This window comes from Polypterus senegalus, chromosome 13 (assembly GCF_016835505.1).
Source record: "Polypterus senegalus isolate Bchr_013 chromosome 13, ASM1683550v1, whole genome shotgun sequence".
In the NCBI taxonomy this organism is placed as follows: domain Eukaryota; kingdom Metazoa; phylum Chordata; class Cladistia; order Polypteriformes; family Polypteridae; genus Polypterus; species Polypterus senegalus.
This window is the reverse complement of record NC_053166.1, coordinates 43,550,580-43,694,758: the sequence shown is the minus strand read 5'-3', so window position 1 is coordinate 43,694,758 and position 144,179 is coordinate 43,550,580. Positions and strand designations below refer to the sequence as shown.

At 39.2% G+C, this 144,179-nt stretch overlaps 2 protein-coding genes across 5 annotated transcripts; both read right to left on the bottom strand.

Annotated features, from left to right (window-relative positions):
• Positions 1 to 1,177: 1,177 nt before the first annotated feature.
• Positions 1,178 to 49,553, bottom strand: LOC120543068 (prolyl 4-hydroxylase subunit alpha-2-like). Its single transcript, XM_039775917.1, has 14 exons — positions 49,304 to 49,553; positions 35,139 to 35,235; positions 32,368 to 32,519; positions 23,812 to 23,949; positions 18,730 to 18,969; positions 18,468 to 18,649; positions 16,705 to 16,881; positions 15,676 to 15,746; positions 15,239 to 15,338; positions 15,096 to 15,149; positions 13,447 to 13,509; positions 8,229 to 8,297; positions 1,559 to 1,655; positions 1,178 to 1,463 (listed from the first exon to the last, which is right to left on the bottom strand). Exons 1-14 carry the CDS (start codon positions 49,470 to 49,472, stop codon positions 1,393 to 1,395), a joined length of 1,680 nt encoding a protein of 559 aa, XP_039631851.1. The 5' UTR covers positions 49,473 to 49,553; the 3' UTR covers positions 1,178 to 1,392.
• A 22,781-nt stretch (positions 49,554 to 72,334) lies between these two features.
• On the bottom strand, positions 72,335 to 130,611 carry p4ha2 (procollagen-proline, 2-oxoglutarate 4-dioxygenase (proline 4-hydroxylase), alpha polypeptide 2). Of its 4 annotated transcripts, XM_039774890.1 has the most exons (16): positions 129,722 to 129,772; positions 114,904 to 115,009; positions 113,013 to 113,109; positions 110,333 to 110,484; positions 105,524 to 105,661; positions 102,557 to 102,796; positions 100,419 to 100,618; positions 96,614 to 96,790; positions 95,545 to 95,615; positions 89,992 to 90,091; positions 87,851 to 87,904; positions 86,689 to 86,748; positions 86,551 to 86,616; positions 83,267 to 83,335; positions 75,239 to 75,335; positions 72,335 to 72,595 (listed from the first exon to the last, which is right to left on the bottom strand). In XM_039774890.1, the coding sequence occupies exons 1-16, from the start codon at positions 129,755 to 129,757 to the stop codon at positions 72,525 to 72,527; spliced, it is 1,734 nt and encodes a 577-aa protein (XP_039630824.1). In that variant the 5' UTR covers positions 129,758 to 129,772; the 3' UTR covers positions 72,335 to 72,524. The 4 variants fall into 4 exon arrangements, with proteins under 4 accessions (XP_039630824.1, XP_039630823.1, XP_039630822.1 ...); XM_039774889.1 differs by lacking the exons at positions 86,689 to 86,748; positions 129,722 to 129,772 and adding an exon at positions 130,499 to 130,611; XM_039774888.1 differs by lacking the exon at positions 86,551 to 86,616.
• Positions 130,612 to 144,179: the final 13,568 nt, after the last annotated feature.

Here is a 144,179-nt window from a genome sequence, read left to right as displayed (position 1 = left end):
ATTGTCATGATTGACAACCTCGAAATAGCATTAAAAGATAGTCCACATGCCTATATAACTGAAAAGGAGTAACTTTGGCCTCTCGTATCCCATTAGGGGGTCGATTGATGAGGTCTGCACATCTTCAAGTCCTTCAGATCATTTTTCTGAAGACTTTTATTAATTTCCTATTGACATCTTATATAACTCTTATGCACTAAATACCGTGGCAAGTTTTTTCTTCATGAATAATTTTTACCATCTTGCCACTTAAAGCCATTATTAATGGTATTATTCTTAATACAAAAGAGTCAGAAGATGTTAAAAACTCTTAGGATTTAACAGACTCAAAACTGAGTCTAAATCCTGCAAGGACACTAATAAAGAGGCCTTAGTGTTTCTAAGATGACTTGAACAGCATATGAACATCCATTAACAAATCAGAGTGGTACAGCTGTTGGAGTGGCATCAGGAAGAAGGCCGGAATCAAACCCAGAGAGTGCGTCTCCCAGTCAAAGTGCACTTCTGCGCTCTCACCCACACAGGACATCATTCAGACCGGCCTTCTGGGGTCTGTATTTATACAGCACCATAGTTTTAATAAGACATTATCAAACCAGATACTGCACCCACATTTTTTATATGTTACTTATTCCATGTGGTTTGTATTGCTAGTGGAGAAACACTTTTAATCTCATATTTTCATGGAGAACAGAGATATTGAAGTTTCTTATATAATAGAAGCCAATGGTGTACACTGCTGGACCACAATGGAAAGTCGAAGCAAGACTGAATCTAGACTGCATGGAGCCCATCATGCACTGGAAGCCAATGGATACAGACAGATGTGAAGGACTTTCACAAGACACAATACAGTTTAAAGCTGGGTCCAAATTTGTGAGATTATTATAAGGAATAAAATGTGGTTGATGTTTCATTGACTTTTTTAAACTTACCTTTACAGTTTTTCATTTTTTTTTCTGTGAATAGGATAATATTTCTTTAGGTGCTTCTTATTTTTGTAGTCACATTTTGCAAAATTAAAAAAACACCACTCTTTTTAGAAACAGTGCATGGCTTATCTGTCACATGTCTTCTCCACTCAGCACCATTCATACACAAATACTAACCAGTGGTAGAACATGGTCACTTTTACCAGTCCCTTACATCAAGACACTCAATTAATATGCTGAAATGTTTTTATTGATTTCATCACCAGCAGACTACTTTCATTTCAGTGTACTAATTTACTGATTTCTCGATTTTTAAATAGACTCCTCCAGCCACACGGAAGCAAATGCAAGTGAGAGACAGACGCCACTAGTAAACTGAAGAGAATGGACCGCTGAACTCAGTTCAGCTTGTAAACACCCCATGAGCTCTCCTAAATTTCACAACCTGTTGTAAAACATCTCATTCCGTTTCTGATAAACCACATGGTCTTCTGAATTCTTGTCCCCGGACTCGGATCCACTTGTTAGAAACTGTTAATGGAAATCTGAGAGTCAATATATCATGTCCAAAGAAGAGTGCTAATTTCTGAGCCATTCATTATCTCCAATGGATTGAATAAACTTACCCCACTTACTTCCCACCAGAACGGGACAAGCACCATGCAGTGTACTGTAATCATCCTCACCGTTTTTCAGCACATTGTACCAGAATACAGCTGTGCCCTTCAAGAAAATTATTTGGGGAAGAAAAAGCCTTAATCTGGAACACTTAAAACTCCAAAGATATCTTACATTGTAACAAATCCTTATAATAGACACAACCTTACATTAAACAAGCCCGCATTCAAGGAATCAATACATTCTCATACTTTAAAGTTTATAAACTATAGGATGACACTGAGGTTTGCACTGCTGCTTATCAGTTGTGGTTCGGCCCACTCACTGGCTCTGTATACAGTAGTTTGTGTCCTAAAGATGGGTCTATCCATCCATCCATTTTCCAACCTGCTGCATCCGGACACAGGGTCACGGGGGTCTGCTGGAGCCAATCCCAGCCAACACAGGGCAGGAACCAATCCCGGGCAGAGTGCCAACCCACCGCAGGACACACACAACACACCCACTAGGGCCAATTTAGAATCTCCAATCCACTTAACCTCCATGTCTTTGGACTGTGGGAGCGCCCAGAGGAAACCCACGCAGACACGGGGAGAACATGCAAACTCCACGCAGGTAGGACCCGGGAAGCAAATCCAGGTCTCCTAACTGCGAGGCAGCAGCGCTACCACTGCACCACCGTGCCGCCGATGGGCCTACAATTACCATTTAATTTAAAACTGGCCCAATAGCTATGCATGTTTCTGTGCATGTTGATTTTCTTTCCTCATTTTAAAAGGAGCCCATTTGGTTAAATAGCAAGTATAAACTGGCCAGTGTGAGCATATGCGAATGAGTGTGGCCTCCCATACCTTACAGCGTCTATAAAACTTATTCACCCCTTTGGAAGTTTTCACATTTTCTTGTTATATAACATTGAATCACAATGGATTTAATTTGACTTTCTTTATATTAAATCAACAGAAAGGGACTCTTTAGTGTCAAAGTGAAAGCAAATCTTTAAAAAGTGGACTAAATTAATTACAAATATAGAACACAAAGTAGTATTCACTCCTTTTAATATGACATACCTAAATCATCAATGGGGAATCCATTTGGCTTTAGAAATCCCATAATTAGTTAAATGGAGATCACCTGCCTGGGGATTCCATTGATTGTAGTATAAATGCATTTTATGTGGGAGCGCCAGCTTGTGACAAGTTAGTATGGTGGCCTAACCTACACAATGAAGACAAAACAACAATCCAAGCAACTCGGTGAAAAGGTCATTGAAAAGCTCAAATCAGGGGATGGAGATAAGAAAATATCCAAGTCATTAAATATCCCTTGAAGTCCTGTTGTATCAGTCATTAAGAAATGGAAAGGATATGACATAGGTACAAATCCACAAAAAACTGAGTGATCATGCAGGAAGGAGACTAATGAGGGCGGCCACCAAGAGGCCTATGAGAACTCTGAACCCGTTACAAGCTACAGCGGCCTAGATTGGAGAGACTATACAGACAACAACTGTTGCTGTGCTTCACCAATCTCAACTCCAACTTTGTGGAAGTGTGGCAAAGAGAAGAAACAAATTCGACATCTCAGCTAGAGATTGCCTGAAGGCACATGGGAGGCTCTGCACTTGGTAGAAGGTTCTGTGGTCTAATGAGACCAAGTCTGAGCTTTTTGGCCATCAGACTAAACACAATGGTACTCTGCACATTATCAAAAACACAGCATCCCCAACATGAAGGATGGCGGTGGCAAGATCATGCTGTGAGGATTCTCTTCTGAAACAGGCTCTGGAAGGTTTGTGAAGGAAGAAGAAAAAATTCAGACATGGGCATCAGTAGGGTTTTGTGCCCTAGGAACCAAGCTACCCGAACTATTCTGTAATATTTCAGTAATTATTTCCCAATATGATGCTGATTGTTCTGATCATAAAATGGCTCATTACGATAGCATTTGAAGAGAAAAATTCATAACTACTCCTCCTTGAACCGTCACCTTATCGTGGTGGAGGGGTTTGCGTGTCCCAATGATCCTAGGAGCTATGTTGTCCGGGGCTTTATGCCCCTGGTAGGGCCACCCAAGGCAAACTGGTCCTGGGTGAGGGATGAGACAAAGAGCGGTTCAATAAACCTCCAATGAAAATAAAAACTTGGACGCATTTTCCCTTGCCCGACGCTGGTCACCGGGCCCCCCCTCTGGAGCCAGGCCTGGAGGTGGGGCTCGATGGCGAGCGCCTGGTGGCCGGGCCTGCACCCATGGGGCTCGGCGGGCACAGCCCAAGAGGTAGCGTGGGTCCTCCTCCCCATGGGCTCACCACCTATGGGAGGGGCCAAGGAGGTTGGGTGCAGTGTGAGTTGGGTGGTGGCGAGGCGGGACCTTGGCGGTCTGATCCTCGGCTACAGAAACTGGCTCTTGGGACGTGGAATGTCACCTCTCTGAAGGGAAGGAGCCTGAGCTAGTGCTTGCGAGGTGAGAGGTTCCGCTAGATATAGTCGGACTCACCTCGACGCACAGCTTGGACTCTGGAACCAATCTCCTTGAGAGGGGCTGGACTCTCTACCACTCTGGAGTTGCCCCGGTGAGAGGCCGAGCAGGTGTGGGCATACTTATTGCCCCCACTGGAGCCTGTGCATTGGGGTTTACCCGGTGGGCGAGAGGGTGGCCTCCCTCCGCCGGGTGGGGAAGGGTCCTGACTGTTGTTTGTGCGTATGCCGAACAGCAGTTTGGAGTATCCACCCTTTTGGAGTCTCTGGAGGGTTGCTAGAGGGCATACCTTCTGGGATTCCCTCGTTTTGCTGGGAGACTTCAATGCTCACGTGGGCAATGACAGTGAGACCTGGAAGGGCGTGATTGGGAGGAATGGCCCCGATCTGAACCCGAGCGGTGTTTTGTTATTGGACTTCTGTGCTCGCCACGGATTGTCCATAACGAACACCATGTTCAAGCATAAGGGTGTTCATATGTGCACTTGGCACCAGGACACCCTAGGCCTCAGGTCGATGATCGACTTTGTGGTCATGTCGTCGGACTTGCGGCCATATGTCTTGGACACTTGGGTGAAGAGAGGGGCGAGCTGTCAACTGATCACCACCTGGTGGTGAGTTGGCCGATGGTGGGGAAGATGCGGTCAGACCTGGTAGGCCCAAGCGTGTTGTGAGGGTCTGCTGGGAACGGCTGGCAGAGTCCCCTGTCAGAAGTAGCTTCAACTCCCACCTCCGCAGAACTTCAACCACGTCCCGAGGGAGGTGGGGACATTGAGTCGAATGGGCCATGTTCCGTGCCTCTATTGTTGAGGCGGCTGACCGGAGCTGTGGCCGCAAGGTGGTGGTGCCTGTCGTGGCGGCAATCCCCAACCCGCTGGTGGACACGGCGGTGAGGGATGCCGTCAAGCTGAAGAAGGAGTCCTATAGGACTTTTTGTCCTGTGGGTCTCTGGAGGCAGCTGATAGGTACCGCAGGCCAAGCGAACGCGGCCGGTTGTTGCTGAGGCAAAACTCGGGCATGGGAGGAGTTTGGAGAGGCCATGGAGAACGACTTTGGACGGCTTCGAGGAGATTCTGGTCCACCGTCCGGCGTCTCAGGAGGGGAAGCAGTGCAGTGTCAACACCGTATATGGTGGGGATGGTGCGCTGCTGACCTCGACTGACGTTGTGGTCGGTGGGAGGAGTACTTCAAGACCTCCTCAATCCCACTAACATGCCTTCCAATGAGGAAGCAGAGCCTGGGGACTCTGAGGTGGGCTCTCCCATCTCTGGGACTGAAGTCACCGAGGTGGTCAAAAACTCCTTGGTGGCAGGGCCCGGGGTGGATGAGATCGCCGGAGTTCCTTAAGGCTCTGGATGTTGTAGGACTGTCTTGGTTGACACGCCTCTGCAACATCGCATGGACATCGGGACAGTGCCTCTGGATTGGCAGACCGGGGTGGTGGTCCCCCTCTTTAAAAAGGGGGACCGGAGGGTGTGTTCCAACTATAGAGGGATCACACTCCTCAGCCTCCCTGGAAAAGTCTATTCGGGGTTCTGGAGAGGAGGGTCCGTCGGATAGTGAACCTCGGATTCAGGAGGAACAGTGTGGTTTTCGGCCCTGGTCGCGGAACAGTGGACCAGCTCTTCACCCTTAGCAGAGTCCTGGAGGGTGCATGGGAGTTTGCCCGACCGGTCTACATGTGTTTTGTGGACTTGGAAAAGGCATTCGACCGTGTCCCTCGGGAATCCTGTGGGGGTGCTCGGGAGTATGGGGTACCGGACCCCTGATAAGAGCTGTTCGGTCTCTGTACAACAGTGTCAGAGCTTGGTCCGCATTGCCGGCAGTAAGTCGAGCCCGTTTCCAGTGAGAGTTGGACTCCGCCAGGGCTGCCCTTTGTCACCGATTCTGTTCATAACTTTTATGGACAGAATTTCTAGCGCAACCAGGGTGTTGAAGGGGTCGGTTTGGTGGACTCAGGATTGGGTCACTGCTTTTGCAGATGATGTTGTCCTGTTTGCTTCATCAGGCCGTGATCTTCAGCTCTCTCTGGATCGGTTCGCAGCTGAGTGTGAAGCGGCTGGGATGAGAATCAGCACCTCCAAATCCGAGAGCATGGTCCTCAGCCGGAAAAGGGTGGAGTGCCCTCTCAGGGTTGGGGGAGAGATCCTACCCCAAGTGGAGGAGTTCAAGTATCTCGGGGTCTTGTTCACGAGTGAGGGAAGAATGGAGCGTGAGATCGACAGGCGGATCGGTGCGTCATCCGCAGTGATGCGGACTCTGCATCGGTCTGTCGTGGTGAAAAAGGAGCTGAGCCGCAAGGCAAAGCTCTCAATTTACCAGTCGATCTACCTTCCTACCCTCACCTATGGTCATGAGCTATGGGTAGTGACGAAAGAACGAGATCGCGAATACAAGTTCGAAGTTTCCTCCGCAGGGTGTCTGGGCTTTCCCTTAAAGATAGGGTGAGAAGCTCAGTCATCCGGAGGGGCTCAGAGTAGAGCCGCTGCTCCTCCGCATCGAGAGGAGTCAGATGAGGTGGCTCGGGCATCTGATCAGGATGCCTCCTGGACGCCTCCCTGGTGAGGTGTTCCGGGCACGTCCAACCGGGAGGAGGCCCCGGGGAAGACCCAGGACACGCTGGAGGGACTATGTCTCCCGGCTGGCCTGGGAACGCCTTGGGATTCTCCCGGAAGAGCTGGAAAAAGTGGCCGGGGAGAGGGAAGTCTGGGCCTCTCTGCTTAAGCTGCTGCCCCCGCGACCCGACCTCGGATAAGCGGAAGAGAATGGATGGATGGATGGAATTCATAACTAATTAATTGCAGAATTACAGTATTTGAGGGTTCCTCTAGAGTGCATCTTTCTCTTGCACAATTTGGCTCAAAAAATAATCAGCACATCGTCATCTCATAAAAGGCTTAAATTCTGAGTTTGGTATTTTTCCATCCAGCTGTTTCAGCTCTAGACCATCCTCAAGAAACTGTGACACACAGACAGACACAACAGACAGACAGACACACATCTAGTGTTGAGATATCAGGGTATTTGGTATCAGGGGACTCTAAAACATCGAGATCCATCGCAAACTGGAGATCAAATTTTTTGATGAATCTAAAGCTTTCGCTCCTCACCCATATACAATGGGTTATGGTGGGGTAGGGTACAAAGTAAAAATGAATGAAGCAAATCTCTGGGAAATCTCGAGGAAAACCTGATGCAGTCTGCAAGAAACCTGCAGCTTGAAAGAAGATTTGTTTTCCAGCAAGACAACGAAATCAAGAATGAAGACAAATTTACTCAGTAATGGGTTCAAAACAACACTCTGGTACCCTACGTGTTCTGACAGTTTTACAAAGACGAATGGGGTGGAATTACAGTGTGCAGATGTGCAAATCGAACAGAGGCCTGAGCACACGGGGTCAACGCTGTCATGGCTGTTGAAGGCATCTATTGCAGTAAATACTGACTAGAAGGAGGTTAATACTTATGTGATTGATTACTTTGTGTCTTATATTTGTAATTCATTTTGACCACTTTGCAGAGATCTGTTTTCACTTTGACATTAAAGAGTCTTTTCCTGCTCATCAGCGTCAAAATGATTTAATGTAGTGTAACAATAAAATGTGAAAACTTTCAAGGCGTGAATGTTTTCATAAGCACTGTGTCTTACACTCAAGGCTAGGCCACTAGGCCAGCCGCTCTGAATTAGATAAGTGGGTTAGAAAATTGATGGAAATTTAACTGTGTAAAGTGAAACCGATCTGAACTGTAAAGTGGAAATCCTAACTTCTCAACTTCAAATTAATTGTCAAATGAATGAAATATAATGAGATTATTTACTTTCATGTCCAACCAGTTTTCTGGTTACTATCAATGTTTTTATGGATTTCCATTCTCATGAAGGCAGTATTTTTCAATAACATCCAACTGCAGAGCCACAGCATTATATGTTACCGCAAATTTACACAAGCATTTTCATGGCGGAAGTTAAGGTTAGGGCTTAGTGTGGTTATCATGAAGTATAAACAGTTAAGATAGGGGTAACTTAAAGTTAGGGGTTAGTGTCGCTAGTTTATAGTACAGACCTACAGTGACATCACTTCAGCCATGAAACGTCTGGTGTAGACTTGCAGTGCGATTCTGCAGTTGGATGCTTCTCATAATCTTTGTAAAATTAAGCATAAAGGGTAAAGCACTAAAGCACTTCTGTTTTTAAATTTACCTTTATTGGCTGAAGAGCCGCTCCAACATCTGGAAAGACAGTTGCTCCTCCAGCTTCAACATCACTCATCTGCAGGCAGGAAGAAACAACTGATTTATAAAACACAACATATCAAGTGTGTACTGGAGGCTAAAACATTGAGTTGTAAATCCAATGGAGGCCGACTCACTGTATGACCCAGGACACGTCACTTGATCTTCTACTGCTCTGTGCTGTACAAATTTAGGAAATGGTTGTTTGTAGGTCAGGTGAGTTCAGGACAGCTTTGTCTTTACATAAACTAATATAAAGAGCTTTGTGACAATGAAAAAGCAGTTAGTAGTTAAGTAACTCATTCTCCACTAAGTCCCATGAATGTCATCTTTATAGAAATAGTTAATTCTGACCATTAGGACAAAATGGGCTGGTATATTGTATTCAGCACATGCTGGCCTTGGGTAACCTACTGTTTTGTCAATTCGCATTTATAGAACATACCATTGTTAAACCCCCTTAATCCAATTCACAGGTGGTGGGGTCTATCCCTGTAGTACTAGGCATAAGGGGGGAAGAAAGTCAAACATGGTGCACAAGCCCATCACAGTTCACATGCGCGTGCACACACATCCGTGTATCCAGTTTAGAGCTGCCAAGTCTGCACTGTTGTTGGGTTTGGTGGAAACATCTAAGTAGCCCAAGGAAAGCCCAAACAGAGGAGAGAATGTGCTTACTATACAGACAACGCCTGGCCATGGGATTTGAACTGTGAAGATCTGTGAAGAAGCACCAGCATAACACGTGGCAGTTACTGCATAGAATCCCATGGAATAACAAAACATTGTGAAGCCTTTACAGTAGAGCCTTTAGAAACATCAAAACATCAATCCATCCGTACAGTTCTTTATTTAGCCCACTTATTCCAGTTGCAGGATTACAAGAAGACATTACAAGAAGCCATCCATTACACAACACAAAGCAGAAATCAGCCCTGGGTGGGATTCCAGTCCAATGCAATACAGTACATTAGAAACAATAAAAACTGTTGTGGGAGGAGAAGACAATAAAATTATTAGCTCTTCAGGAGACAAACTGAGTTTTCAAAAGTTAAAAAGTTAAGAAGCAGTGGCCTACATCTCGTACCTGAGTATATAACCTGAAGGATCTCGACACCCTAGTTTGGTGTCATTTTACATCCTGCCTGTTCAGGCCCGTGCAGGCACCTTGGTGCTGAGTCATCTTTTACACAGTCGCAGCAAATGGGTTTTGCCAGGCAAGATTGTATCAAGTTAGAAATGTTATAGAAGGAAGCGTCCTGATCGGTTCATAAAATCCCCCACCGCTCTCAGGTGACCGACGGTTGTAAATGTCACATTTAAAATAAAGTTATCCCTACAAACGTAATTTCACAAACAAAATCAGATTTTTTTTTATTAACAGTAACACAGGGGTTTGTGCTTCTGTCTCAAGGGGAATGATTTTCAGTTTGGTCACAATCTGTGTGGTGATCGCTTGTTCTTTCCATTATGTGCGTTTTCACATGTAATCTTTTTAGTTAGCCAATAAAAGGTGTCATTTTGCTTGGCGTTTCTGTGCACTTTCACTGAATAATTCCATTTCCTTCTTTCTTTGTCAACCAGTAGAATCAGCAGATTGGTTTAATGCACCATTATATTCTTCTAAAATTCCCTATAAAATGTTGTAGCACCACCTACTGTAGGAAACATGACTCTATTAGGGCTGGATTATTGGGCACTACACTCTCATTCCCCATTTCTCGCCACCCTCCCCTATCATAACAATATAACACATTTAAGCTTTGTTAACTTCTAATTAAATTTGAGGACAGAAGCTTGTTATTGTAATTGGGATTAAAACATAAAACTCAAGGGATAAATAGGGAGCAAACTAAAAAATGTCCATAGAGTGGATGTCCAATGGTGTCTCTTGAGATGATCCTTTTCCCTTCATCATGGCCAGATAATCAAACTAGCTTAGCCTTCACAACATCTTTGAGTGCTGACTCCATGCTGTACCTTCATTCTGACACCCCTTTGTAAGTGTCATGGGCTACAGTTTTTTTTACCGCAAACCTATTTTATATTGATTGATCATCTTAACTGGTAGTAGTGATGACCCAATGTTTTATAATATGACATTTAAGTGGCTTTTATGAAATGTAAACAAACAAAGACACTTAAATGCAGCTAAAATCAATTAAAGGACATGGCAGAGTTCAAAATGAGTAGCCGATGTACAAAAATGTGACTTTAACTTTTTGCAAAATTTGGTCACTTTGCTAAAATTCTTAACATCTCTCAGGCTAATAAGACACAATTTATGTGTTTTTGGTGGGTTGTGAACAAACACACTACCCTAAATGTAGTGAATAATTTATTTAAATCAAAAATGGGTCAAAATTAACCAGAAAAACATGGCAAGGTAAACATTTCTTAGAAGCATTTTGGAAAACTCAACTTTTTTTTACTAGTCATTAAAAGTCAAAAAGTTTCTTCCTAAACAGATCAAACTTAGGGTGATTTTGCAGAGGGTGGCACAGTGGTAGCGCTGCTGCCTCGCGGTAAGGAGACCTGGGTTTACTTCCCTGGTCCTCCCTGTGTGGAGTTTGCATGTTCTCCCCATGTCTGCATGGGTTTCCTCCCACAGTCCAAAGATATACAAGTTAGGTGCATTGGTGGTCCTAAATTGTCCCTAGTGTGTCTGTGCTTGGTGTGTGTCCTGCGGTGGGCTGGCACCCTGCCCAGGATTTGTGTCCTGGGCTGGCAGGGATTGGCTTTAACAGACCTCCGTGACCCTGTAGTTAGGATATAGCGGGTTGGATAATGACTGACTGACTGATTTTGCAGATTTCAAGCATAAAAACAGGACAATATGACCCAAAGACATTCCAAAATTCCAAAAGCAAACTAGGTCATATGAATAAGTAGATTTAATTTGGTCAGTTAACATCCATTTAACATGTTGAAAGTCTCCTAAAATCTAATTACCTCACGTATATAACAAATATATACATCCACAACACTGAACAATCAGTTGTTTTAATATATCACAGAAGGAATTCTTAACAAGATGGTTTTTGTTTGGCAATCCAGTTCTCATTTGGATCAACTTTTCACTTACTGATGTTTCTAGAATAGGCTAGGCCTTTAGCCATCCTGTAATGGAAAAGGTGGGTTCAAGAAATGGATTGATGGTTAATGAAAAAGAAGTCAAAATAGCCAAATAGTTTAAAGTTGCCTCTTTTAAGAACACAGTAATCTTAAATGAGTTTGTTCAATTCATTTTCAAAATGTAACTTTTAGGAGTTATATGCATTCTGTCTTATGTACATATAAACATCAGATGTTCAAAGACAACATAATCTACCTTAATAGAAGGACAAACGCCGTGTGTCTGTCAGCTTGCCCACCTGGTTACTGTGACTCTGCTATCCAACAGATGGTGCATCAAAAACATCAGCAGTGCTTTTACAAACCCTCTACCAAATGGTATGTAACAGAGGCATAGAAACTGACTGGACACACATTGTTCTGTAAACCTGTCTTCGAAGGTCTGCCCATAGGAATGGAAAATCCAAAAAAGAGACCTTCTTAATATCTTTTGGTGTTTTGTAGACAAGGGGTCGCTAACTCCGGTCCTGGAGGAGCACCATGGATGCAGGTTTTAATTTTAACCCTTTTCCTAATTAGTGACCTGTTTTTGCTGCTAATTGACTTCTTTTGAATTCATTTTAATTGACTTGCTCTTGAAGACTCAGACCCCTTAATTGTTTCTTTTTCCTTAATTAGCAGCCAAACAATAATGAGATACAAAATGAGCCCAAATATGACCAACATACTGTTCTAATCATACAATATCTGAGAATAAAGAAAGAGGAAGGTCTCAGGAATGCTGATCTGCTCAGGTCCACAAAACATTTTAACAGAAAAGAGAAAATCAAAATTTCAGAAATGTCTGCTAATGCACCACAAGAGCAGCCACAAGCCATGGAATTAAAGAACAACAAGAATAGGCACCTCATGAAGCAGGTGGTTGGAAAGAAATTGGTTGGAGTTTGAGGCCCTGACTTATTTGGTCTTCTGTTGGCTCACTCACTTCACATTTCATTTCTGTTTGGGTGCCGTTTAAGGAAAGAAATGAAGAAATTCAGGGGAACAAATCTGAAAAAACAATTCAATTAAAATGAATTCACAAGAAGTTAATTAGCAAGAGAAACAGGTCACTAATTAAGAAAAGGGTTAGAATGAAAACCTGCAGCCACGGTGGTCCTCCAGGACCGGGCATGGCGACCCGTGTCTGCAATGAGATCAGAAAGAATTAAACTGAAGACATTTTCTTTTATCTCATACTTATGCTGAGAAAAAATACTCAGGAATTCTCATAAGCATCTCTTCTTGAGTTTCAGCAGGGAATCACACAAATGGCCTCAGATTTTCCAAGTAGTGTCATGAAACTATGTGCTTAGTAATATCTGCTGAAATGTACGGACAGCTACGGTGGGTTAGCGCCCTGCCCGGGGTTTGTTTCCTGCCTTGCACCCTGTGTTGGCTGGGATTGGCTCCAGCAGACCCCTGTGACCCTGTAGTTAGAATATAACGGGTTGGATAATGGATGAATGGATGGATGGATGTATAGACAGTTGTATGTTTAATTAAACACTCTCCTATGATTACAAAGCTATAGTCCTTGATTCTGAATAATACTCTAATTTATATTGCTGTGCTCCAATTAGATCACACTCATTGTGGAAGAAAAGGGAGGCTAATGGATAAGACTTTGGACTTCAGTCCCTGCAGTTATGACCCTACTACTGACATGACCCTTAATGTATGACCCTTCACATCCCATATTCCAACTGGAAAAACAAAAGAAACGTAACTAATCGTATTTGAAGTGTAAATCACCTTGGATAAAGGCATCCGTCCAATAATAAGGAAAAAAAAGTTCAAGTCTTCAAAGAGCTTAATACAAGACTAGAAAAGGAATCTCACAAAATATAACCTGTTTACAAACCAAATTCTCAATTTTTTGTCTTCTTTTTGTCTAATGTTATATCTCCTAAGGAATTTTAGGAGAATCGTCTGTGACAAAGTTGATTTGTAAATGAAACATAAATGAGAATCTCTTTAAAATCTCATGAGTCATCAAAGATCAACCTTTGCGATGGGTGTGTTGATTATTTGGATTACAACCTGTCTTAGATGCACAGCTCAGTACTCACATAAATTAACAAAGTGGCTATTCGGCTTCCATTTAGCTTGAAAACAGTGTCGTTCACATGTATCTGAAAACAAACCAAAAAGAAAATACAGCTTCAGTTTATTTTTAGAAATTGTAGTTTAACTTTTAAGCACAAATGACAATAGTTGTTTGAGTTTTGTAACACAAGACTGACTTGGTTACAACTTTAAATTCTTTCTCAAAGAATTCACTGAAGCCTGGCTTCATATTTGTGAACTTAGATCAAACCAAAGGTAAAAGAGAGAGTGACCATGTAGAAGAAGACATTTTGCATCTGCACAGCGTTTTTCAAGACTCTTAAAGCACTTTATATGGACAGAGTGGAGCCATTTCCACCACCACCAATTTGTAGCATCCACCTGGATGATGTGATGGCAGCCATTTTGCGCCAGTATGCCCACCACTCATTAGTTATTAGGCAGTGATGTGGTGAGAGAGATAGTTAGCCAATTAGAGACATGGGATGATTAGGGGCCAGAATGACCAGGCCACGATGGCCAATTTAGCCAATTGGCAGGTCAAATGCTAGGCTATATCCACACTTCTACGTTGGTGTTTTTAAAGGAATACTGAATCCAAAAATATTTTTTTTAAATGTTACTTACCCCACGTAGTTTATAGTAATGGCCAAGAAAAAATTTTAACTTCATGTTTTCATAGAGAAATTAAATATTGAGTATGCAAACTCACCAGGGACCAACACTATACATGGCCAAACAATGTGAAAAAAGTCCATGAAAAAATAAATTCTTACCGAACTTGTGTCGCATAATTCACAGGTCCGATATCCATTTGTAAGTTCAAACTATATGCACATTGTGTGCATTCTTTGCTTAAATATTATTAAGTTACTTCCAGAAAAGCCAGCTTTAAATTTAAACAAGCAAGATGTCATTTCCACAAAGTTGGTGCATTTGAATCGAAGACTGGAGTCTCTGCCTCATTTATTAATGTAGAGACCTGTCTTAAATTCATTTAATATCATCGGAAAGTTCTGTTGTGCCTAACAGCAACTCCAGCAGATGGGCTGTCTGTACTGCTTGTGCAAAGTGACACCAATTTTTTAGGAAGAAAGGAATCAGAAGATGACACGGTCATAACCAAGAGGACAATAATTAAATAACAAAACCCAGGATTTGGAGCCAGTCAAAGAGCAAAGCAGTAAATTCTAAGCCAAAATGTGTAGATGTAGCCAGAGCTAAAACACACACAAGATGTAAATTGTAATCAGAGGACAGAAAAAAAATATAAAACAGTAAATTAAAAACTAACAATGCCAAATGATGCAAAGGTTTTTTCTTTCATGAATTCTGCCTTCGACGATTAAGTACACGTAGCACCAACGTTTAAAATGTCTTGATGGTGACATCTTTACTCAAAATCTCTGGGGTGTCATGTGCTAAGAACAATGAGGTGCCATCCATAAGGAAAAATAGGACAGCACTGTTGAAGAATGTGAATCATAAAAACAGAAGGAAGCAAAAAGATTAATACAGCCACTAGATTCATTGTCCTCAGAAGCACCAAAAACCAAACTCAAATCATTTTGAAAAGTCAAGAAACATGTGGCAAAAATAAAACATTAAACTCTTTTACTGTACATTCTTAGAAATCTTTTTTAACCCTTACCCTTGGAAAGTCATAGTGGGGTTCGTATTGACCACCGACACCATAATTTGCCACCTGTGTGTTGACATATGAAGAAGAAAGAAAAGTGAGTTTCTGCACAAACACCTCACTGAGTCCGTTTCTCCTTTTCTCCCTTGCGGTACCTGGAGTGGCTCAGCAGACTCCATGGACAGGCCTGTGACATCTGCGATTCGTTGATTGAGTTGTAACACAACCGCGTGATCTTCTCCTCTTAGCCAAGCACTTAGATTGAAACAACAGATAATAAAAAAGCTTTTTAATTATTTTAAAGCTACTATTTATGTTCTTTAGAATTAAATTCATTTTGATCAATTTGCTGTCCTGTACGCTACCACCTTCTGCTACACTTTCAACAACACTTTCAGTCCTCTCTTGAACAATGTTGAAAAGTACAGCAAAAATTAAATGAGATTAACAGTGAGCAGTCTGGGTTGGTGCACAGTGTAGTCAGTAGGATTAACAAGATGGAAGAGCATGTAAGGATGTGTGTGAATAAGTTGACCTGGAACTCTAGTATGTAGCTTAACAAAAAGAAAGACCAGTTTTCGAGATACTGCACCTTTTGGATACTCTGTATTCAGCTATAAACTGTCCGCCAGTTTTCCGATCTGACACACCAGCTCTTGCAAGCTTAAGAAAACATAAGCAGAATTACTTATTTGAATCATTTAAAAAAAACTTCTGTCTCTTACAAAAAAATTCATCCATCCATTTTTAAACCTGCTTAATCCGAACACAGGGTCATGGGGGTCTGCTAGAGCCAATCCCAGCCAACACAGGGCACAAGGCAGGAACCAATCACGGGCAGGGCGCCAACTCACCGTGGCACACACAAACACACACATCCACACACACACACCACACACTAGGGGCAATTTAGGATCGCCAATGCACCTAACCTGCATGTCTTTGGACTGTGGGAGGAAACCGGAGCACCCGGAGGAAACCCACACAGACACGGGGAGAACATGTAAACTCCACGCATGCATATTAGTATGTATATATTATATTATTTGTTTTTAAAATTCAAACTACACCTGGAAATCCAGTTTTCATTCTTGTAATTTAATTCATCTCTGTTCGTAAATAATAACTTCATCTACCTACTTTATGGATTCAGTCCAAGTCAAGTCAACTTTTTCTTCTTATTTGCATGTCTCCACAGAACGGTTGACAAAAAATACAATAAATAAATACATAAAAAAGTACACATCCATTTTCCACACCCATGTACCCAGAGCAGTGGCACATATTAGTTCCCTTATTAAAATCAAAAACTTCAAAAAATGTTAATATGTTGGTTTTATTCTACAGTAGAATAATTAAATATCCATCCAAGCATAAATCAATTCTCAAAGTTATAAAATCCCAATTGGACCCCTTATTAAATGTTTTTTGATTGAAATGGGGTTGAGGAAGGCACTCCTAGTGGAATCCAAAGCATTGCAGAGGTCTAACATAAGGACCTCATGACAATTTAGAATCACTGTTTGATTTGACAGGCCAGTTCTAAAAGAGTCTTTCCATAAAACTATCGTTCCATACGCAGTACATTTCATCTCTTTTAACAAAATGATAACTTACTAACCTTTGGTTGAGACAGAAACTTTATTGTTTTGATCTCGTCGTCAGACATAAAGTCGTGGTATCTGAGGATAAGTGGACGGTCCCATTCTTCTTCCTCTTTAATAGGTGCCAAAAGTAGCCTTGGATTGAAGTTCCCATTGTTAAACCGACACACCAAGTTCTTCTCCCTCTTTGGCGTCTGGAATTCACAAAACAATGAAAAAAGACAGCTTGTGAAGCAGACACCTTATAATTTAAAAAATGTTTTTGACAGTTTTTGGATTTATAGTCCTCACAAAACAAAGAAAGTTCTTGATATAATCAGTTTCTCAAAAGACATTAAAATCTGTGTAATCTGCTCATTTCTTGTTGTCACTTATAGAGCAAATAGAGTGCAAGCAAAATTTTCTTTCTAACAACAGGCCAGGTATGCATGACAATGAGCTTCTTCATTAAGTATAATAAATGTGAAGGATTTTCAGACTTGATTTTGAAACCAGAGATATGAATCACCTCATGTGCCTACTTCTGTTTTCTCTAAATACTTAATCCTATTAATCATAAAAAGTATATATCTTGTTAAGGGTGTGATTATTCAGACTTGTTGTAGGTGCCAGGAAGGAAGGACAGGTATCCTGGAGTGAACAAAGATGAGGGTGGGGGTAGACCGCTGCCGCTTCAGAAACCCCCTCTTAAACAGTATTTCAAGGGAAAAGAAACCTACTCTTTCAGTACCTCTTTGTGGGAGCAGCTGCCAGCTTGCCGGCTTTCCGCGTGACTTGCTCCTCATGCGGGGCTACAAACATTTAAAAGATTGAGTTGTGGCCATCCTGAGCTCTCTCACTCTCCTGTCTCTTTTCCCCCAGACTCCCTCCACTCCGGCCGCTGCTGCTGACCCGCTGGATTCCCTTGATGAAGAGGACTTTGTGTTCTTCTGAGCAGGATTTGGGTCCGATGCATCACATTTGACAGCTGTTCCTCGTGAGGCAAGATCGCCTCTGTAAGAGACTTGTGTTTTTAACTGGCAGAACAGCAATTAAGTTTCTACTCCTTGAACTCTCCTGTGCAACTTTGTGACCCAAACTTGGGATAGAGGAAGGATTCATTCCTGGCAAGAATGGGTTCATCGGGAGCAGTTCCGTATGACTGGTGGCAGCTAAACCCGATCAGGACACCCACAGAGTGGCATGGGTGTTGAAATCCGGAAATGCAGCCCTGTTGGGGTCTTTGGGAACCCTCCCAGGGAAGGTTTGTCCTGGTTTCTACATGACCCAGAAATGCTACAGACAACATGGGCAGGAGACTGGAAGCAGTTCCCAGGTCTAGTTTAAAAGGAAGAGGTTTGGGGATCAGTGGTGGCCCCTGGTGGTTACAAAAGCTAACAGGACTGAACACATGCAACCCCATGAGTGGATTGTAAAGGATGGAGAAGAACTTTGTCTGCTACATCCAAAATTACAAAGTCATAGACCCCACAGAAGATCCTTGAAAAAGAACTTCATAATGAGTACTAAACATTAACATCACCAAAGCATGTCTTTGTGTCTGTTGCATGATTTAATCAAAATTGTGACCACTAGTCTACACCACAACACATTGTAGAATGCCTGAAGGGAAAGGAATTGGACAGCTAGATGGACTTTAACTACAGGTTCAGTGGAGACTGAAAATTTCCATCAAAATTAGGTTGAGTATTGCTTTACGTAGCTTCATATAAAGACACAGAGTGAGATAGCAGCCCAGGACAAAGGAGCTCAGCTAGGAGACAGTAAGGATCTTATTTACCATTCTGATTCTCTCTCCCCGGCACAGAGCCTCATAGTTATCCTTGTCTTGAATGATGCTAGGTGGTTTCTGGAACAGCTCCAGGTTGGCACCTTTTACTTTGTTCTCACTTTGCTGTTTTACACTGGTTGCCAGCTTTTCAAAATAATCCAGTAGGCTAATAGTCTTGACATCACCAGGGTCTAGAGACAAAAAAAAAGGAAACTCAATTGTTGACCTGCAGTCCACTTAGCAGCTTTTAAACAAAATGTACGCTTCTCACCCAAGGTGTTCAGCTGCCTGGTGAGCTCCAGTGCCCACGCCAGGTCACCCCCTTGAAACACTAAAGAACACAGTGAGTTGAGGACTTCTGTTTTCTGGACGACTGCCTCCTGACCTTCATCCAGCTGCTTCAGCGTATGCTGCATCCAGAGGAGGGCAGACTTCAGATTGTTCTCCTTAAGAGCAATCTTGGCAATAAAGTAACTGTCATCAGGTGACAGAGTTTCAAGATATTTGACCCCTACAGCGTAAAGAGAATGGTTACAAGAGTTAAGTTCTGTCAAGTCTTTGCTACTCTGTGTCTCCAGACAAGATGCACTTTGCTTCACGTCTCTTGCACTCCGACACTTTTCTAAGACCCTGATACACACACCTTCTGTCTGATCTGGATTAATTTGTCATAGTAATGATCATCTTAAAAAAGAGACAAGCGGCTCATGATTATTTGTTTTTAAAATCCAAACTACACCTGGAAATCCAATTTTCATTCTTATATTTTAATTCATCTCTGTTTGTAAATAGTAACTAGTTCTTCATCTACCTACTTTATGGATTCAGTCCAAGTCAAGTCAACTTTTTCTTCTTATTTGCATGTCTCCACAGAACAGTTGACAAAAAATACAATAAATAAATACATAAAAAGTATACATCCATTTTCCACACCCATGTACCCACAGCAGTGGCGGTGGGCAGCTGGAGATTATTCCATCAAAGCATTGGGTGAGTGGCACAAGCAAATCCTGGACATGGCACCTGCTCAGCACAAGGTGAACACACACAAAGTAGGGGCCAGTTCAGCAACCATCTAACCTGCCTGTCTTTGGACTGTAACAGGAAACTAGATTACTTGGGAGGTGCTGATGCAGACATGGTGAGAACGAGCAAATTCTATACTCACAGGATTTGAATCCCAGTCTTCTTATGATCAACTGTTCAGCAAATTTAGCAAGAGGAGGAGGGGAACAATGTGGGTGTGCAGGATGAAGAGGTGTCTTTAATTATACTGTTTGTCTTTCTGTAACAACATGTGTTGCATGTGTCCCGCTCATATTCTACCCCATCTTCAAAACACTTAACGATCTTGAGTCACGCTGGTGCTGTACCAGGACGTGATGCAGTCATTGAGTGTTGACTCCATTGTTTTCCTGTAGATGTTCATGAGAACAGTTGGATAAATACAAGATGTCCTCAGATGTTTGAGGAAGTACCATGTTTCCCCTAAAATAAGACCTACTCAAAAAATATGCCCTAGCATGATTTTCAGGCTGCTCTGTAATATAAACCCTATCCCAAAAATAAGCCCTAGTCAAGATCATCAGCTGAAAAGTAAGGCGCCTAAGGCTGGGTTTATAAAAAACATCCATTAAATTCCGAGGACACCTTGCCACAATATCTCTGAAAAGGATGTTTAATAATTACATCCATCAGTTCGGGGATGCATCCATTCCAGCATCATCGGCGCAAGACAGAAACAAAATCTCTGGACGGGGCATCAGCTCATCACATGGTGAACACAAGCACACACATACACTGGCGTCATTGCTTCACCAAATCCCCAAACCTTCATGTCTTTGCATGGAAAACTGAGCACACTGTGGAAACCCACCAGGAAAACATGCAAACACCAGGCAGGGATCACAAGGGATGTGACACCTTGCAAGACAACAGCGTTACTGCTCTGTCACCCCATATGTGTAACTTTTAGCAGTATTCATTATTTAAACAAAGTTAATGATTTATGTGTAAAATGTAACATACATATTTTAATGCATTTCATCATGAAAGTGATATCAAGTATAAATCTAAGAATTCTAAATGTGCAGAGAGCTGGAATATTATAAATTTAATATGTTCTGTTTGGCGATGCTGCTTAATGCTGCTGTCAGGTCAGGATAAAACCCCAGAAGCACATAGCAATTTAACAACTGGGTCGGTCTTAAGATGATGTTCACAACAGTCTACTTTAATGATAAAGTAAACTACGAGGTTAAAGAGGACATTTTGAGTTTAAAGCTGAAATTTCCACTTTAATCACAAAATTGACATTTTCATTATTTTTTATTATTTTTATTTTCCTTATTTGTTTTTTCTCTGTGGCTCAGATACGTACATTCTGATGGTATTGTAAAGCGGAAAAAAAAAAAAAAAAGACGGCACAGAAGATGGTATATGAGACTTTTAAAATGTATCGTGTCATTACTTTGGGGAATATGCGACGTTTGAATATCAAAGCACCACGGATGCATTTGTATGTCGGCATTTTGCTTCACCACATCGAACCATTCATCAAACATCAAAGCATGCACATCGATCCTGAAGGATCCTAAAAGTGGCTGGAGTAGCAAGAAATTCAGGCTGAAACTCAGGGTTTGAATGTGGAGAGTTATGACAATATTCCAGAAGAAGATGTATATTGTTGTGCATGAATAAATATAAGATATCCTCTGCAAATAAGCCCTAGTGCATCTTTTGGAGCAAAAATGAATAGAAGACCCTGTCTTATTTTCGGGGAAACATGGTAGAAGGGCTGGTGAGCCTTTTGCTTCACTTCTGTCATTAGTGATGGTCACTCCAAGAAATGTAAAACTCCTTACCCTTTCACCACCATCCCCTCCTGATATAAGCAGAAGTGTTATCTGCCTTCTGCTTACTTGAATCTATGACCATCTCCTTGGTTTTGCCTTATTAAGGGTGATATTGTTGACCTGGCACCATTGAGTCAACAGATAAACCTCTTCTCTGTTAGCTGTTGTAAGTGATTGGCCTTATGATAGTGGCGTCATCAGAAAATGTAATGATGTGGTTGGAGCTGTGTCCATCAACTCCTAAATACATTCATTTCTACAGTACATCAATAGGTGGTGCTGTGCAAGCCTCTACTCTGATGGATACATGTGTACAATCTTGTTTATTTTTTCATTTTATGTCTTATAGATAATATGGACATTGAACAGAAGCTTAAGCAGATGTTAAGGAAATGGCCACAGCTGGTATCTAATGAGGATGAGGAAATCAGTCAGATAACATCAGAAGAGTCTCACATAAATTTCACATCACCAATCCCCGTCATGATAAATTCATTAAATTTATTTTGTTTAATAGTTTACCTGATGTTAGTATGCCAAACAGAAAAATAATTAAGTATTTGAACTTGTCATGGTGCCCTGTGCCCATTGTGAAGTAGGGGATCAGCTCCATCATTCAGTATATATCCACTTGTTCAGCTGTCTTCTGGTATCATGTTTTGGAAAGAGAGCCATCCCTGTCACCATGGCACCTAATTAATTTTATTAATTACTCATTGTTTTACATTATTGAATGTTTCTTAAACTAGCTTAAACTATTTAACACTGTCTGTGCTTCTTATATCTAGAACGTATGCATTTATGGAAATGTGAAAATGAAACAATAACATATTCAGATAAATTCAGTGATATTTAATGTACAAATTCATATAGTGTATCATTTTCTTCTTTAGTACTACAGTAAGTACATACATGTATGACTGCAGTATGGCTAATTAATTAACCTAGTCCAACATTTCCCAGCCTGCACACCCCACTCACCACTCTGACTCACAGCCACAGCAGGTATTTCACAGCCAATTCTGAACAACCTCCCTAACTCCTGCTCCAAAGATCAAATAGAATTGACAATTGCTCTTGATTCATGAAACATTCTGATGACCACCCCACCCCTGCTTTTACAACTGTGCTAAATTCATGAATGGCCCCCCTTCCCCAACCTCCTTTTAGTTGGGTTAACTTCACTGAGCCACCATTCCTGCTGTTTTGCACTAAATTCACAAAGATCGAACCACCTTCCAGAGGGTCGTGGATACAATATAACATGTTTTTGGTTTTCCCCTCTGGCCTCTGAGCACCCCAAAGTTTTCAGCCTGTGTCAAGTGTTGGGTAGACGCACCCAGAAGCATTAAAGAGAGAAACATCAATGACCTTAATGTTGCCTACATCCATATTTTAACAATTAGTTCTGAAGTAAATGGATGTGTTGTAAACAACGGTGCAAAGATACCTAAAACACATTTTTAACATTTTTTGGGTGATGTCAAAGCGAAAATGAAAGATCCAGTTCATTGAAATGGTGGTCAAAAATAAAAAATAAATAATGACCCTTTACATAGTATATATATTTTTCATGTGGAAAGATTTTGGTCAGCCATATTAGATCCACCATGGACAGCCATTTTGGATCCACTATCTCAGACTTGTAATTTGAGACCAAGAACGCCAAAAAAAAAACCCTGGTTGCCAGTTTTGGTCGAAGTTGGTTAATGAAAAACAGTATCTACACTTCTCATATGTCCAGGGGATGAAATCATGGGGAGGGGGTGGGGTGTCCAGGTTTCATGATAGCTTGTCTTTTCCTAAATAGTAACTGTGCAAAATCTGGCCCAGATTTGTCAAAGGGTTTAAGATTGTACAGGGAACATACAGGCAGGTGTTTTACTTCATATAGTGTATATGTTAATGTCATTAGTTATTGTCCTTGTCTTTTGTATATTCAACCCAAGGGGCCAGGGCCTCACAACGCTACAGCAGTCGGGACCACCCTTGGCCTGTATAAAGGCCTGAAAGGTTATATATAGCCTTTGTACTGAGGCTGTGGCTTCTGCTCATGTTGTTTGGCTCCCCTTTTCTGGATTCTCTTTAGCTATTTGTAAATTTTGCTTTGATTATTTGGTTTTTGAACATTCACTCTCTGTTTCTGGTGTTCAATAATAACTTTTTGCACTTTGTTTTTAATTGTTTCAAGACCTCTTTAGTGGTAACATTTATTAATTGCTTAGTGCGTTTTTAATTATTATTGTTTTCTTTTTTAATCTTTTGTTAAATGAACTTTATATTAAAGATTGTGTTTTGTTCATTTTTGCAAAGAGATTTATGGTTCTCCTGTGCCACTCTGGGTTTTAAATTTTTGGCCTTGTTTAAATGTGCAGACCGCATGCCTGTTTTTGAGCTTCAGAGTTAAGATGTTTCTGTATATTGAAGCCAGCTGGAGTTTTTATGGAGTCTGAATTCAACCACCAGGCTACTGTATGGGTCAAAAAGAACTTGCTCACCTGGTAATCTGCCTTCTGCAATGGTTTCAGGAAGCAGCTGGTACGTCTCCTGAAGCCGAATCAGTCCTACGGCAATGCCTTCAATCTCATTGTTGGCCGGCAAAAACTGAGATTTCATAGTCAGATTAGCAAGAAACCCTGTCAATAAGATCAAAAAACTGATTTAATCTTTAAGTTGGTACTTTTATCATAAGCAATTTACAAATGACTAGTCCATTCATGCATTACTGAACCAGACTATTCTCGTCACTTTAGAAACAGATTGACCAGTAAGAAACTATAGAAACTATGGACTGGGCTTAATTACTAGACTCAAGAAATCCAAAGCTGAAGTGCTAGAGGGGTATAAGGACAAAGCTCAAATCAATTTTTTAATAGATATTGCCTCCCACTGTCATCTTCTCCTAATGACCAGTCTCCCTGCACCATCCCTACTATATCAATAATTCTTACTGCTTCAACTGGACTCAGCAAGTAATGAGTCCACCTATGACCATCAGTATGAGCTGTCTATATCTAAAGACCAAGTGAGGAGAAAACTAAGGAATCTACACACAGGAAAATTCTCAGGACCAGATGGAGTCAGTCCTCAGTATCTTGAGGCCTGTGCTGACCGACATTGTGGTATCCTCTGCCACCCATTCTGTCTGTCCCTAAGGTTCCAGAAAGTAATGATGCTGTGGAAAACATTGCAAATTGATCCTGTTCAAATGAAGACAGTCACCTCTTCATCCAAAGACTACAGACCAGTGGCACTTACATTTCACACCCCAAAGACCTTTGAGAGGCCTACCCTGGACTGTATGACTCTTCATGTGGTAGACCCACTGTAGTTTGCCTATTGAACAAAGAGTGGAGTGGAGGATACAATGATTTATCTGCTCCATAACACTTATTCCCAACTGGAGAAACCTGGCAGCACTGTGAGGATTATGTTTTTCTTTATTTCTCCAGTGTCTTCAATACCATCCAGCCATCCCAGTCAACAATGGGTAAACTTAGAGATATAAAGGTGGATGAGCCTATGGTGTCCTGAATAATGGACTATCTGTCAGGCAACACCGCAGTTTGTGAGAATCAAGGGCTGTGTTTCTAATACGGATGAGAGGAACACTGGAGTACCACCCAGAACAGTCTTGTCTCCTTTTCTCTGTACACCTCAGACCATAAATATAACATTAGGTCATGTCACCTGCAGACATTCTCAGGTGATTCTGAACTTATGGGGTTTTTTAATAAAGGGGATGAGACAGAGGATAGGAGTCAGGTGAAGAACTTTGATTCTCCAATTTACATCAGCGAAACCAAGGAACTGGTTATTGACTTTTGTCACACCTCTATGTCTGGTCGCAATTCAGTGAAAAGGATGTAAGGGTGGTAAACTCCTACAAGTACTTGGGGCTCCACATTAATGACAGATTGGACTGGTCTCGGATCACAGAGGAACATTATAAGAAAGGTCAGAACAGGCTCTTTTTCTTAATAGACTGCGCTCCTTTAATGTGGATGGTGACATCCTTCACATTCTCTACAACTCTGTGATGACCAGTGCAATTTTCTACCCTGCCGTGTGATAAGCTGGTAACATCACTTCATGAAAGGCCCACTGAATTAACACGCTTATTAAAATGTCAGGCTCATTTATGTGACACACTCTGGACCCCATAGAGGAAGTCGAACAGGAGAGAATGAAGACCAAACTGAGTGCCATTATGCACATCTCTGACACAGTAACCCTGAAGACCTTCTACTGAGTGCATTCACCAAGCAATCTGTCCATCCATCCATGTATCCTTCTATCTTGTCATTCACCCATTTGCAGTCTGCTTGACTGTCCATAAATCCATCCATTGTTATTCTCTAACCAGGGTTTTGTCCTTGGCTCACATAATGTTTCTTTAATTGAATATTTTTGTTGTTTATTGTATATATTATATTGAATATTTTATTATTGGAAATATATTTGGTTTTCTTATGAGTTATGTTTCAAATATTATTTTTTAGTGATTATGTATTAGGTAAGTTTATGTCATTGTCCTAAAGTTCAGCTATGTGCCTTGTCCCCTTAAGACAGAGTATCAAGGGATGGAGCCAACATGACTTTCAGCTGGAGGACCACACTCTGCAGAAAGGGAGAAAGTCGGGCCCTCCAGAACAGCACTGAGCGCTATGAAGTTTGAATAATTAAAGGAGTAATGGTGGATTTTCCAGTTTCTGAATGTTTTACTTTATGTTCAGATTTCTTGCTCTGCTATTATGTTTTATTCCCTTTTTCCCCGCTTGTCATGTTTTGTGATTGTCTTTCTTTTTTTTTTTTGATAAATCTTACAATTTAAAGATTTTTTTGTCCTGAAAACTAGGGGATTACAGTAATCCTCTCTGATGAAGGGTCAATTTTGTAATATTTTGAACTTAAAAACCTATGGCTTTATTTTGGATCTCTGCAGACTGAAGCCCTTCTTTTAAGTTTGGAGCCTGACTGCTTGGGGTGAGGCTTGCTTTTGGATTCATGACCAGGGGAGTACAGGTCTAGTTTAGGATATTTCAAAGCCTGCATCTTTGTTGCAAAGTTTTGTGGGCAGCTTTATGAAGTCAATCAAATCATTCATTACTTTATTAGTTTGTTCATCTATCTAAAAAATACAATTTCCCCCATTGGAACAAATAAAATAAAGTCCATCTATTTATCTATCTATGTATTGGGGCATTGACCTAACTATTCATCTATCAGCACACCTATGTATTCCTCATCATGTCCATTTTTGTATATCTCTGTTTGTTTGCCCATCCAGCAATCTGTCTGTTCACTCAAATGTTCACCCATTATTTGTCCCTCATTTATTCACTTACCCAGTTGTCTATCTATCTATCTATCTATCTATCTATCTATCTATCTATCTATCTATCTATCTATCTGTTTGGCTCTCTGGTTCTCTATCCATCCATTATTGTGTCTGATCTCCCTTTCTAAACTCTCTTAGCGCCTCTCTAAATCAATGAATGAATGGTCTGTGGGTAGACACTTTTGCACTGCCTGAATAAGCATATGATGAACGAGCAATGGAAGAGGAAACAAACTGAAGTCTATGGCCAGAAATACAGATGAAAAAACTGAATGAAATCTGTTGCCAAAGCCTAAACGCTAACCGAATTCAATGTCACAACGGGATTGCCAAAGGCTTAATCAAAATGCTATGCACAACAGCTTTTAGATTTTTCATAATCTGAAGAGAAAGCCTTTGAATTAGAATGTAAGTGTAATTGTACTGACTTCAGATGCCGTGATTTCCAAGACCATGCCCCCTAATAACTGAGAGATGTCTCCAGGTAAAGGGAGTCCCAGATTGGTGGTGTCTATCACAACAACAATATGGCATAATACTAAATGGTGAAACAAAAATAACCAAATAAATAAAACTGTAAATATTGCAAGTAAAACAAGCAATGATGAAACCAAAATTTCTTAAGTTCTATAACAGTAGTGAAGGGTTTATAAAAAAAATGTATTTTCAGGCATTTCTTAAGCATAACAGCTTTTGCCGCAGTGCTTTACTCATATGGGGCTGTGCCAGATAGTTAAACTTCTAAGAAGGGTGGCAGAGGCGTTTTAGGCCAACTGGCATGATTGTTATCAACGGCGCCCAGTGCTTCAATTAGATGTGACACAGAAGCATTTTAGATGCAAAGCTCAGGTTTAATAAATAATTGATGGCATTTACATGCATGATAAAGATTTGCTGTCATCGGATGAGGCAACTTGAAACTGTACTGTACTTTACATATGTAGTTTATCGCAGCTTCTGTTTTTTTTCTTTGCCAGTAGACTAGTGAAATACCATTTGATAATATTTTTAAAGAATATTTAAATCCGGTAGTTTTTAAAATGTCAAAAGTTGAGCCGCTGTTCTGTAGAAATCGGCCAAAAGGATTCTGCGGCAGACTTCTCTACATTGCATATTTAATACAGTGTAAAGATACACAAACCCAGTTGGTTTGCTGTTGTAGTTTTAAATTATGATTTCTTTACATCAAAGAACAACAGAGCTAATGGATGAGAAGCTCATCTTCAAACTATTCATCAAGTTCACTTTTTCTCTATTCTCTCATCCATTTTCTTAACCAGGACCTCTTTGGGATATGGGAAGAAAAATGGAGCACTTGGAGTGCTAACACACAGTAATCAAACCCACAAGGTGAAAGGCAGCATTTGCCAGCCAAGCTTTAACCTTTGCCCTCTTCGAATAGCTTTATGATTGAAAAATGAAGAACAGATATGAGAAAGGCGTTCTCTTTATCATAATTCTGCTTATTAACAATTCTTTACATTGATCGTCTTTGCCATAATACCATTTCACCAATAAAGCAGGAAATTACAGGTTGATCCTGAAAGATAAAAATCCTCCTCTGCAAAATCTGACTCATACAGCTATGTTTTTATCACAGGGTAGCTGGAAGGTGAGCCATGTGCTGCCAAAAACTGCACTATATAGGGTGGCAGTTCATGCCCACTCATGCCGAGTCAACTCAGAGTCACCAGCTGAGTCCTTGGAGAAAACCCACAACATTATGTGACCAGTCATGCAAATCAGGCCCTTAGATAGATGGGATAGTTAAGGTGTTTTTCCAATTAATGTGGCCTGTTTAAAGTGTTAAAAATATTGTCGCATCCAGGGTTTGGCCACGAGGCAAACACTCATGCGGTGGTTTGGTCAGGGCAGCATTTTCACGCAATTTTTTTTTCAACATCATGGAAAAAAAATAGAAAAAAGTTAAGGTGTACCTAAAAAATTACATACACATCCAGTACCATATTTATATTCTGACTTTAGTGTGCCAGGAGCAAAGGTGTAGGTAGAGCAGTGTTTACCAACCATTTTTCTGTGGTGGCACTTTTTTGTAACCCAAAAATTCCCAGGGCACACTACAATATTCTACCAACCACAAAAGAATGAAATCTCTTAGACGTGCTGAACTGTCCGAAGTGGCGGGACAGGGGCGGTAAAAAAAAGCAGCTAAGAGACACAGCATTTGTGTATAACTTTGAATCATTGATGGTGATAAATATTTGAGGATAGTCTTTGTGGAGTTTTAACACAAGTTTTAATGTATGTCCATTTAGGAGATGCGTGTTCTTTCAGAGTTAACTCAGTCATTAGTGGTACATTCAAAGTCAACAGTCGTTTTGACCGTTCAGTTTTTACTTTGATACGTCTGTGTCTCATATGCTATGCCAATTTGAGAATTAATTCATTATCCTTGTTCTCTTATTGCCTTCATTTCAACTTGCCTTTTAGGAAGGCATTCAAATTCAGGTTATACTTGCTCAACTTGTATTTTGTTAAAAGTTTGGGTTTAAGGTTATTGTTTAGTTAAAATTACGCCATTAATTTTTCTTAATTCCTTTGTGTTGGTTCTACATTAATTTTGTGATTCGGTGTGTATTTACTTCATGATTTATGTATTAATTGTATAATTACATGCTTTAATGTTAGATGCGATGAATTGCGATTAATTACTTACATTTCTGTAATTAATTAGTTCTTTTTCTTCCTTTGGCTCCTCCCATTAAGGTTTCCACAGCAGATCATCTTTTTCCAAATCTTTCTATCCTCTGCATCTTCCTCTGTTACACCATCACCTGCATATTCTCTCTCACCACATCCATAAATCTTCTCTTAGGTCTTCCTCTTTTCCTCTTGCCTGTCAGCTCTATCCTTAACATCCTTCTCCCAATATACCCAGCATCTCTCCTCTGCACTTGTCCAAACCAACACAATGTTGCTTCTCTGACTTTGTATCCCAACCGTCCAACATGAGCTGACCCTCTGATGTACAGTGGGTACGGAAAGTATTCAGACCCCCTTCAATTTTTCACTCTTTGTTATATTGCAGCCATTTGCTAAAATCATTTAAATTATTTTTTTCCCTCATTAATGTACACACAGCACCCCATATTGACAGACAAAAAAAAAGAATTTTTGAAATTGTTGCAGATTTGTTAAAAAAGAAAAACTGAAATATCACATCATGGTCCTAAGTATTCAGACCCTTTGCTCAGTATTTAGTAGAAGCACCCTTTTGAGCTAATACAGCCGTGAGTCTTCTTGGGAAAGAAGTCAGGGCTCTGGCTGGGCCATTCAAGAACAGTCACAGATTTATTGTGAAGCCACTCCTTCGTTATTTTAGCTGTCTTGTCTTGTTGGAAGGTAAACCTTCGGCCCAGTCTGAGGTCCTTAGCACTCTGGAGAAGGTGTTTGTCCAGGATATCTCCCATCTCCTGACTGCATCTCTGGAGCTCCGCCAAAGTGATCTTTGGGTTCTTCTTTACCTCTCTCACCAAGGCTCTTCTCCCCCGGTAGCTCATCTTGGCCGGATGGCCAGCTGTAGGAAGGGTTCTGGTCGTCCCAAACGTCTTCCATTTAAGGATTATGGAGGCCACTGTGCTCTTGGGAACCTTAAGTGCAGCAGAAATTTTTATGTAACCTTGGCCAGATCTGTGCCTTGCCACAATTCTGTCTCTGAACTCTTCAGGCAGTTCCTTTGACCTCATGATTCTCATTTGCTCTGACATGCATTGTGAGCTGTAAGGTCTTATATAGACAGGTGTGTGGCTTTCCTAATCAAGTTCAATCAGTATAATCAAACACAGTTGGACTCAAATGAAGGTGATCTCAAGGAAGAAATGGAAAGCACCTGAGTTAAATATATGAGTGTCACAGCAAAGGGTCTGAATACTTAGGACCATGTGATATTTCAGTTTTCTTTTTTAATAAATCTGCAACAATTTCAAAAATTCGTTTTATTGTCTACGTTAATGAGGAAAAAAACTAATTTAAATGATTTTAGCAAATGGCTGCAATAGAACAAAGAGTGAAAAATTGAAGGGGGTCTGAATACTTTCCGTACCCACTGTACTCATTCCTAATTCCTAACTCTGCCACCTCCAACCCTGTCTCCTGTTTTTTGGTCAGTGCCACCTTCTCCAGCCCATATAACATAGCTGGTCTCACTACCATCCTGTAGACCTTCCCTTTCACTCTTGCTGATACCCGTCTGTCACAAATTACTCCTGACACTCTTCTCCACCCATTCCACCCTGCCTGCACTCTCTTTTTCACCTCTTGTATTGCTGTCCGCATGTTGATCTGGCAAAATTTTACACTGGATGCCCTTCCTGACTTAACCCTTCCCATTTATCTGGGCTTGGGACCGGCACGAAGAAACACATAGGTTTGTGCATCCCCTGTGGCTGGGTTTGTGATTAAATAGTTCATTTTTTTAAATTCCTTCCCAGCCCTAAATATATTAGCGACCTCAACGTCTGGTTTGAAAAGTAAGAAACAGAGAAGGACAAAGTAGGGATCACAGAACAGTTTACTGGAATGGTAGAAAAAAAACATGGCAGGATTTTAAGAGCAAAAAGAAAAAAAAAACGAACAATTTTAAACGTAAACTATTTAAAATGTCTATGAAGCTCTCGTTGTTCCGGCTCTGAGAGACGGAATTAATGTACACAAAGAAAAAAAACACAACAAAAAATGCTCATTTCGCACGCACCAACACTTTCTCATCCACCAGCACCTCATCTTCCTTGAACCCTCTAGAACAGGGGTGTCAGACTCCAGTTCTGGAGGGCCGCAGTGACTGCAGGTTTTTATTCTAACCATCTTCTTAATTAGTGACCACTTTTTGCTGCTAATTACTTCTTTTAATAAACTTGACTCAGGCCCTTTAGTTGTTTCTTTTTCCTTAATTAGCAGCCAAAAAACTATAATGAGACACAAAACAAGCCACCACATCACACAATATCTGAAAATGAAAGAAAGGTGAAGGGCTCAGTAAGGTTGATCTCTCAACTCACCAAAACACTTTGACGATGTTCTTATGAAAAACAGAAAATCAACAGTTTTGGAAATGTCTGCTGTGGCAGAACGAGAGCAACAACAAGCCGTGGAATTAAATAACGAGTTTAATTAACAGCAAGAATTGGCTTCTCATTAAGAAACTGGTTGGAGTTTGAAGCCCCAGTTTAGCTTCTCATCTGTTGGCTCGTTTCACATCTCATTTCTGTTTGGCTGCATTTTAATGAGGAAACGAATCAATTCAGAGGACTGAATCCTTCTAACAGGGCTATTAAAATGTGAATTAGCAGTGAAAACAGGTCACTGATTAGGAAAAGGGTTAGGATGAAAACATGTAGCCGCTGCGACCCTCCAGGCCTGGAGTTCGACACCTGTGCTCTAGAAAGACGGAAAAAAAATCTAAATAAAAATCCTGCCTCCATCCCCTTCATTCCTCCCCTTTTACTGTCAATCAAACCCCCTCTATAAGTACTCCACGCCATTCTCTGCCCTCCCTCAACTGATTTAACAGTCACTTTATAAAGACTGCTAATGAAGTTATAGTACATCAGAGAGCTTATAATCATCTCCATTCAGATACAAACTGAACCATTACTCTTCTCAAAACCTTTAATAAAGACCAAAGAACGAAGGAAGGCCTTTTGTGGATGCACTGCATTTATTTATGTCAAGTGCCACCCCCGCTCAGTGTTACCATGGGATGGGTCCTGTCTGACAAGCTGTTCCATCGCCATCCAGTCCCACTTGACCCTCTTGACCAGCTTGAAGGCAGCCACTGGATTGCTGACATGGCCCTCAGGGTCCTGAGCTAAAAACTCAGACATCTCTTGAAGAATCTGAACATAACTGTGGAAAAGATCAAGGACAGGAAGCAAGTTAGCGGTCTTACTGTTCATTACATACTGTATGTACTGTAGTATGTGTTATCCAGAAAGTTATTATTTTATCTAATTGACACTCATTATGAGGCTTAAAACAGAAACAGAACAAGTGTAGCCTTGTTTTGGATATAACTGAGGGTTCATGAGTCTCATTAATTATCAGTCAAGCGTCACCCAGCTTTTATCCACTCACAGGAGGACCAGGCCCTATTTCATGTACATTCACCGCAAAGCAGGGACCAACCTTGGACAAGGCTCCACAATATATGTATAGTTATGCGCTGTGTAAAATGAACAATGGATGCCCTACCAGTCCATAAAGGCTAGCATTTTCCACTATGCTGTGGTCTTCTGGTTGACTAACATAAACTTAGATCAAAGGTTGTTAAACTATGGGTCATGACTCATTTTGGGTGGCGTGTTGTTTGTTTTTGGGTCACACAGAGTCATGAATCACAATAGTACTGAGTGGGAAAGGGTCATGAATGGTTTATGCTATTTCATGCAATGAAGCATCATGAGCAGCTAAAGGCGATGCACCAAGGGGGGAACCCCCTCCCCACCCGGGATGACAGTTGGTGACAATTTTCAAATATAAATGGATGATGCTACACAGTGATTGTGGGTCATAAAAACACAGAAAAGAAAAAAGAAACAACAATATTGGGTTGCAAGAAAAAAACTTTAAGAATCAATGACTTAGGGAATTCCAGACATTTAAAGAAACTGATCAGGAAGGCCAAATGCATTGCAGGGCAAACCCCACAAGAGTTTAGAGGAAATGAAAATGTTGGTTAAGATTACAGACCATCAAGGGCAATGTTTCTCATCCTCTCCATGATATGTGATTCTGGAGCACCATAACCCACTATGGTGGGCAAAGAATCGTCACTGAGGCTCTTTTATGCCTGCAGCAATCACAACTGTTTTCCCTCTTGACAGCTGTCGTACACCTTGGTGTAGGAAATTATTAAATCACTACTTTTATTATATTGTGTCACGCATGTGTGCCAGAGGGTGGCTCACCTTAGGTATGTGGTACCACCCCAGAATGAGAGGGGGCACTGTCGCTAGCAGCCTTGTCTGCTTTTTCACTCACAGTGCTGAAAAAACGCCTCTGGATGGCAGCAGAGCCAGAGAAGCCCCTTCTGGTCCAGCTGATATAAAAGGGAGATGCCCCTGGAAAGTGGCATCTTATTTGGACCTGAGGGCCTGACTGTCAGGAACTACTCCCAGCTTGACCTACTCAGAAACCACTCTAGGGGGCAGTAAGAGTCTATTGCCTGATTTTGTTTGTTAATGCAATCATTCACTTGTTAAGTTCATTTTTGTTTTGTTGTAAGTTAAATGGGGTTTGCCCATTGGCAACCCTGCTATTTTGGTACTCGTCTTTTCACTTGCACCCCTACAATTGTGTGTGCTATTTTGGGTCTTCCAATAATGTAGTCATTTGCATTTGGTCTTTTACTGTATTTCACAAACAATCTTCTTCTTCTTCTTTCATCTGCTTCCTTTAAGGGTTGCCACAGCAGATCATCTTTTTCCATATCTTCCTGTCCTCGTCATCTTGCTCTGTCACACCATCACCTGCATGTCCTCTCTCACCACATCCATAAATCTTCTCTTAGGCCTTGCTCTTTTTCTCTTCCCTGGCAGCTCTACCTTAACATCCTCCTCCCAATATACCCAGCATCTCTCCTCTGCACATGTCCAAACCAACGCAATCTCGCCTCTCTGACTTTGTCTCCAAACCATCCAACCTGATCTGACCCTCTAATGTCCTCATTTCTAATCCTGTCCATCCTCGTCACACCCAATGCAAATCTTGACATCTTTAACTCTGCTACCTCCAGCTCTCTCTCCTTCTTTCTGGTCAGTGCCACCGTCTCCAACCCATATAACATAGCTGGTCTCACTACCGTCCTGTAGACCTTCCCTTTCACTCTTGCTGATACCCGTCTGTCACAAATAAATTTAGTAGTATCTAACATGTAAAGTTACACTTATAGATAGAAGACTTCATTTTTACTTTTGTATCCCATTCACAATTAACGTCTGCTATATGCCCAGTGCTGCCATAATAGCTTTCAGCTACCCTAACCATCAAAAGTGAGTTTAATTTAGGTTTACTAAATATATTGCAAAGATGACTGAGTTAGTGCCACCGCTAGCTCTCAGCATGGGGCACCATTAGATGATGATATACGCAATGAAGACTTTAACAGTAAAACAGTGGGGAAAATTACCAAGATGATAAAGTGGGTTGCTGGACAGTTATTTATGATTTGTGGACACTTTGACCCATCCACAGCCCACTGGCACATTTTTATGGGCAGGAAATGCATAGGCACTTGGTGGTAGAGGGCCCTCCTCAGGGCTGGCAGAAGACTTTCTCTGTGATCCCTGCACACAGCTAAAAGTTTGCTGCGGTCAAGGCTTATTGAGCCTAGAAATGGTATTTGCCAACTTGGACATTTTCATTTTTGTATCACAGTGAACTTTCTCGCTCACTAATCATATATGACATTAAAGTAAGTAATTATTTTTTTTTTTAAGAAGATAGTGAAATATTCCAAAATCTTACTGTTGCAGTCTTTCGATGTGTAACTGTTCTTCTCTTATATAGTCCTTCAAAGATAAGAGCAGGTTCCTCTCCAAATAAATCAAGTCTGTCATTTGTCCTGGGAGGCATTTAAAAAAATATATTTACAAATGTGACAGAATAAACAAATAATGGTTAAACTAAGAAAATAAATTATAACATAATATTGTGAACGATAGGGGGCGCCCTCGCTCCCTTGAACCCCTGTCCACGACTCCAGACACCAGGTAAAAGTCCAAATGTTGACTTTATTTTTCTTCCACAGTGCACAAAGCACACTCTCCACCACAATTCTCATTAAACTCACAATAATAAACAATCCTCCAGCTCCCAGACGCGTTGCCACCCTTCCACCCAGCTCAGCTCATTGTCTGTGAGTTTCCATAGTCCTTTTATATCTCCTGACCCGGAAGTGTTTCTGCCCAATAGTCCACAAGTCCTTTTTCCTTCCGGGTCAGGGTAAATAGTCCCTTTCTTCAACCCGGAAGTCTGTCGCTCTTCCTGTGACGAACCTCCGGGTCACAGGGCACGAAGAAGCCCTCGGTCCTCCCTGCAGCTCCCTCCTGTGGCCCCCACGGCATCCAGCAGGGCTTTGCATAAAAACTCCAATGTCCATGATGCCCTGCTGGTCTTCTGGGGACCTCCAGGTTGCAAGGAGGGCTCCACCTGGCGGCTTGGGGGTATTGGCCGGGATAAATGGCCGGCCATCCATTACAATATATAACCTCTACTTTTTAAACCCAATAAATTCAAGTGACCAAAGCTTAATCCATGAGCATCCTTCTGAAGGGTCAGTCATTGTCCAACCCACTATATCCTAACACAGGGTCACAGGAGCCAATCCCAGCCAGCACAGGGTGCAAGGCAGGTACAAACCGCACGCCATACACACACACACACACACCAAGCTCACATTAGGGACAATTTAGGATGGCGAATGCACCTAACCTGCATGTCTTTGGACTGTGGGAGGAAACCCACGCAGACACGGGGAGAACATGCAAACTCCACGCAGGGAGGACCCGGGAAGCGAACCCAGGTCTCCTAACTGCGAGGCAGCAACGCTACCACTGCACCAACGTGCCGCCCCCTTCTGAAGGGTGAGAGGTCAAAATAACGATTTGCATTTATGCTTTTTTTTGGCTGAAGCTTTTGACAAGGTTAACATTCGTATCTCTGCTAGTCCTCTAACGCTAGGCCATGCTGCTGCGTAGAAATGGTAAAAAAGTGACTATTAATGCACCCCTCCACCACCACCTTCACCACTGTGGTCGTGTCCCTTTAAAGGTGTGCAACAGCTCCACTCAGCATTGTGATGACCGAATTGCCCACAGCGTTGGCACCTTCTTGAACCCGTGTCATGATGAACTAGTGCAATGAGGACCCAAACAAGCAAAGGCTGGTGCAAACAGTTCTCAATGCCTTTATTCAGTGTCCAACAATAAAGTAGTGTGGTGCAGTTCAATCGGTGTCAGTGTGCAGGTTATAATCCATCAATGAAATCAACCCAAAACCAGAATAAAATCAAGAATAAAATCCCATCCAGGATCAGTTCACTAAAAACCACAAGCCTCAGTATATCCTTCCTCAGCCTCCTCTCTACCAGCGTACCCTTTGGGTTCTGCCCAGCACAATGGCAAGTACAGTCAACCATCCTCAACTCAGGTCCCCTCCACCATCCCTCAGTATTCATGGGGAACTAGTAAGCCCTGCTCCCTTGTCCCTCTGCCATCCCGTGTCATCTGTGGGACCTCATAAGGGTGACTGGCCACTTCTGCTCCTTTCCATTGCTCAGCAGGAGTGACCCTACCCCTGCAGTATGGTTGCTCCATCCTTTGATTTCCTTGTCTACTTTCTGCCACATCAGCTCTGCCACGATCCTGACACTTTCTTGATTCTACCTCCAGTCTTTCATTTCATTTCGATCTCCATTCTGTCCTTTTATACGCTCGAGGGTGCAGGTGCCTTGATTATAACACATGGATAATGCGAAACAACTAAGCTGATCGCACCCACACATTAACAAGCAATCAGCTCGCCTCCACACTGAACACCCACAGCATCACAGCAGCGCACACCCTCACCTGCTGAGCCTCAGCCGCACTGTTTTTATTTGAAAATCCGACACCTGCACAGACCCCTAACCTGCTTCACCACAACTGAAACTCACAGTGGAAAGAGCTGCCTAAATGGCAAAGGTTTACTGGTGTAAAGGTGGCACTAGGATGTCACAGGTGAGGAGGAAGGAGGAGTCAACCCAGACTGATAAAGGGTGAGCCGCTTTACAAATCTATGGGATCAATGGGCCAACTGAGGGCAATAAATCCTGTCAGGCTGGAATGTCAGAAGAAAGCAACAAAACTGGAGGCCTGTAGGGGCAGACAATAAAGACAACAGGGAGCCCCCAAGTTATCAGGGGAGCCTATTCAGATTAGACCTTATGGGTGCAGTGGACACATACGTTGCCAGAGGGCACAGTCGGGTTGGTGGCACAGAGCTACTATAAATATGAGGAACCCTTGGAGTAGTAGCAGCACCAGGATTTCACAAAATGCTGGGCCTAAACTTCTCAATGGTATTTTTAATTACTTTGAAATATACGGTGTCACACATGTGCACATGGGAGGCAGCTAAAGGCCTCAAAAGAAGGTAATTCCCAGTCAGAACAGGGCAGAGAGCACTGACCCTTTCTTTTTTATCCTTGCAGGAATTCCACCTGGGCCCTTTAATGTCACTTCCGGTGCCACCCCTGAAGACGTCACTTCCTCCTTATGCCATTAAAACCCACCCTGCCTGTACTAAACCTCAGTTCGGTTTTGAAACCTCTTTCTTCAGTTTTGCAGCCATTTCCAAGTATACGGGAGGCTGCCCCAAACTTCTTTTTGTGTCAAGGCCTGGCTATTTATCACAACAGTCACCTTACAAAACAGTTTAGAAATCCAGTCATAACCAATTAAAACAGTGTAATCAGTTTTGCTTATTTGCACATTTCTTCTGAATTATTTTTGTTAATTCAAATTTAAATCCACCTACAAACTCACTGCCTACCTCTTGATGATACAGGCACACACGTCATCAATAATATTTATTATTTGACCAGTAACCTTATAAAACAGCAAACAGCCATTTTCTTGTTTTGCCATTCCTTATAATTTGCATTTGTGTGCCTGATGTGTGTGTTTCCAGTCTCTGAATACATGAGTGAATCTGTCCTCAATTCGATTATTACAATAATGTCTAAATCGCATCTTCTGACATTCTGTATTCCATCCACAGATTGGTTATCTGTTGTGTTAATAACGCTTAAAACTGAACACCTCACTGGCTGTAACAGCAGTTGGAAACTTTAATACCAATTAAGTTTGTGGCTCATGAATATCATGAAAATGTGTGTCCTTGCCGATCCTTCAATATTTGTTGGCTGGAGATGGTTGTTGATTTTCTAGCTTACAAGTAGTAGCATTAATAGCAGGGTGGGTTTCACCCGCCATTGGGGCATCTCCGAAAATTCAGTGCTGACATCAGATTCTGTTCAGTTTTGCATTCCTATTTGTTTCCTTTCACTAATAAAACCTAAAGGATTGTTTGTCGAGATACTGTTCAAGTTTTCCTCCAAGATTAATAACTGCAGGTAATTTCAGTAAGTTACTAGATGACGGCTAGTTCACGTTTTGAGTACCCGCGATTGGTGACAATTCAATTCAGTTTTCTTTTCTAAGTCTTGTTATGCAGACGGTACCCTGTACAATTGCTATGCAGGTATGCACTTTTGAAATATTTTAAAGAGTTAAAGGAACTCTTTTAGAGATAAAACCAACACTAGTGTTTTTGCTGGCTACGCTTATTATCAACTTATAATTTAATCAAGGGAGAAGTGCTCTATACAGTATAGGTTAATTGTCATTTGAGAAGAAGAAAATTAAAGCTAAGAAAAAAAATTAAGCTAAGCACAAATAACAGGGTAGGCCAATGAGAAAAGTGAACGGACCTAAGCCCTCTACTGGAACCATGCCTGTCTGGGATTGACTCGAAATACCACCTGTTATTAAACTGTCAGTTTGATTTCAATGCTTGTACCTGTTGGAAATAACTGAACCGATAGTCAGGATGACTGACTGACTGACTGACTGACTGGGAGGAAAAAGATCCAGATTTTAAATATAAAGGTTGTCACACATGTGTGCATGGGAGGCAGCTAAAGGGCTCGAATGAGGGTAATTCCGAGCCAGACCGGGATGAGGCAGAGTGCACTTGACTATTTTTCTCGTTTTTCTGCAAACCGTTCACGTGAAATTCCTCCTGGCCCTGTTGATGTTACTTCTGGCTCCGAACCTATGAATGAAGACCCTTCTGGCCCCTCTGATGTCATTTCTGGGCCCGAGCCTATGGATGAAGACCCTTCCGGTCCCGACCCCTTTGACATCACTTCCTATACTGGCCTTTAAAAGCCTCAACCTTTCCCTTATCCCCTCAGTTCTGTTTTGGACTCTGATTTGTGCACATCAGTGCTTTCACTTATTTCAGTTCTGCTGTCAGGAAATAATATACGGGTGGCTGCCCCAAACCTTGCTATGGCTCTTTGTCGAGTTTGTGACAAGGTAAACAAGGAAGTGTGTGATGACAAAAGAGAAAACTGCCGTATTGGTAGGTGGGAGAGTGGGACATCCTTCCAATCATTTAGATAGGAGAAAGGGCCTTTGGAAAGTAGGCCCTAACACAACATCAGGAAAGAACAAAAGGCCAGAGTACAGCAGCTTTAACTGTGCTCAAGAAGCCAAACACAACATCTGATAATGATAAAGCACGTCTTCTGGCAGCTGAATTAGATATGTCCCTTTGTGATTGATTCAGCCTAGAATAGCTATAATGAACAGATTTTGCTCTAACACAGTATATTAGCCATCTCACAACTTGGACTCTGGTTTGATTCCCAGCTGTGATACCTCATGTGTTGAGGTATGTGTTTCTACCCTACTGTTCTTGTTTCTCCTCTTGTTTTCAAACTGAATCTTTTCTTTCAAATCAGGGGCCTCATGTATAACGCCGTGCGTAGAACTCGCACTATAACATGGCATAAGCACAAAAGCCGAAATGTGCTTACGCACAGAAAAATCCAGATGCAGGAATCTATGCGTACTCCAACTTCCAAGTTCTTCCGTTACATAAATCCCGATCAGCGTGAAAACTAACGCTCGTGCACGCGCATTATGTAACGCCCCAAATCCTCCCAGAATTACGCCTATTTGAATATGCAAATCAATATAAATCACCCTTAAGCGCAGCCTTCTGTGAAAAGACAATGGGAAAAGCACGGGGAAAATATAAGAATTTCAGCGAATACCAAGTGGAGGCAAAGGAAAAACATACTATTTGTTCAAATAAACCATGATATAATCAACAAAATGAAGTTTATCGAGTGACATAGCGTGTTGGAGAAACTTGAAAGCTCACATTCACAAAATCGCACAGTGCCGGAAATAAAAAAGAAGTCACATATCAAAGTTGCCGTGAAAAGAAGAGTTGTAAGCCCACTGTCTGAGTGTCATATGAAAGTTTATTAGGGTACAGAGAAAAAAGGCACACGGTGGGGAAAAAGCACGAAATGTCAACTTTAATCTCGAATTTTCCACTTTAATCACGTAGTTTATTTTGTCATTTAGTAGAACATTATAAACTTCATCTTAAAATCGTTTAATTAACCAGTTTCTCAAATCACATCGTAATTAAAGTAGCACGTTAAATGCTTTATTTTGTATTTGATCTTCTACTCGTATGTGATCTATGTGTGTGAATCACTACTTGCTTCTTAAACCGGCTCTCTTCCTCCAACTGGACACCATTACATTCGTGATATTACGATAGGATGATGATAGGAGTTAAAGCACGTTATTAAACATGTGTTTCACTTCGATGAAATAATTTATTGTCGAAATTTGTCGCTGCGTTTTTAGCTGTGTTGTTATTTTCTCTTTCTGTTTTATATTCAATATATATTGGCGTAGCCGTCACTGCAGTCCTTGCTTTTCTTTCCCCAAGTAACCGATCGCCACACAATCAGCTCTGTAATAGACGTTAAGCCATCTGTAAGCTTAGCGCTGATTCTTCAAAACGTTTAAAGAACATTGAAATATCTTCATAGTACATGTTTAATTATTCTATCCTTCACGACACTCCCAGTGAAGAATATAGATTATTTAAATGAAGTTAAAGTTTTATGTGTACAATTTAACAAACATATTTTGCTGCATTTCACCTTAAAAATGATATCGTCATCATATGTAAATACGCGCTTTATAAAGTGACTCAGGTTGTGAGATATTATAACTGTAGTGCAAGTTTACAGTGGGGTGATTGTATTTATAAGTACAAACAGTTCTACAAGGAGCAATTGATTGAGTGCATTTAAAGTTCTTGGGATTAAACTGTTTCTGAACCGCGAGGTCCGTACAGGAAAGGCTTTAAAACGTTTTGCAGTGGCTGAGACAGCGTGTCCTTAATGCCGTATACCGATAATTCTCTTTCCGATCAGCTGCTGCTGTGATTCACACTCAGATACAGCGATATAAATACTCTGAGTCGTGCAGTGAGAGTAATATGGAAAAAGATGATCCGCTGTGGCAACTCCTAACGGGAGGAGCTGAAAGAAGAAGAAGAAGAAGAAGTGAGAGTAACAACGCTAAAGCAGTTATGGCATTTGTAATACTATGGCTGTTCCCTGAACCATTATATTGTTACGAGTTATTTACAATCAGATGCATTACACTAATAAACAATATGCGGTTAGTTTCTGTGTATTTATAAAGCCGCGTCATGAAAATAATGAGTAATCACACAAGAACAGTAGCACTGCTTTGACGCTGGGTGCCGCCAGTCTGCAAAACCGAGCGGAGAACTTGCGTACGACAAGGTATGAGGTACCGTGGAAAAGTGCGTGGCTTTACACCAAGTGTAGGTTTCATACATCGCGATTTGAACGTGGAAAAGTTCTTACGCAACATTTCTGTGCGTACGCACCGTTTATACATGAGGCCCCAGGTCTGTTTTACATTGACGTATGGTTTATTGGATTGGGGTGAAAACAGTTTTCCAAACTCAGGTGTCAATTACAGAACCAAACTGAAGCCCATCCAAAAACAAGGATCTGGAGTGTGGTTCATGTGAACTCCAGTAGGGTTTGCTGCAGCTGTCTAACTGGTACTAATTATGTATATTTTGGTTGACACTGCAGTATGTGTCATGTTACGAGAAGTGTCACTGGTATCTTGTGAGTGGTGCACCTTACTGTGCATTATATCTGTGGTAGAAAATGCACCTGTGGTATGTCCAGTTTTACAAAGGAAAAAAAATATTCACAAAACTTCAAATTCCAAACCTCTAATGAATGAAATGAATCTTGAAGCTCTGCAGCTTCGGCAAAAATATCAGTCAATCCTCAGTGATGCCTCACCATCAGGGCTTGCACAGAAATTAGTACCAGACCTTGAACTTCTCTATGGGTCATTGCAAGGTCAAAATTCCATTCTCTTAAAAAATTTTGCTCACCATTATGAATACAGCAAGTAACCTGTTAGATCGGACATTTCTGCAGCTCATTCACCGGTGACAATTGCATGTGCGATGCTTGACTTTTTTCATAGAACATAGAACAGGAGCAGTAACTGATAAATGACCTACAAATCACGGCACACTGCAGGACACCGACTGCAACTCACTCATGCAGTCTTCCTCTTTGTCACACCCCCCTGAAATGCCTTCTCACACCGCCTGGGAGTGTGGACACCACAGGTTGGAAACCCCTTGTCTAAATGAATTTAAATCAACGTATTTATCTGTCTCAAGCAGGGGTTTTACTTGACACACAAAGACCCCTAAGCTGTATGGTTCATGTGTGCACAGTTCCTTCACAGATATATGCCTTTCAACAATATTTATCTGACTTTTAGAAAGTCACACCTGGGCCCAGGGGAGGTCCTAGCCTTTTTGGAGCCCTGGGCGAACACCCCCTCTGGCGCCCCCCGGCGCCTGTCCCCCCTCCAGTGCCCCCCCATCGTTCTAATAAACACTGAACAAAATCAGTGCAATAAAACAAACTATTGGAAATGTAATGTCTAACAGAGACAAAATCAAATTTTACATTTATACAGCACCAAATGTTTCGTTATAGTGTGTCACACACGTGCGAGTAGGAGGCTATCAACAGGTCCAGAGGTGAGTGAATGGCTACAAGATGGGGGGTGGTATGATGGTGCTAATGCCTCTCTTTCTGACCCTGCAGAACTAAGGAAGAAAAATAATCATTTCATACCCACAGCAACCCATATTTCAAACAGTTCACCATACACTCCAGATCCCACTATGATGACGTCACTTCCGGCTCCAACATGATGGCGTCACTTCTGTCTCCAGAGAATGACGTCACTTCCGCCGTCACCGTGATGACGTCACTTCCGTCTCCTGCAGATGACGCCATTTCTGGCTCCACCGTGATGACGTCACCTCTGACTCCTGCGGATGACATCACCTCCTGCTTCCGTCATTTCCTGTAGCCATCTTATAAAAGCTGACTGAACCAAACAACTAATGTCTAATGTCTGATAATACTTTTACTTATCAACTTGACCAGGGAAACATTATACGGGGCCATTCCTCAAACTTTTGTAATTGTTTTGTGACTGATTTATCACAAGTGTAAAGAATTTTCACTTTAGTACCCTCTCTAGTCATCAGTTCACCAGGGGCCTCATGTATAAACGGTGCGTACGCACAGAAATGTTGCGTAAGAACTTTTCCACGTTCAAATCGCGATGTATAAAACCTACACTTGGCGTAAAGCCACGCACTTTTCCACGGTACCTCATGCCTTGTCGTACGCAAGTTCTCCGCTCGGTTTTGCAAACTGGCGGCACCCAGCGCCAAAGCAATGCTACTGTTCTGTGTGATTACTCATTATTTTCATGACGCGGCTTTATAAATACACAGAAACTAACCGCATATTGTTTATTAGTGTAATGCATCTGATTATAATTAACTCGTAACAATATAATGGTCCAGGGAACAGCCATAGTATTCCAAATACCATAACTGCTTTAGTGTTGTTACTCTCACTTCTCCTTCTTCTTCTTCTTTCAGCTCCTCCCGTTAGGAGTTGCCACAGCGGATCATCTTTTTCCATATTACTCTCACTGCACGATTCGGAGTATTTATATCACTGTATCTGAGTGTGAATCACAGCAGCAGCTGATCGGAAAGAGAATTATCGGTATACGGCATTAAGGACACGCTGTCTCAGCCACTGCAAAACGTTTTAAAGCCTTTCCTGTACGGACCTCGCGGTTCAGAAACAGTTTAATCCCAAGAACTTTAAATGCACTCAATCAATTGCTCCTTGTAGAACGGTTTGTACTTATAAGTACAATCACCCCACTGTAAACTTGCACTACAGTTATAATATCTCACAACCTGGGCCACTTTATAAAGCGCGTATTTACATATGATGACGATATCATTTTTAAGGTGAAATGCAGCAAAATATGTTTGTTAAATTATACACATAAAACTTTAACTTCATTTAAATAATCTATATTCTTCACTGGGAGTGTCGTGAAGGATAGAATAATTAAACATGTACTACGAAGATATTGCAACGCGTTTTGAAGAATCGGCGCTAAGCTTACAGATGGCTTAACGTCTATTACAGAGCTGATTGTGTGGCGATCGGTTACTTGGGGAAAGAAAAGCAAGGACTCTTAGGCCGGCCACGCCAATATATATTGAATATAAAACAGAAAGAGAAAATAACAACACAGCTAAAAACGCAGCGACAAATTTCGACAAAGATAATGCTTGTCATGAGCACGAGGCTCATGAAACACATGTTTAATAATGTGCTTTAGCTCCTATCATCATGAAAATGACATCACGTATACATCTCAGTATTTTAGTTATTCAGAGAGCTGTAATATCACAAATGTAATGGACTCTGTGTCCAGTTGGAGGAAGAGAGCCAGTTTAAGAAGCAAGTAGTGATTCACACACATAGATCACATACGAGTAGAAGATCAAATACAAAACAAAGCATTTAACGTGCTACTTTAATTACGATGTGATTTGAGAAACTGGTTAATTAAACGATTTTAAGATGAAGTTTATAATGTTCTACTAAATGACAAAATAAACTACGTGATTAAAGTGGAAATTTCGAGATTGAAGTTGACATTTCGCGCTTTTTCCCCACTGTGTGCCTTTTTCTCTGTACCCTAATAAGCTTTCATATGACACTCAGACAGTGGGCTTACAACTCTTCTTTTCACGGCGACTTTGATATGTGACTTCTTTTTTATTTCCAGCACTGTGCGATTTTGTTAATGTGAGCTTTCAAGTTTCTCCAACACACTATGTCACTCGATCAACTTCCTTTTGTTGATTATACCACGGTTTATTTGAACAAATAGTATGTTTTTCCTTTGCCTCCACTTGGTATTCGCTGAAATTCTTATATTTTCCCCGTGCTTTTCCCATTGTCTTTTCACAGAAGGCTGCGCTTAAGGGCGATTTATATTGATTTGCATATTCAAATAGGCGTAATTCTGGGAGGATTTGGGGCGTTACAAAATGCGCGTGCACGAGCGTTAGTTTTCACGCTGATCGGGATTTATGTAGCGGAAGAACGTGGAAGTTGGAGTACGCACAGATTCCTGCATCTGATTTTTCTGTGCGTAAGCACATTTCGGCTTTTGTGCTTACGCCATGTTATAGTGCGAGTTCTACGCACGGCGTTATACATGAGGCCCCAGGTCACTAACAACTACATAAACCTTTTCTCTCAGAGCTGCAGTCAGTTTATTATTTCGGGTTAACTTTCCCCGCCTCCCACTCTCCACTACACGAGTCATTTGCATTAGTAAGTTAGCATGCAAACATATATATCCATACAAAAAAAACTCTTACTAACTCAAATCATTTTATCAACATGTTCAAAAATCTCATTGACGATATTTTGCCATTTTAAAGCCGGTAATGTGCACTCCAATCATGGCGAATTTACTAACCTGTGATAAAGAATAGAGAGAGCACACACATTGAGCGGGCGTCAGCTTCCTACAGGAGAATCCCCCGCCGCCCTGCCCCTCTCCTCCCTGTGCGGCAAGCAGCAAGCAGCAGGTGTACCTCGCAAATTGAGGGCACCCTTGCTCCCCGCAAATGGGCAATAGAAAACCGATTGGTGCCCATGCAATCCCAAAAATAAGCTGGCATGATTTTTTTTTTGCCAATGCCCAAGATGCCACCCTGGGTATTTTGCCCATATCAAAAAACTGCCACTGCCTGGGCCATTATCTATTCATTATAAATTACTGATTCGTAGCTATCTGAGTAAACAGGTTTACAGAACAAACATTTTGTCTTTTGCAAATCCTCGAGTCTGCACTTGTCAGTTTGTTGACCCCAAGAAAAGCTGATGTAACTCTTTCATTTCCCTCTATGACAAAGAGTAAGAATTAATATTATAAATAAAGAAAACCCCCTCATTCATCTATTTGTTCTCATATTTGTTACAGTACGTAATTTACAGCAAGGCTAATTATTGTAGGAAATGCAAGGTACTTTTTATGAGTAAGTAAAAAAAAGAATAGATGATTTTTAGGAGTTAATTTGTAACCAAAACTCAACGTAATGTGTCAAGCTTTTAAGCTACTGTGCCTGCACTTGGGGGCCCTGGGGCTCTAAAGTTTCTGAAACAAATCCCACAGAGAGAAAAGCCAAAGATCTCAGAAAAAAGGTCTACACGGACAGATTGACAGCGGCTGGCAGGAATTCAGCCTTAAGACTCTTGAGATGCATGCTGGCAATACATGGCACCAGTGTCTCCCGACTTTCCTTTGTGTTAATGATAAACATAACTTCCCAAACTGACCAGCACTTTTAAAGTACATTTTAAATTTCCATTTAAATTGCATTTTACATTTTATACATTTGTAATTCTAGTTTTGTTTTTTATCTTACTTATAGCTTATTACTTATAGCTAACACTTACACTAGGTGTAGACATTTTCAGTTTATCATAATAGAAGCCATCATCCATGCACAGTATTGCAGCACACAGTGGCAAAAAATGATGTTCCCCAGAACTGTGGTGGAACATATACATAAATACATAAATACAGAACAAGTGCTGGACAGGTAAATAGCTATATATATATATCAATAAATCTGAATAACAATTTGAAAGAGATAGTAATAAATAATAAAAACAACTAATACTAAAAGACCACTGAAGTAAAAAGTATAACAAATGTACTGCATATAAATAAGCTACTAGGATACTAGGAGCAGATCTGAGGGCCGGGGAGAAGCACAGAGTTCAGAGTCACGAGAGCCAGGGGTAGAAGCTGTGGCAGAACCTGACTGAACTGGTTTAGATGCTATGGTACCTTCTGTCTTGTGGAAGCAGGAAAAAAGAGACCATGGAAATTGTGCAACCGACCCTTCACTATGCTTTAGACTTTATGGATGCAAATGTGATAAAGATCTATTTTAAAACCAGTAACGGCGCACTGAATACACTTGACATGAGCCTTCACAGTTTTCAGACTCTTTCTCTGTACGTTTAGCATTCATTTCCTCAGAGGTTGTTGTGCTTGCTGCTTCCTGAGCTGCTCTTCTTTTCTCCACTCTAGCGGCCCACTTCTTCTCTTCTTTCATTGACATCTTTTTGCACTAAAACTGATTAAGTCAGTGTTTGTGTTGCAATTGCTTTGTACGTTTTTTCTTAATTTTTTACTTAAGCTGGCACTAAAGTCTTCAATCTCCCTTAAGAATGATTTAAGATATGAAGAGGTAGGGGAAGTGACGGCAAAGTTTGTAGGGATGAGAATGGCGCCCGTACACATGCACCACACGGCCGCCCTGCTGGCCGCTGCTGAGACTTGATTCTACAATAAAATAAAATAAAAATAAAAAGAGGAATAACCTTGGAGGTCAATCATCACCGTGAAAGCGGATAGTAGACGTCACGTAGCATATGTGTACCAAATTTCAGGTCAAAAATTCAAGTGGACAGACAAACGGACAGCCACAGTAGTGTATTATATAAGAAAATGTGAGTACATTCAAAATCCAAAAGATGACAAATCAAAGAATATAGGCGACACAGTGGCACAGTGGGTAGCGCTGCTGCCTTGCAGTAAGGAGACCCGGGTTCGCTTCCTGGGTCCTCCCTGTGTGGAGTTTGCATGTTCTCCCCGTGTCTGTGTGAGTTTCCTCCCACAGTCCAAAGACATGCCGGTTAGGTGGATTGGTGATTCTAAATTGTCCTGGGATTTGTTCCTGCCTTGCTCCATGTGTTGGCTGGGATTGGCTCCAGCAGACCCCTGAGACCCTGTAGTTAGGATATAGTGGGTTTGAAAATGACTGACTGACAAAGAATATGTGGATCCTTTATACTAATGACAATATGCTTTTACAGTGCCTCCCTGACTCTGACTGATCCTGTTATCTTTGGCTGTAAAATGCTAAATTTCCCCCTCGGAACAAATAAAGTTCTCCCTATAGCTCTATCTTTCTGTTATCTATTATACAGTGTATTTCATATCTATCTATCTATCTATCTATCTATCTATCTATCTATCTATCTATCTATCTATCTATCTATCTATCTATTATAGAGTGCCTTACCTATCTATCTATCTATCTATCTAAAAATTATTTTTTTAGATAATTTCTTTTACACTGAAAATTGCCTGACATTATTCTGACTGTTAAACATGCTAGCTGAAGTAGAATGAAACACACACCCAGCATGCAGAAGCTCTCGTCCTAAAACGCTCGACAGGTTTTCCAAAAGCAGAAGCTGAAGTGTGCTCTATTACACGCACCCTTTACATGGTTAAATGTGAGAATTTTACTCCTTGTTTTTTACTTCAGTGTAATATATTTAGGATAATAATAAAATGATAAAAGATGATCAAATCTGACTTTATTTGCTTACATAAATGTGACAGTCATAAGTGCATTAAGATCTGAATTTCTTACTAACTGATCTGCCTGACTCTAATGACAGAGTTTACAAGTATGTTACACTCGTTCCCACCTGTGCCCACTCATAGGATCCTATTGTAACACTGCTAATAACTGATTACTTTAATGCTTACCTATTGAGGAGTAAAATTCAGTCTGAGTGGAAGTGATAAGCCAGCAGGTAGCTGCCATCCAACAAAGCGCACTGCAAAGCATCGTGTTCCAAGAGTGAAGTCCTGAGAGACGTCTTCTTGGTTTACAAACATAAGGTACATAATAAAAATCTAAGAGGAGCACAAGCATGCAATTATGCCAGCGAAAGACATCCTCCTGGTGTATTGATTCTGTCAAGACAAAATAAGGAATAAGCAACAATCCAAACCGCTAAATAGACCAATTAAGGGCAGCAGTTAAGGGTTAAGCAATCGTCAGGCAGGGCAAGCTGCAGCAAGCAGACGCAGACTGGGTCATCTTCCAGCTCTGACAGCAATGACATGAAAAACAAATTTATAGGAGTATGTCTTGAGGATTTAGATATCTGTGGTTGTTCAGAGTGAGCCGTCATACTTAATGGTAAGAAATTACAGGATGCAGCAAAGAAGAAGAATTTGATTCTAAGGCATAGATAGATAGACATTTGCTTTCATATGTATACAGTATAGATAGATAGATAGATAGATAGATAGATAGATAGATAGATAGATAGATAGATAGATAGATAGATATTGTATAAATATATTTTATACAAATAACGGCAGATGCATTAAACAGGCTACCTAGAATTAAAATGGACATGAGCACACTGGGGACTGTCACCTTTTGGGATAATTACAGGAGTTAAGCAACTATCTGGCCATGTTCACTTAAACAGCTTCTTCTCTTCAAAACCTTTTCTTATGTTCTTATCTTCTAAGACAGTTTGGCGTCTCTAAGATGCCCAAGGGTGTATGAATGATGTTTGCCACCTGTGCCAGTATGCCTCATTTAGGACACGTAGTGTCTTTCACAGCGATCGTCGTCACAAAGCATTAGGCTCTGGCACACAGTATTCTGCTGATGAAAAGGATCAGTGTTTATGAAAATGACAGATAAAAAATGCCAACTTTAAATGTACGTGAGTAAATTAGCAGGTAGTGAGCACCTTATAATTGTTATCTGACATTTATGTGATTGGGGTCTTTGAGGCTGACAATTTATTTCTAGATTATAGTGTAGTGTGATTATTTTACTTAAGAGGTCATAAATGGCAGGTAATAACACCTCTAGAAACCAAAAGATGTCATTAACTTGTTACTATTAAAGGGGGCTTTGTGTTAAAGCTGACAGCTATACCACCAGCACCTCCACGCCATCCTGTCATAAAAGAAGGAATTCAAATTCCAGTTTTGGAAGAAAAGAGACTCTCCTGGACTTTGCAGCACTTGAACTGAATTAGAAAATGTATTAACTGAAACACATAGTCTGCCTGCTTCAGTGTATACATAATTTAGGAAATTGTATTGGGAAAATATGGAGTGCTTATTTTCAATATTTAAAATATCTTTGTTATGTGTCTGTCCATGTTTTTTTTTTTTGCTCCTCTCCGTGGTATAAGATGTTGGTCAGATGGCCCAGTCTGTAGTGAAGTACCCTGAGTTTCCATTCTGGACTGTGTTTTGAGTGACTAGGCCGTCTGTTCCACCTACACGACCACGTCATTTACTCACTTCTGGGGCTCCAAAAGAAATCCACAAGTGCGTACCTGATGCCAGTTTCCACTGCTCTAAGATTCGTTTTCATTAATCGCCACAATTGTCTGCTGAATCAACTTCATCAATACCTTAAAAGACTTTTGAAGGCCTGCATTAGTCCCTATGCAGTCTTCTCTTCTCAGAACTAAAAATGCTTAATTCTCTGAGTCTCTCTGCCATGCTGCTTGAGCCCTGAGGCACTCAGCCTCCTCTGTGCTCAGTTTCTAGTCCTTCTTTCTTGTTTTCATATCAAGACATCCAGAGATCTCCAGATGTGGTCTCAACAGGGCATCAGATGGTCTGACTGCAACACCCCTTCATCTATGTTCAAGTTGCTGCAATATAACTTAATATTTTATTAAACTTTTATATTGCTCAGCACATAAAGTTATGTCAGCTTAATCCTCTTAGATCGTTTTCAGGGCTCCTGCCCATCCTGTATTTATCATTAATATTCCTTTATATGGCATTTTCTACATTGTTGAGGACTTTCTAAATTGGTTTTGCTTCTGCCATTGTGTTTGATCTTTTTACTGTTGTGGTGTTGTCTATGAGTTTCACAGGTAAAGGCAATTTAAAAATGTAATGCTAAATGTAACGGTTCGAAGCTGATGCAATACAACACATTTGCGATGTCTTATGGGTAGTTCAAGCACACACAGTGCAGCACTCTGCCATTAGTCTTGTTGAAGCCGAGGTCAAAAGAACATGGATGCTCTGCTGCTAAATTGCATAACTGTTGAACAGCACATCAGAGTGAGATTTCCTTGGGAAGAGTAAATGAAACCTGCTGAAATTCACCAAATTTTTTTTGGCTTGAGTATCCATCTTGTGCAAACTTTATGGTACCTCATATCATCACGCACTATGGCTCCATAGTTGATATCCAAATGATTAGCAATAGCAGTCAACATAACCTTTTGATCTTCTCTGGTGAAGTCATTCCCCATATAGATGTGTGCATGATGTTGATGTTCGCCCATATTGGGCTTTGTCACTTACACTTGTTCTTCCTGCTGTAAACCTTTCTACCCATTCAAAACTTTTCATTGAGTTTCATTTTCATTTCATTGAGTTATGCTCTTTTCACTTCTGCACTGAGCCAACACCCGTCAGTGAATCTCAGCAGGTCTCACTCCCTCTGCCCAAAGAACTATCACTACGACATGTTGATCAACAATCATCATTCAGAAACCATGTCTCTTTGTCTCTTTCCCTCTTCCTTCTGATTTATTGGTCATTTTACACATTGGTTGATTGTTGGGAGTGTTGCTGCAAAAATGTTATGTCCCTTTTGATGCCAGATTCATTTCCTCACCATTTATGACATGCAAAAGGGAAGCAGACCTTATTCTAAGACCAGGTCAAAATAGTAATTTGGAGTCTATGTCACTAATATAAATTAGAAAGAGTAACAGTCTGAGGGACATCACAGATGACTTCACTGCATTCTCCTCATACCTGCATTCTACATCACTGATTGGCTAATCCAGTTTTGGAAGGTAGCAAATGCATCCATCCATCCATCTTCTTCCGCTTATCCAAGGTTGGGTCATGGGGCCAGCAACTTGAGCAGAGAGGCCCAGACTTCCCTCTCCCTGGCCACTTCTTCTAGCTCTTCCGGGAGAATCCCAAGGCGTTCACAGGCCAGCTGGGAGACATAGTCCCTCCAGCTTGTCCTGAGTCTTCCCCGGTGCCTCCTCCCGGTTGGACGTGCCTGGAACACCTCACCAGGGAGGCGTCCAGGAGGCATCCTGATCAGATGCTCGAGCCACCTCATCTGACTCCTCTCCATGCGGAGGAGCAGCGGCTCTACTCTGAGCCCCTTCCTAATGACTGAGCTTCTCACCTTATCTTTAAGGGAAAGCCCAGACACCCTGTGGAGGAAACCCATTTCAGCCACTTGTATTCACAATCTCGTTCTTTCGGTTACTACCCATAGCTCATGACCATAGGTGAGGGTAGGAACATAGATCGACTAATAAATTGAGAGCTTTGTCTTCTCAGCTCCTTTTTCACCATGACTGCGGACGCTGCACCGATCTGCCTGTCGATCTCATGCTCCATTCTTCCCTCACTTGTGGACAAGACCACAAGATACTTGAACTCCTCCACTTGGGGCAGGATCTCGCTCCCAATCCTGAGAGGGCACTCCACCCTTTTCTGGCTGAGGACCATGGTCTCGGATTTGGAGAAGCTGATTCCCATCCCAGCCGCTTCACACTCAGCTGCAAACCGATCCAGAGAGAGCTGAAGATCACAGCCTGATGAAGCAAACAGTACAACATCATCTGCAAAAAGTAGTGACCCAATCCTGAGTCCACCAAACCGGACACCTCAACACCCTGGCTGCGCCTAGAAATTTTGTCCATAAAAGTTATAAACAGAATCGGTGACAAAGGGCAACCCTGGCGGAGTCCATCTCTCACCAGAAACAGATTTGACTTACTTCCGGCAATGCAGACCAAACTCTGACACCAGTTGTACAGGGAGCAAAGAGCCCTTATCACGGGGTCCGGTACCCCATACTCTTGGAACCCCATCCCACAGGATTCCCCGAAGGACACGGTCGAACGCCTTTTCTAAGTCCACAAAACACATGTAGACTGATTGGGCAAATTCACATGCAGGACTCTGCTAAGGGTGTAGAGCTGGTCCACTGTTCCACGACTAAGATGAAAACCACACTGTTCCTCCTGAATCCAAGGTTCGACTATCCGACGGACCCTCCTCTCCAGAACCCCCAAATAGACTTTTCCAGGGAGGCTAAGGAGTGTGATCCCTCTGTAGTTGGAACACACCCTCCAGTCCCCCTTCTTAAAGAGGGGGACCACCACCCTGGTCTGCCAATCCACAGGCACTGTCCCCGATGTCCATGCAATGTTGCAGAGATATGTCAACCAAGACAGTCCGACAACATCCAGAGCCTTGAGGAACTCCGGGCGTATCTCATCCACCCCAGGAGCCCCGCCACCAAGGAGTTTTTTGACCACCTCGGTGACCTCATTCCCAGAGATGGGGGAGCCCACCTCCGAGTCCCCAGGCTCTGCTTCCTCATGGGAAGGCATGTTGGTGGGATTGAGGAGGTCTTTGAAGTACTCCCCCCACCGACCCACAACATCCAGAGTCAAGGTCAGCAGCACACCATCCCCACCATATACGGTGTTGACACTGCACTGCTTCACCCTCCTGAGACGCCAGACGGTGGACTAGAATCTCCTTGAAGGCATCCGAAAGTCATTCTCCATGGCCTCCCCAAACTCCTCCCATGCCCGAGTGTTTGCCTCAGCAACCACCGAAGCCGCATTCCGCTTGGCCTGTCGGTACCTATTAGCTGCCTCCAGAATTCCACAGGACAAAAGGGTCCGGTAGGACTCTTTCTTCAGCTCGACGGCATCCCTCACCGCCAGTGTCCGCCAAAGTTTCAGGGATTGCCACCACGACAGGCACCGACCACCTTACGGCCACAGCTCTGGTCAGCTGCCTCAACAATAGAGGCACAGAACATGGCCCATTCGGACTCATTGTCCCCCACCTCCCTCAGGACGTGGTCGAAGTTCTGCTGGAGGTGGGAGTTGAAGCTACTTCTGACGGGGGACTCTGCCAAACGTTCCGAGCAGACCCGCACAAAACGTTTGGGCCTACCGGGCCTGACCAGCATCCTTCCCCACCATCGAAGCCAACTCACCACAAGGTGGTGATCAGTTGACAGCTTCGTCCCTCTCTTCACCCGAGTGTCCAAGACATTTGGCCGCAAGTCCAACGACACAACCACAAATTCGATCATCGAACTGAGGCCTAGGGTGCCCTGGTGCCAAGTGCCTATATGAACACCCTTGTTCATGTGTTCGTTATGGACAATGCATGAAGAGCACAGAAGTCCAATAACAAAACTGGTTCAGATCGGGGGGGGCCATTCCTCCCAATTACGCCCTTCCAGGTCTCACTGTCATTGTCCACGTGAGCATTGAAGCCCTCTGGAACCCCCTCCAGGGACTCCAAAAATGGTGGGTACTCCAGACTGCTGTTTGGCGTATACATACAAATAACAGTTAGGACCCGTCCCCCCACCCGAAGGTGGAGGGAGGCTACCCTCTCATCCACTGGGGTAAACCCCAATGTATAGGCTCCAAGTCGGGGTGGTGGCCGAAGGCGGGGACCTTGGCGGTTCGATCCTCAGCTACAGAAGCTGGCTCTTGGGACGTGGAATGTCACCTCTCTAAAGGGGAAGAAGCCTGAGCTTGTGCGCGAGGTCGAGTGGTTCCGGCTAGATATAGTCGGGCTCACCTCGATGCACAGCTTGGACTCTAGAACCAATCTCCTTGAGAGGGGCTGGACTTTCTACCACTCTGGAGTTGCCCCTGGTGAGAGGCGCCGAGCGGGTGTGGACATACAAATCCATCCATCCATCCATTATCATGCTTGCTTAATCCAAAGCCTTGCCTGGTATCATTCAGTGTGTCACAAAAACAACCATCAAGCATTGAGAAGGTTTGGGGCAGCCACCCGTATAATTGTTCCTGGCTGCAAAACTGATTAATAAACAAAGACATGTTCATTCAACTGAGTCCAAAACAGAACTGATTCTCTGGAGACAAGATGGTGGTTTTAAAGGCCAGTACAGGAAGTGATGTCATCAATACCGGAACCAGAAGTGACTTCATTGGCTGCCCCAGAGCTGGATGGGATTTCCCTAGAATAGAAAATTAGTGCACGTCGCCAACCCCTGGTCTGGCATGGTATCACCTGTATTCAAGCCCTTTAGTTGTCTCCTAAACACACGTGTGTGACAAGTGCAAAGCTTTTATCACATGAACAAACTCAGACGTTACTGTAGAATGGCACAGAGAAAGAGAGGGCAGTTGGCCAAGGTCTGTAGGACTGAAACCATGTCAAACTTTGTCTGTTATAATTGACCGTGGACCACCCAGAGGTTTATTTGCACTAGTTGATGCTGTTGATTGGAACTTTTGTTTTGCTCTCTTCCATCATCAACTGGCCACAACAGACAGATATTTTTATGTTAATGTTAATCAGTTTAAAACTATTTTACCAAGTTCACATGTAAATGCAATTAAAAACTTTACAAATTGCTAAAACATATTGAGTACACTAAGAGAAAAATCTGTTTAAACATACAGAAAGAAAAATCAGCTCTAAACTGGTTAACATAAATGAAGCCCAACACTGTCTGTCCAGTAATTCATTTTGAACTGTGGTCAGTTGACAACTGATGAGAATAAAATCTCCAATCAGCAGCATCCATGGAGAAAATAAACCCCCGGGAGCTCCATGGTCTAAAGAGAGAGTCAGACAATAACACAGATCTGGAGACCTCAGCCCCCTGGACCTCCATCTTGATTATTGTACAGTTGAGTCCATGCTGGGCCATCTAATCTGACAGCAACATCTTTCTATCCATTGATTCCAAGGCTCTCAGTATCGCAGGTGTCTTTCCATGGACATTCCAGTTGGCAGCAGAATCCTAAGAATAGAACAGAACAGAGCAGGGTTAGTAATGGTTTATAAAGATCATAATACTTCTGTTTTTGTACAAATGATTAACAAACTTAGAAGCTAATCAGCTGCTCTAGTCAGGGTATACCAGGCTTAAACCAGGATTTAAGTGCTGAGACTGAAGGGGCCTCTTTTATACAAGCAGGCAAATCATTCCACAGCTTCAGGGTCTTGTAACTCATTATTTTGTATTGATTTTAATTAGAAACAGATAACATTCTATACAGTCAAGTCAAGTTTAACAAATCAAAGCAAAATTCAAACCCCACCCAAGAGAAAGAGATAGGAACCACCAACCAATGTTATTCTATAAAAGGAGCAAGAAAAGAAGGGTATCCTTTTCCCCGAAATGGAAGCTTATTCTAAAATGTTATTGATTAGATCCTCCAATATTAAACCAAAAAGTTTTGAACAGATCCTCTAAGTGATGATTAGATTTGTTTCCAGTTTCAAGTAGTACAGATCATCGGTTACCCACTGAATTAAGAGTGGTTGGGTGGGATTCTTCTAGTTGAGCAAGCAAGCAGATCATTCCACAACTTCAGGGTCCTGCAACTAAAAGCTCAGGAGAACACATTATGGAGTCAATGAGCAGCATCAGTCATAATAACCTCTAATTTTGCCAGCCTCTTCTCTCCAGCCTTTGTTCCAGGGTCCAGGGGTCCATTCTTCAATACAGCTATCATTCCTCATCAGTTTATTCAGACCTCTGACACCCCCTGGGCTGGTGTTACTCTCCCAGCAGACCACAGAGTAGGACAATGCACTAGCCCTCTATGGCCTGGTAGAATATCCACAACAGCTTGTCACAGACATAAAGGATTTGAATCAGGCCTAAAATAAGATCCTGCTGTCAGCCATTCTGTGAATCTGCCCATTTTTGAGTCTTTGTATTGTACTTTATTTGCTCAAGGCTGTTTTCTGCATTGAAACCATCTGTCTGGTCAGTGCAGAGGTCAGGACAGTGTCTAGAGTTTAATTGTGCTATTCGGTTTCTTGACATCATTTCAAATCAACAGCACCAAAGGCAGGCCTGCGTGTTTTTATTATCTATTATTGCAAGAGATATTTCTGTAACCACAATGCCTGATGTTACACGTTTCTGCTTTTCTCTAAATACTTTAGTCTGAAAATAGAAAGATAATCATGAAGGGTAAAGCACGGACCAGAGGACAATTTGATAGGACTGCGTTCTTGGGGAGCTGCACTTTATCAGGTGACATTACGGTGTCACAGCATTTAAAGCTACCACCTCACAGCCTCAGCATAATGTACTCAAGGCCTGTATGAAGGAAGAATGATCTTTCCATGTCTGTGTAGGGTTTTCTCTAGGCACTCAAGTTTTCCAGCACTCTCCATATTATGGGGTGTAGCTGTGCTTTGTGATGCTTCTTTGCCAACATGTTCCTGAATAAGGCTCAGAATGCTTCTGACTATTTAGATCAACAGTATTCATAGTATATTCCTAAACCATACAGCATTTAGATACTGTGGAAGATCAGCCTGACTACAAACAGGCACCAGGACACACAATGTCCAAAAGCACATACTTTTATTTTCTTTTTCTTCTACATACAACACAGACACCAAACAGCCACAATAACTCAGTTCCTTTTTACTTTACTTTTACTTTTCTTTCTCCTTCTCTTCTTCTGCCACCTCTACTCCTCTCCTCGCAAGCTCCATCCTCTGCCTCCCGACTCCGGCTCCCTTAGTGGAGTGAGGCGGCCTCTTTTATACTGCACCCGGAAGTGCTCCAGGTGCTCCCCTATCAACTTCTGGCACCACTTCCGGGTATGTGGGATGTGGCGCATGCCAAGGCTTCAGAGCTGTCCAGTCGCCCCCTGTTGGTGGCCACGGGTCCCAGCAGGATTGAGCTTCTAAGCTCCAAGCCGGTGACCCTGTTGCAGCCCAGGGGGGCTGCCCTCTCGTGTCTGTTGACATGTCCTTTCCCCCCGGGGTCCTCTACTCAAAAGGGTATCCTGACTGGGCAAAGACCCCATCTGAATGTCACAATACATAAACACCCAAAATACATCAAACCCACCATGAAACAGAAACAAACATGACCATAACATTAGAACTGAGAAATGGCTGATGCTGGTGGGACTCCTATGTCCCTAAAATTGGTTTAAATGGGTTTGTAATATTGATGGAGTTATACTGTGAAAGTGACCACTACACCCACCACTCCTAGTTCAGGTGGATTGCCAGATAGCAGAGTAAAAGGACTTGAGGGAAAGATGTAGTGGGGTGGTCTAAGTATGCCCAGTCATCTGATGTTTACCAGTCCCACCTCATTTTCCTCCACCATGCCAGCACGTTTAAAAGCTCTGGCCTCCAAAGATAGCCATGTTAGACTCCAGTGGTCTTAAATGAACTTTATAAAAATATGTACAAGGTACTGGTAAAGTTAGTAAAGGTTTCATTGGGCTGTGAACTCCAGCACACATTGGAACGGTTTGTGACTGGGTGTGAAGCGGCAGGGTTGAGGATCAGCTCCTCCAAATCTGAGGTCATGGTCCTCAGTAGGAAAAAAGGTGAACTGTCCTCAGAGTTACTGCTTGAAGTGGAGGGGTTTAAATATCTTGGGTTGTTGTTCATGAGTGAGGTGAAAATGGAAGTTGAGATCGACAGAAGGATTGAGGTGGCGAGTAAAGTTATGCGGTTGCTATACCCGTCTGTAGTGCTAAAGAAGGAGCCGAGTCAGAAGGCAAAGCTCTCAGTTTACCAGTCGATCTACGTCCCTGTCCTCACCCATGGTCATGAGCTTTGGGTTAGAGATTGCGGGTACAAGCGACCTAAATGATCTTTCTCTGCAGAGTGATTGAGAGCTCACTTTGAGACGGGGTGAGAAGTGAGAACATCTGGGAGAAGCTTGGAGTAGAGCCGCTTCGAGAGAAGCCATTTGAGGGGGTTGGGGCATCTGGTACAGATTTCTCCTGGACGCAGGAGGCTTTACAGGCATGGCCAGCTGGGAAGAGACCACCAGGAAGACCCAGCGCTTGTTGGGAAGATTATATCTCTCAGATGGGAATGTCTTGGGATCCTACAGTATGAGCTGGCAAGTGTGGCTGGGGAAAGGGATATATGGGCCTTACTTCTAAGACTGTAGCCCCCTGAGTAAGCTGTGAAAAGTGGATGGATAGGTGAATACTACTAAAGTGTTCTCTCACCTATTCCACACAAATTCTTTAATGCTTAAAAACAGGCGCTGGGGAGAGACAAAAAGAAAACTTAAATTGGCATTCCAAGTCTGGCAAAATAAAAGAATTCCTTTGCCAACCACACAGCACACAGCCCTAGGGGTGATGGCTAAGCAAAAAAGACTGCGTGTATCAAACCTGATTAAAACCACAAAAAGATGAGTAACGTTTCATAGTTCTGGCCAATCAGGTGGCAGCAGACATGTACGAGCACGGGCAAGGCAGAGACGGCACCGCAGCCACACTGAAACCCAACCTTTTACCATCTCAGTTGGTCTGTATGGTGCTCTTCAGAGACTGCAGACACAGAGGCTCTGTGCCAAGTTCACAGGAACTTTACAAATTACATAAAGCGTACACAAAAAAAAGAAAGGTTTAAACAGACAGGAAACAAAGTGGTTCAAAATGGATGAACATAAATGGAGCTCAAGAATATCTGCCCATAAATTACCTGTTGAAACTTCAGGAAGGCCACTGATGGCAGGGAGGGGTGACAGTCACCAGAGACAAATCTAATATTAAATGTCGTCATAAAGGTGCTGGCTGAAGTGTGAACGTGTGCGTCCAATGAGCACCATGGCAGGGCTTCGTTATGCCTTTCTCAGAGTCCGAACCCTCGAGGTAGGCTTCATATCCTACATTTAAAGTCTTGTAACTCCCTTCCCCGCCATTTCTTGAACAAGTCGTTTTCTCTTAATGCACGATTGTCAGGTAAATGGCCGCTGAACAACAACGACCTTCAGAAAGTTCCCTGGAGCCCACTGAGATCTGCGGTGTAATGAAACCGGGAAAGCATCTGCATGTGACAAATGCGATAAACACCAAAAATATGGAATTTTGTTAGAAAAGCTTTTTAATATCTCTCTATTATAAAAAACAACTTGCAACAAGATGTGATCTTTTGAAGAGAGACAGAGACACTTTCACGTCCCGCGAGACGGTCAAGTTACGTCATACTTACAACCTTTGGAAGCAAGTCCCGTGATACACATGCAGAGCAGGTTAGAGACAATGGAAGTAGGAAAACTTAAAAGTCTCAAAAAAAGGAGAGTAAAGATCACATTAGCGCAAACAAACGGAAAATATTACTCGTGAAATAACGGAACAGCGAAAAGAGACAGAATATTGTTTGAGGATGTCTGGGGCAGAAGTGAGACAAAATGCAGATCACGCGGCACGGCAGCAGCAGCAAGCCAGCAGCTGATTGAGCAAAGAGGAGGTAAAACAAAAACTGTATTTGTTTCCCATTGTATCACTATTTAAGCCTCTCCTTGGGGTGCGTTCATCCACCTTCTTCATGCATAGCGCTGGTGGGTGTTTGGTGAACGAAGCAAGCAGGGGGCAAAGCCCCCTAGTTTAACATAATTTGAAATATAGGCTGCTTTTTATGGTTGGAACAGTTTATATCTCTTGCAGGTAATTACCAATCACACAAGGCTTTATGGTGATCCACGTGATTGGCGAAATAGTAAATGGAGGAGCATGCAGTACAGATAATTAAGATTATTAGGTAGTTGAAGTAATTTACATTCCATCATTCATTTAGGAAAATGCTGAGGGCCCTAAAGAGATCTCAAGTACTTGGAAAGAAGGCTTAACTGCTGGAGGCTTTGTGAGGTAGACTGCACAACATGCTGAAGGTGATATGAGACAGGGGCTAAGGTGGAGTGGGCATGTAAATCCAGGGAATGGCATCATCATCATGGAGAGGCAGAGGAGGAAAGAGCAAACTTCATGGCCATCGTGGGTATGTGCTGGCATGAGATACAAGAGAAAGCAGACGATCAGATCTGGATTGTCTGACTGCTAATGTCATTCTATAGAGGGAGTATGTGATGATGTGGGTTCTGCTCCAGTTCTGAACCCGACACCGTCAGTAATGTCACCGGATGAGCTGGACAGTGAAGAAACAACAAAGCAAGGGATGGTGCAAAAAAGTGCTAAAGTGCTTTTATTAAAACAATTCAACTAAACAGTGTCCAAATAAATAGTGCAGTGCAGTCAAATGATCATTAATTAAATAATCCATTATAAAGGTAAAAATCCCAAAAGGATGAAACAAGGCTAGAACACTAGAATTAAAACCTGCAGTAATCATTGCGGCTACACCAGCTAGACACAGCTCCTTCCCAGCCTCTTCAGCTCACTCAATGTTTGCTCAGCCAATGAGACTTCAGCCGCTGTCCTCTCTCTACTGACCCCAGTCTTAGCTGCCTATCGTGGACTATCTTACAGACAGACCTCAGTATGTACATCTCGGGAACCGTACAAAAGTTTGCTGATGACACTGCTATTGTGGGCTGCATCAGGAGTGGGCAGGAGGAGGAGTATAGGAAGCTAATCAAAGACTTTGTTAAATGGTGTGACTCAAACCACTTACACCTGAACACCAGCAAAACAAAGGAGCTGGTAGTGGATTTTAGGAGGCCCAGGCCCCTCATGGACCCCGTGATCATCAGAGGTGACTGTGTGCAGAGGGTACAGACCTATAAATACCTGGGAGTGCAGCTGGATGATACATTGGACTGGACTGACTGCCAATACTGATGCTCTGTACAAGAGAGGACAGAGCTGACTATACTTCCTTAGAAGGCTGGCGTCTTTCAACATCTGCAGCATCAGACAGTTGTGGCGAGTGCCCTCTTCTACGCGGTGATGTTCCGGTGGAGGCAGCATAAAGAAGAGGGACGACTCACGCCTGGACAAACTGGTGAGGAAGGTAGGGTCTATTGTAGGCACGGAGCTGGACAGTTTGATATCTGTGGCAGAGCGACAGGCGCTGAGCAGGCTCCTGTCAATCATGGAGAATCCACTGCATCCACTGAACAGGATCATCTCCAGGCAGAAGAGCAGCTCACTCTCCAGTCTTTTACTGTCCTCCTTTTCTCCTTTCAGCCTCGCGCTTCTCCCATTTATTACAGGGATGTGGTACAGGTGTGGCGATTAGCAGCTCCCGGCTTCAATCATGGATGCGCCCAGGAACTGCTCCAGCCACACTTCCATGCCCCCTCTTTAAGCTGAAAGTGCGGCGATTATCTATTTAAAAAAAAAACTGGCCTTTTCAATCTGAGCTGTGGACCCGCTACACCACAGAGTAGAAAGTATCAACCATGCATGGAGTCGGCACGCAGTGGGTCATTTATAGAAATGTATTCACACTCTTGGAAGTTTTCATTGAATCACATTGGATTTAATTTGGCTTTTTTGATGTTGATCAACAGAAAATGACTCTTTAATGTCCAAAAGAAAAATGGTCATAATTAATTACAGATATAAGACACAAAATAATTCATTGCATAAATATTCAGCGTCTCCAAGTCAGTATTTAGTACAGGCACCTTTGATTGGCAGCCATGACAGTCATGAGTCTGTCTGTGTCCTCACAGCTTTGCACATCTATGCACTGCCATTTTCACTTCCTTGTTCTTCACAACACTTCTCAAGCTCTATCAGGTTGCATGGGGATCAAGAGTGAAAGTCTTTATCAAGTCCAGTCACAGTCTCTCAAGTTGATTGAGATCTGGAGCCTGACTCGGCCACTCCAGAGCATTCCACATGACATTCCTGTGTAGCTTTGGCTTTTATGCTTGAGGTTGTTGTCTTGTTGGAATACAAATCTTCACCCAAGTCACAGCTTTCCTACAGACTGTATCAGGTTTTCTTCCAGGACTTACCTGGATTTTGCTGCATTCATTTTACCACCACAAGCCTTCCAGGGCCTACTGTCAAGACACATCTCCACAGCCCGATGCTCCCACCAGCATGCTTCCCAATGGGAATGGTATGCTTTTGATAATATGCGGTGTAACGTGTTGTTCATTATTGTGGCTAAAAAGCTCAATTTTGGTCTCATCAGACAATAGAACCTTCTTCAGCCTGACTTCAAAGTCGGCCATTTTCCTTCTGTCAAGACATCATTTGTGTTTTTTTGTTTTTGTGCAGTAGCTGTCTCTTTGCCACTCTCCCACTTGGCCACAGTTGATGTCTGCCCACATTCTCCAGTCACACCCACTGTAGCTTGAAATTCTTTCAGAGTTCTAATTGGTCTCTTGGTGGCCTCCCTCACTTGTATTCATCTTCCATGATCACTCTGTTTTTCTGGCCAGATTTACCGTTGTGCCAAACTCCTTCAATTTCTTAATGATTGATTTCACTGGAATCCAAGAGATAGTCAGTCATTTGGATATTTTTTTGTCTTCATCTCCTGACTTATGCTTTTCAGTGCCATTTTCACAGAGTTGTGTTGAGTGTTCTTTCATCTTCATTGTGTAGCTTAGGCCACCATAGATAGATAGATAGATAGATAGATAGATAGATAGATAGATAGATAGATACGGACCCACCATAAGGTGGACCTTCCAGATAAGCCACATGTATGCTACCATTATTTGAACCCCCTAACAGGTGATCTGCATTAACTAATCCAAAGCCAATTGGCTGCACCCGTGATGATTTAGGGATGTCATATTAAAGGGGGAGGGTGGCATGGTGGTGCAGTGGTAGCACCGCTGCCTCACAGTAAGGAGAGCAGGGTTCATGTCCCATGTCCTCCCTGAGTGGAGCTTGCATGTTCTCCTTGTGTCTGCATGGTTTTCCTCTAGGTGGTCCGGTTTCCTCCCATCTTCCAGGTGAGTTGGTGACATTAAACTGTCCCTAGTGGGTGTTTGGTTTGTGTGTGTGCCTGTAATGGACTGGCACTCTATCTGGAGTTTGTTCCTGCCTTGTGCCCCATGCTAGCCAGGGTAGACTCCAGTGACCCTGGCCTGGACTAAATGGGATAGAAAATGACATGCCATGCCATATTAAGGGGTGAATACATACATGATAAATTATGTGGTGTCTGGAAGGCCCCAGTGGCTGCAGGATTTCATTCTAACTTTCATTCTAACCCTTTTCTTAATTAGTGACCTGTTTTTGCTGCTAATTATTATTTTTTTTTAATTAAATTTAATAAAATTGCTCTTGAAGACTCAGAACTCTTAAATTGTTTCTTTTCTCCTTAATTAGCAGCGAAGCAATAATGAGATACAAAATGAGCCAACGCATGACCAGAAAACTGCGTTCATCATACAATATCTGAAAATAAAGAAAGATGAAGGTCTCAGGAATGCTGATTTGCTCAGGTCCTCAAAACATTTGAACACAGCTCTTAGAAAAGAGAAAATCAACAATTTCAGAAATGTATGCTCTTGCACAATAAGAGCAGCAACAAACCATGGAAGTAAAGAACAAGTTTAATTAACAACAAGAATCAGAGCCTAAATAAGCAACTGGTTGGAGTTTGAGGCCCTGACTTGGTTGGTCTTCTGTTAGTTGACTCACTTCACATCTCATTTCTGTTTTAGGTGCCATTCAAGGAAAGAAATGAAGCAATTCAGAGGTACGATGAAGAAATTCAGGAGAGCAAATCTTAAAAAAACAAGTCAATTAAAATGAAAGGGAAAGAAAATAATTAGCAGCAAAAACTGGTCACCAATTAAGAAAAGAGTTTGGGTGAAAACCTGCAGCCACTGTGGTCCTCCAGGACTGGAGTTTGAGACCACTGTTTTAGAGTGACGGCACTAAGGTGTGGGATTGAAAAAGATTCTTCCTGGGATTTTCACCTTGTTTTAACAGTTTAATTGTTTTAATGTATTGATGTTTTTAACCTCGGCATCATCAGATTTATGGATTATTACTTATCACAAAGAACACTTTACTATTCTGCACTATGATTATTTAAGTAAAATCACCTAATCACTTTTACACCAACCCCTTGCTGACTGTGCATGTCCTCATTTGCCTGGCTCATCCTCAGTTTCGTTATCAACGTTACTGGGTTCAGACTGACAGGGACCATAAAGCTAACTCGGGCCATCACAGGCAAGCCACCTATAAAAAGGCAAAAACCACAACACACCTGAACCTTCGCTTCCTTACTTCCTAAACGTTTTCTCTGACTCACAGCTAATTCAGTACCAGCCAGTCGATTGAAAATCCAGATAAGTAAACGTGCAGATTTATCATTTTAAGGAATCTCCAGTTTAAGACTTCTGCTGCACAAGTCTGGAGATAAGAGCCATTTAAAGCCACACAAAGTCTTCTAGCATCTGTAACTTCATAAAGAAAGTGTCTCTCATTTATTGCTGGTCTATGATAGAAAGTATTCTTTGCTTTTTTCGGTTTTCTTTGTTAAGGACTGCAGAAGTAAAAGAATAGAAGGCCCTGGAGTTGTAGCATAGGGAAACCAGGTAATATGCCAAAAGAGAGCAGTCCATTCAGTCTGTCTGGCTTTCACTTCATTATTAGCACACTCCGCCACAGTTGATTGTAGCTACATGTCTTTGGAAGGTGGGAAGAAAATGGGTACATCTTGAGAAAAACATTATAGATATGCTGTATACATCTAAAGAATGGCTAAGGAGATTGACCCAGGCATCTTCACTCCCATTAGTCAACTGTAAACCTCCAAAAATGTTTTCATTAGGTGAGCACGTCACACCCAAGCCTCACACGCATCAAGGACAATTCTCTGGTTTCCCATTCCTTTCACAAAATGGTTTGGCTCTAAAAAAGCTCCTCATCAAATCTTCTTTAATCCACAATTTTCAGCAGTAATCCATTTTGGCATTGGGCTGGACACATTATAGGTTTGAAATTTCTTAGTATGAAGATGTTTGTAACCTGCACTCCACTTGCACAACACAAGGCTATTGCTCACTGCTCTCCTCAACACAGATGACGAGACAGCGTGACAATCACATCCAACCCTAAAGCAGACCTTGCCTTTCATGTCAAACATGTACTCATGCTGCTGTGTGTAGTAAGTATACTAAAGTCCTCGCCCCAGTCTGAGGTTGCATGTGCTCTGGTGCAGGTTTCCTTCGTGGACCTTCATTCTTCCCTCACTTATCTGTCCCAGCCACTCAGAAGCACCTCACAGCACAGCTTGACACTGCCACTACCATGCATTACCGTAGGGATGGAATTATGCAGGCGAGGAGCAGTGCATGTTCTTCACCAGACATAGTGTTTGGAATACTTCCTGAAGAGTCAATTTTTTTGTCTCATCTGACCAGAGAACCTTTTCCTTCATGCTCACAGAGTCCATTAAATGCTAACTCCATGCAGACTATCATATGCCTTTTCCTTGCAAGTGGCTTCCCTCTCATCCCTTTACCATAAAACAACTGACTGATGCGAATGATGCTGAGATGGTCGTCATGCAGACTATCATACTGTATGCCTTTTCCTTGCAAGCGGCTTCCCTCTCATCCCTTTACCATAAAACGACTGACTGATGCGAATGATGCTGAGATGGTCGTCATTAAAACAAGTTCTACCATCTCAGTAGAGGACTTCTAAAGTTCTGTTTTTTGGTCACCTACCTGACAACCAGAGTCCTTTTAGTTTGGTAGGGCAATCAACTGTAGGAAGAGTTTTGGTAGACCACTCTGCTCCAGAAAACACTCAAAGCTTCAGAGATGATTTTATACCCTTACACTGATCTATGCCTCACCACAATTTCATCACATGGGTCTTCAGAGAGTTCCTTGGACTTCATGACTTTGCTTTTCTCCTGACATGCATTGTGAATTGCTGAACCTTCTACAGTGGCACCTGTGCTTAAAATGTCTTGTTACTGTGAATAGTTAATTGAGCAGAAGATGAACTGATCACCAAAAGGCATAAAGTTAAAGGTGACACATTTCTTTGCAAGATTAGTGTATTGTTTTGTACAATTGTACAGTGAAACAAGGAAAGGTCCACCGTGCAAATGTTTGGGCACCACAAGATATCTGAGAAAATGTTTCCTAGGGTCTCAAACATTAATTACCTCATTAGGGCTATGGCCTGGTCAAAGTCATCGCTGGCAAACCCCAGCTGATGTACAATGCAAAGCTGTATAAATTCTCCGACAACTCAAACCTTATCCCGATAATCAACAGCCATGGGCTCCTCTAAGAAGCAGCCAGCATTCTAACTAATAAAATAATTCATGCTCACAAAGTAGGAGAAGGCTACAAGAAGATATTGAAGTGTTTTCAGGTAACTGTTTCCTTCATTTGTAATTTTATTAAGAAAAGACAGTTAACAGGAACAATGGAGGTCAAGCTGAGGTCTGGAAGACCAAGAAAACTTTCTGAAAGAACTGCTTGTTGGACTGCTGGAAAGGCAAATACAAATTTGACTGCAAAAGACCTCCAGGAAGATTCAGCAGACTCTGGAGGGATGGTGCACTGTGCAGCGACACCTGAAAAAATACAATCTTCACTGGAGAGTCAGCAGAAAAAAAATCTTTTCTGCATCCTGGCCATAAAATTCAGCACCTGAAATTTGCAAATGCACATTTAAACAAGCCTAATAGATTTTGTAAACAATTCCTATGGACGAATAAAGTCAAAATAGAACTTTTTGGTCACAACGTGTAAAGGTGAATTCCAGGAAAAGAACACATCCCTAACAATTAAACATAGGGGTGGATCAATCAAGCTTGTGTTGTAAGCAGTGGCACAGGAAAAAATGGGTTCAAATAAATACCAGCAAATTCTGAAGGCAAACATCTCACCATCTATAAAGAGTGAGGGTTCTACAACAAGATAATGATCCAAACCACACCTCAAAATCTACAATGGAATACTTCAAGAGACGCAAGCGGACGTTTTTGCCATGTCCCGTACAGTCCCCAAACCTAAATATCATTGAAAATTTGTGGACAGATCTCAAGAAAGCTGTGCATGCAAGACGGCCCAAAAATCTTGAAGTATTAGAAGACTTTTGCAAAGACGAAAATACCCCAAGTAAGAAGTGAAAGACGCTTAGCTGGCTACAAAAGGTGTTTACAAGCTGTGATACTTACCAAAGGGGGGTATTTACTAAGTACTGATCATGTTGGGACGTTCTTAGGCATACGCAAACTATTCATCCGCGTAGGGCCCTAACCCGGCCCCGACATACAATTTTTTTTCTTGTCGGGCTCTAGGCCTGGGGTCCCTGTCATGCCCCTGGCACTGCAGCCATCTGTGCCAGTCCCTCACATCATGTGTCACAATACCTTCCTCATCCTAAATTTTATCGTTCTTTTCCGGACATTTTATTAGAAGACCTTCCTGAGACCCAAACCTTCCCCACCCCCCACCATGTATGGCCTGCACATCCGGGGCCTGCACATTTCTGAACCGTGTAGGGCCCCCAAACTGCTAAGAACAGCCCTGATTAAACAAATGTGTCATCTTTAACTTTCTGCCTTTTGGTGATCAGTTTAGCATCTGCCCACTTAACTATTTGCAGGATCATACAATTTAAGCAAGGGTGTCCAAACTTTTGCATGTATACAAAAGTTTATATGTATGTATGGCTTTCTAAACGATGCCCAATCAATTCAATTTGCCACAATTGACTCCATTTATGTTCTAGACACATCTCAAAAGAGAATTAAAGCAAACAGGATGCACCAGACCACGATTTGGGGTGCTACAGCAAATGATCTGAATATTTACTGTATATGAAAGATATATTTCTGTCTTTGAATTTTAGTAAATTAGTAAAACTTTATGAAAATAGGTTTTCACTTAGTAATTATGAGTTGTTGAGTATAGATTGAGGAGGGAAATGGCAAATTTATCCATCTGAAATTAAATACACAAAGCACTTACTGGTGTGCAGAATCTGAAGCAGTCTAAATCCACTTACCTGCATATTGTGAAATGTGACAATAAATAAATAAAAACACAATGATATGTTAGCATAAATAATTAAATGTGTTTTGTGTTGCTTATTTTTTATGTATTTAATGATTTTTTCATTTATTTACTTCAGTGAAATTGCACACTACATTAAATGAAACTTAAAGCTGTCATTTTCACTTGTCAAAGTCAAGTCAGTGGTTTCTAACAAGTACTGTAGTTTGACTGGTGAATCGTCAGTACAGCATGCACACCATCTTCACCATCAAGTACTACATTTACAAGCAGATACTACAGATGTAGACTGCTGATAATGAATTCAAGGCTTTTTGAATTAAAGCAACTGGTTTGTGAAGTAATTCTAGACATTTTTTTTTTCTGTCCTCGTGTCTGGCATAGACACACAGAATCACAACATTAAGAGTGCGTTTTGCTTGTCTTGGGAATCTTGAGGCTCTACAAATGATTCACCAATCACAACACAGTACTCTTTAGAGCCCACCCTCTTGACTATGACGAGTGAAATGACAGGTTTAATTTTAAGCTGTACTGCATGCAACTTCACTGAAATAAACAGAATTATAGCAATAAGCAATAAAAACATTTCATCACATCATACATTTAATCATTTTTTCTCACATATCTTTCATTTTATTTCAATGCCATATTTCACATTACATTTATTTGTGTATTTATTTATTTACTTAATTTTGCCAAAAATAATTCAGTATATACACTGTTTAACAGTGCTTGCTTATAGATCCAAAATCTTGAGTCTGGATCCCACACTTGGCTGTTTTCCTGTGGAGTTCACACATTATTTAATGGATGCATCCCACCTCACCAAAGACATGCAGGTCAAGTTAATTGGGGTTTCTAAATTGACCCAGTCTTAGTATGGGTTTGCATAGAAGTGGGTGTTGCGATGAACAGATGTCCTTTCTGACCGGCGTGTAATGCTGTCAAGAGTGCCCCACACAGCCCCATGAGACCCTGAATTTGAAAAAGGCAGTTTTGAAAATATTATTTAAATTCAAGTTTGTCTGACCACGTAGCCAGCTTTAACTTCCATGGTGTATACTATGAAGCACTGATAATCAGTCTTTGCCACATAAAACTATCACTTTGGTGAAGAATGAATGTCCGTGTTTACTTCTTCAGGAGAAATTACAGTAATTTAGCATACCATGTCAAATTCTCCATTTTTTACCACTGTATAATTATTAGTGTCCTGAGTGGTGCATCATAGCTTGGCTTTGTAACTGTCCTGCCTTTAAATCTGAATGCCCTTTCCAGCTACACATTTCTTTCACTATCTTCAAATCAGGAACTTTGTTAAACAGAACCTTCCAGATTTTCCTCATCTTGCACCCTCATCCACGCTGGAAAAAATATTGCTCAATCTCAAGGAATTAGACTCCATCTCTACAATATATAAAATCATTTTACAATCCCTTCCTTTCAAAGATCCAAGAGGACACTGGGAAAAAGATCTCTCAATTAATATATCAGAAAAGGAGTGAAAAGTAGCAATGCAGAGAATTCACTCGAGCTCCATATGCGCAAAGCATACAATTATACAACTCAAAATTATATATCGAGCACATCTGTCTCGACTAAAACTCTCCAAAATGTTTCCAGGGCATGATCCAACCTGCGAACGTTGCAACCAAGCCCCAGCCTCACTAGGTCACATGTTCTGGGCCTGCACCAATTAACATCATTCTGGACCAAAAGTTTTAATTACCTTTCAGATAGCCTTGGACTCACAATCCCTCCTAACCCATTAACAGCTGTGTTTAGTGTTCTTCCAGAGGGGCTTAAAGTGGAGAAGGACAAACAAATTGTGATTGCATTCACTACACTGTTGGCACGCAGACTTATTCTGATAAACTGGAAGAACCCAAACTCTCCTCTTTTAAGTCAGTGGGAAACCGATGTGTTATATTATTTGAAACTGGAAAAAATCAAATACTCAGAGGATCCGTACAGACTTTTTTCAAAACATGGCAGGATCTAATCAGTAATATTTTAAAATAAGTTTATAAAGCACAGAGAATTTATTAATTTAGGTATGTTTACAAGCCTTAAATTTTACGCCGTTTGGCTTGCTCTCTCTCTCTCAGGGGTGGGGATCGATCTGTTCTTAACTCAATTCTTCTTTTTGTAAAAACGTGATTGCTTTGTATGGATTGTAATAAAATTAATAAATAAATAAATAAATCTGAATGCCCTGCAAAATGCCTAGTTTTACTGTTTAACTTACTGCATAGCACTGTTCTGTTCTCTGTCATATTACATAATATAATGTATTTTCAGGATTTATTCTGAAAGAAAACATTTCAATATACTGTGTACACATTTATATTCTGTGCATAGGCCAAATTAAACTAAATGGAGGAGGGTATGGTGGATAAGTCTGCTACCTCACTGCTACAGAGTTGTGGGTTCAGACCTGTGAACTGTCTCCATGGAGTTTGTATGTTCTCCCTGGGGCTATGTGGGTTTCCTCTATGCACTCCAGTTTTCTTCTACATATCTAAGGCAGACAGATTTGGTTAACTGGTTATTGTAAATTGGCCTAGTGTGAGTGTGTCTATCTATCTGTGTGTCCTGTGATGGATGGGCTACTCTTCTAGAGTTGATTCCCACCTTGGCCTGAGTGTTCCTTGGAAAGCCGATGTCCCTCTTTGACCCCAGAATAGAATAGGCAGGTTAGACAATGGACAGATAACTAAATGCTGAAGCATATGTAGTGTCTTTTGTTTTAAACTCCATCTTATTTTGAGTTTTGATTCATTAAATATATAAATAAATATATAAAAATGATAAGCAAATATGTAATACTGTATATGATAAATATAGAATGAAATAAAAATAACTATTTGGATTCCTCAGTTTCTGATTCTTTGAGACCTTGACACAGAGCCTGAAGGTGCACAGATGTTACACATTCACCATTATATATACTTTGTTATTTTATCTAGAAACATTGAAACATCTGTATTAAAAATACATTACTTATTCAAACACAATAAAAATACAAATTTGGGAGTGAAAAAAATGAAAAACATTTAAAAGTTGTTCAAAGAGCAAAAATCCAGAAATGAAAGGGAAAATTCAATCAGTTGACACTGGATTAAAAAAGTATTCCAGAGCTGCTCCGGGTCTTGTTAATGTCGTTGTTGTTTTCAACACCTTTCTAGTAAAATGCACACTGAAGTTCACAAATAACTTTCAGTCAACCTCAGTCAGTCCACAGGGTCTTCTGAATTCTTGCCCTCGCTCATGGAACCATTTATTTGAAACTGTGAACATACAAAGGTATAGAAGAAATTATTCTTTACATGCAAATATGTAACTTCTTCCTTAGCACTTCAGAGTCTGTTTCTTCTCTGACCATTTTTCTTCAGTATATCATATGCAGACTAAAGCAAACTGGTTGTAACTCGTCGTTCATTCCAATAATGTGTGTCTTAGATTAATAAGCAACTCTAAACTGGCCCAATGTAAGTTAGTATGCTGGTGATGGTCAGGCCCCTGTTCCCTACCTTTTGCCTGATGCTGTCAGAATAGGCTACGGACCCCCCCCATTACCCTGAAGCTTGCTGTAAAGTTGAATGGAAAGGTTAAAAATGGATGTCTCATTTTAATTTTACATGTGACATTTGCAAATGATATCATGGAGCGAAAGTCCTAAACACAACAATCAGTATACAGCTAGTATATATTCCATAAATTGTGCTGTGTGTGCTTTTGTTTTCCTATATTCTGTTTTGGTTGAATTTTCAATTTTTATTTTCTTCTGTTTATTTGTTACTCCAGAGGCCACTACCTGTTACACACAGACATTGCTTCAGTGAAGATTGTGAGGCATAGTTGACAGTTTAGTGGCTGGAGAAAAAGTGAAGAAGTCGACAGCCTTCCAACTGTTACAGGGTCTATTATGGAGGTACTTAATTTGGAAATTGTAAAGACAGAGTGGCTGCTTTGATTAAGAAGACATAAATCAAATCACTGGAACCAAAGAGGATTAATCCTAGAGTGCTTAGGAAGTTAGTGTGCACATTCTTTATATAAGCCATTGAAGCCTAGCGACTGGCAGATAATAAATGTTGTAAAAAAGGAGATCAACCCAGTTCAAGCAAATATAAGCCAACAAAGTAAGCAATTATTAGGATCAAGCATCATACATCAAGAAGAAGTGTATTAGTGAATAGTCAAAATGGGTTTGGACAGGGAAATTGTGTTTCATTGACATGCTGGAATTCTATGGGGAAGTAACAAGAGAGGTCATCGAGGTGTACATGATATTTATCTTTATTTTTCAGAAGACTCTTGATAGAGTCCCATACGAGAGGTTTCTGATTAAAGCAAATAAATCGAAGTTCAACTCAGTGTTGTAGATGATTGCAAAATTAGCCTAAACACTGAAAGCAAACAATTATGGTGTGAAGTACTTCTTCTGAATTAATTGAAACTAAAAGCAATGTCTTTGGGAATCTGTGTTGGGGCTGTAGTTCTTTATAAGAAATGACATTGTTAATAAAAAGTAAATAACAAACTGAATAAATCTGCAGATGATACCAAACTTGGGGAAATGGTACAAAACATAGAATTAGCAAAAGTTTTTGAGGGAACCCGGACAGAATTTAGATTTGGGCAAATTGGTGGTAAATGAAATTCAATAAAATCAAACATAAAGTATTAGAAATAGAAATAAAAATGTTAGATTTGAGTACACAATTTGAGGATTTAAAACTATACCTTTTGAGAAGGTCCTAGAAGTCATAATAGATTTTTCAATGTCTGCACCCTGACAGTGTAGAGAAGCTGGTTATATAGCTCAATGTTTAGAGTACAAGTAAAGAAAGATTATGCCTAAGCTATATGGATTCATCTGGAATGCTGTGTGCAGCTCTGGTTACCAAATATAACAAAAGACATAGCAGTGCAAGAGAAAGTCCAGAACATCTAGGCTAATTCTGGGTCTGTGAGATAAGAGTTATGATGAAAGATCCAATAAGATGAACCTTTCCAGTTTATGCAAACAGAGATTAAGGGTAACATGACAAGTGTTCAAAATTACGAAGAGAACTATCATTTTAAAACAAGTTCTTCAACATGAACATGGAGAAACAGATGGAAACTTCTTAAGGGCATATTTTTGTGTAAACATTAGAAAATTTTTGTTCACATTGAAAACCACAGGTACATGCAATAATAATAATAATTCTTTGCATTTATATAGCGCCTTTCTCACTACTCAAAGTGCTCAGGTTAAGGGCCTTGCTCAAGGGCCCAACAGAGCATAGCCATTTTGGCATTTACAGGATTTGAACCGGCAACCTTCCAATTACCAGTGCTGATCCCTATCCTCAGAGCCACCATAAGCCACAATAAGTTACTAAGTAGTGTGTTGGGTAGTACAACTTTGGGGACCTTCAAAACATCAGTTGATATTATTTTGAAGGAATTAAGGGGATAGGATTGAAAAGCTTTGATGAGCAGAATGGCCAATTGTAAAAACATTTCTAACATAAAACTTCAAATTAACAAGTCTTAGACAAGGGAAACATGTATTTTCTACTTCAAAACTGCTTTACAGTTCTGAAACCTAATTTTTTATTTTTCTTAATAATTACCGTAATTTGGGGTATGCAGTAAATACACTGGCATTGAGAATCCAAGGGTTTTCAAAGAGTTTTCATCAAGAAATACATCATTATGCTAAAAAAAGAACTGGTGGCATATACAGTACTTCATGATCTTGTCTTCACTGCAGCTAAATCACTACATGGCATTATCTACCATGCGAATATACAATAAACCACACATGTGATGTTATGTGATATTGCTGAAATGATACTATAATTGTACATGTCCAGGATGGCATTTTCAAAGGAGTACTATAAAAAATTCCTTTTGTTTTTTAATTTTTCAACACTCACCCCATTTGCTTCCTACTAACACGGGGCAGGCTGCGTGCCTTGTTCGGTAGTCTCCTTCTCCGCTACTGAACAGATTATACCAAAATACTGATGTCCCCTATAAAAGAATCAAATTAAAACCAAATTAGATTAAATCCTAGTAGAAACAGTGTTGCTTTACTCTGCTATTGAACACTGCAGGATTTTCAGATTCCCATCTCCTACTCACACATAATTTTTTATTCACAGATTTCTTTAAACACATTCTGTTTCCCACTCAAATTAAAATCACAACACAATGCAGGCTGGTACTGAACCTTTCCTTCAGTTGGTAGATCCAGGTGGCATGTTGTTGTCCAACATTTAAATTCCTACTAATGGGAATGTCTGAAGCTTGACAGATACTGTCAATACACACAATTTACACAAACTGACATTTCTTTAGGAGCTGTTGAGGCTAGGTCACATTACGTCAGTCACACTTTTATATGAATTCGGGCAGTGCAAGTGTTTATGTACTGTAGTTTGAAATGTGAATGCATTAATGTGCTAAATATTGCTTTCTAAAGATCAATTGGCAGTACAACCTTATTATTCAGCTGATGTCTCCACCCAAAAGATTACAAAAAGACTATATGTATTAAATATATTTGATCGATTAACTAACTGCCTACTCATTAGCACATATAAAATACTAACTGCCTTAGAAAGGCAAACAGTAAAATTAAAGACCTCTGCCATCCTACACAACTACTTTTCTCACTCCTCAGTTCTGGAAAATGATACAGGGCCATTGGCACTCACACTAGTAGATTCATGGACAGCTTCTCATAACTCATAACCTGTAAGGCTGCGGTACAGTCAATTAAAAATGCAAATACTGCAACAAAACAGTTTATATGAATACTGTATATAATAAATGCAAGTACATACAGTATGTATATACTGTATATGTTGTATAGTGAAGAATACTTATTATTTATTTTGTACTGTATTTTTGTCAACATTTCTCAGGAGACATGCAGGTTTGAATCTCACTGTACTATGTACACAAGACTATGAACTTGACTTAAATTTCTTCTGGTGGAATTTGCTGACCTAATTCTAATCTAACAATGACAACAAATTACAGATGTCACAATGGGGCTAATGACACTGAAAGGTTGCATCTACTTACAGCTAACATGCCTATTAGTAAAAAATGGCTTAAATAATCAAGACACCAGGAAAAGCAGAGTGTACATTGTGATAATGATGATGGAAATCTTAAAAATATAAATAAATAAAAACACACCAAATTTTGTAATCCCAGTTTTGTAGTTTATGAATTGACACCAAAAAGGAAGAATTAAAGAAAAACAGTTAATGAAGACAGAGGTTCACGTAAAAGCAGAAGTTATTTGGAAAGAAAACATGAAGCCACAAGTAGGCCACCAACACTAAACTTGAGAAACACAGAATTAGATGGTGAACTGCTGGTTTCTTTGTCCTTGTTATCTAGGAGTTGGTTTGGGAAACAAGAAGTACTGAAAAACAACAGGTGAAGGTATTTAATACTACAAGAAACAATTAAGGGTTGGGAAAGGAACGCAAATGCATTAATTAAAAGGAAGCAAAAATGTCACCTAAGCAGTAATAGCTCCGCTGGCAATAACTGGCTTTGAATTAAGAAACTGCTTTGGAATAAAAATCTTCAGCCACAGCACTCCTACAATAATGCATTTGAGGACCCCTACTTTAGTATATGACATACACACTTACTACCAGCAACATAGAGGTGTATGATATATTAAAAGAATTAGGATATTGCAGAATTGTGTTGAAATTGAGTGCTAGCACCTGTACATAAAAAGCGGTGCAGAAAGCATGTATAATGTTTTTCTTTTTGTTCATTAATAAAGTTCTCGCTGTGAATCTTCTTGATTTGCCAAACATGGCATAGTTACTGACGTTTTAGTTATCCTGGCCACAAAAGTCGGATAGTGTGCTGAATGGTCAAAGTTGTAGATCTGTTCCTCATAGATCTAAATTCCTTGCATCTGGAGAGTGTAAGAGCAGCATTCTGATTGTTTTACATAAATACATTTACCAATATAATGGACTGACATAACTTTACTCTAACATGAGGAATGTCACACTGTTAACCAACTGACTCATATTTGTGGATCACATGTGATCTGCAGATAACATTTTGATAACCACTGATTTCAATCTACTTTGCTAACGTAATTTAACTTGTTCACAGAGAGATTAAACATTAATTACCGTATGCAGAATATGTTTTTTGCTCTCCTTAACAACAAAAAAAATGTAAAAAATCAGCAGCACTTGAGCTACCATGAGGGAAAGCTTGTGGAGCCTTGCAATACTGTCGAGATATTTCACCGACATGAATTTCTATCACAAGTCAATGTAACATCCATGTCACAATGGTCTCACTTTAAACATCTGTACAATGAAATGTTCCATTTTGTGAAATGACAGCATTGTGAAAGCAAGACAGGAAGATGTGGTTAAAGAAAAAGAAAAAAAATGGTATCAGATGGAATCAGGGTGTCAAAGATGAGTCTTACTGTGATAGTGATAGCAATGTCAGGGTATTTTCTGCCCTTGATCTTGTGCTTAAGGGGGAAAATGTTCAGTTTGGAGGCATTTTTGCCCTTTGCTCCCAATTAATTCCAACACAGTTTGGCTATTTTGACTTTTTTGACCCATGCTTTTAACCTTTTGACTTTGAATGCTGGTTTCTGTTTCTATTTTTTAGGTAGTTTGCTCTTCTAGTTTTGACCAAATCAACAAGCTAATTAAGGCTCATTTAATGGAAGCACTCTCGACTCCCTGGAGGTAATAATGAAGAAGAGAATAAAGACAAAACATTATGAGTAATGCTGCACATCTTCTTTGACACAGTAACATTACTCTCAGCCAAAGAATTATTCAACAGAAGTGCATCAAGAAATGCTACTGAGACTCCTTTATACAAACAGCAATATGCTTGCATAATGCCTCACTGGGATTGTGACAGTCAAGTCAGAAGATTTCTTTCTTTTTAATCTTTTTCTTTCTTTTACATATGAAAACTCAACACAACACAACCAACAGTAAATTGAAACAAATCACTGACTAAGAGGGGAGAATCACCAGTACTACAGAAAGCTACAGAATAAAAATGAGCCTTCAATCTAGTTTTAAACAGTTCATTTGAAGGTCCTTCCTTAATGTAATAAGGTAAAGGACTTTCGCAGACAAGGTGCAGGGGGTACAAAAGCTCTGTCCACCTTATTTGTACACTTAGTACGAAGAACCACAAGAGACAACTGACAGGTAGATCTAAGCTCCATGTATTGCTTTAAAAACCAGCAGCAACATTTTAAAGTCAATTCTGAAAATAATTGGCTGCCAATTTAAGAAAGGCTAAAACTGGGCATACAGAGGCAAATTTTCTTGCCCCAACCAAAAAAACAGCAGCAGCATTCCTGAACCAACTGCAACCTACATATCAGGGATATGCTGATCTCAGAATACAGAAAGCAGCATTAATCAAGCTGAGAAAAGATAAAAGCATGAGTAATTTTCTGAAGATACCTAGGAGATTAAAAAAAGTCTTAACCTTGGCTAAAACCTGAAGCAGGAAAAAGTAACCCTTGACCACAGAATGAATCGGTTTCTCAAAAGAGAGGTTACTGTCAAACTTAACCCCAAGATTCCAAACTTGAGGTTTACAAAAGTGCCAAGAAGTTCAAAATCAATCAACTATCAGCACTTCTGTTTTATTAAGATTGAGATCAAGAAAACTGTTAACCATCCAGGATCTTAGTTCTTCATGACAATTGTGCAACAGATTCATTGAAGAGTTGCACACAGGAATATTAACCTGTGTGTCATCAGCAAAACAATGAAAAGAACAATTAAACTTCCAAAAAATAGCTTCTATAGGATGAAGATCCTTTTTTTTACGATGCAAAATGGAACCCTAAGGAACACCACATTTAACAGGAGAAACAAAAAAGAGGAATTAAGGGTCACTGAGAAAGTCTACCAGCAAGATATGACCTGAATCAGTCAAGAGCAGCCCCTTCAAGCTCCACCAGATGCCCAAGTCGCTACAGCAAGATCTCATGATCAATTGTGTCAAAAGTTGCTGAAAGATCTAGGAGGACAAGGACTGTCACCGCACCCGAGTCAGTAATAAGTGAAATGTCATTCAATACTTTCATTAGGACAGCCTCAACCCCATGGTAATGCCTAAAGCCAGATAGGTAGATCTCATATAAATTTCTAGAGTTAAGATAATTGACCAATTGATAATAACTAACTCTTTCTAATATTTTAGCCAGAAATGGCAATTGAGAAATCGGGTGAAAATTAGCTAACACTCCAGGATCTAACTCTGCCTTTTAAAGACAATATCGCACCACTACACTTTAAAAAATGAGGTCACAACACCCTTACTAATAGAACCAATTATAATTGCCAACAACAGTGGGTCCAGGATATCAAACGCCTCCAATAAAAGTCATGGTGAAACAACATCAACTGGACAAAAAGTAGGTCTAATAGGTCAATAATACTTTTCAAATGTGAAAGTGAAACAACATCAAAAGAATCCAAAACAATATCACAATTGACAACAGGAAGTATATAGACAGTTGGTGTAAGACTAGAGAGGATAATATCGATTATGTTGACAAAAAATGAAAACAACTGCTCACATAAATGAACAGTATTTTACTTAAGGCAAGGGTAACTTTTAGAGGAACCAGAATCAACAGTAAAACAAAGTCAAAACTTTCATGCCAAGTGTCAGAACCAGAATGACTAATAGTTAAGACAGCAGTGCTCAGGATGTCTTTTAAGAATTGTAGTTAAGAAATAGTGCAGGAAAATCTGTTAACCAAAACATAAAAATCACGTGATCAGACCCAAAATCATAAACCATAAATCGCAGTCAAAAAGTAATCAGTCAATAATTTTAACCAGGAGTTCAAAAACAACAAAGAATGTACACAAAGGTCTACTGGGAAAATTCAATCAAGGACAACCAGGAAGTGCACAACACAGCGTTTACACTCTTGACCCAGAACTGTTACACATGGCACAATTCTGATAGACCTTGCCTAGCAATTGCATAGCAACCATCCACAAATACTCCTCAAAATGGTGATGCCCATAAGGGAAACATAATGGCATCGTGAGAGAACATTACTTATTTTCAACATTATTAAAAAAAGCATCAAACACCAAAATACATGTGACCATAAGATTCTTTAACCTCTGAAACAAGATCATATTAATTTTTACAGGTCAAAGAGAACTTATTAAAAACTCAAAAACAAAACATCTGATAACGACAGCAAGTTAATGTTCTTCTACTTCAATGCCAAGTGTCACTATTCTGAACTCTCTTTGGTCTACAATTAGGTCCATAAATATTTGGACAGAGACAACTTTTTTCTAATTTTGGTTCTGTACATTACCACAATGAATTTTAAATGAAACAACTCAGATGCAATTGAAGTGCAGACTTTCAGCTTTAATTCAGTGGGTTGAACAAAACGATTGCATAAAAATGTGAGGCAACTAAAGCATTTTTTAACACAATCCCTTCATTTCAGGGGCTCAAAAGTAATTGGACAATTGACTCAAAGGCTATTTCATGGGCAGGTGTGGGCAAGTCTGTCGTTATGTCTTATCAATTAAGCAGATAAAAGGCCTGGAGTTGATTTGAGGTGTGGTGCTTGCATGTGGAAGATTTTGCTGTGAACAGACAACATGCGGTAAAAGGAGCTCTCCATGCAGGTGAAAGAAGCCATCCTTAAGCTGCGAAAACAGGGAAAAGCCATCCGAGAAACTGCTACAATATTACGAGTGGCAAAATCTACAGTTTGGTGCATCCTGAGAAAGAAAGCAAGCACAGGTGAACTCAGCAACGCAAAAAGAGCTGGACGTCCACGGAAGACAACAGTGGTGGATGATCGCAGAATCATTCCCATGGTGAAGAGAAACCCCTTCACAACAGCCAACCAAGTGAACAACACTCTCCAGGGGTAGGCGTATCGATATCCAAGTCTACCATAAAGAGAAGACTGCATTAAAGTAAATACAGAGGGGGCACTGCAAGGTGCAAGCCACTCATAAGCCTCAAGAATAGAAAGGCTTGATTGGACTTTGCTAAAGAACATCTAAAAGAGCCAGCACAGTTCTGGAAAAACATTCTTTGGACAGATGAAACCAAGATCAACCTCTACCAGAATGATGGCAAGAAAAAAGTATGGAGAAGGCGTGGAACAGCTCATTATCCAAAGCATACCACATCATCTGTAAAACACGGTGGAGTCAGTGTGATGGCCAGGGCGTGCATGGCTGCCAATGGCACTGGGACACTAGTGTTTATTGATGATGTGACACAGGACAGAAGCAGCTGAATGAATTCTGAGGTGTTCAGAGACATACTGTCTGCTCAAATCAAGCTAAATGCAGTCAAATTGATATGCACAGGTGGAAATGGAGACAAGCCAGATGCAGAACTGCTGGTTCCTTTATCATTCGCATCTTATTGCTAATAAGTAGCAGTTAAAACAATGAATACAGCTTTTTAAGACTAAAATAAGCAATTTTGGGTTCAAAATCTTAATAAGGAGGACAACTAAAATGATGCAGACAAATGTCATTTGAGAAATAAGTACTTCACCAGCCATTAATTAGTAGAATAAACTAGTCACTAAGGAAATAGAACGAAAACCTGTAGCCACTGTGGCTCTCCAGGATCGGAGTTCACCACTCCTGCACAATGTCAAACTAACATTTATGCCAAATGAATTTTAATTTTTTTCACAAGCCTAGATCACACTGAAGTCAAATCTCAGTGCTTACGACGCATACTGGCTACATATGGTGTAACAAGGGTAACGCAGCAATTACCAATTTTACTTCATTTCCACAGTCAATGCTTGGTGATTATTTGTATTACACATTTCCTGCTATTCCTGCATGTGTGATCTGAAGGTTTTTTGGTTTTCACTCATGTCTCAAATTATCCCAGTGGGAGGGGACACAAATGTGAAAAGTAGATGGACATTTACATAGGCAAAAGGAATACTGAGCATACAATAAAGACATGATAGTGATTTCTGAAAAAGACTAAAGCCTGTATATGGCTAATGCTAAGGTGATGGCAAGGCATGAGGTCAGAAAAGGACAGATAGAAAAATGCAAGTAATAAAGATCAGGAAAGTACACTCTATCAGCATCATCTTTTCTTGATGGCGAAAGATCAAGGTGAAATCAGCAGCTTTGCATTCATTTGTTCTACAGATCAAATATTTCCCTGATATTTTTTGCATGCAGTTTTGATAGGGTAACAATTCCATGACATCCTATATAAATGACATTAAAGTGTTTTCTAGCAGCATTCCTTGATATCACCAAAAATGCGAAGGTGATACAAATTAAGTATTTTGGTGCTGTTTGTGGTGCAAATTACTTCCTTTTCACTAAAAGCTGAAAAAAAAGAGTAGTCTTAGAGTAAAATATTTTTCTTTCAACCCATTTTCTTACTGTGCTTTATAAATTAAAGGCTTGAAAAGAAAAAGCGATCAAAAATCTTGAAGCAAACCTGGACGGGACACCAGTTCATCAACAAAAGCACTGCAATACACCTCCATAACTCAATTACACCTGACTACCCTCACACAGTCTTACCTAAAATACAAACCTTTTGTACGTGGGATAAAAGCAGAGCTTACAAAGACCTTGCTGTGGATCTGGAAAGATTAAACAGTCTTTATACAGTATAGACAGTAATAACAGTGCATAGATAGATAGATAGATAGATAGATAGATAGATAGATAGATAGATAAAAAACAAAAAGAAAAACATTGAGAAACAGAGTTTATGTAATATTATGCTTTGAAACTACAGTGTATTAAAAACAGTTTGTTCTTCAATGCACCCTTAATCTGTGTAGTAGATTACCAGATCATAACAAGCATTAATTTGTTAAATATAACTGTTAATCAAGCAAAACACTGAATGTACATTATACTTGCCTTTCTAGGCCAGATGGCTGCACCAAAGTCTGGAAATACTGTGGCACCTCCAGCTTCAACGTCACTCATCTGCAATAACAGAACAATAAAGAAATGTATATTAGCTTCTATTTAAATAAAGTAAAATCTACAATAATGAAATGATGCCTTAACCCATTAATGCCTCATGTTCCATTATTGGAACGACAGTCAGGTAATTTTATACGTTATGTATAATGTAAGAAGTGGATCTGCCTAGTGTTCCAATTTTGGAACGCCACATAACTCAACAATGGAATGTAATAATTTTTTTCTCTCTTCAAATTCTTGTTCCTTATATTTTTCTATGCAACATATGTGAATTTCATGCACAAACTCAAAAATTTCAACCTTAGGCATAAATGGGTTAAAGATATAAATTAAATATATGTTTAGATTATTGCAGCTCCATTAGGTAAGTAGCCTACCCACTACATACTGATAAATATTAATATTAGCTTTTACTGCAATGTATATTGTGGTCTATGGCCGGCTTGTTATCCCGGCCAATACCCCCAGGCCGCCAGGTGGAGCTCTCCCTGCAGCATGGAGGTGCCCTGAATACCAGCAGGGAATCATGGACGATGGAGTTTTCCTTTATAGCCCTGCTGGATACCACAGGGGCCAACAGAGAATGCTGCAGGGAGGCCCAGAGAGTCAGATGTGCCCTACAACCCGAAGTACGTCTTAGGCAAAGTAACAGGGGAAATGACGTACTTCCGGGATGAAAAAGAGGACTTTTTATCTGACCCGGAAGTGATAGGAAGTCACATGGACTGAAGGATTGGAAACACTTCCGGGTCAGGGAACATAAAAGGACAATGGGAAATCCCAGATGTCGAGCTGAGCTGGGTGGAAGGGTGGCAACGTGTCTGGGAGTAAGAGGATTGGTTTATTGAGAATTGTATTGTGTAATTGTATGAGTATTGTGGAGAGGAGGGTGCTTTGTGCACTGTTATTAATAATAAAGTCAACTTATTGGAGTTTAACCTGGTGTCTGGTGTATAGTCTGAGGGTTCAAGAGGACAATAGCGCCCTCTATCTGTCACAATATAAACTTGTAAACTAATACACTTTAATCTTTCCATTAGCATTATTAAAAAACTGTATCATTTCAACTAATAAATCTTTTTTTGGAATTTGGGAAACTTTTATTAACTCTTTAGTTTCATATAAATAGATTTTACATAAATACCCTTCAGAGATTTATCCTCTCCAGAAGTGCTGTTAACTGAAGTTGTTTTCTACGCCTTTGTTGTCAAGTAGCCATGTTCCATTTATAATTTAATACTGATTTGTTTTTCATTAAACAAATTATGCATTTATTCCATCATTTTCCATTACTACTACTGCCTTTTAAATTAACACTAACCCACACCTAGATTCATCATTATTAGATATTTTGATTAATTAATTACTTTGTCCGATTATGATACGTCTCCTTACTGTAGTCAGTGACATGTACTCGTTAACATGCATAGCCACTGAACGCTTAGAATAACTCACAACTAGGAGGAGATATAAGTGGTGTCCCACTGTAAAACACTAACATTTTTAAAACACTTTGAAGCATATTTGCAGGATGCTAAAGAGAAGAAGGTGGCTTAATGACAAGACCCAATAGATATTACTTTATGCTGAAACCAACAATATACATAAAAACTTCACATTCTGCTTTTACAAAGTATTTCTCTTAATAGACCACATCTATTAGTTTTTTAAAGTTAAGGTGGTTCTAGAATTAAAGAAAAGGCACGGCATTATTTTGTTTTTGATACTGACAATGATTTCTGACATGAAAGATCAAGATGCTTATATGTTCATTGTTATTAGTTTATTACTGTTAATGTTGTTTCTTAAACTTCTTAAAAGTATTCTGTACCAATTTATTTTAATTCTGATGCTACTGCTGTTTATGATATGTCTCTTTAAAGAGTCTTAAGAGCCAACAATGCTTAAATGCCTATTTTCAGTTTCTTTTCTTTGATTGCTTTTCTTAAAATTCTTATTGCCTTGTTACTATTTTATTATTTTTAGATAATAATTATTATTTGATCATTTGATTATTATTTGATATTACTTGATTGCTTTCCTTAAAAATCTTATTATCTTGCTACTATCTTATTATTAGTAGTAGTAGTACTAGTATATTATTATTATCTTATTACCTTGTTTTATTTAAGTAGATAGATAGATAGATAGATAGATAGATAGATAGATAGATAGATAGATAGATAGATAGATAGATAGATAGATAGATAGATAGATAGATAGATACTTTATTAATCCCAAGGGGAAATTCACTTATTAGTGACACTCCTCATCAATTAAATCAAGAAAGGCATAATAAATAGGGGCTTCATGATAACAATAAGAATAGCAGTAAGCTAATTTATGTAAATGATTCTATGGAAAAGCTAAAGAAGATTTAACACATATATTTTCAATCTTAGTTTCATAAATACGTTTGCATGACAGAATCAAATGATTATATTCAGACATGACAAGATCTTATAACTTTATATCAAAAAAACACATCTAATCTAAAATCTGCAATATCAATTGATTAACAAAACCAGAAATTATCACCTAAGCAAGTGAACGATTTAATTAGAACTGTAGTTGTAAAGTTTCTTAAACATAAAAATAAAGACTCAAATTCATCCCACAGTAAATTTCAGGCATCTAAGGCTCATTATATTTCGAAATCTTTGCCCCATTTGGTAATGGCACAACTTTAAGCTCTTGTCAATTAAATCAGGTCTCACCTAAACTGATCTTAGGAAAATCTAATTATAAACATCTTATAAACAAACTAAACAGGGATAATTGAATACATTCACATTTTTAAAATAAAAAAAGGCCACCAACAAACAGGCATTTAGTATTAACATGCAAACTGAGATCCAGAAAGGCTGAATGGTTGATGTTATTAACCTGTTGGGCATCCAAATTGAAAAGACTGAAGGAACTAATTGATACTGATAACATTCATATTTTAATAAGTGAAAAGCTGGTGTGAATTCTCTATCTGCAATTCTTCATGTGAATTTAGTTTACAAGCCAATTCAAATTTTCCATTTTATCATATTAAATGAATAAAAGTTTTGCATTAGTCTTTGTGTTTTTTGTATTTAATTTACAATTAATTTGCAGATTAAACAAGATTATGTGGTAAGCAGCATGTTACCATCTAAAAGCCTTACCTTTGGGACCTTAAATTACTGAACATGGGCCTTTATGTTTAAGTCACACCAGATACTTACATAATTTAAATAAGTAGCCACGCGATTTCCAGTGCCTAATCTTTTGAAAGCATCAGGTTCATCTTTCTATAAAAATAAAATTTGAGAGGAAGGTGACAGTAAGCCAGGAAGCAGACACTGCAGAAATGGGGTACTTACATAGTTCAGAAAGGTAGCTAGCCTATTCCCATCCTTCTTGAGTCTGCTGTCGAAAGGGCGCTGCAACAGATGGTCACAACTTTAACCCACATTTACAGTTTGACAAGCTCACCCAGTTGGTAAGGAAAAGCAAAAATGAATATTAAACCAACCAAACATAGCCTGTGTAAAGCTTTAGTGTAATTTCAACCAATTACAATAATATTTATGGAATCAGCACAACATATTTGACAAGATGTTGAGGCAAACCAAGAAAAAATTTAGAGCTAAACAAGGTAGTGAGAGCTCATAATTCGTGCAACTTCTAAACTGATGAGACTGTAATAAGGTATGTGATGAAAAACAACAAAAAATGACAAGCAAGGACCATTTCCCAACCCACATCTCAAGTTCAGTTCTTTTCATCATGAATTGTAACAGAACAAAACAGGAAATGATCAAGATCCATGATGGCCGAGTGTTCATCACTGCAAAAGGAACTCAAAATGGCTAAAAAATATACCAAACTGGCATTCAACGAAAAAAAGAATATTACTACAATATTTCATTTGTTGTATATATTTTACAGTAAATTATTGAAATCATTATTTTAATATTACACAATAACAGATTCCAAATTGTTTTACTAGTATATCTACTTGTAAGACAAGTTATCTTAGCCCAACATAGCATAGTCTTCTCACACATACACAAATAAAACACATTTAAATGTAATCACTGCATTATTACATTAGCTCTCCCCTCAAAATGCACAAATTACCACATGTTAATGCCTCTATTATTAAAATATTTATGAATACTGTTTGCCTTTTAAAGTGAAATTAGACAGATTATGAAACTTTCTTCAAAACGGCATCATGGTTTACTTTAATCTTGTTAACACATCACACAGAATTCACTGTCAACCAAATGAGCAACAAATGTGTTGATAAGGGAATTGGCAGCACAGGATGCTCTCAGTCATTATTCACAGTGTCAACACACTGCCTTCCACCAATGAACAGCTGCATAACTGTGTCAGCCTAGTTTAGCAGTTCAGTGTCAAAAAGTCATCTTATATGGATGCGAGAAAAACCATTTGTGAAGTTTAAAAAAATTACAATGTTAAATAAAATCAATGTACATGTTGTGAGAGATTAAAATAAAAAATAAATTTACTTACCCTGGAAAAATCAAAATGAGGCTCATACTGACCACCTACTCCATAGTTAGCAACCTTTATTTAAAAAGAGACAGTTTATACATAAATATATGTAACTATAATTTTATCAAAGAATGGCATAAAATATTACTGTAGAGAGTAAATAAGGAACTTGTCTAGGCCAACTGAAAATACTAGTGCTGAAGGGGTGACACGGTGGCGAAGTGGTAGTGCTGCTGCCTCGTCCCAGGTCCTCTCTATGTGGAGTTTGCATGTTATCACCAAGTCCGCGTTGGTTTCCTCCTATACTCCATAGATGTGTAGCCTAGGTGAACTGGCAATCCTAAATCTAGCCCTAGTATGTGGCTGGGGTTGGTGTGTGTGTGTGTGTGTCTATGTGTTTGACCTGTGATGGACTGGCACCCTGTCCAGGGTTTGTTCCTGCCTTGCACCCTATACTATATATATTGGCAGACCACTGCAAACCTGTTCCTGACTGAGCGGGTTAGAAAATAAATGACCCGGCATTCTGAAAGCTTGCTTGTCTTACATATCTAGTTTACTTTGACCACTAATAATCTCTCACTCCTACAGCACATAGGTTGCTTTCATCAGCACTGATATGCTTTGTTACCACAAGTTTAGGGTTAATATTATGCAAAATAACATATCAGGATGTTAAACTTCTATCTACAGTTTCACAATGTTTGTTGCAGCACCAAGCTGCTTTAGGGTTTGGCTGCAGCTTTCAGTTTAGTAGTATGCACACTGGTTCTACAAATGCACTAGACAAGGGATCCTGTCAGGCATTTATATTTTACACTTGGGTAAGAGATGCTTTTATCAAAATTGATTAACAATTTGCAAATACATAAAGAAAAGTATCAAGATAGCCATCCCAGTCCTAAAGTACAGTATCAACATGACTACAAGTTAATTAGGAATGTCATATTCTACATTTAGCAAAATTACAGGAAAAACAAATCAAGTGACTACTGCATAAAATGTATAATAAATGACCTCAGATACAATAACTGGTAAAAAGATTAAACAGGTTAAATGCAAACACAAAGTTGAGAGGGCTCAGATCTTAAAATGTGAAACACATGACCTTCAACAATTTTAACAAAACAGATCAACTAAGAGTTATTATGGGGCAGATTCTATCTCTAAAACAAAAATGCTGAAGCAGACAGCAACTGATTTGCTGTCACTTATCAATTTCACATTTAAACTTTCTGTATGGCTTAACAATAGGTGTGTGGCTGGTGTATAAGGTGAAAGAATGCTTTGAAGGTGCACCTAGGCTATCTCCACTGACAGTCCAGTAAGAAAGAAATGTTACATCCAGATACATTGAAGTAGTTTTTATTTTAATTAATGCCTTTATGTTAGTTGAAAAGGTTGTACAGTGGTTAGCACGTCTTCTGGATGTCATCCCAGGACCAGTCACAGTCTGTACTTTCTCCAGGTGGATTTTACTCTGGGTGCTCTAGTTTTCCTCCACATCCCAAAAAAGTGGCAATTTGTTACATGTTGGTTGGACATGCAAGAAGGAATTTCACAGTATTGTGTGCACATCACAATAATTTATAAAGCAACTAAGTCCACAATATACAGTTATTTGGAAAAAAAGTGACACACACCCTAGAGCATCCTAAAAAATAACAATGTTCCTGAATTGAACTTTTGAAATGACTTTCTTTATTATTATTACATTTTGCTCAAAGGTTAGTCTACAAGCAACAAAATGCCCAAAGCAGGTTGTGTAAAGAGAAAAAAATACTACTGAAATGCATGCTGCTACAATTTATTAGTCAAAAGTTCAACACTCTGGCTGCACCTCTGTAATTCTTTACAACAAAAATGTTGCTCTTGCTTCACATTAGTCGACCAATGTCTTGTGCTGAGCTAAGACGTAATTCTGATAACGGCATCATCATTATATAGTTGACCATCAGATTGAGACTTAGGAAAAGGTCTACTATTATAAATTATTTTATAAAACTTAAGAAAATGCTACAAAATAGAGTTAAGCAGCCACATTTCAAAGCCCACTCCACTCAATGTGAGGAGGATGGCGACTCGATAAGTTATATGCTTTGAAGGACTCTCTGACAGGATTGAAGGAAGGAGAGTGGCTAAAGAGCCATAATGTATACCTGAAGAAGCTCTGCAGTTTCCACTGCCAGACCTGTTATATCCTCCATTCTTTGGTTCACACGGGCAATCACGGGGTCATCTTCTTCCTCTAGCCAGGCACTAAATAAAACAACAAAGTAGACACAGGCACATTAAAGACTTTTTCATGGAAAAAGGAGGATATATTTTCTCATAACCTTTGAAAAAATGGCTATATTTCCTGTAAATAACCATTGAAAATGCCAAATGACATTTTTTTTAAATCAACACAATAAGAACAATAATGATACACACTAACAACATTATATAATATTAACAGTTATAATTTTACAATAAGAACACACATTTAATTTTTCTTCCTTACATTCATCTTCCTTACTGCTAGATTCCATGCATGCTGACAGTAGAACTCAAGTACATGTCTCTTAATCAGGATATGCCCAGAAAGTGTCTTTTAGGGGGCATTTTGTGCCAGTGTTCAAACACCTGAGTTATCTGTTATCACCCGGAAAAGACACAGACAAGACATAAGGGGTGAATCCATCGCTTTGGATTACCACATATAAGAAACTTGCTTTTAGACATGAAATATTGTATTCTAGTCAGAGCTACATGTTCATCTGAATCTTCATAAGTGACGTAAGTCAAACAATTGCCAAAAGCAAAAAATGACAGTGACACTTTTCTAAGATACATTAATTTGCTTCTTTAAATAGTCATAAAAAACCTTTTTCTCCCTAAAACATGGTGAAAGTCTTATAACATCTGCAATCTGACCTACTTTAAAGTTAGATCATAATCTCTTTTATTACCTGTATTATATGATGCTTAAAGTAACGTAATTTCAAAATTATGCATTGTGAAACTTGAACAGATTCCAAAGGCATCAAAAGCAAACGGATAACTCAAAAGGGCCTGATAATCTTTGTAATCGCTTCCTTTTTATCTCATTCACTCAACAGGTTTATTATATATAGGAAATGTTAAAAAATGATTAATGATACATAATCAGGGAAGGAAAAACTTAAAGAAGACGCAGAATTAGCATGAGTTGCTGTGAGCTGCTATGTGCTGCCGTGTTCCTTCTTTGAGTCATATGTTATGTTTAAAAGTATTTTCTTGTTTTGTTCTTTAGATACAAAATAGCATCTGTTAATCTGTAACATGCATATTCAGAGGTCATGTTATAAACAGAACTTTATTTGTCCCCGGGGATAGAAATTTGGCTGTTTACAGAAGCTCTTTACATAAATAAACACAAAACTAGGTATTACTTGCAGTAAGGAAACCTGGGCTTGATTCCCGAGTCCTCCCTGCGTGGAGTTTGCATGTTCTCCCCGTGTCTGCGTGGGTTTCCTCCAGGTGCTCCAGTTTCCTCCCACAGTCCAAAGACATGCAGGTTAGGTGCATTAGCGATCCTAAATTGTCACTAGTGTGTGCGCCCTGTGGTTGGCTAGTGCCCTGCCCAGGATTTGTTCCTGCCTTGTGCCCTGTGCTGGCTGGGATTGGCTCCAGCAGAACCCCCATGACCAATGTGTTAGTATATAGCGGGTTGGACAATGACTGTCTGACTGTATTATTAACATAAATATCAACAAATCGGATTCCAGGAACAAAGTAAACTAAACAGTATGATTTGACAGAATTTGAAACAATTCTGATTTGACTAGTGATAACTGGGTGAATGTCTAATTGAGGCTTTCAAAATTCTCTTGCTTATTGATAAACTAAATCTAGCAGAATTCACTCATACATTGGAAAAAGTCCAGAGAAGAGTGACTAGGCTCCCAGGGATACAGGGAAAGAATTATGAGGAAAGATTAAAAGAGCCAATCCTTTTCAGTTTAAGCAAAAGAAGATTAAGATGGGGCATGATTGAAGTGTTTAAAATTATGAATGGAATTAGTACAGTGGGTCAACATTTTTTAAAGATTATTTTAAAATGAGTTTGTCAAGAATGGGTGGATAAAGATGGAAACTGGTTGAGAGTAAATTTCTCACAAACATTATGAAGGTTTTCTTTACACAGAGAACCACAGATACATGGAATAAGCTATCACGTCGTGTGGTAGACAGTAGGACTACCAAAAGCAGAATTAATATTATTTTCAGAAGGATTAGGTGGCTACATTCAAGACAGAAATGAAATGCACATTTTAGTACAGTGGAGAGTTAAAGAGGATATCTACTAATTATTTAAGTATAACTAGATTAAGCATTTTGGGCAATTTAGCAGTTAGTTAACAAATTTAGCTAAATGGAATGTAAGGTCTGTAGTCTACTTTCAAAAATTCAGTCCACCTCAGCTGTGTACCAAAGTAAACTACCTAAAGTACACACTCTTGTCACATTCCAGAGGAAGACACTGTTCTCATCACTGTTTCAGTACTTATGGCATATGACCTCATCATTGAATTTATCTTTAGACACTGTGGCGGACAGCCAGGACTCATGCCCTGGCCGGGACGCACCTTTGACACTGGATCCGGGGGAGCAGCCATGGGATACACATTACGTCCCCAGGAACACTTGGTGGCAACCCCCCTGGGTTGCATCGGGGCCACAATCATGTTACACCAGAGCCCATCCCTGTTGGGCTCCGTGGCTACTGCCAGGGGGAGCTACACAGCTTCCTGAGCTTGTGTGGGCGGTTCTCCGGCCACACCCGGAAGTGCAGCTGGAAATCCGTCAAACACCTGGGTGGACTATAAAGGAAGCCAGTAGCCACCACTTCGGAAGCCAGAGTCGGGAGGAGGGAGACACAGCTGCCAGGGAGGAGTGGAGGATTTAGAGAGAAAAAGAATTGTGTTTGGTGCTGTGTTTGTGGGACTGTGTTGTGCCTCTGAGAACAGGGAAGGTGTTGCCCACAGGCGAAGAAATAGAAATAAAACATTAATTTGTTTTATCAGTGTGCCTCCCGTGTTTGTCTGTGTCAGGTCAGGTGCTCATATAGTGCCTTTTGTTACAGCACTTAAAAGCAGATTCTATATACAGGGAGTCCTCGGGTTACAACGTCTCTACATACAATGTTTCGAGTTTACAACACTCACTCCCGAAAAAACTGGGAAATGAGTGTTTCGGCTTATGCCATTAGCGTTGTACTTACTGACTACGTGGGCGAAGTAGTTTGGTTGTGCGCAGCGGAAGAATACGCAGTAATGCAGCATATGAGTGAGGGAGTTGGCGAACTAGTTTCGTTGAGCGTGGAGGAAGTGTTCCGTTTGTGTGGCCTTGTTTGGTGACTTTGTGGCCCTTATCATGGCTCCTAAACAAAAGTCAGAGTCTTCAGATGGTAGTGCTTCGAAGAAGAGGAAAGCCGTCACGATGGAAGTGAAATTAGATATTGTAAAGAGATCAGAAGGAATAAAAGGTACAGAATTTTTTTACACTCGTTTTCTGTCATTTTTTCTGTTACTACAGTACAGTATATTTATGTCCTTTTCCTTTTTCTGTGTCTTAGTTGTGTTTTTATGTTCTAGATTATGATTTTGCAAATGTGTTAGGATAGGTAAGTCACTTAGGCTAGGGTGTGTTTCGACCCGACCAAAATTCGGGTTAAATCACTGTTGTAGAACGGAACTGTGTCGTAACCCGAGGACTCCCTGTATAAGGACTTTACTTCTCTATTAATTATATAAATATCTTATACAAGTGTGCATTATTTGTTTTGCACATTATATATTCAGTATTACTCTTATCTAATTTTAACTTGCTTTTCTTTGTTTGTTACTTATTCTTTGACATCTTGTAAAGCTCTGTGCTACGGTACTCCTATACATGAAAGTGTGCTATAGAAATAAATGTCATCATCAACAGCTATGCAAACAGGAATATTACTACCAGTCAGATTTCCATGAGAAGCACTGGAAGTGCAACAGACAAGGCAAAGCCCATAGAAGGATAAGTAAAAGCATGAACATTGTAAATAGGAGAATTAGAAATTAAGGATCAGTGTTGCAGCAATGAAAGCCAACCAGCCACCTCTGGACCAGTTGTACTGCAGACTGTCACTTCTCAAAGGTGGAGCTATATAATAAGTTTAATCCATGCTACTGAAAGTTCTAGAAGAACTAAATGAAACAATAATGAAGCTTGCCAGAGAATAAAGAAGGAAAAATGGATGGATTTCTAGTAAGAGGCCAGCAATGATTTTGAAGATGAATGGGAGACGTGGCTTTGATTCTCAGTGCATGTAGGCCGGATCAACATCACCTACAACTATAATATCATATAAAAAGACCTCAATGGAGATCTATACACATGCAGAAATGTCAGCAGAACTAGAATTAAGTGCTACAAACATTTTTAACATAGAAGACAGATTAATGCAGAAATATGAATTCAAAAGTAAGGATGCAATAAAACAACATAAGTAGTAAACAAAAGGGAAAAGTGAAATTATGACAAAATGCACCCATGGTCTAGCAGCGAAGTGCATTTCAGAAAATAGGCCATTGAATGAGAAATAAAAATATTGTTAATCCTACAGTGAGAGGGGTGGAGTGGGGAGAAGAATACAAACACCATGACAGAGGGATTTAGCAGCTGAAAGCAGCCAACTGAATTCAGATTAGTAAAAAATTTATAAAGCAAGTGAATCAAGTGTGGAATGTGCTGGCAGAGTAGGACTAGAAACTTGTTAAGCATAGGATTTATGAAGGCATTTACAACAGACATATAACCAACACTCCCACCACAAGAAGGTTCAATCAGAACCTAGGGACTGAAGCAGCCTAAATAGTCCTCAGTAGAGGAAATAGTGCACAAGGAAAGGAATATGACTGACTAAGCAGTACGGAACGACAGAGAAGCTAGCATATAGTGAAACCAAGTGAACTAGGTCTAAAGAAGTGGTTATTTTTGCATTTGTCATTTGTACTGTTATTTGGTTTCTATAGTTTTTGCTTTGTCTTGTCTTTAGACACATTTACTTATTTTTACTCCATTCTTGGAAATGTATAAGTACTGTCAAAAACAAAACTTTTTGTACTTGAAACATTTAAAACCAATTGCTGGTCATAAAATCACCTGGAGTGTCACTGTTTGGGGCAGAGGCCATAGATTTTGTGACTGATCAGGATGGTCCTCTGAAAACAAGGTCATAAAAATAACCCAGGCCAGGATTCCAACTTAGGTGCATAGTGTTAAAAATCTGCAACTTTCACTATTTCACTCCCATGTTGCCAATGTTTGTGAATGTTTTTCCAAAACGGTAAGGGAAGAAATATATTTTATTGTCTCTCTTGTTGGTTTTACCTATTAAGGTTAATAGGACATACTAAATACGTAGATTAGCTCTTGGGCAAATCCAGAAATAATTCCTAACTTGTGCCTTTAGTTATTGTGACCTTGCTTGGTATGAAATATATGCAGGAAATTGAAAAGGTTAATGAATTAGCAAATTTGCCAAAAAAACTGAAAACCAGAACAGTTTCATAGCATGTAAGTGTACATGTCACCACTTACATATATAGTAATTGTACAAGTGCAGAAATTACAGAAATATTTTCAAGAAATTTACAGATGTTAATGATGTTGTATATAGTAGCTTTGTAATGCCACTTAAATCATACCTCTTGGATACTCTGTAATTAGCCACAGTAAGCACACCGGAAACAGGGTCTCGTACTGTTGCTCGTGCCAACTGTGTGAGAAAAGATACAGGAGTAAATTTAGAATAAAATAACACACTTTTGTGCTCAGTAAATTTCCCAAATTTATACACTTAACAGGCAGTATTTTCTAAACCCTTAATTTATAATTCCTGCTATCTGCCTTTTCAAATCAAGTAGTGTATGGGCAGCAACATGATTTTCTTCATTTTGTAATACCAAACAGCATTCTCTTCTTACAACTAAGTTACATACATGACTAAATTTGAAAAGGAGTCTTGTACGAACTCAAGCATGAAATACTGAACCGCTACCATTTTAACCACAAATTTTGGCTAAAGCAACAAGTGTATGGATAATTTAAATAATAAAAAACTAACTACCATGTATAGGTTTGACTATACTCTGCAGTCATCCAAGCTACCAAAAATGGAGCCTGCCCACTTTCACCCTGGTACAAAGCACATTACATTTTCACCCTTTTTCGCTCACCCTAACGCATTGCGCTCTCTCTTTAGAGAGCTGTTCTTTTTTGTCAGACAACTCAACACTCAAACATCTCAAACAAAGGGCACTGATAATATATATTTCCTTCTGTGGATGCCCTACAAAGGCTTGTGTTGGTGCTGCAATACATTTAGGCAGCCATTTCTGACAGTAGTACAACACAACTTCACAACACATTTGTTTCACCTCTAATTTTTCCTACAAAGTGGAAATTATCAGATAATCCTGCTAAAAGTCTTAGGACTCCCTAAGCAAACACAGGCTTGATTATAATTGAGAATCAATTTATACACACATTCCTTACAGTGCGAGTGAATTTTGGAACCACTTTAAATAAGCACATTAAAACTCTTTAATGTTTAACTTTACACAAATCATCCTAAATGCTTATAATTCCATGCATTCTTCATGGCCTGCATTAACCACTAAGTTTAATAATTAACTGGATCTTTGCTACAAGAATGTAAACGGCCAGCTAATTGTATTTCATGAAGAATAAGCCTAGCTTATAATGAAAACCTACCTTGGGTTTAGCTATCTCCTTAATTTTTTCAATCTCCTTGTCTGACAACATGTCCAGGTATCGGACAATATGAGGATTGTCCCACTCATCTTCCTCTTTAATTGGAGACAGGATCAGTCTGGGGTTTTTGTTACCATTGTGATACCTGCAGAAAAGATTCTTGCGTCTCTTTTCAGTCTGTAAAAGAGAGAAAAAGACCTAAGTGTATCAGAGCCATCTGAAGAATGGTTATTAAAACCTTTCAATCATTTCATTTGGACGTTTTATTTATTTACAGCTAATGATGCTGTAAATGTACCATCAACAGTTAGGCACCTTTCACTCACAGAATCTTTCAACTTCTGCTTTTGTTAGGTTGGTAAGATGGAAGGCTACCAAATCAAAAATGTTCAGTCAACTTACTCAGAAGCAGATGCTTCAGAAAATGACTACCTTTCTGTTTTTGGATAACTCAGTTAATAAAGCCACTTCTTGGCACAACATAGCTTGGCATTGGTTTGTGGGCCACTGTGTCAGTCATACTCATGTATTGAGTCAGTGTTGAAGAGGGTAATCCCAATTACTACATGCCTTTTTAATAAAAAAAGTTTTAAAAATGGCTCCTTTCCAAGTAACATAAGCAAAAGTAACCAAGCCAAACATTTTTTATGAAAGAAAAAAAAAAAATTTTTTTGAGGTTATACTTTAGGACAGCATTTTTCACTTAAGAAACATAAGTAAAGTTAGTATCACTGAAAGATGCTGAGAAATTAGTTCACGCGCGTTTGTTTTCAGTCGACTAGATTACTGTAACGCACTCCTCTCAGGACTACCCAAAAAGATATAAATCGTTTGCAACTAGTGCAGAATGCAGCTGCTAGAATCCTAACTAAGAAAAGAAAATCAGAACACATTACTCCAGTTTTGATGTCACTACACTGGTTACCTGTGTCATTCAGAATTGACTTTAAAATTCTGCTTATGGTTTATAAAGAGCCCCATCTTATATATCGGAATGCGTAACCTCAGATCCTCAAATGAGTGTCTCCTTAGAATTCCAAGAACAAAACTTAAAAGAAGTGGTGAGGCGGCCTTCTGCTGTTAATCTGGAATAGCCTGCCAATAGGAATTCGCCAGGCTGATACAATAGAGCACTTTAAAACACTGCTGAAAACACTAACTTAATCCTGATACTCTGTATGTTCAATTCATCATAACAACTATTCATGGTGGCTCTAAAATCGGTACTGACCCCTACTCTCTTTTCTGTTTCTTTTTCCGGTTTCTTTGTGGTGGTGGCCTCGCCACCTCCACCTACTCAAAGCTTCATGATGCTCTCATCATCATCAAGCCCTTCCGTGAGAACCCTAAATCCAAAGAGGACTGTTTCATTTATGTTAGGTAGAATGCCCAGAGGGACTGGACGGTATCATGGTCTGGAATCCCTACAGATTTTATTTTTCTCCAGCCGCCTGGAGTTTTTGTTTTTCTGTCCCCTGGCCATTGAACCTTACTCTTATTCGATGTTAATGTTGATTTATTTTTATAATTATGTCTTTCATTTTTCTATTCTTTAATATGTAAAGCACTTTTTGCAGATTTTGGGAGGCACAAGTCTAATTTCTGCACATACTTTGCAGTTTTGGATTTTATTTTGAATTTTTTTTTTTTTTTCTATTTTGTCATTGTTACACTACTATTTTGTGTAATGAATGCCCTTTTATTTATAATAACAGTTTCTTGTTGCTACCTCACGACAACCTAAAGAGGCTAAATGTAACGTTATCACTGTGACATTATAAAGGATGCTGCCAAGGTATTCCTTCTGTTAAAGATTCAGGATTCACTAAACAAACTTTTTCACAGATTTAGCTACAACAATAATCTATTTAGGAAGTCAGGACTTTGCATGCTTTTCGACTATAAATTGGGTTTGCCTTTTAGTTTGCATTCATTTTTTTGCCATGGGGCATAAGTGAAGTGTGGTCCATGGCATTGGGCAGCTTTAATAAATAAATAAATAAATAAATAATGGACGCACTCATGCTGGTGAGAGGAGCAGGTGCAAGTGATCGTCTGCGAAGAAGGCTCCTCTCCAGGTTGGTGCGAGGTTGTCACAATGTTTTCCAAAATGTTACTATAGTGGTCATAAAATGAATAATTCCAAATATCATAAATGCCTATGTCTCTGTTTGTTTTTTTTTTGTCAGTGCGGCTTTGACATTATGGACCATAAGGTGCATACTAATTCAGCGTGAGCAGGAACACTCAATAAAACTGAATAAAAAAAAAATCAAGTGACAGTGAGATACAAAGAAGGCAGATTCACCAGCGTTTGTGTGTCAGCTTTTATCCCTCCAGATCAGAGAATGTCCAGTTCCATTGCCTCAAAACACCACTCACATCTACAGTTATTCCCAGTTTCAGATAAAAAGTAACAGTGTCAGATACCAGGGTGGGGGGTGGTAGTATGTATCGTGACTGAGACAATAAAAGTAAAAAAAAAAAACAGTAACTTTTACAAGTCCTATAAATGTACACCGGCTGTTATAGACGCAGACCAAATGTATGTCTTTACTGTAAAATAATAACAATAAGAGCTGCTCATATAGGAGGTAGTCAGGATTGAACTGGGGACTCTTGATTACATGTCAGTAAATCTTACTATGCCACGGAAGCTGTTATATCGTCCTTGAACCTTTTGTGAAAGTGTTTATTTGATCTTTGGACTTCAGGCTTCATACATTATATAATTTTTATGCATACATTATATAGTTTATGCCTACATTTTGTCATTTACTACTAAAATATGAAAAACGTTTCTCGTTTAACAATGAGTTTACACAGATTACTGTAGACACAGAACACACATGAAATGCATGTGTTCCAAATAACAATCTATTATTTCCACTCTAAAACTCCAGCACTTCACTCCCAGATAGTCAAGGCATGAGCTGGGAGAACTTTCTGCATGTTCTACAGCGGTGGGAGGATGGAATAGCAGGCTGCTTGCTGCTTGTCTTTATCTGCACATTTACAGGACAAAAGACGCTGACAGAGAGGTGCGAAGGGATTCAAGGTGGACTGGTATTATGAGTTTTTTCGTAGGCTTTGGTAATTCTAGTGTTAATAGTGTCCAATTCAAAAGGCTGCCAGAGGGAACCAGTAGCGTGGAGCCGACCCACATCATCACAGGGGTTCTTTGTGCTTTTTGACAACAAGGTGCCTAATTGTCTCTTGATCATTTTTTCACACTTTTTCCTGCCATTTCTACTCTGGCATAACATTAAGTCAACATTTTAGGTATGCTTTCCATCACTAACCAAGCCTAGTAGCAATTATTAACCCCCCCCCCATTTAACACACTTTTACCATACCCCCATAGCAATCATGTTAGATTACACAAAAAATGATAATGAAGAGACATGATGCCAATTATAAACTAAATGAAATAAATATAGCAAGCTGTAATGAAAAAATGAGAAATTGCTAACTACTGTACCTATGGAAGAACTGAATGTAGCCTCTTGAAATGTTCAATAATGTAAGATAAATAAAAAAATAGGCAAATTAATCATCAGTCTAATGTATCTCTTATTTCCCTGCCAAATACCATACTTTACTGACTTTTTGCTTTTACAAAGATAATACAAGCACTTGTTCATTGGCCTCTGGCATTTAAATGCTTGAGAGCTGCTGGGACCAGATCATCTCATATAATACATTTATTTTGTAAGGTGTTAAAAAAAATATGCATTTTAAAACAAGACAGTTTTTTTTTTTTTTTAATCAATATGCCATCCCTCTCCCTGTCCTGTTTACTTACCATTTTCACTCCCTCGCCTCTGCACAGCGCTTCATATGTGTCTCTTTCTGGTAGGTAGTCAGCAGGCCTAGTATACGTCCCCACATCAATGGGTGCCTCTGTCACAGGAGGTTGCTCGGTTTTAGCTACCTGTCCCATTTGCCTTGCCAGAAGTCTCTCAAAATATCTCAGGTTTTTACCAGCTCTCTGGTGTGTGGGATCTAAAAACAAGGCAGAAGTATTTTTGGTTCTTCATCACAATACAATACAATCTAAAGAAGAGTAAATGGAATAACTAACTCAAAATAATAAAGTATATGGGACAATGAATAACTACTGCAAATATAGGACAGAAAATACAAAAAAATCAAAACACAACCAAGGAGAGCTATTCTCAAAACAACATACTTCTTACTCCTTATTGAAAGAACATTGCAGATACTTGTGGTGTAACAGTTAAGGCTTTGGACCTAGGACTTCAAATCCTGAGACTGTACGTTCAAATCCTGCTACTGACACTGCGTGACCATGAGCAAGTCACTTCACCTGTATGTGCTCCAACTGAAAAAAACAAACGAAATCTAACCAATTGTATCTCAAATGTTGTAAGTCCCCTTGGAGAAAGGCTTCAGTCAAAAAATAAGTAATAAAAAGGTAAGTACGACTAAAACTAGGGTAAGCTCTGCCAGGTCAGCTCTACAAATATAATCAAGTAAACATCTTTGATATATGTTATAGACTGCACTGTCCCCTTGTGGTAGTTTCTATACTAAGTGATAAGGCAGCATCATTAAAGTTTACTAGACTAGCTTTTATATGTAGTTATTAACATATACTGTAAATTATAAAAAGAACAAATCAAATACTGGCATACAACTATTAAACTTAAGGAATTCATTTGAGTTTCAGCACATAGTTAAGTTTCACTTTAATATATAAAAACTTTGTTTTTTCTATTGATAGATCAAAACTGGGATTGTGCTTTTTCTTTCTTGTTGATCATTATTAACCTCACTATGCTGTAGTGTAAAAATAAAAATAAATAAAAATATACAATGACATAAACAATTTTAAATTAGCATACAGAACAGAAAGTTGCACCTTAAATGAAAATTCAACTGTCCAAAAGAAAACCGACAGCATACCCTAAAAATGTAATGTATAATCATATAGAAGTGAGCTAAATAAATTTCCCTTGACTGATGCTGCACTGAACAAGGAGGGTAATTAAACTTCTCGTGTCTGTCCAGGAAGAAGACAAACACATCTGAAAGGTTTCTATCTGTCTATTGTTGTGAACAAAGAACACACACTTAAAATAAATTTTAAAAAAAATGTGACTACTTCTAATGGCAAAGAAAGAGAACATTAAATGCTTAGAAAGGAAAAATGTACCAAAATGTGCATCAGTCACACCAAAAGAATCGTCTTATGATAAACTTTCTACAAATAAATCTTAAGCAAGCAACGACAGTGTCTCTTTTAAAATTATAAAGACACCTGTGGCTAAAATTGGGATTTGTAACAAAATGAAGCAGTGACAGTTTAGCATTGCCAGTTGACCTGAGTTGCTAGTTGATCTTTGGAAAGCATGAGGAAAACTGCAGCATCCAAAGAAAAGAACCTACTAAAATATGTAGAACATGCAAAATACAGACAGACGGTGACTGTCTCAGAATTCAAAACAAGTTAAGCTTTGAAGTAAAGCAGCTGCTACTGAAGCTACCCACTGTTACTTGTTTTTATTTTAAGTTAATAGTTATACTAACTTTCAAATGAAGGATATGGAAGACTTGCATAACTTGCCAATGGAAGGCTTTCAGTATTGTTATTAAACTGGAGGTGCCTGCTCACCTTAAAGAATAATGAATGTTTCACTCATAATATTGTGAAACAGACACTAACAATTACACCTACATTCATTCGTCCATTTAGCCATCCATTATAGTATTTTGCTTACTCAGGGCAGGGTCGAGTTACTCAATAACCTTTTTGAAAAAGGGTAAATTCTGGCTGTAAGTCTGAAGACTACACAATATATCATTAGTAATAAATGTCGTAGTATTTTCTGGCGTACAAAGTACATACTTTGAAAAGGATACAAAGTAGTCAGCTCATAGTAACAGAAACGTAAAATCCATGGCAGGCACAAAACTTACCAACTGCAACCAAGCGCCTCGTCAGTTCTAATGCCCGTGCCAGGTCACCCATCTGGTAAACAGAGTAGCTGAGGTAATCAAGTATGTCAGATTTAGAGACTGAGGACTTCTCGCCTTCATCAATCTGTCTGAGAGCCTGTTGCATCCAAAGCACACTGTGATAATAATCTTCCTCTCCATAAGCCGTTTTTCCCATGTCAAAACAGTCATTGACTGTGAGAACAGCACTGAACTTCACACCTAAATAAAGAATTAGCTTTCATTGTGTGAGTTTGTACAGGCAAATGTGGAACAGAGAAAACAAAGTGACAGCAGTATAATGGCTGTGCCTTGTTCATTATTAACAGCTAAACCTTATTCAGGCAAAAGTCGGATATCCATAAACGCATCTAGTAATGACAAAAGTACACTTATTTACTGCATTGAATATTTATTGTTTATGTTTGTTAAAATACATATTGTACCACAATAAAATTTGGTTTGGTATGCAATCAAATCGAAATTCTGAAGATTTAAAAATTAACAAATAAAAATATACAATGACATAAAAAATTTTTAATTGACATTTTTATATTTATGAACTCATCTGTTTCAAAATCCTAATTTAGGTCAGAATTCCAACAGCAAGAGGTGTAAGCCAGTAGTGTTGTCAAAAATATTGAAATCTCGAGAAAGATCACTTTTAACTTTTAAATTACTTCAATACAAAATTTGTAATGGTATTGATACTGCAGCTGCATTACTTATGCACTTCCAGTTCATTGTGGCTAGGGTTGCAACCCCATTTCCACACAATCATCAAGTGTTAAGATGGAAACTTTAGCGACTTCTGTGTCCTTCTGTGTCTGAAGTATGCGTTCAGTACTATGCAGTACAAAGAGACATCAAGAAGTTGGGGATGGTTCCCCTCGGTGTCTGAGGTACAAACCCCTTAACTTACCTAAATGGCGCCCACTTTCATTGCCTAATGGGTTGACCAGCTCTGCTTGAAGGACTGACACGCAATACAAAGAATTTCAACAGGTATCTTATTTCTAGATTATAGAAAAATTAATTAAGTACAGTATAAACCTTTAAACTGTTGCATTTGAAAGAAGCAACGTTAATTTTTTGTCTACATGTTAAATAATTTTTGTAGTCAGTTAAACATTTAACACTTTAAGGCAGAGGTCTGCAATTAGTTTTACTTATGGGCCAGTTTGATACTGTACTGTTTATTCAGGGGCAACAGTATTTGGTCTAGTACTTTGTAAACTGTCAATCCAAGGTGTGCTACCGTAGTAAGTTGCTTTCTTTTGTTTTATTATGTGCTGTTTTAAAATTATGTTTCATCACATTTACTATAACATTTAATGCGCTAAAACTTTTCAGTGCTCAACTGCAAAAAAAGATGCATGACATAGTTCTAACAGTGCTTATTTATTATGTCAGGGCACATTTGCAGTCCAACAAAAGGAAGCCTGATGGAAGAGTGCATTGACATGCTAGTCTTCCTTTAAAAAAAATGTGAAAATTACAAAGACATCGTAGTTTACTTACACAAAAATGCAACGTACAGTGTTTGCATTTATGCAAACCCTTTAAATATGCTAGAGGTGTGTTTGTGTTGCTTTCTGAACAATTGTATACAAAAGATTCCATTAACGTTCTATTTACTTGAATGTTTACTTAATGATTGTTTTAAAATGTTCATGTATATTGTTTAGAAAAGATTCCAATGTTTATTTAATGACATTTGTAATAATTCATTGTACTACCTCATTAACGTAAAATTCATAAATGTAAAAAAAAAAAACCACTTCTAAACTTCTTTTACTTTTTACTGTTTGCAAAACTTTACTCTTACCTTTCACAAAAGATTGCACTACCTTAAGTATTACATTTAATGACTACAATTTATATTATTTGTTTTGATCAGGTGGCACGGTGGCGCAGTGGTAGCACTGCTGCCTCACAGTTAGGAGACCCAGGTTCGCTTCCCGGGTCCTCCCTGCGTAGAGTTTGCATGTTCTCCCCGTGTCTGTGTGGGTTTCCTCCGGGCGCTCCTGTTTCCTCCCACAATCCAAAGACATGCAGGTTAAGTGGATTGGCGATTCTAAATTGGCCCTGGTGTGTTTGTGTGTGTCCTGCAGTGGGTTGGCACCCTGCTCAGGATTGGTTCCTGCCTTGTGCCCTGTGTTGGCTGGGATTGGCTCCAGTAGACCCCCGTGACCTTGTATTCAGATTCAGCGGGTTAGAAAATGGATGGATGGATGTTTTGATCAACAAAGGTTTTAATGCATACAAAATTACAATTTATTTAGTTTTTTTATTGAGGTACATAACATACTGTATAGGGGTATCGAATTTCAAAACTTTTCTTAGTATCGCATTGAAGAGGGTTACACATAGATAGATAGATAGATAGATAGATAGATAGATAGATAGATAGATAGATAGATAGATAGATAGATAGATAGAATCTGTTATTAACATAATATGGACAGTTAATAGCTGTATCAATGAGGAGTAAATCACAGTACCCAGAAAAAAACCCATGTGTATAAGGAAAGAATTTGAAAACTCTGTACCGACAGAGAAAAAAGGTCATAAAGTCAAATTCAAATCACTGTTGCTTTGAGCATGCAGTGCTAACCACTAGTCACAGGCTGAAACAAAAACACACAACAATCAAACTTAATGACCACTGCATTAAGCCATAACTCTGCTCCCTATTTCAACATAAAATTAGCATTACAATTCATACATCTTTCTCTCTAGATATATATACACATATATATACATTCCCACAGTACATAACAAGATTAGTCATGTCTTTAAGGTAACAAGAATACAAATTTGTATTACATATGTACTACATATATATGTATATATACACACACATACACATACATACATACATATATATACACATGCATATAACAGCTAAGGAAGCAGACTTAATTTTGGTAAGGCATGAATGCGTACCTGGTAGCTGGCCTTTAGAGATTTTCTCTGGATCCAGGCGGTAAGTATCTTGAAGTCGCATCAGAGCCTTGGCTGCTCCTTTTTCATCCTCATCATCGGGAAAAAATTGTCGTTGCAAGGATATATTAGATATAAACCCTAAAACAAGATACAATTTAAATGTAAACTCCTTTTTTTTGTAACTTCAGGTATTTTAAGAAGCCTAACAAAATTCAAACTAAACCCTTTTTGAGTTATAAAAAGGCACCACTTAAGCAAATAAGCAACACAAATAAAAGTGGAAAAAGTCTATAATGCTTGCTTAAGTACTTCAGACAAATCTCATTATTTCTGAAATGAATAGATTAAATATTATCTGACAGAACAACATGACCGTTTCGCTTTCATTGCACTAATAATCGCTTTTGTATAGTGTATATTTTGCATCTTCCTGTATGTGCTATTTAATCTATGAATTCAGATTTACTTAAAAGAAAAAAACATAGTTCAAGTATTTAGTTAAACCATTCATAATATTATTTATTTTAACAAGTACACAACAGTTAAAAAATAACTTGGTTAACACAGAATGTGTTGTGATTAATCAATGTGTTAAGTGCATTTTTTAAAGTTTGGTCAACTAAAGGTATACAGTGTTTTTAATGACAATGCCAAACATTTACCATAATATATATATACTTGAAATTAGTCTTCTATTGCTCTAATAAAAAATATGTTCTGAAATTTTTCAGTTAAGGACGATAAAAGATTTGACATAAGGGAGTTCTGCTCCCTAGTTATACTAATACTGGATAGGGCCTCCTTTTGCTCTCAAAGTAATCTCAAGTGTTTGTGACATGCATTCCACAATATGTTGCGAATATTCCTTTGATATTCAGGTCCATGTTGACATGATCACAATATGTAATTTCTTCACACTTGTCAGCTTCACATTTTGGATTCAGATCTGTAATGAAGAACACTAAACTCATTTATCATGTTCACAAAAAAAGTTTAGGATGATTATGATGTGTCCTGCTGCGTTATGTCGGAAGTGGGCATTAGAGGATGGGAACATTGTGGCCATGAAGCAGTGATCCTTTGGTATTAAAAGTGTGCCAAGAAAACATTCCCCACACTTTTACACCACCATATCCAGCCTGGACTGTTTACACAAGGCAGGTGTTGGCGACAAATTCTAAACCCACCATCCGTGTGCTTCAGCAGAAATCAAGATTCATCAGACCAGGGTGCATTACTCCAGTCTTTTAACTGTCCAGTACTGGTAAGTATGTGCTTAAATGGTATTCTCTTGTTGCAGCTGCTACCTTAAGTTGTCTGTGGGGAGATGGCAAGTTCCTCTTTTTACTGTGCCAGTTTTCCAACAGGTATTCCCGTTTTGCTGCCACATCCACAAAGACATGCATGTTAGGTTTACTTAAAATTCCAAACTGTCCAGAGTATGAAAGTGAAAGTAAGAAGATTCCGAGATTGACTGCCAGTCACTCTTGATTTGCCTCTTGCAAGCCTGAACTGAATATGTAGGTTTGAGAATATTATGTCATATTTTGAGGCCATAAATAAAAGTGTGCTGTATTTATATTAATTAAATTGAGCTGAAAAAAACGATTATGAATCTATAAATTTGGAAATAACTATTATTTCACCTATACTAATATTTGCAGTATTTTCTATTCAAGATCTTGGCCCACTTATCTTATTATTAATACTTAAAAAGACATTTGGCTTGAGTTGTTTGTTTTAACATTTTTTTGGTATTATTATATTACTTTTGTTGGCAAAGTTCAAATAAGATATGTCACAAATCTTTTCAACACCAACAGTTGTGGGAGATGCATGTAAGCAGCACTGTACTTGCACACAGTTGAGGAACTTTACAAGACACTCTTGTGCATGAAGTTATATGACACAGAAATGACAACTCTAAATCTACATTACATAGCTAGACTGAGTCACTTCCCACCTATTAAAAATGTGACCAATTTATTTTGACAATTCTATGTTTCACTGTCCTTTAATATCTTAATTCCACAATGTTGATTTGCTCTGATTTATTTACTTTGCGTGTACGTGTCTGTGCTCAGCATTAAAAAGTACATTTTGTAAAGTGGTAGTGTACTACTCACAATAGCATCTGAGGTACAAAGCAGACTAGTGACAGTTCAAATACTGTTGGAATGATCTCAATGACATGAAATCTGTTTCTCTAATGAAACAGTCGCTAGTCACAAATAAAATGGTGAACATATGACTTATAACCTGACCAAATTGTTCCTAAATAGTCAGGGTTTATCTATAGATATTACAATTTGAATTGCAACTAGTCATTCATTTATTTATATATATATATATATATATATATATATATAGGAGTGCAGAATTATTAGGCAAGTTGTATTTTGAGGATTAATTTTAATATGGAACAAACACAGTGCTATCAGTCAATCCAAAATGTTAATAAACCTGAAACCTGAATGTTTCACAACGGAAATGTGAGTGTGAACATCATCAGGGGAATACATATGTGCACAATTATTAGGCAACTATTAGTGTGCAGATTTATTATGCAACTAAAGGAAAAATAAAACTTTTCCCATCTCACTTGTTTATTTTCATCTGTTATAGTGAGAATAATAAACAAACACCTCAAAATTTACAAATAAACATCTCTGACATTTCAAAAAATAAATCAATCAATCAATGACCAATATAGCCACCCTTCTTTCCAATAACAGTCATAAGCCTTTCCATTCATGGAGTCTGTCAGTTTCTTGATCTGTTGACGATCAGCTTTTGTGGAGCAGTGACTACAGCCTCCCAGACACTCTTCAGAGAGGTGTATTGTTTTTCTCCCCGTAAATCTAGCGTTTAAGAAGTGCCCACAAGTTCTCGATAGGGTTTAGGTCAGATGAGGAAGGGGCCATGTCATTATTCCTTCATCTTTAAGGCCTTTACTGGCTGGCCACGCAGTGGAGAACTGCAATGCAAGTGATGGAGCATTGGCCTGCATAAAAATCATGGTCTTTTTCCTGTATCACTGTTTGAAAAAAGTGTCTTAGAAAAACTGGCAGTTGGTTTGGGAGTTGATTTTGAGTTCATCTTCAATGCAAAAAGGTCCAACTAGCTCATCTTTAAAAATACCAGCTCATACCAGTACCCCACCTCCACGTTGGAGTGGAGCTCTGTGCCCATTACTGATCCACAGGTCCATCCATCTGGTCCATCAAGAGTCACTCTCATCTCATCGGTCCATAAAACCTTTGAAAAAAATCTGTCTTCAGATATTTCTTGGCCCAGTTTTGACGTTTCAACTTATGTTTCTTGTTCAGTGGTGGTTGGGTTTCAGCCCTCCTTACCTTGGCCATGTCTTTGAGCACTGAACACCTTGTACTTCTGGGCACTCCAGGTAGGTTGCAGCTCTGGAATATGAAAGTACTGGAGGATAATGGGTTCCTGGTAGCTTCACGTTTGATTCTTCTCAAATCTTTGGCAGCTAATTTGCGTCTTTTGTTCTCAACACGTTTCTTGCGACCCTGTTGACTATTTGCAACAAAATGTTTGATGGTTCTGTGATCACACACCAATATCTTAGCAATTCCAAAAGTGCTGCATCCCTCTGAAAGACTTTTTACAATTTTTGACTTTTCAGAGTCAGTTAAATCTCTTTTTTGGCCCATTTTGCCTGAGGAAAACTAGCTGCCTAATAATTCTGCACACCTTGATATAGGGTGTTGATCTCCTTAGGCCACACCCTCCCTCATTACACAAATACACATCACCTGACGTGCTTAAATCCAATAAGCATTCAAGTTAATACAGCTTGGAGTTGGAATATACGCATTAAAAATGATGATATGGTCAAAATACTCACTTGCCTAATAATTGTGCACACAGTATATATATATATATATATAATCTCTGCTCTTTGTAGAGCCAGAAAACAGAGGGAACAGGACATAGGGGAGCAGAACAACACAGTGCTGAGCTGGAACAACCACCTCCCAACAAGTTAGGAGACTGTATATTTTGGGAATATACTGTATTGTCTTCCATGATGTCCAGTAATATCCTTGTGTCAAAATCATATCCTTTAGACCAATGTATTTCAGAACAACTCATTTCTTAGGGCCAGACAAATAAACAGTATTTTATACCAATGAATCAGAATGTTCTGCTAACATAAAATACCATTATTATAATTTCTTGCTTACACTAAACCTGTATCTCTCAGATTTGAAAAGTAGCTTAATAATGAATTCTGAAAAATTAATCCAGTCCTATTGTTCTGCATAGGTGCCACTCTTCTGCTCTGGTATTTCTTTATAAATGTGTATTATGCATTTTACTTGTCTTTTGGAATAAATATGTTTTAAAAAGTGTAAATGTATCTTGCTTAGTCATTAGAAACAATTTGTTGTTACTAAGAAATCAAATATGTTGTCTATTATATTCTTTTCATATTATATTACCATACTGTACAATCAAGTTGTTGAATGGATCATTCTATAATGCCCTTATAAAAGATACACATAGTATTGCACAAATTAAATATAATGTAATGTTGCTGAAGGTCAAGATTAATGCTAGTTTCTTTACTGTATATTATACATATACTGTAGCAATCTTATTAAATGTAGTCATTAACACCCATTTCAGGATTACTTAGCACAAATGTTTAAGAGCAAGAATTTCTTCTCAAGCACACCGTAAACCTGAGAATAATGACACAATATAGACTGAACAAACCTTACAATTATTGCTTATTGAATATTCTTCATTTGAAGCAATTGTATTCTTTTTATGTCTTACCATCAGAAGGGTTCTGCAAAACCAAATTCTCCAGCTCTGCCCATTCATTGTTGAGACGCTTCACTAATTTGTATGCATTTACAGGATGAGCTAAGAATCCTTCTGGATCTGAAGTGGAAGAGCGTGTCAGAACATCTAACCTGCTTGCCCAACTAAAAGTAAAATCAAGAAAAAAATATAAGACCAAAAAAATCAATCATTGGCCAAACATATTACACAGGGAAACCACAAGTATATCTTAATGGTTTTTAAAACTTTTTCCACTGCAACTGTTTTTGTTTGATTACTAACTACAACGGAAAGGGAGCTAATGATCCACCTAACAGATTCCACAAATAAAGTAACCAAGCTTGCCTTTCTGCTTCTGCACTTAAGGATCTAATCTAAATCGGGCTGTGCCTCCTTAATATACTGTATATTAAGGCTCTGACCTAGATAACCTGTTTAGCATATACTATGTATGTATGTGTATATATACACCGAGTATAGCTATATACTTTAAGTGTTGCGCAGGACTTTTTCTCAGCTGGGACACCATAATGGAAGGACAGTATGGAAGGAAGCATACCCAGCCATGATAGAGAGTGGATAGTAAGGGGGGGGCTGGGATATCCACAGCAGTTCTTTCCCCAATATAATAGATGACAGTGCTCCACTGGTGTGGACCCAGTAAGGACACACGCAGGGATTTATGGGAATCTTAGTCCTGAGGGACAACCCTGTTGTAGACCTTGGGTGCTGTCAGAAGGTACTGCAAGGGAAGGATTCCCCTTTTCAGGAGTCTTCTGTCTGACACAGAAGTATTCCCAGGTCTAACATAAAGGTAAGCCGTCCTGCTAAATCTTCAGCGAGTCAGAGTCGGGAGGCAGAAGGCAAAGCTCACTTGGAGAAGGGAAAGGAAGATTGGTATGTGGTTAGTTTGGACTGGACTATAAAAAGGTATTTTTGAAAAATAATGTTTATTTTGCAGCTGGAACTGGTTTGGTGTAGTGTGTGTTTGGGGCACCCCCTTCCTTTATATATATATATATATATATATATATATATATATATATATATATATATATATATATATATATATATATATATATATATATATATATATATGGGGAGGCACGGTGGTGCAGTGGTAGCACTGCTCCCTCGCAGTAAGGAGACCTTACATATATACTATATATACTAATCAGGTTATTCAGCTTCTCCAAGTGCCAGTGCATTTAATCAACTCACAAAAATAGTAAGCTGTATGGGAAGAAAGAGGGCTCCTGAAGGAGGTACTCTTTGGCACTGAAGTAGTTATCTAGTATAGATGAGATCAGGGAGATTAAGGGCTATTTAATGAACTGTACACATTGTCTCAGTGATGTAGGGATATATAGAGGCAGCAATGGGAGCTCTAGTTAGATGCTCTCAGAACTTTCTTACTCCTGAAGTAACCTCAGGTATATGACATAAAGCAACCTCAGCTTAAGTGGCACACCAAGCTTAGAGTTAGCAAGTGAGTTTGGGAAAAGATTTAACTAATATAGATGTAGTGCAGCCACCATTATCGAGAGAGAGACAAGAATTGCAAGTGTTATTTGGTGTTTGTTGCACAGTATTGCACAAAGTGCACAAGCCATACAACTAGATAGACTTAAAACCTGTATAGAGACCAAGAGAAGTAGGAAGGTTTTATTTTTTGTTTGTTATGTTCATAATTTGCATTCTCCACTTGACCATTCCTTCCTTTAATCTTGTAAAATAAAACATTTTTGTTACTGGCACATAGAGATGCCCTCCTCACAATACTCTACATTGCAAAAAATGTACAGTTAATAATCCAGTTTATAGGTATCACATGAATTTATGGCCCTACAAGGCCCTGAACAGCCTATAAGAATACAATGGGGGAACTTCTATCAATATTTTTGCAGTACCCCCAGATCCCTAGACTGTAATGTGTAATTACCACTGCTGCACATTTAGGCTCATTTGAGCTATTGTGGAGAATAGCCTATCTGGGCTCCAGCTCGTTCTGTCTAGGGTGGACAAGGAATGCAATTGTGGGAAGCCCTGAAACTGCCAGAATGATCTCTAGACATATGGTCCTATTGCTTGTATACAGCATCCGAGGTTTCAGATGTGATTTCTGGGACACTGCCATAAGTATTTACTTGCCAGAACCCTTTCCAACCATATGGCAGTCAGTCTGGATTTAGAAGACAAGTTATTAGCAAGGAAACAAATGGTGGGGAGAAGAAAGAACAGGGTACAGTGGAGCAGATATAGTTAGTTTTAAAGCACACGTAGTTAGTTTCATATATTTGGCATCTTTGATTGTTATTTGGGTTTAATTGCTTGTTCAGGGAGTCCCCTGTAGTTCACAATATGAATAAAGTGGTGTAACATCTGTATTATATTATTTGTGAAAACAAAAACATGTTTCTATTGTAGCCAAATGGTAAAATATTACAATTTATAAATCTGCTTATACTCTTGATAGTTAACAATGCTGACACTCTCAAGGCAAACACAGTGTTGGGGCAAAGAATAAATATATCACCTAGAATGAGAACAACAGATTTGATAAACTAGATGAAATTTTTTTGTATTTCTGAAGAAATATGTCATAACGGTCTTTTCATAAACCTGATCAGGGGAATCCTTTCTGATTAAAGATAAATATTTTTACTGATACCTTTTGATTTTCTCTAATTTAGATTCTTCAGCTCGAATGTATTCTTTTAAAGAATGAACAAGTTCCTTTTCTGTGAAGATCAAGTCAGTCATCTGACCTGCAAAAAAGGAAAGTAATAATACTTTTAGTCAGATTATAAATTCAAAATCTACCTCTCTGTAATACAGTATGCATCAGACTAACTTCACATGTGCTTTATTCCTTGTCAAGTCAAGAAACTATACATTTTCCTTTAAACCTTTTTTAATACAGTACTTGAGGTGCATTTGCCTCGCCTTCCCACAAAAACTAAAGTTAAACATATAATTAGCCTTTCGTCTACTTTATTTTAGGGATATTAATGGCAACAGTAATTGAAGCTTTCGGTAAGAAGAATTCTGTATTGAAATGAATCATGCAATAAAGTGCAATGTAGGATTCTGTCAGAGGCAGTGTTTAAGTTAGGCCTTAATTCACTAAATTCTGTATTTTAGTAGATCTATCGTTTTAAGATAAATGCTTACATTTAAATGTCAATATTGCATTTGCTGCAAAATATACAACAGAAATTAGCCTTCAGTGGGATATGTGGTCCATTACACTGTATACTACCTCACTTTGTACCAGTTTAGAGTTTGTAATGAGTCTGAGTAATACTTGATGCTTTATCTTTGGACTGTAGGAAGAAGCACAAAGAAATATAAACAAGCTGCATTAGTCCTGTATACTAAGCAAGGTCAAGCCAGTGTTAAAAATCAGACTCTTCAGACGTGAATGCAGGCTGATTCTGACAACCCCAGATTAATGCTGCTCTGCAAAATATTTTGTTCTCCACTAATTCAGGCATGAAACTCTTCCAAGCAAACATGGAACAACTGCCAAAATGGAGTTTGCTCACGTCGTATGTAATCATTGTTTTGGAACTTTTTTCTAACTGTTAATCCTCACTCTTAACTCCCCTAATACGTGTTCTTTTCTATCATCCAATGTAAGTAAATCACTAAAACTATCAAGAATTAATGTGAAATTTCTAGAAAATCTGTGCACAGTTCTTGCAGCTTTGGCAGCACATGTCAACAGTGCAACAAGGGTTTACAAAAGAGCAACTTTATCTCATCTTTATAACACAGTAAATCACATAAAATTCATTTTGTGACGAATATAAATCTTTTTATTTAAACTGAGAAGAACTGATATATTTATAATACCACGTAATATAGATCTACCACTTTAAATACACATATTATTTTATATTATTTCAAAAGGAAAATGGCGTGCAATTCAGGACCTGACTAGGCTTATTACGATCGTAAACACAAATTTATAAAAAGTCCCTGCAGTTGATTTTGTCCATTCTATTTTGTGGACAAAACCAAACTCTGAAACAATTGATGCATACTCAAGCACACTGTTCTTAAAAGAATTAAGAGTAGTTATTAGTCAGGAGATGAGCTGCTATAGTAGTAGTAGTATATGTAAAGGGTACATTCAAATTCATGTTTGCATATCCAGCCAAATGTAACACATAGCATTAGACTTAAAAAAAAGAACTCATCTAAAGGTGACACTTATGTTGTTTAATTACATCAAACATGTTTAAGGTTGGACTCACTTGAAGGCAATGTTCACAGCAAAGTTCGAAGGCTTTCAGAGTCACCATTATCATTTTAGATTATCTTTTAGATTTCTTTGATGCTTATGTCAATCTACTTAAATTTCTGTTTAAATTGTTATAAATATATACAAGTCATATTTCTCTCTGACCATGTAGTTTCCAAATTATGTTTCATTATTTACTTAATTGTAATTTTAATAAATCTATACAAACACAAGCTGATTAATTTATAACATTTACCACTGCAAAACTCTTTGTAATGGCATCTTAGAAGGACCATTAAAGGAATTCACTTACCTATTGAGGTGAAGACCTCAGCATCTGCAAACCATGTGCAACAGAACTGAAAAGTAAGAAAGACTAATACACCTTTCCTCTTCATCTTATTTATTTTGGATAAAAACTGAAAAATAAAGATTTAAAGATATAATATAGATCAGTTAAGGCACCTTTTAATACAAACTCAGTATGAAAAATTATATTCATTTAAACTTACATGATCACTTATGATCAAGTTTGTACAACTACAATGAAACAAATCTGCATTGGGACTGACAACTAAACTATGAAGCTTCTAAAAAAAACATATGGAGCAGCACAATGTTGTTGCTGCTTTTCAACAAGGAGACTGGAGTTTATATCCCGAGTGCTCCTTACATTTAGTTTGTACGTTCTCCCCCATGTCCACGTGAATTTCCTCCTTATAAGATTATGCATTGTCATTAAATTATATCATAACTGTCAGACTGATAAAATGGAAAGTTAGGAAACTGATGGCCTATGAGGAGTTACACTTGTAAATTGTACACTAAAATAACATGCTTAAAACCGCTTTAACAAGCAAGGTTTATTGTTTTCAGCTGTTTTATATTTGAGATTATGAAATAAGGTCAAATGTTGAATTGCTCATAATACCAACTCTCTGGAGGAGTTACCTCTCTCCTCCTTTCCCTTGGTGTGTGTCGTATGGGTTGCACTTCTCTCACGGACTTGCTCTGGCATCATTATCTGTTGTTCTTAGTTACTGCTATACTAGGCTGGGTGAAACACTGGTGTAACAGGAACACTCTGGAGGCAACAGGGTTTTTTTTTTATCTTGTTTCACAAAAATAATTTGTAACAGCTGAACACAATTTAGGACTTACTTGTTGTTTGATGTCTGTTGATGTGTTTTAATTAACGTGATTCCTGCTAACAGCAGGAAAACAAATACACGCACCAAGTTTCTTTTAATAAATTTCAGAACATGAATCTGAGATCAGCCTAATAATTAATAATAATAATAATAATAATAATAATAATACTCTATTCTGGACAAATTATATAACAGATAATAAAAACATTTTTGTAAAAGGCTGGTAAATACATTTTAAGTAATGTTCAAATGCAGGGCAGTATAGCAGTAAAATTATTAGTGCATTTGAACTGGATTGATTTTGTCTTTACCCTTTAATGAAGTTTGCTCATACTGTTTTTGTTCACATGGCTTTTTCTCTGTCTCATAATTTTCTCACATAATTTGACATAAGTCAAAAGAAGTGTTCATTTAACTGTCTTTTTTTAAAAAAAACGGCCCAGTATAACTGTGTGTGAGTGTATGTATGTAAGTGAGAACTACAATGAACTAATGCTCTCTCCAGGGCTGGCCTACACTTTGCACCCAATGTTGCTAGGATAGACTTTGGTTCTATGTGACCCATCCTCTGTTAATTTCCTGATGGTTTCAAATTTTCTGTATTTAGAGATTCAAAAAGACAGCTTTAAAATAATTTGTGTTTACACTGAAACCCTGTAAATCGAGGATGTTTAGGCTTGCATTCTATAAATGCATTTCCATTAAAGATTTCCTTTCACTAGCATCACCTAGTGCCAACAAACATCAGTCATGCTCCACTCTCACCAGCATGACAGCCAAATATAATCATCCACACTGCCATTGAACATTACTACTTTATTTAATGGCAAGTGGCTTTGTCAGAAAGCACACATGAATGATTGCACTACTGCTTAATTTTGATGATAAATATGAAACAGATCATTTGAATCAATGTGTAAACTTGAATATGATCCATTTGTGGTATAGCTTAACTCTACAACCAACTCCAAACAAAAGTATTACAAAAGTGTGGAAAATGATTGACTTGCGTTAATTATTTATATACAGTGGACTCTGAAAGTATTCAAACCCTTCATATTCTGTACAATATATTCTATACAACTTTGTGTTGTAGATTTAATTTTGAATGGATAAATGTGCCATTTTGTCTGAATACTTTCTGAATCTACTGTGTATATGCATTGCACTTTACATAAAAATCACATGGGATGTACAGTGCCATAGTGGTTTAATTACGCAATTGTTAAAAAAATTCTACAAATGCTATTTTAACTGACAGTTCTAAACCAGCCCCATTTTAGTGTGAATAAATTAGGTCCTGTGATGGACAGATACCCCATGTAGGTTTAGTTCCTGCTTTCTACCCAGTGTTGCCTGGATAGACACCAGGCCCACTTCTTCTCCCACTATGACCCTAAATTGCATCAAGCAGGTTTGAGATTGTTATGCGGTCATTTACTAAACTCCTTTAGTCTAGTTTTAAGGTTATGGGAAGCCAGAGCCTATTTTGGTCACAGAAGGTGCACTGCTGGAACCAATCTGTCACTTGACATACTTAAATGCACACTCATACTCACTTATACTGTACACTACTCTGTGGAGTTGTGCTGCAGATTGGCACAGCTTTATTTGTCTGTTGAAGCAGCACAGCTTTCTAATTTTGCTCTTAGGCCACAAAAACCTCAGCTTGTAAAGAAAAAAAGTTTAAAAAAAAACAAATAAATACAAATAAATAGCCACAGGGGATGCACAAACTAGTGTGTTTCTTCTTGCCGGTCCCAAGCCTGGATAAATGGGAAGGGTTTCGTCAGGAAGGGCATCCGGTGTAAAATTTTGCCAAATTAATATGAGGACAACAATACAAATTTACATACCGGATCAGTTGAGCCACGGGTTAACAACGACTGCCACCAGTACTGTTAGTCAACAGGGTGCTAGAAGAAATTGGGCTACTGTTGGCCGAAGAAGAAGGAGATGAAGAGGGGGGAGACGTGTCCGGAGGCAGGAGGAGAGGAAGAAGGTAAAGACAGTGGAACTGAAGGTAGGAACTTTGAATGTTGGTAGTATGACTTGTAAGGGGAGAGAGTTAGCCGAAATATGATGGAGAGAAGGAAGGTTGATATATTGTGCATGCAAGAGACTAAATGGAGTAAGGCCAGGTGGATTGGAGTTGGATTCAAATTGTTCTATCATGGTGTGGATAGGAGGAGAAATGGAGTAGGGGCTATTCTGAAGGAACTGTATGTCAAGATTGTTTTGGAGGTGAAAAGAGTGTCAGACAGAGTAATGGTTATGAAGCTAGAAATTGGAGGTGTGATGATGAATGTTGTTAGTGCATATACACCGCAAGTTGGGTGTGCAATGGATGAGAAAGAAGATTTTTGGAGTGAGTTGGATGAAGTGATGAACACCAAGGGACAGAAAGTGGTGACTGGAGTGGATTTCAATGGACATGTTGGAGAAGGGAACAGTGGAGACAAGGAGGTGATGGGTAGGTATGGTGTCAAAGAAAAAGAATGAAAAAGGTAAGAGGATAGTGGATTTTGCCAAAAGGATGGACATGACTGTGGTGAATACGTATTTTAAGAAGAGGGTGGAACATAGGGTGACGTACAAGAGTGGAGGAAGATGCACACAGGTAGATTACATCCTATGCAGAAGAGTCAATCTGAAGGAGATTGAAGACTGCAAAGTGGTGGCAGGGGAAAGTGTAGTTGAGCAGCATAGGATGGTGGTGTGTAGGATGACATTGGAGATCAAGAAGAGGAAGAGAGTGAGGGCAGAGCCAAGGATCAAATGGTGGAATTTGAAAAAGGAAGACTGTAAAGTTGAGTTTAGGGAGGAGGTGAGACAGGCACTGGGTGGTAGTGAAGAATTACCAGACAGCTGGAAAACTACAGCAGATGTAGTAAGGGTGAAAGCAAGACGGGTGCTTGGCATGACATCTGGACAGAGGAAGGAGAAAAAGGAAACCTGGTGGTGGAATGGGGAAGTGCAGGAGAAAATACAGAGGAAGAGGATGGCACAGAAGAAGTGGGATAGTCAGGGAGATGCAGAAAGTAGACAAGAGTACAAGGAGATAAGGCACAAGATGAACAGAGAGGTGGCTAAGGCTAAAGAAAAGGTGTATGATGAGTTGTATGAGAGGTTGGACACTAAGGAGGGAGAAAAGGACCAGTAGGGATTGGCTAGACAGAGGGACCGAGCTGGGAAAGATGTGCAGCAGGTTAGGGTAATAAAGGATAAAGATGGAAACATACTCACAAGCGAGGAGAGTGTGTTGAGCAGATGGAAAGAGTACTTTGAGAGGCTTATGAATGAAGAGAATGAGAGAAGAGGTTGGATGATATGGAGATAATGAATCAGGATGTGCAACGGATTGCCAAGGAGGAAGTAAAGACAGCTATCAAGAGGATGAAGAATGGAAAACCCATTGGTCCAAATGACATACCTGTGGAAGCATGGAGGTGTTTAGGAGAGATGGCAGTGGAGTTTTTAACCAGATTGTTTAATGGAATCTTGGAAAGTGAGAGGATGCCTGAGGAGTGGAGAAGAAGTGTACTGGTACCGATATTTAAGAATAAGGGGGAGGTGCAGGACTCTAGTAACTACAGGGGGATACAATTGATGAGCATGAAGTTATGGAAAAGAGTAAAGCTAGAGACAGAGCTGGAGGTAGCTGAGTTAAAGATGCTAAGATTTGCACTGGGTGTGACGAGAATGGATAGGATTAGAAATGAGTGCATTAGAGGATCGGTTTAAGTAGGACGGTTGGGAGACAAAATCAGAGAGGTGAGATTGCATTGGTTTGGACATGTGCAGATGCAGAGGAGAAATGCTGAGTACATTGGGAGAAGGATGCTAAGGATAGAGCTGACAGGCATGAGGAAAACAGGAAGGCCCAAGAGAAGGTTTATGGATGCGGTGAGAGAGGACATGTAGGTGATGGGTTTAACAGAGCAAGATGCAGAGGACAGAAAGATATGGAAGAAGATGATCCATTGTGGCGACCCTTAACGGGAGCCGCCGAAAGAAGAATAAGACTTAAAAAAATGAAAAGGAATGCCAAGTACCACACAATTTGTCTTTTCAGAGTATTAATTAACATGAAATGTTTTTGACATTGAAAACCAAATACGTTTTCAAGACCCTTTTATTGTTTGAGACACCAAAATCTGATGAAAAAAATAAAATTTTAAATAAATACTTAAATGACAAAACTATATAAATTGCTTTATTGTTAACGTAATATACATATATAAACATGTAACCACCACTAAAATGTTAAACTAGTCATCTTCACATTATTTGAAGATTAAATATAACCGCTACAAATGAAAGCATTATTATGTGATTCAATTCAATTTGGTTTATTTTTGTATAGTCTTCTTCACTGAGTGCAAGCTCAGACAATTACAACACAACTTTTCCATACCCATCTTATTTGTACAGGTTTGCCGATGGCTAAAGTCTATCCCAGGGAACATCAGCTAGGAAGCTTTAACCACGTACTGGATATGGTACCGGCATATCACCAGGCCTTCTTACACACATTCACTGGGTCCGATTTACAGTTACAATTAATCTAACACAGGAAAAAACGCTGGGAGTCCCCACAAAAATCAATTGCCACATGATCATCCATCCATCCATCCATCCAGTATCCAACCCGCTATATCCTAACGACAGGGTCACAGGGGTCTGCTGGAGCCAATCCCAGCCAACACAGGGCGCAAGGCAGGAAACAAACCCCGGGCAGGGCACGCACGCACACACACACACACACACACCAAGCACAATTTAGAATCGCCAGTGCACCTAACCTGCATGTCTTTGTACAGTGGGAGGAAACCCACGCAGACACGGAGAGAACATGCAAACTCTACACAGGGAGGACCCTGGAAGAAAACCCGAGTCTCCTAACTGCGAGGCAGCAGTGCTACCCACTGTGCCACCATGCCACCCGCCACATGATCAATTTTATTAAATTAACTTATATCATATTACATTATTTTATATGGCCCCAGGTAGGAATAAATATGATAGAAATTATACCCTGTAGAAACATAATCATTTCAAGACACACAGTGGAACGCCGGGCTCAGTCATCAATTTTCATTCCATAATAACTGCTGCACAGTTTCTGGGTCTAAAGCCTACAGACTGACTCATAAGGCAATTGATTCATGTCTGGGATTTTTAGGTTTACAGTCAAGAAGGGTTTTGGAAGAAGAATACCAGTTATAGCATGTACTCAGGTTTGTTTTTTAAATTAAGGTGGGAGAATATTGTGTCTAGCAATTAGAGCCTAACAACATTAGCTGTACTCTAGAAGCTATTCCATATCCTGGGTGATGCAGATAGTTAAATGTATCAGAAAAATGCTTCAAAAAATATCAATTTCTGTAGGAAACTATAGATAGTAATATACTTTACTCTGCTTCTTCAGAGCAGAACTTTTATACAACTTTGGTCAAGTGGCAAGAATAACCACAATTTACTTAGGGAACTTGAGTCTCAAAACAATTCTGAATTTTACAGTTTATAGATCATAGCTTCTAAAGATGACTTGTTATGGTATTATTTCCACTGAAATCCTAGAGTAACCTAATCCTATTAAATTTAAGACGGGTTCACAGAGAAACAAAGTGTTTTTTTGTTTCCAAAGTAGAGAGAAAGGTATATAAGAAGTTTAGCGATTAAAAAGTTTTAATTCAAGTAACTGGACTATGTGTCAAGCTTAAAGACAAACTGCCTGGAAAGCTACTGGGGCTACAGAAAAATGCAGGGAAACCCCATGAATGAAATTTCACAGCTCTAGAAAGGAATGTATTAAAAAGTGAGTTGGTGAAATTCCAAGTTTTGGATTTCCTGACTGTTTCCAAAGAGAAAACTTTTATCTTCCCAGCAGCTGGAGAAAGCATAGTCTCTTTTACATGCCTAGAGGTAATAATCATTTCAAGTGCAAAAGCTTTCCATGTCTTTTATGTTGATTATTTTAAACACATGCAATTAAAAGGTTTCCTTTAACTATAAAGGATATAAATTAATGTAAAAAAATACAAGTAATTTTATATACTGTTGATCACAGACCACCAAACTGATAATCAAAACATAAATAATACTTTAAGCAATAAATTCAGTTTTGCACACTCCATTTGTAGTTGTACCCATTCACAAGTAACATTTCCAAACAGTAAAAGGAACAAGTTTAGCACTAACTGAAAAATGAGGATTGTGTTCATGTCTTGGCACATGAACATCATATCATCTTAAAACACTTCAAAAGTTCATAAATCAAAGATGTAGAGTTTTATAGTTACTGAGCAGGCAGTTAAAGTCACATTCTCAAGGTCACGCAGGAAGCAATGATGGGTAGAGCCTGCAACTTTGTGGTTGTAATTCAGCTCTATCAGCCTTGCCAACTATCTCTGGAAAATGTCACTTTTTTTTTTTTAATATAAAACACACACAGAAGCATTACAGCATCCTCATTTTGGAAATTGAAGGGAAATCCTTCACTTAAATTTAACACAAGGAGGGCTTTCAAACTGTGTGTGGGGAATGAAAGTGTGTTAGCGGTGTCGAAATCCGCCCCAGTATAAAAAAAAGCACTGGGATATTCATTTTTAATATCACGTTTTTTCTGATGTTTACAGTAGTTAATAAAATTTTGACTAGATAGTGATCAGCCAGTCTTTCAATTAATTTCTTATTTCTGCTATTTAACTTTAAATACATATTTCTTTAACTTTGCATGTAGAGATTTCTATCCATCCATTATCCATCCCACTATTATCCTAACACAGGGTCACAATTTCTATTTAATGCAAAGTAAAATATGCTGAGTAAAATAAGTATTTTTTTTTATTCATATTTTACTTTTTCATCCCCCTCAGAGGACAATTTTCTGCAGCTTTAACATAGTTAAGCAGTTAACATAAGGAAATAAGTGTGTATGTTGTTAATTAGTCAGTCATTATCCAACCCACCACATCCTAACACAGGGTCACGGGGGTTGTTAATTAAAGAAATGTAATTTTTACTTAAAATATAGTGAACATGTTCTTAGCTTAGATGGCAAAGTGTTGCAGAGTGGTCAGCACTGCCACTTTATAGATGCAGCATACTAGGATCAAATCCAGCACGTGATTATCAGTGTGGAGTTTTCATGTTCTCCTCGAGTCCCAGTGCTTTTATTCTGGGCATTCCAGTTTTCCCACTCTCAAAGCCTTGCGCATTTGGTTAAATTGTTACAGTGTTGGCATGGGTACGTGCCATGAGTGGACCTTGTGATGGACTCAGTGGTACACTGCCCGAGCTCTTAACCTGCACTGTGCCCAGAACTGCCAGGATAGGCTTACTATTCCTATGAGTTGGAGTAAGCAGGTTTGAGAATGCCTGTGACCGTGAACTGTTGCCAAAACCAAAGCACATTTCTAAAAGACCATAAAAGAACGTAAAGTTGAATTGTGGTACCATAGAGAAAGGCGTTCAACAAAGTTTCATTTTTCTACTGAAATATCTTTCTTTTTAGAGTTAGAAAAGTAGTTGTCTTAGCCATTGGGTATATCACCATCTGCTTTTCTTACAAGTTGAGCATTGTTCATCTTTTCACATGTCACTGACTTTACTTTTCAGACTCATGTTAAATGGTAGTCAGTTCACCAAAAACATTTTAAAGAAATAACAATCACAAGTGTCAAATAAAAGTTCATCAAATAAAAAGGAGCAAAACTAAATACAAACTGAACAATTTAATTCAGTTTCCTCAATTTTTGTAATGATTTGAGCATAAGACTAAAGAGAAGTTTAAACACAGGGCAACAATACAAGGAGGAATAAAAATAGCCGCTTTAATCATTTTGGGACAGTCATTTGAGGTCATTTCTCAGTGTTCATGTACACGTGTTCACTGGTGACTATTTTTGTTTTGAGTCTGTATTGTTTGTTTAGTAATTAAACACAGTTTCATTTTACATCAGTTATGAATATTTCACGTATAGTGTTTTTTTTTTAAATTATTTATAAACAGGTTATTGTTGCCACTGCGACCTTAGGAAAGATGCAGGTGACAATCTGTAAGGGGTAGAACTGTGGGTACTGAAGTGGCATAAAAGGATTGCATTGGGAAAAGAATAACAAGAGAGAAGGAATGGCATGGCAAGAAGAGTGCGCAAAGAAGGCAATTCTCCTGATAAGGCGTAGCTGTTTTACTGGGTGTCTGCTGAGGCTTGCAGTGGGCGCTTGACCAGGTGGCCATCAGAAGAGAACTAATAAATTGCACTTCCAGGAGCCATTAATCACATGTCAGCTTTTTCTAATACACTGAATCTGTTGATGAAGGCAAATACTGGAGGAAGTAAAACAAATTACTTATTTGATTACAGGCATCATGAAATATCATAAAAAGAGTCAGACTTATTTTATTACAGTATATTAAATTTTAGGTTGTGTACACAAAATAATTGATTGTTTAAGTATTCATCCCCTTCAAGTCAGCTTTTAGTAGAAGCACCTTTGGCAGCCATGACAGCCTTGAGTCTGTGAGCACAGATCTCTATCATCTTTGTTCATTTGGACACGTTCATTTTTCCCCATTCTTCTTTGCATAAGTTATATATGAGTAAACTATATTTCTGCGTACATACTGTGTTTATTGACCACCATTTTAGGTTTTTGTTGCATGCAATTTTGAGTTGCACATACTGTAACTGGTATTTTTAATAGTATATAATATGTTGGGTTTATAAGTGGAAGTATATGTTATAAGAAATAACTGAAATTAATACATTTAGATACCAGCAGTGACATTATGAAGGTGTGTTTGGAGTGGAAACACAGATAATAGAAACACCAAAGTCTAAAACCGATAAGTTACAAAAAGGTCAAGTTTAAAAAAAAATTGGAATTAAAAGCACGTCTTGACAATGGAGCTAAATAACACATGGCAAAATGATTGTGTGCGTTTTTTAAAGTGAATTAAAAAAATCACAATGTTGCTTGATAACCATGCCTGGAACTTAAATTTTCATTAAGACTTTTTTCACGTAAGAAAAAGTTTTCCGATATTTAAAACAGTCTTCAGCAAAGATCAAAGCAGAGTTTCTCCAATTCTTTCACCATTACAGGTCATTTCGAGTATATACAAAGCACACACCACAATGTTTTAGGTATGGACATCAGTGGGGACGGCCAACAGTAACAAAAGAAAAAAATAAAGTGTCACTTGCACATATGTTTCACAACGAGCAATGGAACAGCTGATCCTTCTCAGGAACTGGTTGTGTTTATTTAACACTATGTTTAATCTGTGACGAGACAAGCAACTCAGCCACAAAGAACAGAAACAAAGAAAAATAAACAACTTCGAAGATTTGCAGTAATTCAAATGTAAATGAGCACTGTGATTCATTTACTGTAGGTGAGTGAGCCCATGTACTGTACCTGACTGTAGCCTCTTAAGAAATGATGATTGAAGCTGAACCCAGATTTCACATTCTATGTACAGACTAAATTACATGCTGCCTGAGGTGATCATCTCTCTGAGAAATGTTTGTTTCAGAAGTGTGCCTTAAAGTGGTTTCTGGCAAATCTGGATTAAGCATCTGCCCCGGAAGCTTGGCTGTCAGAGCAGTAAAATTTAGTTCACTGAGTTGTATTTAGGAAACATTCCTCTGGGTTCACACTTTCAGCATACATTCTCCAAAGACTTGCTGTCCAGGGAGAGATCCAGCCCTAGGCAAACTGTTGGGAGGATTCTCTCTGGCTTTCTTATTATCTGGAATAGAAACAAACCCATTGATTTTGCAAAGTACATGCAAAAAAAATAACTTTCTCTTATCATTTGGAGTACAGCATACATTAATTTCAATTTCTAATTAGTGAGCATACAGAAAGAATCACAAGCGCCTATTGCTTGGACCTGCCCATCTGCTCACTGAATTTATAAACATGACCTAGCCTGCTTTTGATGGATTACACCATGTCTAAGCAAAATATTTTCCTTTTTTCTCTAATTCATTGATATTCTGATCTAGAGTTGCTTTGCCTTTCTCTTTAATAACTTCATGTTGAATCGTGCATCTATTTTCTATTTTCTGTACAGCACCTAAATATCAAATAGGTTTCCCAATTCTTCAGCTAAAAAATAATTCTTATAATCTTGTAAAGCATTCCCCAATTTTCAAGATTTTAGAATTAGAATTAGGAGCAGTAACTGTATTAAATGAATAAAGGTCTCCGTGATAATAAATGCACTTAAGGCTTTTAACTTAAATTCTTACTACACACAAAAGAACATTAGACTTACTTTTTTATTGCCTGTTTCATCAAAATTGTTCTTTAGTTCTAAAATATTTCTCTACACTTTAATATGAATGTAGAGATATGACAGTATGCATGTCATTGCAAGCTAGCTCACCAAAGCCAGACATATGCTAGTGAAATGCTGGAACACTGCTTAAGGTAAAAAGGTTTGGAATTATAACATTTCATAGACACACTCATAATGCTAGAAGTGGCTTTTCTTTTTTTAAACCAGTTTGTCATCTATTTTCAGTACTGGCTTAATCAGTCTATTATGATACTAATCTGGGGCCTATCCTGGCAATATCAAGGACTAAAAGTGGCACCAGCCTAACACATGTCCAAATTTAGGGGCACCAATTACTCTGTTTTCAGTCTGGCTAACTGTAGAAATACCCAAGCAAACCCCATGACTGGGTGACATCTTAAACTCAAGACATTCTATCTGAGTGATGACCATCATGCTTAGATTATAAAATGGATTGTTGGGGTACCAGAAATGATGTGGTGAAAATAATTATAAGTAAGTACAATGTTGATGTTTAATATATAACAAGACTAATATTATTTGAAAATAAGTGAACATTACACAGTATTTATTTAAATTATGCCCCAGCTTTGTTTTCTTACCAATGTTAACCATCACCTCATTTGTGGTGTTTCTGAAAGTGAAATTCTGACAAAAACAATACAAGTATAACTGCTCTAATAGTTTACTTTGGCATTTGGTAAACACACACATATTCATAAGATAACCCAAAGCAAAGACCAAATCATCCATTTTGCGAATCATTGTATTATGTACAGGTTCACAGAGTGCTACAGCACAGGTAAGCAATATCAGGAGCAAGGCCGGTCCCAGAACTAGATGATGCCCCTACAGCATGAAGACTCAAATTTACACCTGGTACGGTGTTGTTGGCAGAGATTTAGTTTGACCGGAGTTCTCTTCCTGCATCTTGTTTCAAGCCCAGAAAGTCATTCTTACAGGATGCACAAGTGAGCTAGCCAGCAAATTTAAAGAACTACATCTGTAAACTATGCAAAGAACATGCCATCCATTAGGGGTTGGGGGATGCTGTTACTTGCATCAATAAATATGCACATTTTAAAGTTGATTATCAAAGTAAAAGATATTCACATTTTCTTAAACCACTGCAAACAAGATTAATTATGCTCTTGGCACACCGTCGCCTCAATTCCAAACTTTATCTCAATTGATCCCCAAATGAATGGCACAGTGGGTAGTATCTCTGACACAGTAAATGGGCTCTTGGATCAGATCCTGCTTTGGACTCCATCCAGGTGGCACTGGCGCTTCATTCCAGAATTAATGTTAACTGATCACAGTTTCTTCCCAAAGTTAGGCCAGGTTGAGTGGTGGCTATTTCACCCATGATAAGGGTGATATATGTTTGTGTGTCACCTATGATCAACAAGCATATACTGTAAGCCGCTTGCCTTTGCCGAGACAGGCTTAGAAAACGAAAGAAAGAAGTTTATTTTAGTTTTTGAATTGTTAATGTGATTCAGGGACCTTACCAGACTCTTCAATATTCTCCAATGTTTTGATACAGCGGATCTAGAATAAATCTGAGCAAAAAAAAAATTAATCACGTACTTTGGGACCACTGTTGTCGATAACGTGTTACATAGTCAGACAGACTGCTTTTCAAAGTAACGAGTATCATAACGCAATGTTTATTTTAGTGAAGTAAAAATACCTGTGTTACTTAAAAAAGAGATTTGCATTACCAGATGACTACTGATACTTACACACTACAATACAAAAAAAAAAAAAAAGACTGTTATTTCATAGAAGTGTGTATTTATTCAACAACATTGGGCATGCGGGTGATCTGGCCGCCTGGTGACACTGCGTGAGTAAGAGGTTAAGCACGTTTGCGGCACGCAATCAAATGAAAGGAACTAAACAAAAGTTCCAAGTGTACATTTCATCCTTTATGTGCGAAGGATTCCTTCTGGGATAATAAACTCTGCCTTGGCCTTGAGGGGTAAATTTAATTAGCCTGCTTTAGGGTCAAATGGAGTCTGTGAGTATCACAGCACTACAGGGCGTATGGCAAGACGCAAAGATGGTAGATGCCAGTAGCTTTCAGGGCACAACCACAATGCCAAGCAGAAAACAGTGTGTTGCAGGCATTCCAGTAACAGATACCTATAAAGTTAGCAGCTACTGTATTTGCTTCAGATATGTTGCATCTGTGTGATATGGCAACGTAAAGTTCATTCCGTAAACCTTTGGGGGCTCGCTTTGTGGATGGAAAAATGAGATGGATGTTATTAACTTTACAGCACATGAAGGAGTAAACATATTTAATAATTTAATAACATATTTTAAAAATCTGGCTGTGTTTCTGTTCAGTTTCATGAAGGTTCACATATAGTCTTAGGATTTAATAACAAATGCTGGCCAATGAAATGTAGAGCTTTACATACACAGGGAAAAAAATAACACACAGTTTCTTATTATAAAATGTAATGCATTACAAACAATGTAAATGCATAGTTACTTTATGAGTAATGTAACTAAGTAACATTTAAAAATAATATTTTCCAACATTGTCAGACAATGGGGGAAATTACATGAGATCATATATTCACATAAACCAAAAAGTACTTCTTCACAAAAAAAGGGGTTTTAGATTGCAGATCAAACTCTGTAGGGAGACCCTAATGACTTTTCAAAAAAAACCTAGATACCTAGTTATGGATAACTAAAAGAACTAAGGACTAATTTTTATACTGGAAAATTTCTTCCAAAAATGTAAATAATAATAATAATTATATAGTGCTTTTCTAGCTACTCAAAGCAATTTATATAAACAGTGGGGAACTACTTCAACCACAACAAATGTGCAGCACCTACATGGTAGTCATTTTGTGCCTGTGCGCTCACCACACACTATTAGGTAGTGAGGGGATAACAGAGACAGCCAATTAGAGACAGGGAAATGATTAAGAGGGCAGAATGGTCCAGGCTGTAATGGGCAATTTAGCCAGGACTTTGGGGTACACCCTACACTTTTTGAAGGCTGCCCAGGAATCTTTTATGACACACAGAGTCAGGACTTCTGTTTTAGGTGCAAAGGACAGAACCTTTTTTTTTCAGCAGGGTTCCTGACACTGCTGGCCTCACCAAAACAGTACTTGTTCGTGAAAGGTGTGACAGTGAAAAAAATAAATATGCATAATATACTTTAATTCCATCCTTTGGTAAGAACAGAATACTATAAAACTGCTGAATAATACATAGCATAAACGAGTGCAATTATTTATATGGATTGAGGCACTCCAAAGAACATGGTTCGTTTTGCAAATGAGTCACTCCGTTTTTTGAAACATGATTTCAAGTCTGCTTAAATCAATTTAAGGTCATAGGGACCTGATCTTAACTTATTAGCACTGGGCACAAGCCAAACCTGGGAAGAGCACTAGTTAAATTGTAATCTGAACAAAAATGACGCGATGAGGTAGCGTACATCAAAATAAAAGGTTACACTCTGTGAACATGTTAATCAATAAACCTTAATGGCACTTACCCAGAAATTGAAAAGAACATAACCTTACATTTACGTTAGCCAGCCCCTGTCCCGAAAGCATCAATAGCACGGTTGGCACCAGCCCTTCACAAGGCCCACTCAAACACATACCGATGCCCATACTCACTTTCACCTCTGGAGTCCACCTAAGCTGCATATCCATAGAGGGCAGCGAGCGCGGAATTTAAGCCCGATACGAAAGAGGCATTAAGTGCTTACCTCCTCCACAATGCCTGCCTCTAAATTACAAACTAACAAGTTCTACTCCAAATATCTGCACAGATATAACGTGTCTAAATTGACGACAAAGAGAAATGTTGATTTTTCTACAAGTTTTGCAAAGTGAACACTGAAGGCGACAACGAAAAGGATCGAGAAAGGCGAGGCTACGATTCATGCAACAAGTTAAGTCAGTCTGTTCGTACGCAAGGTGGCCGCCTATTTAGGATATTTCTAGAAGGCTGGAGAGTATCCTGGACTTGCGAGAGAACCATCAGTAACGGGCAGTCGACCAAATCTGCCAGGTTTTCAGCGAACAGTGGGTAAACGACGGTCGAGCGGTGAGTCATAAATCACTGCGCTTTAAAACAATGCATGCCAGATTAAACATGTTCACTCCACTTAGTGAAATTCATTCCTTTCGTGGAGGTACTGTCAGTTCCTCCTACCAAAGAGGAATATTTTCTGCACAATTTAATATTCATTGCAAAGCAAACTTGTTACTAGGATTGGTCAATCAATTATTAGTAGTAGCTCGTGGGTACAAAACATAACAGTGCACGGGGCATAGCGTTGAAGCCTGACACCATAACGGCTCTATAATGGAGTACGTTATTTTAATATCAGTTTCATGCAACTGCCTCGCTTTCCTCTTCTCGTCACGAAGCAAAACACTGTCACTTACCCAGCCTTGCGTACCTCTCGGGCTCCCAGCTTGAGCTCTTTTGCACTTTCTAGAAATCCTGAGCTTTTTGGCAGGCGCTGCCACGTCGGGAGAGACACCTCCCCCAAACGGCAACAGGGACCCCTTGCCGTACTTGCTAGAAGTGAAGCGCAATAACTTTTGTGTGTCACTGACGTCACCTCTAACTCGCGCTGAACTGAGCACATAGCATAGCCTTTGGCGGAGAAACATTGCCACGTTTTGCTTCTTAAGCAGGCTGCATGCAAATGATTATGTAAAGTGCATCTCTGGAAATGTTAACCAGCACGTAGGAAAAACTGAGCAGTTGATATTTACTTTACAGTAGAGTATTCAAACAAAACAACAATGTAACAAAACTGAGCACACCCCTTGTCAAGATCACTAACATTTTAAGTACTTACAAATCCTGTGCTTTTGCTACGTTTTTGTTTGTAGACAAAGCCCAAGAAGAATGAAGACAATTCATTTGAAAAACTGAAATGTTCGACTAATTAAACAATAATGAAAGGTCCGTATTTAAAAACCAGATTCAACAAATGTCAGTCCACCCTTCATTATTGAGATTTCATTTTTCACTTTTTTTTACTATTTTGTACGTCTGCATTTATTTTTCAAGATAGATTTAATACTCCTGGCCATGGATGAGATCAGTCTTGTACACATCTCTGGAGAGATTTTCTGCCGTTTTTTGCAGATGATTCTTTTCAGCTGTTTTTAGCTAGAGGGGTTTTGATTCTCTACCTTCCACTTTAAAATCCCCCAAAGGTGTTCTATTGGATTCAAGTCGGGGCACATACTTGGCTGGGTCAGAGTTTTCAGTTTTTTCTTTTTTAAAAACTTCTGTGGTTATTGGAGTGTGTTTTGGAATCATTATCATTTTGGAAAATTCCTCACCTTGAGACTGGGAGTCATCTTTTCATTCAGTATTTGGTAGAGAAACTGGCATTTACGGTGCCACCTGTAAATGTCATTTCCCCTACACCTTTTGCACTCATGCAGCCCCACTTGGCATGCACACTGCCACGTATTTGCTTCAATGTTGGCACTATGTAGTCACTATGGCAGTCCTGGCCAGGTCTAGGCCAAGCATACTGGACCCCATCTGATCCAAACAAATTTATTTTAGTTTCATCTGACCAAAGAATGTGCTTCCAATATTGACCAGGCTTGCTTTCATGTTGTTTGGCAAAGTTTCCCGTTTTAATTTTGTACCGCTTTGTGAGCAATGGTTTTGTTCTTGGATGCCGTTGACAATGTTCCTCACTCTGTCAACACAGCCACTGAAACATCCATTTCTACAGCTAATCCTTGGGCCAAGTCAGAAGCCCTTGCCTGTCTGTTTTTCAATGCAAGCCTGTGTACAGAGTGAATTGTGTGTGGCCTCATTTTTCGAGGACGGCCATTGCACCTTCTGTTACTGGTAGTATGATTTTCCCTATACCTCCTAATGACTGCAGCAGCTGTGTTTCAGCTTATGCTCAATAGCCTACTGATGATCATGTACCTCTCACATCTTGTTTAAGTCTGTATTCTTATTTGTTCATGCAATTCCCTATCCACATGTTGCATTAGACAGGACCCGGGCCAAATCTGAGAAAGTTGTGATGTTCACAAGTTATTTTTTTCATACAATTAGCCTTAACTGTAAACCTCAGGTTCACTAACTTTTGTTGTATTGAGTTTATACTTTGGGTCCCACACTTTCAATATAGTCTATCTAACCTGTTTGTTTTAATTATACATAAATCAAATACTCAACACTTTAACTTAAAAATAATCTAGTTATTAAAAGATTACACACATTTTAAACAGTTTAGTGATATTGACCAAGGATGTACTCAGTTTTGTTATATTCTCTGTGTAAGTGGAGTAAAATTAAAGGTGCATCGTCACAAAGAGGCAAGAACAGAGTATTGCCAAGAAGAGCTGGGAAAAGACAGGACATAAAGAACTGAGAATGAGACACGGTGTGAAGAAGTCACATTAATCAAGTGAAACTGAAAACCTAAAGGTATCTGAACCAGGCCGCCATATGGGGAACATGCAGCCACTGGGTGAGATGGGGTGTGTGGGGATGGCTCCTAAAAAAGAAGCTTCACTGTTTTCTTTATGGGATTTGATTTCCACAGTATGTTAGCACAGATGTCCCACCAGTTCCAGAAAAAAAAAAAAAACATGAAGACCAACTAGTTTAAATTGTTTCTTTCATTTACACACAGAATGCTAAAGGAGCAACCTAAACATCTAATGTAAGTGACAGATATTTACAATATATTCTTACCCATATCAAAAACATGGAGGATTTTTTTCTTTTTTTATTATATTAATTTTATTTCAAGAAAATAACATTTAATATTATCAAGCAGATAACAGTTTTAGAACTTTACAACAAATACAGACTGGAGAAAATACCAAAGAATAAAAAAAAAGAATGAAAACAAAAAAAAACTAACAAAACAAGAATTCAACCCCCATCTGAGAGAAAGACAAAGAGAGAGGAAAAAACTTTCCCCCTATAAATGAATACTTATTCTGTTTTGTTTTTTTTTAATTGAGTCTTGTCAAGTTTTAAAATAAGCCATGGACAAATCCTGTAAGGGAGAATGAGATTTTTTCATATTTCAAATAATATTGCATTAGTTACCCTCTAAGGTATAAAAAGGTGGGTTGGTGTTCTTCAAGTTAAGTGAGATAAATACATGCTAACAGTGTGGTATCGGCTACTGCACTTTATTCAGTGGTCTCAAACTCCAGTCCTACATGGCTGCAGGTTTTCATTTTAACCCTTTTCTTAAAACATTTTAAGCCCACCCAGAATACACTACACATCTCTATACTGGGTTAGGAGTGATTGAAACGCCAAGGCTCTCTGATAAATATTTAAAAAATTATGTCCACAATGATGCTAATTTGGTACATTCCCAAAACATGTGGCTCAGTGAGGCTGGTGGTAGTTGGCAATGCTGGAATGTGAGATATTGCCCTAAACTGGACAATTCTAAATAAGATAAATGTGATCAATGAAATATCTTAAGTTGAAGTAATGCTTAGCATGTATAGAGCTAGAGTGAATTCTATGCATGGCTGCCTTCCATGTCAATTAAAAGGTCCTTTGCCCACCATACCCAGGATCATTGGAGGGAGGGTTCTTTAAGATGTTTTTATATATTGTTGAGATGGCGCACGAGTCTTCAAGACTGACCACTATTGCCTCTAAGTACAGAAAAGGGTGAGCGGTCTGGAGTATTGAGTAGGTTTCTTTTAACATAATTTCTAATTTTAAAATAGTGTAATTATTGTGTTGCTGGAAAGCTGAATTTGAAGGATAATTATTTACAAGATGCAAATGTTATTCATATTTAGTTCTTTAAGTGTCTTAATAATGAGTGTTTTCCAAAGATTAAATACCAAGCAGGTTTGAGAAGGTTGAAAAAAGTGATTATTACATAGAGGAGCTACAGATAAACGTTTCTCTGACTTAAATACACACTAAAAAGTTAGAAACACAATGCTTAAGGTAATCCATTATTGAATTGTAAACTTTTATTTGAGACAAGGACCACAGCCTATCCCAGCAGCATCCAAACCAGGAACATTTATTGATCTAAATGCTCACTTGCCAAAACAAATTTATCTCAGATGTTTTAAGTCGCCATGGATAAAGGCAATAACCAAATAAATGAATAATAAATAAGCAATATTTTCAAACACTTTCGTAGTTTACAAACCAGTATTTATGCCTTCTTGGCCAAATGCTTCTCATGAAGAGAGAAAGAAATACAATAATAAAAAAGTACCTAAAAACAAAACTAGATACACTGAATAACACTAACCACTGCACAACCATATCAAGTGAGTTTAATATCAAATCTAGATTATTATTGTTTTTTTTTAATAACGTTGTCCTTCAGGATCCGAGCGTGAGTATCATTATGAGGACATATTCTGTGTTTTTTACTTGCGCTTCATATATTACGGTACAAGTGTAGCCGAAATTACAGTCTCCAATTCAGGCATGCGGAGCCGCACGTTTACACAGCTCGGCACCAGAGTCCGGAGGAGTAATCCACACATGATGAACTTACTGTACAGTACTTAGCGCCGATCGTGTATTCTGTGCATTTTATGCGCGTCAGGGTCGTTTCTGATTGCCTTTAAGAGCTCGAGCGTATAGTCTTTGGAAAAAAAAGATAATGAATCGTGATGTTTAATAATTTCCATATTAAACTTTTGTTTTCGGCTTGGAGCTTATTCATGTCGTTTTTCTTTTGTAAAGGGACGCTGAATTCACCTATAGAGCATAGCTCCGACTTGTATAAATAAATTACTGCCTATAAGTCGTCCATGCGAGACAACTGCTAAACTTTATTTAACTACAATGAAAGACATTTGTCGAATATAAAGAAAAGTTTAATATGATGTTGCCAATTAATAATTCTGACTCTGTTAACTGCAATCATTTCTTCAATAAGATGAAATAGGACAGCTTGGTCCTTTCCTGATCCATTCTTGCATTGATTTGGAGGTGCAGGTGCCAAGTTTTAAGGGAGGTGTGTTGATCACCCACGAGTACTTTAACACCAGGGCCCAGTTGTTCAAACTATTTAATCGGGATAAAAATGATCTGGATTTTGAAATCCCTTGTTTTGCTATCCAGGATCTGGTAATTCATTTTACTTTCATGCTGGTTTTTCAAAGCAACACTAGGTTGGATCACTGTTATCCAGATACAGAATATTCAGGATTACCAAATCCGGTTTACTAATGCTTTAAATAGAACCCACAGTGTAGCCTACTGGCTATGTAAAGAACAACAGGCGGACCAAAAATACCAGTAGCCAAATAGCCATCATGTGTGTTACTTGGAAGAAACAGAAAACACCACAATAAACAAATATTTTTCCATTTCATTTATAAACAGCCAGATTCCATTTCAATCTCACAAGAAAAAATGAATGAATGACTGAAAGAATAAAATATTTCCACACATGTGCACTGTGGTTATTTTTATATAATTTTAAAACAAAAAAGTCCAATAGCCAACAAAATAAGTAACATTTACAGTTCCTCATTGGTACAGAGACCAGCTCTTTCAATTTCTGCTTTTAGGAGTTGGATTTCCTTTCTGACTTTAGTTTGTTGTAGTTGGGTAAGGAGGAGTTGTTCCTTTGCCAGAAGAATCTGCACTTCTGCTCTTTCAGTTTCTCTTGTAAGAAGCACCTCATATGCGTCACCATCCAGGTTTGGAGAATGCTTACGCTTTCTTTTTAAAGGTCCTGTGACAACAGCTGGCTCTATCTGTGACGATCCACCTTCTTCCTCAACCACCTGACTGAGATTGAGTTCAAATATTTCCTCTTCATTAGGAGGACCAGGCCCACCCTCCTCTGTAACTGTGGGCTCACCATCAACTTCAACACCATCAATTCCATGCAGAGCTTCTGATTTGTCACCACCAATAACGTCAAGGACAATGTCAGTATACTCACTCCTCTTGAAATGCTTGTTACCCGTTATGGGTTTTTTGGCCTCAGCAAGGTCCTTTGTTGCCATGGCTTTAAGGTTCTTCCATCTTAATATGATATCATTCTTGGTGATGTCCTCCCAAATGTTCTGTTTGCATATCTTGGTCAATTCTCTCCCCTTTAATGAACTGAAGTGTCCTACTATGGAGGAATAATGGCACCTAACACCCTCCAACAGTGCATGTATATTTCAAAAGACTACCCGAGCGAAGCCTTGATAAAAGCGTGGTTTTGTGCAAACTGAAAAGCAAGCAAAATTAGATGCATTACAGAAAGCAGACTTTGTGGCTCTTACTGGGGATCATTGGACTTCCGTGACCGTTAGTTATTCTAATTACATCTAATTACAAAATGTTCAATGATCACACTGTTTTAGCCTAATGTACAAAATAAGGTTACTCAGAGTTTAAAGAGTAAGCTGGTCAAATTACCTTTTATGTTTCTGACTTATTTTTTTAAGAAGAAAAACTGCACTTTATGTTGAAATTTTGGTTATTATTATTTAAAGACAATACCATTCTGAAAATGTACTTAAAGTACTTAAAATACCACTTTATTTTTAAGTCTGCCCAATTTTAGCCAGGGATGATATTTTTGTTTCTGTTTTGAATTGAAATGCAGTTTAAAAGCATTTTTTTTTCAGAAATTAAAAGAGCTTCAGTTTACAATATTCATGTCCATGTCTATTATTTGATTCTGTCGCCCACTAATACCGTTTTAAATAAAAAAAAAACCATTTGCGATTTGGGGCAAATTTTCATGTGTGATTACATACAATTAATCTAGATTAATTATTACACAGCCTCTAATTAATTGGATACATTTTTTTAATCGAGTCCCACCCCTAATATATATATGTAGATATATATGTAGATTTGTATATATATGTGTATATACATATATAACTGTGTATATATGTCTATATTTGTATATGTGTATATGTATACAAAGTATATGTATGTATATGTATATATATATGATGTGTATATATATATATGTTTATATATGTGTGTGTGTGTGTCTGTGTGTATATATATATATAAATATATATATATATACATACATATATATATATATATATATGCCAGCAACACTCATGACAATGACAAAACAATTACATTGTCAATCATGTTACGTTATTATTAAAATGTTTCCTTTTCTTTTCAGAACTTCTTTAACACACTATTTCTCCGCTAAGCTGGTATTCTACTAGTATATATATATATATTTATATTTATATATATATATATATATATATATATATGGCACAGTGGCGCAGTGGTAGCGCTGCTGCCTCGCAGTTAGGAGACCCAGGTTCGCTTCCCGGGTCCTCCCTGCGTGGAGTTTGCATGTTCTCCCCGTGTCTGCGTGGGTTTCCTCCGGCGCCGGTTTCCTCCCACAATCCAAAGACATGCAGGTTAGGTGGATTGGCGATTCTAAATTGGCCCTAGTGTGTGCTTGGTGTGTGGGTGTGTTTGTGTGTGTCCTGTGGTGGGTTGGCACCCTGCCCAGGATTGGTTCCTGTGTTGGCTGGGATTGGCTCCAGCAGGCCCCTGTGACCCTGTATTTGGATTCAGTGGGTTAGAAAATGGATGGATATATATATATACCTGTATATATATATACCAAATAGTTTTCTAATTTCTATATTGTTCCCAAAACACAGAAGCTGGGAAATAATATTTCACTTAATTGGCCCAGGGGTCCAATTAAAAGCAGGAGCTGGTTGGAACAAAAACCTGCAGCCACAGTGGGTCCCCAGGACCGAGTCTGAGAACCCCTTCTTTATAAAAATCTGAACAAAGTGAGACGGATATTAGCGCAGAGGATGACTATGTTTAGATCGTGAGCGCCCTCTTGTGGCCAACACATTTGTTTGACTAAGTTTCTCAATTTCTTAACGTTGACTTTTTCCCGGGGTGAATTAGTGGAACCTCCGAATGACCCAAACGACCTGGTTCAGGACTAAGCGGGTTAGAAATTGACTGACTTGTTCCTTTATGCCAATAACGTAGGGGTAAACTCCAGATTATTAAACTAATGACAAATAAATTGATCTTTACAGCCATTTGACACATATAACCTGGTTTGTTTGACCTGATCACAGAAATTAGAAAAGAGTGTATAGCAGTGTTTCCCAACCTCGGTCCTGGGCACCCCCTGTGACTGCAGGTTTTTGTACCAACCAGATTCCTACCCAGTGACAACACCTGATAGCACTGATCTCATTTAATTAGCTGGTATTATTTTTCTTTTATGGTACATTCAGAAAAGCACAGCAGCATGATTTTTACATTTATAAGATATTTAGAAATATTTGTGCTTTTGCTACAGATTTAAATGCTTAACTCTCTTTTGTTGCTTTCATTATATTTTGCCGTTTCTCTGTGCAGTTTTTCCCCTTCGTTGTATCTCATTAATGACAATTAAAAATGAGCACAGCAGATACTCTCATAAACAACACTAAATAATCAAAGGCTGCAAGTACTTTAGCAACAGACCCACTAATTAGTAAATAATGGATTAATTAAACAATTAGAACACCTAGAAAAGTGGAATGAAAATCAACATGAAAATATTGTTAAAAAGAAAAAAATACATTATTCCCATATAACTGCTTGGTACATTTTAATTTATTTATTTATTTTTTTAGCAAACTTAGTTTTCTAATTTCTATGTTTTTCCCAAAACACAGAACTTGGGAAATAACACATCACTTAATTAGCCCAGGAGTCCAATTAAAAACAGAAGCTGATTGGAACAAAAACCTGCAGCCACAGTGGGGTCACAGGCCCGAGATTGGGGAACACTGGTGTATAGTAATTTTTAAAGCAATTTTGAAAGTTCATCTACTTTTTAGCGCTGCCAGTTAGGTAGATTGTGTTTGCACCTGAAAACGGAATCACTCAGCTTTGGTTTTTGTGACCATTTATTGAAATAATTAAGCTCAGGAAATGAATGAATTAGTGAGTGAAAACACACAAATGAATTTGAAAAGCAATCAATTGAATAAAGTGACCATGAACGTGAGATTCTGTAAACTTAACCAATAATATAAATGACAGTAGTTTAGGACAGCTAATGGCAACACCTTTCTACACATATGTAATCTGTACAGTATTCCTTTAACACTAAGAATATTTTACATACAGTTTTGCAAGGGGTATTTATTAAAATCCAAAAGCAATACTATTGAGAACCACTAGGGGTACTCAAAGTACATGAAATACAATACAAACGCACTCACAACATATATATATATATAGTATTTACCGTATATATTGCCATGGCCACATAATATTGGTAGGGGATCCATTGAAGGGTATATGGGAAAGATTTGATAGTGACATAGTAGCTTACTTGTTCTCCACTTCTTCCTGTAAAGAAGACATTAACCAATCACAGGTCCGCCTCAAGCCCTGCTTCCACCCCACCATGATGATGTCCACCCTAATTTAAAAAAGACGTCATCAATACTTGGACCACACGCACAGTATCAAAGACCCTATGCTTGCTGTAGAAACCTAAATATGATAAAAAAAAAACTGAAACAATCCTTCTATATAAAAGCGGTCGGGATTGTCCTTCCGTCCCTTGAGTGCTACGCAGGCGCGGAGTTTCACACACGCCCCGTCCATTTTGCAACGCACGATGGGATTTGTAGTTTCGTTTTTCCAGGTAAAAGATGATTATCTACTTCAGACTGTTCAATATCTTCTTCTTCTTTCTTACTATATAAAAGTGGTCGGGATTGTCCTTCCGACCCGTGAGTGGAAAGCGTAGCGGTATTCCGCTTATCACAGACTTACTACTTGCAGCTTGCGCGCGGCGACATGATGTGAGCAGAGTTCTGGTGCTCCCATCGTTCCCTTGCTTTTGTGCGCGATGCGCTGGAAAAATAGACAAAATTATGTCTCTGGAAATAATTAATGTTGATGGAGTACAAATGCCTCACCGCATAGTAAATATCAGGGGGGTTCAAAAGGGCAACCTCAATATAGAAAAAAAGTTTATATTTCATCACAAAAATAACAGAAACTACGAGTATTAAAGTAATACCGCTCAAATGCAATATAACCAAATTAATGAGTTTGTATAAAATATCAAATTAATCTACATATTGAATTGCCTTAAGAAGTGGTCAACTTAAAAGTCGGTCGCCTTAAAAGGTGGTCATTCTAGTAATATAATTAAATAGGGCAGCCCATGGCACCCCATGCCTTTTTCATTCTTTATGTTTTCAAGTTTTATATGTACAAGTACCACATCAAAGTATTTTTTTGGGACTACGTATCTGCTAAGAAAGAAATATCTCGATATATCATTATGTACAGGTAAACTCCCCTACAACAGAAAAACTAATTTCCCCAGAATCTCAAAATTGCTGATTTAATTTAAATATGGCTACTTATAGAAAAAAGACAATTAGCCAAACTGTGTTTTTTTTTTTGGTTAATATTTATTAATAGTATGTTGATGTACAAGATCTGTGCTGCACAGAGAGCATGCTTTATACAAACAAATGAAGGAGCAGAGGTGTTGGGCAGGCAGAACGACAGCACCAAGTCCCTGATTTATTGCATCCACCCTTGATCTATAAACCCTTGATTATACAGTAGACATGATCAATAGCAGTAAGCCCCTGATCCTATACAATATTGTCCCTGATAATCTATCAATGTACAGTAATCCCTCGCTATATCGCGCTTTGACTTTCGCGGTTTCACTCTATCGTGGATTTTAAATGTAAGCACATCTAAATATATATCACAGATTTTTCACTGGTTCGCCACTTTCTGCGGACAATGGGTCTTTTAATTTAGGTTACATGCTTCCTCAGTTTGATTGCCCAGTTGATTTCATACAAGGGACGCTATTGGCGGATGGCTTAGAAGCTACCCAATCAGAGCATGTATTGCATATTAACTAAAACTCCTCAATGCTATAAGATATGCTTCCCGCGCTGTGCTTGTTTGCTTCTCTCTATCTTTCTCGCTCTCTCTGCCTGACGGAGGGGGTGTGAGCAGAGGGGCTGTTTGCACAGAGGACACGGACGCTCCTCTACAAAATGCCGCTTTATCGCGGTGCTTCTGTATACTTAAAAGCATGTATTGATTTTTGATTGTTTGCTTTTCTTTGCGAGCTCTCTCTGACATTCTCTGCTCCTGACCCGCTCCTTTATGACGGCGCTCCTTTGAAGATAAGATATGTTTGCTTTCTTTTAATTGTGAGAAAGAACTGTCATCTCTGTCTTGTCATGGAGCACAGTTTAAACGTTTGACTAAAGGGTGTTATTTCATGTCTAGTGGGCTCTAATAATGTTAACAGGGTGTTAGAGTTTATAAGGGCTTAAAATATATAAAAATAACCACACAAACATATGGTTTCTACTTCGCGGATTTTCACCTATCGCGGGGGGGTCTGGAACGCAACCCCCGCGATCGAGGAGGGATTACTGTACACCATTTTATATATATATATATATATATATATATATATATATATATATATATAGTGGCATGCGGCCAATGCCCCTGCACCCTATATTCAGGGGAACAGCCATGGACAGTGCAATACCTCCCCCTGAACGCTAGATAGCCGCTCTCCTGGGTTGGAGTGGTGCCTCAGTCTCCCACCGGGCTTCATGGGAATTGGAGTTGGGTGCAGCACTGTTGGGTCCCGCAGGCACTGCCAGGGGTGCTGTTACTGGGAGTCCTGAGCCCGTGTGGGCAGCGTATTCGTCACACCCGGAAGTGCAGCCGGAACTCGACGATCAAGCACCTGGAGCACTATAAAAGGAGTCAGCGACCACCACTCAGAGGCCAGAGTCAGGTGGAGGAGGACAAGATTGCCTGGGAGGAGTGGTGGTAGGAGAAAGGAGTGCTTTATGCTACTTTGTGTGCTGTGATTGGGACTGTGTATTGCCTGTGGGGTTCACAGGGAAGACGTGCCCCACAGGTGAAGAAAAATAAATACTGTTTTGTTTTACACATGCATCTGTGTGAATCTGTGTCAGGTCGGGCACAATATAGTGCCCTTCTTACAATATATATATATATATATACAGGTGCCGGTCATAAAATTAGAATATCATGACAAAGTTGATTTATTTCAGTAATTCCATTCAAAAAGTGAAACTTGTATATTAGATTCATTCATTACACACAGACTGATGTATTTCAAATGTTTATTTCTTTTAATTTTGATGATTATAACTGACAACTAATGAAAGTCCCAAATTCAGTATCTCGGAAAATTAGAATATCAATTAAGACCAATGCAAAAAAAGGATTTTTAGAAATGTTGGCCAACTGAAAGGTATGAACATGAAAAGTATGAGCATGTACAGCACTCAATATTTAGTTGGGGCTCCTTTGGCCTGGATTACTGCAGCAATGCGGCATGGCATGGAGTCGATCAGTCTGTGGCACTGCTCAGGTGTTATGAGAGCCCATGTTGCTCTGATAGTGGCCTTCAGCTCTTCTGAATTGTTGGGTCTGGTGTATTGCATCTTCCTCTTCACAATACCCCATAGATTTTCTATGGGGTTAAGGTCAGGTGAGTTTGCTGGCCAATCAAGAACAGGGATACCATGGTCCTTAAACCAGGTACTGGTAGCTTTGGCACTGTGTGCAGGTGCCAGGTCCTGTTGGAAAATGAAATCTGCATCTCCATAAAGTTCGTCAGCAGCAGGAAGCATGAAGTGCTCTAAAACTTCCTGGTAGACGGCTGCGTTGACCTTGGACCTCAGAAAACACAATGGACCAACACCAGCAGATGACATGGCACCCCAAACCATCACTGACTGTGGAAACTTTACACTGGACCTCAAGCAATGTGGATTCTGTGCCTCTCCTCTCTTCCTCCAGACTCTGGGACCTTGATTTCCAAAGGAAATGCAAAATTTACTTTCATCAGAGAACATAACTTTGGACCACTCAGCAGCAGTCCAGTCCTTTTTGTCTTTAGCCCAGGCGAGACGCTTCTGATGCTCTCTCTTGTTCAAGAGTGGCTTGACACAAGGAATGCGACAGCTGAAACCCATGTCTTGCATACGTCTGTGCTTGGTGGTTCTTGAAGCACTGACTCCAGCTGCAGTCCACTCTTTGTGAATCTCCCCCACAGTTTTGAATGGGTTTTGTTTCACAATCCTCTCCAGGGTTTGGTTATCCCTACTGCTTGTACACTTTTTTTCTACCACATCTTGTCCTTCCCTTCACCTCTCTATTAATGTGCTTGGACAAAGAGCTCTGTGAACAGCCAGCCTCTTTAGCAATGACCTTTTGTGTCTTGCCCTCCTTGTGCAAGGTGTCAATGGTCGTCTTTTGGACAACTGTCAAGTCAGCAGTCTTCCCCATGATTGTGTAGCCTACAGAACTAGACTGAGAGACCATTTAAAGGCTTTTGCAGGTGTTTTGAGTTAATTAGCTGATTAGAGTGTGGCACCAGGTGTCTTCAATATTGAACCTTTTCACAATATTCTAATTTTCCAAGATACTGAATTTGGGACTTTCATTAGTTGTCAGTTATAATCATCAAAATTAAAAGAAATAAACATTTGAAATACATCAGTCTGTGTGTAATGAATGAATCTAATATACAAGTTTCACTTTTTGAATGGAATTACTGAAATAAATCAATTTGTCATGATATTCTAATTTTATGACCGGCACCTGTATACTAGCAGAATACCCGTGCTTCGCAGCGGAGTAGTGTGTTCTTTGAAAAAGAAAAGGAAACATTTTAAAAATAACATAAGATGATTGTTAATGTAATTTTGTTTTTTTGTCATTGATATGAGTGTTGTTGTCATATCTATCTATATATACATCTATATCTATTTATATATATATATATATATATATATATATATATATATATATATATATATATATATATATATAAAATACCAGCGCTGGCAGCGGAGAAGTAAAAGAAAAGGAAACATTTTAATAATAATGTAACATGATTGACAATGTAATTGTTTTGTCATTGTCATGAGTGTTGCTGGCATATATATATATATACAGTAATCCCTCGCTATATCGCGCTTCGACTTTCGCGGCTTCACTCTATCGCGGATTTTAAATGTAAGCACATCTAAATATATATCACGGATTTTTCGCTGGTTCGCC

Excerpts from the sequence above, each read along its gene's own strand:
- LOC120543068 (XM_039775917.1), bottom strand. The coding sequence starts at position 49,472 with ATGCTTGTGCTCCTCTTAGATTTTTATTATGTACCTTATGTTTGTAAA. Across the intron at positions 16,882-18,467 it reads GGGGAGAGAGAATCAGAATG|ACGCCAAAGAGGGAGAAGAA; the intron begins GTAAATAAGATC and ends TGTGAATTCCAG. Across the intron at positions 1,464-1,558 it reads TCTGGTGGGAAGTAAGTGGG|TTTCTAACAAGTGGATCCGA; the intron begins GTAAGTTTATTC and ends TTCCATTAACAG.
- p4ha2 (XM_039774890.1), bottom strand. The coding sequence starts at position 129,757 with ATGGATATGCAGCTTAGGTGGACTCCAGAGGTGAAA. Across the intron at positions 113,110-114,903 it reads TGAGGTCTTCACCTCAATAG|GTCAGATGACTGACTTGATC; the intron begins GTAAGTGAATTC and ends CCTTTTTTGCAG. Across the intron at positions 95,616-96,613 it reads AGGAGATAGCTAAACCCAAG|TTGGCACGAGCAACAGTACG; the intron begins GTAGGTTTTCAT and ends TTTCTCACACAG.